Genomic DNA, 144179 nt, shown 5'->3' on the forward strand with positions numbered 1-144179 from the left:
ACAAATATGTTTTAATGCATTATATAATACACTTTCTGAGAGCAATTGACTAAAAGGCCAGAGTGTTTGCAATTGTTTTGTAGGGTAATGCCAATACAAAAATCCAATACATGCAAATCACCAACAGTGCACAGGAATATTAATGCTTTAATTAATATAATGCTTTGCTATTACAAATTCCATGCCACAATGAAAACATGTCCAACTGACTGCACAATGTACACCAGTCTAGACACGTAATAACATATTACAGTAAGGCATGTCAGACCACATGTAGATATACCAAGACTGGTTGTAGCAAAATCCCAGGCAAAGCAATAACACTTATTATGGTTATTTTTTCACAGATGCCTAGAACAATATACAATGCTGCAGTAGGGAACGGCTAGACTGGCAGCACCCAAATGCCTCTCTAGCCCCTAATACCACATATCATGCCTGCTAAACCTGGACATGGATGACCATTACGATTTATCGCACAATCCCCATTCTACCCCACCCCCCCACACATCCCCACTCCCTCCCTCCCACTCCTGCCCCAAACCCCAAAATCAGCTACACAGCCCAGAATTACCTCCACACACCTTTTCCTTGTCCCAGTGCTTACGTATGAGGGTCCTTGCCTTATAGGTAAGTACTGGGATGAGGAAGAGTGGGACTAGGGGTAATGAAGATTATAGGTAACTAAGCCAGGCATTATCTCCATGTCCCTCTACCTCATCCCAGTACTTGTGTATGAGATGAGTCAAAGTGCCTCATACACAAGTACTGGGATAAGGAAGAAAAGGGCTATGAGTAATGAACATTATCAATAAGTAACCAAGGGATTAAACACAAGTAGTGGTGCAACACCATTGAGCTGACTGGCCTTCAGCCCTCTCCCACCCGCTTCCCCCCTTGAAGTTTTGGGCTATGTTGACTGGACCTGACTGACCTGCAGAGCCATTGTCGGACAGAACAGGACACAGATGTTAAACACCACCTGGATTTTGCTGTTAACAAAGGCCCAGCAATAACTAACATAAAGCATTTTACTGTTAGGACCTGCATTCGAATGAATAATTATTTAGGCAATTGAAATCTTGATGTTGGTTTAGTACTTGCATGCCAGGGACGTGATTGGAAGGGTAGAGAGCGGACAGGAGACTGCTGCTTCTCACAGCAGTCCATAAGTGGGTACTTTCAGACTTAAAGGAGAGAGTTAACTGTTTGTAACATTGAAGCTGCACTAAAATAGTCTCATTAGAATGCCTAAAGAAGTTAGATTCCCCACGCAAATAGGTTTGTCCCTCCCCCACCACCCATGAAGTTAGCTCCTCTGCCAACATTTGAAGGGCTAGCACCCTCGACCCCCTGAAATGTAGGTTTCATTGCACAACTGAACACAAGACCATACACCATTCAACATACGCACACCCAGCCACCCATACATTTCAGTATGTACCCTTTCCCCAATACAGGCACACCCAGGCAGCCACCCATACATTTAGGTGTGCGCCCTTTCACTATACCCTCACACAGGCAGCCACCTATACATTTAAGTATGCACCCTTTCACCATACACTCACACTGGCAGACACCCATACATTTAAGTGTGCACCCTTTCAACATACCCTTGACATACATACCCAGCCACACATACATTTAATTGTACACCCTTTCACCACACACTCACACTGGCAGACACCTATACATTTAAGTGTGCACCCTTTCAACATACACTCACACAGGCAGCCACCTATACGTTTAGGTGTGCGCATGTGCACCCTTACACCATACAGGCACACCCAGGCAGCCACCCATACATTTAAGTGTGCACCCTTTCACCATACCCTTGACATACATACCCAGCCACACATACATTTAATTGTACACCCTTTCACCACACACTCACAAGGGCAGCCACCTATACATTTAAGTGTGCACCCTTTCAACATACACTCACACAGGCAGCCACCTATACGTTTAAGTGTGCGCATGTGCACCCTTACACCATACAGGCACACCCAGGCAGCCACCCATACATTTAAGTGTGCACCCTTTCACCATACACTTGACATACATACCCAGCCACACATACATTTAATTGTACACCCTTTCACCACACACTCACACGGGCAGCCACCTATACATTTAAGTGTGCACCCTTTCACCATACACTCACACACGCATGTGACATGGGGTTGAGGGGAGCCCTATTACTTCAAAAAGAAATGGCTTCTATTTGAAGTTCCTCCGACTTCATAAAGAAATTATTTCTGTTAAGAACCAAACCATAATGGAAATAATTTGTTTATGAAAGCAGAGTGACTTCAAAAAGAAACTATTTCTTTTTGAAGTCATAGAGCTCCCCCACCCCATGACATGGAGGCCTCCAGTCTAAAGGCTTCATGTAATGGGGCAAGGGGAGCCCCCAGACTTCCAAAAGAAATAGGTTATTTTTGTAGGCACCCCTCCCAGGATATGTGGTGGCAGGGACCCCCGCACTGCAGGGAGTGTGAGGGCCCCTGTTATGCCAGTGTGTTGTAACATTTATAGATGAGCGTTAAAGGTGGGCAGGGATTCGTCAGTGGTGCCTTTCTCAGCCTTGGCACTTTGCAAAGTTATGAGCACATGAGCAACCATAGGCGTGGGTGAGAACGGCACCAAGGTGCTACTTTTCCCCAAAAAGGTTACCATTTCTGATTCTCTAGGCCACAAGCCAGGATGCTTAGCTTTCAACCATGCTTTACCTTGTATCTTTTGTCCCAAGAACTGGGTGAGAACGAAGCCTCAGCCTGTCTATCCCTGACTTTAATGAATAGGCATTATCCCCCAATTGTAGGTCATGTGTATGTGGACCATATTTTGGACTATACTGCTCAGCATTTACTGGGATTTTAACTATTATTAATGCGGGTGTCTTTACCTTCCCTGGCCTCTAGAGACTTGTTTGAGATACTTTCTCCCTAATATTGAGCCTGGGTTCGTGGGAATCAACCTTCCAGTATTATTTGTTTCTTTGCTCAATCTGAACGGACTGTGTCTCGCCTGAGGACTGTTGTCGTCTGTCCTCTTGGGTGTCAATCCAAATCTTTCCTTCCACAGTAACCTTGTCAAGGCATGTGCACATATTGCCTGAGCTGTTCAGACTTGGCTTTTCTGCTAACTCAGCGAACCAGGTGCCCCTGCAGTTTGGGAGCTTCTCGATGTCTCCCATTCACCCGACCGCGGCTGTGCTGTCTATCTTGATTACAATGGCCACTCATTCTTGTTACGTTTCTGTATTAAGCAAGCTTTTATATGCATTCTTGTGCATACAGTCTTCTAATCTATTGGATGCAAGCATATTCTTCCTGTCTAAGTGCAGTTTGACCTATTGTTCGTGTATCTTCATGGTGGGTGTGTATTTGCTTCGTGTCTAATGCCCCTGCATATGTCAGTGTTCAGAAATGATGTCACTTGCTTACATTGTCTTGATCACTGTCATGATTTCTGGGCACACTGTAAGGTTTTCACAAAAGGGCATTCACTTAAAAGGGCCATTTAGGTATTCAGTTACATGCACACGTCTCAAACACTTCAGATGGAGGAGGAACTCGTGTGGTGGTTGGTAGGAGGATGTAGTGGTATGGGTTATGGTATGTAACAGAAAAACCTTTCCTTGATAAAGTTTGCAGGAGGCCTTTGTTTCCCCAAGGCCAGATGGAGCCTCTATTCAGAAGCAGTGATTGGAGGGGACTGGCAGTGATGCAGTTTGGAACTCTCTTGGAAGTTCTAAACTGCCTTTCATTCGAGTTCTCTGAGAAGCAGATCGCAGTTTATCTCTACAGCAGAAATTTTAGTTAAGTTTGAAGAAGTTATATATTTAGAGAAACAATTTAACAAGGAAAAGTTCTCAGAAACTGTAGCAGTGGAAGAAACAAAACCACGAAGAGATTACAGAGGAAAAAAGACGTATACAGTGGATGAAGACAGAGTAAACAAGAAGAAAGCTAAGTGCCAATGACTTTTATTTGTTATCGTTACAATTTATTTAGTGATGTTACAGTATTTCCGGTTAAGCAACGTCGGCCTGTAGTTTAAAGACACGCTTGGTTGAGGTTAATCTCTGCAGTATTTATTTGTAAATTAAAGGAGTCCGCAGCAGCCGTGAGGGCACGTCAGCCAGCGCAAGCCATATTTGAAGTGCGCGTGGTGCGCGTGTACATCCATTGGCGCTCCTGCAAGGCAAACATTAATCATTAATTGAGGCGCGCGGGTCTTCGCCATCGGGGCGCAGAATAACTAACCATTTATCTTTATTTGAAAACACTACCACTAACGTAGACTAATGTATTTCAGTAATAAATAATATTTAACTTACTTTTCTCCTTGCATCGTTTCGTCTCGGCTAGAGGAAAGAACCTAGTGACGTGCGTTCAAGCGTAACGTGTATTTATATTCTGTTGAGATTTTCATTAATGAGCAGCTAATTTCAGCTCTACGACACATGATTTTCTTCAGAGGGCAAGTCAGGAGTATAATTTTGAAAGATTTTTGAAACACAGAGTGGTATATAATAAGGAAGCAAAGGTAGCAAGGAAAGAATTGAAGAACCATTTAGAAGAGCAGTCAGAAAGTACTCTGAACAGCATTTTGAATCTTTTAAACAATTTTCCTTCCAGGCAGTTTTTGGGCTTCAAAAAACGGATTAACAAAACACTAGCTGAGCAGTGAGCAGATTGTATTGTGGACTCTAGTTGTCTGAGCTACAGAGAATTTGAGAAGACAGGACTGATCAGACTAGTAGACATTTGCAAAGAACTCTTATAGACTCTAATGAAGAGCATGAGTAGAAACAAATGAACCAGAGTCATCAGCTTCAGTCATTGAAGAGTGTACATCTCCTCAACATTTGCCAGTATTGCCAGTCAGCTGAAAGGAAAGCCTATTAGCTCTTCTAGCATAGGCTGCAGGTATTGCAGGGTCCAGGAGGGGCAAGAAGATAAGCTAAGAGTGGATTGGGAGACAAGAGACAGTAATAGTTTATGTTGCATGGAACTACCTTCTTGAATCTGAATCAATCTCAACATACCCAGTCAATCCTGGAAGAATTCAGGAGCAGTGGGTGCAGTGAGGATCTGCGTTTGTTATTTGATCCCAATTCCCCTTTCCCCTTGGGTTTGCCAACGTGGTAGTTTTATCTGTTTAGAGACTATTGGGCAGGCAGACCTGCGGGGGGGGGGGGTCTGGTGGGCCAGCATCACTTCCGCAGGACGTTTCTGACTGGACCTGACAATCACAGCATGTTCATATTCTTCATAGCTTTCAGATTCAGCTCTTCTGCAATTCTTCTGGGGTGGGCTCGGTAGGGTTGTCTCAGTGAGTACTGTCTCTCACACCTACGGTATGGTGGTGGGGAGGAGTCAGATGCCATAAGTGATACACACCTATCGCTTCTGTAGCATCGAGTCAGGGGAGGGGAGGACATAATGAATGAGACATTCATTTGCCTGTCAACACAACTTTATTGTTGTTAACTCCTAGCCAGTAGTAGCCACACAAGAAGCAACAACAGTGTGCACTGTCCACATGTCTCTGAATCCTGGGCCACCGCATTGTAATTCATGAACCTGATGACCCACGCTTATGGGGCAGTGCCTGTTATCCATTTAATGAATAAAAATGCGTTGGGAGGTGACAATGTCCCAGGAGGAGAGCTCAGCGCCAACGTGCGCGCCTTGGAAGCAAGACGACACAAAGCAACACAGGTTCGATCCCCGGGTCCCTGCCCCCTCCTAGAAACCTCTGGGTGTTTAAGCGTGTTAGAAATACGCAACTCAGACAAAAACAATTACGCAACTAAAACACAAGCAATTCCTGTAACAGTGCCTCGATATCCCCGCGGGCTGTGTGAGCACTTTAAAAATGTAAATTACATTACAATGCTGGGAGCTCATGCTGGCCATGCCAGCACACTGCACCAGTCAGCCTGCATGCCGTAATAGCCAGCAGTAGTGCCGCCGCAGTGTGGGCTGACAACAACAGGACAGCCAGCAGCACCTAAACGGGTCATTGCAGGGAAATGGCCAGTGTCAATGAGTGCCTGGCCACACAAGAGGATCTTGCTACAGAGTTTGACAAGAGATATGATATGATAGATTATTTATCAGAGACCCAGAGGTCTCTAAGCGCAGACCCGGGGATCGAACCTGTGGTGCTCTGTCTTGTTTTGTTGCCAAGCCGAGCATGTTGCCCCTGAGCTATCCTCCCAAGACTGATGTTAACAGTTCAATGACTTTCCCAGCATATGGCCATCAATTTACCACAGAGGGAAAGCATGTTTGGCTCCGTGGCTAGACTTGTTCTGCATGCCACCCATAGAATGATAGCAAACTGATTATGTTTTGAATCGAGCATTTAGAGATGTGCCTCATTTCCAGGCACAACTAATAAATTGTGCGATTGTATGTTATGTTGATTGGTATTTGTAAATCGCTCATCTCCCATAGCCAGGGCAATCCTCAAACCCAAAGAGTCAGTGCAATGTGCTTTAACACTTTGGGGTGCAGCCACAGGTGGTGGCAAGAGTGACGAGGAGCTACCCTACCCGATGTGTGACAGACATGCCAGAAAACATTAATCACTGGCCCTTTCCCTCGGTCTAACCTATCAAGTCTCTCCCTCTCCTTTCTCTCCATCTCTTTCCATCTGTCTCTCTGCATATCTTCCCCCCCGCCTCTGATGAGCAGCACCCCTCCTTCCAAGTGTGTTGTAAAGTGTTTCAATGAGTGGCGCGTGTGGAATGTTGATCCGCTTGGGTCCATACAATAAAGTGATCTTCTAATTTACCGGTGTGTTGGCTTCCTTCACTGTCGACGAGGATTAGTTGTGGATTCTCGCTTCCACGTGTGCGGTTCCTGGAGTTGCTCCGGCTCGGCTGAGCAGAGTATCGGAGTGGACCAGGAGGCGCTCGGAGGGCCTGACCCCGCCTTTAGAGTGGTCACAACAACGACCGGAGTGGCCAGCGTTGTACTACAGGTGCAGATAGGACTGCGGCATCCGCCAGGTCCCTATGGTGTGCTCCAGGAGGAGCGACGGGCCACGGCAGTCCGCCAGGCCTACGGCACTGAGTGTTCCTGGAAGAAGTGCTGCAACTGCCAGGTTCCTACGGTGTGCTCCAGGAGGAGCGACGGGCCACGGCAGCCCACCAGGCCTACAGCGCTGAGTGTTCCCGGAGGAAGTGCTGCGACTGCACCCAGTGCTGGGCGGTAACCCCAGTGAGCCATTTGTTCGGGGCGGTGGGGTGACTCCTCTTGGTGGAAGGTGGCTGGTGCACGTGGTGGAGCCCGCCTGCCGTTGCCGTTGCTCACGACCGCCCCTCTGCTTGGCGAATTGTATGCGATCAGAGGAGCGGGCTGTTCCCCAGTGCTATTCACCCAGTTTCTCGGCTGAAGAGCGGCGCAGCTAAGGCAACCTGGGAGTGCTGTTAAGACACAGCTTCTGGGCATCCTATTGGCTAATGCAGTTTATGGAGGGTGGAGCCAAGGCCACTCTTGCAACACAAGCCTGCAGTGGGTGCAATCTCTGTACTGCTCTCGTCCTACGTTGTGAGGTGGGCGGGACTTGCTTCAAACGTGTGTTGGTGACTTGTGCTTTCCTGTAGTGGGAAAGGTGAAGACGGTGGACGTCCTAGTGGCTCTTTTGCCAGGGCCTTGCTTCGTGAACATTGAATTGCCCTGAAGTGCTTTCAACTAAAGCGCTTTCGCGGATTGCCAGGTGAGCGAGTAGTGTTACCCCACAGAAAACACTGAGCAACAAGTGGTGACGAGTATTACGGTATAGTGAGTGATTGGCTTGCGGCGCACCGGGTCCAGACATGTTACATACGGCGGCCAGACCTCTGCCTGCGTTTCTGCTGACGCCTGGGGAACCTACTGCTCCTTGGGACCAGCGGGTAGATGCATTTAAAGTGTATTTAAGGGTGGCTGGTGGTACCAAGTTTGATGATGATGAAAGGGAGGCTGCATTGTTGAACTGCATTGGCACTGAAGGATTGAGAGTTTTCCGCCATTTGCCTGGCGAGGAGGTGACAGTTCCTGGTGGCGGTGAAGGGGAAAGGATTGTGAGTGCATATGAGACTGCATTAAAGAAACTGGAAGTTCGATTTGGGAAAATAATTAATGTCGTACTAGAGTGATACAAGTTGTTTCCAGGGCGCAGGGATCGGGAGAATGCATTGAGGCCTATGTGACAGCATTACATGCTCTGATGGCCACATGTAGATTTTCTGGTAACCTGGATGAGTACATCAGGGATCAAATAATGATGAAGACAAGCAACCAGAAAATTAGGGAAAGATTGTGGATAAAAAGTGATCCGCCTTTGGATAAAGTTCTGGAGATTGCCAGAGCAATTGAGGCATCCAGAGCAAGTGTGCAAATTGTGACAGACAGCGAGACCTCCACGGATGGAGTTCATGTTGTTTTACCCCGCAATAGAAAGGTGGCTGAGAAGAATGTCAACCAAGGGGGAAGGTGTTCTAAAGGGAAAGAAATGTGCAAAAACTGTGGATGGTCTAGCCATTCTTCTGATTCTAAAATATGCCCTGCTGGAAATGTGGAATGTAGGAAGTGCAAGTGCACTGGTCATTAAGCTTGCATGTGCAAATTTAATATGGTGGCCAATGTGGCATCTGAAGGGTGTGCTTTAGTGCAAGTGGTGATGTCAGCTGGTAAACCTGAGCAAGGTGTAATTTTGCATGTGGAAGGAAGGGTTCGTAAAGGCCCATGGGTATCGGTATTGGTGGATGATCACCCCTTGGATATGTTAGTTGATTCAGGGTCACCATATACCCTGGTAGCTCCGGAAGTGTATGTGGGAAAGCTGGGGAGGGAAATATCAGCTTTGTGTGCATCTGATATTAACCCCAGTGCATATGGGCAGAATCCTATTGAGGTGCTAGGGTATGATTGGTTCAAGTTTGCGTTTAAGGGTCGGCAGGCTGCTGGAAAGTTGTATGTGGCACACAAGGGTACAAGCATCCTGGGTTGGGATGAGCAAGCGGCTTTGGGGATGGAGATACATCCGGGGAAAGAAGTTCTGGTGCTTAGCATTCTGGATGGGGTGAGAACTATAGTGAATTGACTTCGATTTCACTCATGACAGAGTTTCCTGAGGTATTCTCCGATGTCTTGGGCAAGCTTAAGGGATTTTCCCATCCTATTGTTTTGAAGAAAGGTACCGTACCCAAGGTGCACAAAGTGAGAAGGGTTCCGGTGTCAGCAAGGGACGGTTTGAAAGATGAATCGTGCAAATTGGAAGAGGCGGGAATCATTGAGCCCATTGAGTCTTCAGAATGGTTATTCCTGGTGGTTCTTGTCAAGAAGGTGGATGGGAACATCAGAATGTGTGTGGGCCTCCGGGAATTGAATTCTAGTATTTGGGTGGATCGACACCCCTTGCCGAACATTAATGAACTGTTGTTGACCATGGGCAGGGCAACGTGTTTTTCTACATCTGACCTGTCTACGGCATACCATCAGATTGATCTACACGTTGAGTCCAGGCCTCTTATCTCATTTGCGACTTTGTTTGGGGCTTATCGCTTTTGTCGTATGCCGTTTGGGCTTGCATCGGCATCAGCTGTATTTCAACGTTTAATGCAAGAAATGTTTGGTGGTTTGCCTGGAGTATGTTATTTTCAAGATGACATCTTGGTATGGGGCGGTTGTAGGGTGGAGCATGATGTCAGGGTTCAAAATGTTATGAAGGTCCTGAAAGAAAAGGGTCTCACGGTGAAATTGTCTAAGTGTCAGGTTGGTGTGGACAAAGTAACGTATTTGGGCCATACTCTTAGTGTGGAGGGTGTCATTCCAAAAGCTGGATTGCTTCAGGTGATGAAATATACCCCGGTCCCCATTAACAAGGACCAGTTCAGAGCATTTTTAGGTCTTGCGGAGTATTATGTTAAATTCATACCGAACTATGCTGAGAAGACTGTGGCCATGAGGGCTTTGATGAAAAAATCTGCCAGATTTGTCTGGTCTGATATATGTGATGAGGAATTTAATATGGTGAAGAGTGATGTAGAGAACCCTCCATGTCTGAGGTCTTTTGATCCGAAATACAAAACAATGCTCACTGTTGATGCCAGCGAAGTAGGGTTGGGGGCGGTATTGGAACAATGGAGTGAAGGTGAGCGTAAGCCAGTAGCTTTCGCCTCCAGGACATTGAGAGAAGTGGAAAGTAGATATTCTGTGATTGAGAGGGAGACTTTGGCCGTGGTCTGGGCATCAAAGCACTTTAGGACGTTCCTATGGGGCATTCCATACGTGGTCAGAACCGACCATAAGCCTTTAGTCCAGGTGTTTTCCACTAGAGGTGTAGTGGTGGTGTCTCCAAGGATAGCAAGATGGTCTGTTGAGTTACAAGACTATAATTTTACCATGCAGTATGTTCCTGGGAAACAGAATGTGGTAGCTGACTGTTTGTCACGGTTACCTACCTCGGAATGTCGAGGTTGTTTTGAGGGTGAGGTTGAGAAGGATGAGGAGTTGCAGGAATGTCAAGTTGCTTGTATTACATGGAGAGTGAGGCTGATGTTGAATTGAAATGGGTTTGAGAGGGCCTCAACAAGGGATGGGAGTTTGTCAAGTATAGACCTGAAGGAAAGGGTTATACACAAGTGCTACTTGAGTTGGCCGAGGGCCCATGGGGTGTGTCTAGAGGGGTCAAACTGATACCGCCGGTCAGTCTTATGAGTAAGATTGTGGATTTGGCTCATGTAGGACACTTGGGTCGTTCTTTGACCAAGAGGAGATTGCGGGAGGAGTACTGGTGGCCTTCCATGGACCGGGATGTTGAGGCCGCAGTGAAGGAATGCCAAGCATGTGCTATTAGCGACAAGAGCAAGGTGGTTCAGCCCCAGCCGGTGCATTCTGTTGAAATCCCTAGGGAGGTTTGGTCCAAGTTGGCTGTGGATATTATGGGCCCTTTGGAATGCTTGCAGCCAGAGTGCAGGTTCCTATTGGTTCTAGTCGATTACACATCCAGGTGGATTGAGGTGGCAGCATTTGGAAGGGTGACCACTGAGTGTGTTATTGCCTTCTTGAAGAAAGTGTTTGACAGGGAGGGGATTCCGGCTAGTTTGGTCACCGACAATGGTGTGCAGTTCACCTCTAAGGCCATGAAGGAATTTTTGAGACAATGTGCAATAGTGCATCATCGCACGGCTTTGTATAATCCGTGTGCCAATGGCCTTGTAGAAAGGGCCAATCGGACTATCAAGGGTGCCATACAGTTGGCTTTGGCGAATGGACTTGATTGGCAAGAAGTTGTGACTGAATATTTGGCAGCTTATCGTAGAACCCCGTCAGTTATCACAAGGCGGTCGCTATTTGAACTCATGAGGGGAAGAAAAGCGGGCACCACTCTTAGGTCGTTGGCATTGGGTGGTGGTGGTCCATGTGTGTTGGATTTGTAGGATATACATCGCAATGTTATGGCGTGTCAGGAAGCTGTGAGGTCTTCTCAGAAAAGTAGGAAGGAATTACAAGTAGTGGTGGGTGTTACGGTTTGCATTAAAAATCCTAGATTTGTTCAGAAAGGTGCCAGTGCATTTATGCCTGCCAAAACGGTGACAACAAGTGGTAAGGGTCATGTGCAGTTAGAGGACGGCTCCATCTGGAGCAAGAGACGGGTGGTGGTTCGGGGAGGTAAGGATGATAATTCCAGGAAAAGTGATGACACTGATGCGTTGGATTTTGATCCTGTAAGGTCCCAGGCAGATGGGGGTAGAGAAGTGGGCAGTGATATGCATGATCCGGTGCTGCAGCAGGATGTGGAGTTGCAGGACGTACCAAGAGAAGATCAAGTGGAAATTGATCGGGAGCGTCCAGTGAGAAGTTGTGGTCCACCTGTAAGACTTAGGGATTATGTGTGTTAGTACCTCCTGAATCCAATTTTTCATCATCATATGTGATGTTGTATCTGTGTCTGGTTTGATCATTTAGAGCACTATTTATTATGTTAATGGTACCTAGTTTTATCTAGTTATATGGTTTTCAATGCTTTCAGTTTGCAGTGGAATGCTTTTGTTTATCAAATGTTATGTTTCATTTAGTTATGTAAGGGAAGGGGATATGTTGTAATGTGTTTCTATGAGTGGCGGGTGTGGAATGTTCCGATTTCAGGTATCAACATTCCACATGAGCCAGTTCGAGTTTCTGCTCCTCTCTGGCAGAGGTGCCTGCTCCGGGGCTCCATAAAATAAAGTGATCTTCTCACTTACCAGTGTGTTGGCTTCCTTCAAAGTGCCCTAAAGAGTTCCCCTCAAAACATTACTTTTGCGCACGACTTTTGGCCGCGCGTAGACAAAACAATTACAATTCACTGCAAATCAAAAGTTACACAAATAATTTGCGGGTGAAAGCCCAAACCTAACGCCCACGTCCCAAACCCATGCAATTGCAAACTGTAAGTCCAGGATAGGAACCCACGGTTCTGCCAGGTGGCTGGTCACACTGCCAACGGACCCAGGTACTAACATGACGTATGGGTGTGCCACCAGGGGCAACTCCGCCGATGCTTGCTGGGGCGGGGGCAGCACTCAAGAAATACGACACAGGGGTTGCCAAGTTTATTGGGGGGGCGAGCGAGGCTCGTATTTAAGGGTGCTAAGCTCTCGTAACCCCCGTGACTGCCAGGTCTCGCGGGTTACTTTCAGCTACCACCCCTGGCACCCCCCCCCCCGCCCCTCCGCCCAAATCATCCACCAATCACCTAATGGCGCCGCCTTTCATGCACGGGCGCGTGCGCTACCATCTCGCCCTCTACCCTCTGCCAATTCCGTTTTCGCACAGCAATCCTGTATGTGGCAATCTCAAAAGATTATATGGGCCACGAGTGCACTCATGAGTAAGAAGGGGTTTGCGCCTCACGGGTTGTGTAATGCAATTTCCCAAAACAGTCTGACAAAAAAAGAATGGAATTTCAGATGCGCGCGAACGCGACAAAATACAGGCCATTGTGGGTTGGAGTTTCGCACCGTCCCCCCTCCCTCCCAGTCCCGGCAGCAGAGGAGAATGTGTCTACATTGGGTCGGTAGAGGGGGCATCGTGTCCCCTCTATAATGCGTACACGCTGCTGTGCCTCGGTTCCATTCCTTGCCGAACAATGTGCGTGTTAGAAATTGACTGAGAGTCGCTTTGAGAAGCGTTTACATTCCTGACGTCACTCGCAGCCCCCCTGGGGCCCAGCATGTGCCAGTCGGGAACACAAGTGTGGAGGGACAGACACCTCTTCTTTATCTATTTATTTATCTTAGATATTTTTAAAACGCCCTAAACCCTTGGGCATCAAGGCGCTAGTTACATAAAACGCACACAACATGAAGGCAAATGCAGTACATTAGTGTTTATTTGTTACAGACGAGTTGTTCCGCTATTTAGGTGGCTACGGGGTGGCGGAAAACTCTGGTTTCGCGATCTTGACCAAAGAGCCACGTTTTAAGGTGTTTAGGCCTTTGAACGTGTGCCTGCGCTTATCTCTATGTACACCTACCGATAGGTGGTCTGTGGAGCGAGACCTGGCCCCTGCAAGCATGCACCCACTCACTTCCTAGAGAGTGATTGCAACACCCTCTCCCGGATCCGGCTCTGCGGGAGCCCCGCACTAACCCCCAGTGGGTGATGGTGTTGGGTAGGGGGGCGAGGGGGGGGGGCTGAGATGAAGCCATCCTCATAGATAGGTGGGGGGTGTCTTGCATGGCAGGCGCAGGCGGGCAGATCTAGACATGGCAGGGGGGGGGCGGGGGAGCTGCAAACTTGCCCTGTCTCCCTCCTCGGTTCTTTGTGCTGAGCGCCTGTGCCAGCAGGTTAGAGTAATGAAGGCGCTGGGCCCAGCTGAGGCACGCGTCCCCTCATTACAATCACAATACGGGCCAGAGGGAGCAACAGTTTGCACACCGCCATCTCCCCCGCCCCCTCTTCCCCCAACACAGACCATGTGTCAGGCTTTAAACATCAGGCAGGCAGCAGCCCACATCAATGGCCCCTCTCTGAAAGGGAAAGCAAGCACGCCCCCCCACCCCCCTCCACACACACACAGCGCACCCATAGCGGACAAAGAACTTAACCAAACTTCTGTTCACATCAATAATGGCTGAAAAGCTGAAAAGGAGGGCACACCACGGATCGATATGTGTGGGTGCCTGCCTGGCACTGCCTTTCTGTGTCTGATCAGCCGCGGGAAGGCGGGCAGGGACAGCAGCACTCACGGAGGGCAACAGACAGTGCAGCAAGAATTCACCCCTCAGCCAACCAGAGACAAGACTCGAGAAGCTGGTAGCACACGGTCCCTGATGGCCATCAATCGCCTAGATGCCTCTGGGTTTGTGCCCTGGAACACATGAAAAAATAAATAAATAAATAGGACACGCACGGGAAACACGGGGGCGCCTGTAATTCACAGGGGAAGCCAAACGGACTTTGAATTATTTTGGAGAAAGCGTAGCACGCTAGAACTCACTGGAAAATGAGACCACAACCAACTCATGGCCCCCTACCTCCACCCTCCCTGAACTCACTGGGGAAACAGGCAGCATTACAAAAGCTCACTGCCAGAGTCCAACTGGAATTCACTAGAGAAACAGGCAGCCCTGTGGCTACTGAATGGAGAAACAGTGCAGCTTGAACTCACTGGGGTTCTGTTCTGTCCCAGGCTCTGGGCGCTAGGGTGGTATTCGGCACAGGCATGTGTTGGCACAAGGAGCCCAGGGTAAGATGCGCGTGACTTTGGGTGCAGCATACAATGTGCCAAAGCGGCAGAGGAGGAGGCCGACAGAAGGTGTTGCAGGCTAGCATGAGGGGTAGGAAGCGGAGTGGGGACTAGTGTAAGGGGCCCGAATCGGGGAAGGCGGGGTTCCCGCCGAAGGTGGGGGAGGTGGGCAGATGGCAGGCACACACCGCCTAGCAGAAGCCGGGCCTCAGCCTCCGGCTAATTCCAGCTCTATTCACAGGCCTCACTTCTGGCGCTGTACACAATGGGGCCCGCTTCCCGGGACAGACCTTCTGCCGGGCCGGAGATTTCAGCCAGAGGGATTGATGGCTGAAACCAATCAAAGCCGCGGAGGGGGCAAACAGCGCCCTCCCCGCACCATCGCCTATCACAGCAGCTCCACCTGGGGACGGACACCCACCCACCCTACGCCCTCTCCGACACAAACCTCATCTCTGCACCCCCTATCCCAGCCCTTCACTGCCCAGGGCTCTCACCCCAGGAGACCAGCTCAGTACCCAGTACTCCAGCCCTTCACTGCCCAGGGCTCTCATCCCAGAAGACCAGCTCAGTACCCAGTACCCCAGCCCTTCACTGCCCAGGGCTCTCACCCCAGGAGACCAGCTCATTACCCAGTACCCCGGCCCTTCACTGTCCAGGGCGCTCGCCCCAGGCGACCAGCTCAGTACCCAGTACCCCAGCCCTTCACTGCCCAGGGATCTCACCCCAGAAGACCAGCTCAGTACCCAGTACCCCAGCCCTTCACTGCCCAGGGCTCTCATCCCAGAAGACCAGCTCAGTACCCAGTACCCCAACCCTTCACTGCCCAGGGCTCTCACCCCAGGAGACCAGCTCAGTACCCAGTACCCCAGCCCTTCACTGTCCAGGGCGCTCGCCCCAGGTGACCAGGTCAGTACCCAGTACCCCAGCCCTTCACTGACCAGGACTCTCACCCCAGAAGACCAGCTCAGTACCCAGTACCCCAGCTCTTCACTGTCAAGGGCTCTCACCCCAGGAGACCAGCCCAGTACCCAGTACCCCAGCCCTTCACTGCCTGGGGCTCTCACCCCAGGAGACCAGCTCACTACCCAGTACCCCAGCCCTTCACTGCCCAGGGCTCTCACCCCAGGAGACCACCTCAGTACCCAGTACCCCAGCTCTTCACTGCCCAGGGCGCTCACCCCAGGAGACCAGCTCAGTACCCAGAACCCCATCCCATCACTGCCCAGGGCGCTCACCCCAGGGGACCACCTCAGTATCCAGTGCCCCAGCTCTTCACTGCCCAGGGCGCTCACCCCAGAAGACCACCTCAGTACCCAGTACCTCAGCCCTTCACTGTCCAGGGCGCTCGCCCCAGGCGACCACCTCAGTACCCAGTACCCCAGCTCTTCACTGACCAGGGCTCTCATCCCAGAAGACCAGCTCAGTACCCAGTACCCCAGCCCTTCACTGCCCAGGGCTCTCATCCCAGGAGACCACCTCAGTACCCAGTACCCCATCGCATCACTGCCCATGGCTCTCACCTCAGGAGACCAGCTCAGTACCCAGTACCCCAGCCCTTCACTGCCCAGGAAGCTTGCCCCAGGCGACTACCTCAGTACCCAGTACCCCAGCGCTTCACTGCCCAGGGCTCTAACGTCAGAAGACCACCCCAGTACCCAGTACTCCAGCCTTTACCTACCCAGGACATTCAGGTCAGAGCTCCACCTCAGCACCCCCTTTCCCCTCCCGTCAGATCTCTCACCTCGGCAACGCCTACCCCCACACTCTCACTTCTCAACCCCACTTCAATACCCAGTACCCCAACCCTTCACGCCCCAGGCCTCTCCCCTCAGATGGACCTGTGGGTTATGCGAGCTTTGTGAACGCTTCAAGTGCTTTTGGTTTCTCGGAGCTCGGTGAGTGCTTTGTGATTCCGCGACTTCCTGTAGCTCTGTGTGTGTGTGATGGGTGTCCATGTGAGTTTTTAGAGCTCTGTGGGTGCTGGGTGGGCCTGGGGCTTCTCGGAGCTCTGGTGATGGTGGATGGGCCTGGTAGATTCGGAGAGCTGTGCGGGTGTTGGATGGGCCTATGTGTTTGTAAAGCTCTGTAGGTGATAGATAGGCCTGCGGTTTGTAAAGCTCTGCGGGAGCTACATGGGCCTGTGAGTTCCTGGAGCTCGGGGGGCGGGGCCTGGGCGGGGGAAGGGAGAGTAAATCGGCGCACATTGACAGAGAACTTGATGGAAATGCTCACAGCAACCCCAAACAAAAGGTGGCAATTACTGGGGCAGTTGCCGGTGCATGGCGAGAGCCTGCCGTGTGGGAAGGGGCGGTGGAGGGGCGGGTGGGGGACGGAGGGGGTGATGTTGGAGGAGGGAGGGCTGCCGGGCAGGTGTTGCGCATTAGCATACAGCTGAAGAGGCAAGGCGTCCTCTAAAGCAATTATCTGGAAGTCTCCATCCCCTCTCCCAGCCCCCCCCCACCACCCCGTGTCTAAACAAAGAGCCCCCGCGCGCCTCCCGCCGCAAAGAAAGACAGAAGTGCCCCGTGTAATGACCCCCACGCGCCCCGTTATTACCAACTCTAAAGAGATCTCAGCGCGCGGCTCCTCCTCCGGCCCTGCGCCTGGAAGTGGTGGTCGCGCAGGGGGGGGGGGGGGCTGCGCACACCGCCCCTCCTCCCCCGTGCTCTTAAGGGCTGGCAGCAGTGGGCACAGGGGCAGCCACTCTACACCCTCACACTCTGAGCGGGGGGAGAGGGGGGGGCTGGGAGGGGGGGGGGGCTGAGCGAATACGACGAGCCCAGGACCGCCCTTGGACGGTCCCGTCCCAGTCCCGTACTTGGGAAGTGGTAGGCAAAGAGGGGTAAACAATACTACAACCCCCACGTCATGCACTTGGTAGTGATGTGCACAAGAGACATGAATTACCAGGACCCCTCCCTCCCCAATCCTATAGCCCCGCGCGTGAGCGCGCAAGGGGCAGAGGCAACAATACCCAGGACCACCAAGCCACGTGCCTGGTAGCAGTGGGCACAGACACACAGTTGCCCGCCCAGGGCCACACACAGCCCTGAGCTTGAAATGGTGGGTACAGCGTCCATAATACACCGCCGACCATGCAAGCCGTACCCACCACCTCAAGCTCAGCGTTGTGTGGCACCGGTCGGGCCGCCACCGAGTAGGCGCGTGCTCCAGGATCCGGGCATCCCCTGGAAAAGCAGCCTGCACTAAACATTTGTATACTCTCAATGGCACTTCACTCAAATCCCGCCACCGGCACCCTCAGGAAGTTCATACAGCCTTGCCATTGATGCAAAAGGCATTGCCAGGACTGCACAGACTTGAACTTGGAAGTCTTGGGCGCAAGTGCAGTTAGACTAAGCACCCCATCCACCGTGCCCAGGGAGTCACAGGGAAAACTGCTTCTCCTCACTGGCACTCCCGGGAAGTATTGCTGTCATTTGAAAAGGGGCCCATGCACCTAAAATCTGCGTCCAGGCCCGCCGCATATGGACTCGCAGGTCTGGGTGGGTGGACTGGGCAATAGGCGTTGTATATGTAAGATAGTTTAAAGTTGATGGTGGCCAGTCTCACTCCACAGTTTTTTTTTTTAATCTTTGATAATCGATTCCCCTCCATTTCCGCCGACCTTGAAGAGGAGAACTTCAGAATGACCTCCCAGATCAAGTCACTCAATGGGCCTCATTACAAGTCTGCCGGTCTGGAAATAAGGGTGCCTTTAGCAACGTACAGGCACCCTTTCCGGAGCAGCAGACTACAACTGTGCCTGCCGGCTCTGTTGCGCGCGGCATGTCTGACCTGCCGGCTGCAACGGCCCCCGTTGGCACAGTTGACATGGAAGCACCAGCACTGTTACTAACGGTGCTTCCAAGTCCCCATTCCCAATGGGAACTAACTTTTTCCGCTGCCTGATATCCTGGGCCACTGGGACTTGTAATGTCCCGGTGGCACCGGGCTCTCAAGCGGTCGAAACAGTCTTAGGGTCCAGCAGCAACCCGCCGGACTTGTAATGAGGCCCAATGTATGGGGGCAGGGGGGCAGAGCTACCCAGAAAAAGATAGTGTGCCTTAATACAAGTGTGGCGGTCCAGAATTATGGGTGCCGGTCCCACCATACTGGCACCCATTTGCAGATAGCCACACTACAACTCTGCGGATTGGGGCCTTTGCACCCGGCAGGTCTGACATGATAGGCGTAACAGCCCCAGTGCTTCCATGTCCTCATTTCCATGGAGTCCTATGGGGCTCCATGGGAATGGGGACCAACATTTTCCGGCACCTGACTTCCCGATCCGCCGGGACTTGTAATGTCCCGGTGGCACCGGGAAGTAAGGCGCCGGAAAAGTGTTACAAGTCCGGCGGAAACCCGCTAGAAGCACCAGCAGGGTTCCCGTCCGACTCTTAATGAGGCCCAGTGATTGTACTGAAAAAGCTACACAGGTTAAAACAACGACCATACCAGGGAACAATAACTATTGAGACCAATACAGTGATTGTACTGGAGACACAAAAAAGCTCCCTAGATTAAAGCAGTGGTTGTCCTATTGGCTGAAGAAAGCTACCCAGATGCCGAAATTGGTTGTACTGGGGGCTGGAACTACACCGACCAAGACCACGACTGTACTGGGAGCAGAATAAAGCTACACATGACAGTGAATGTAATGGAGGACAGGAGCTACCCATATCATGTGAGTGATTGTACTGGGGACAGGATCTACCCATAGCAAGACAGTATTGGGGCCAGCATTTACAAATATCAAGGCAGTGACTGTATCGGGGACATTATTTGCAAATATGAGGACAGGGTTTGGATTGAGTGAAAGGAGCTACCCAGATCATGCCATCCATTGTACTGGGGGCAGCCGCTACCCAGAAATAAAATAGTCATCGCTCTTGGAGATGTAGCTACCGGTATCCGTATGAATGATCGAATAAAAAAAAAACGAAGAAGAAATGACCAATTTGCTTGCATATTTCTTTTGGAATTTTGGGTCGTTTTTAATAAAATATAGGTGTGGGGTAGGCTAAAGGTATTAGTTAAAGTAGAGGGTGAGAGGGGCTCCCCCCGCATTATTAGAAAAAACAAATTCGGTAATGTTTCCTTTCGAATTTTTAAATTCAATCATTTCATGGTAAACCGTAGCTACCCAGATTAATTTACTCGTTTTACAGGGAAGCAGGAGCTACCCAGATAAGCGAATCCCCAGTCTGGGAATCAGGTGTTTCCCACTAGATCTCACCGTTGCAAACTGGCCTTTCTTCTGGAAGATAGAAACTGCCCATAAGATTTCTTCAGATTACACCAGTAAATAAGCAAGCAGATTGAAGCTACCCAGGCCACGCAGTCATCGTGCTGGCGCACGGGGCGTTCATCTCACCAGAGCAAACTATGGGCTATAGCGGAAGTCAGAAGCATTCCAAAGAACCGTCCCAGAGGGAGATGGGAGCTTCCCACTGGATCCCACCTGAATGAGCCAGTCATTGCTCTGGGAGACGTGGGATCTGAAGGCAAGTCCCCGTACACGCTCAGACTAGAAAAAATACAGCCTGCTAGGGAAAAAGGCCCAACACACCTACTGCAAGGATAACAAGGTTTATTTCACAAAAATAGATGCACCAACAAAGAACTCTGCTGCCGCGGAATGTTCTGACAAAATCTGCACAAGCAGAACCGTATGAGGGTACAAATCGTCACCAGTGACGTCTTGCGTACAGTAAAAACCTGCTTTGGTGGTTGGTGAGACCCTATAAATGGGCGGTCTGCTCCATATGGATGCCAAGCCATTGGTCCCCGTCTGTCCATCTTCCTTCACGTGGGCGATGTTCATCCATCATCAGTGTGAGGCTGAGTAATTGGCAATTTATACACAAAACAAAACAATGTATCGCTATCTCTGTAACAGTGCACGTGTCATGAGCAGACAGGAGGCCGGGGTGGGGGGGGACTCAGGCCACACTAACTCACTCACTTAACTCGCTCCCAGACAGGCCGGCACGTCTCCTAGGTCTTCCACCCTCGTTTTGAGCTATAATTTCACCCCCCCTGCACCTCGCAGCACAAATCACATAACCCAGAAACGAAGGCAAGGGAACCTTGCTTTCTGATCTTTCCTGATCGATCAGGGGTCTGACAGTTTTACTATCAGCGTTCTGGGACTGGCTGGCACCTTGAAATTCAGGGGTTTTGGGGCTATGGCATTTGGGTGATATGATATGATATGATATGGCATTTGTAACGCGCCTATACACAAGTGCTGTAAATTAGGATTGGGAATGGTGGGGATTGGAGGCCTATGCCCCCCTTCTCGTGGCATGGTATCATGCAGAGATGTGCAGCCCTCTTCCCATCCCCTTGAAGGGCACATTCTTCCCAGGGCAGAGCAGCAACATTCTGAAACAATGAAGGGTTCTATGGGGCTGTGCAGCTCTGGCCTTTCTCATCGGTGTGTGGGATACAACCTATTCCCTTGCTCATGTTCGCGGCCTAGGCCTGATGAGCTGACTATCGCGCTATGTGTTAGGCCTCACGTCCCAATATGGCTGCTAATATCTAAAATGGTGTCTGTCTCTGTTTGTGTACTACATCTAAAGGCATGCAATAATATGATCATGTGGAGCCTTAGGAGCACCCCACTCCCCCCTGGTCTCCCATATTGGCATCTATGGTGTTTGCCTTATTCTGAAGCGCTGGGGGTTGAGGGGGTGTAAAGAGCATGTTTCCTTCCCATCCTTCCCCCCTTTTGTTAATTCTACATTAACAAACTCCCAAGCTACCTGTTCCACTTCTTCATTCATTCTTTCTTCCTTTTCCAATCTGTCAGCCTCTAAGTATGGTGGCTTTCCCTACATACATGTTGTAAACTCTGGCCAGGTTGGGTATACTCTTCAGGTGTACAAGTCATATATAATCTCCCGCTAAATCATCCCAATGTTCAAAATAGTGCTCGGGTCAGGTGGGGGTGTAGTGATAGTACCGGGAGGGTGTAAACGCTGTTCTATCTGCACCATGTATGGATTGTTTGGGTGATCTGTTTGAACTGCACTATCTTTTGTACCCCGAAGTGCATTAGAACCCTCAATTGAGACCATCATCATGGCATTGATAGGTACTGCTTTGGCACAACACCGGAGACTTAGTTGGCAGGCGCAACAAAAAAGGACCAATATGAAAACGAGGATGGGCACCAGTATCTTAACGATAGCCCCCGACCAGGATGGTGTCCAGGAAAAAAGGTCCTCAAACCAGTCATTGTTTTTTTTTATGCCAGCTTCACTTTGTATATGCAAACGGAGGATGTGCAGTGCTCCTATTATTTGTATCAGGGAGCCATTGTCAGCTTCATTTGGAGGCTTGAATGTGCAGCAGGTATGCCTAATTTTGGGGCAAACCCCTCCTTCCATGGCCGAGCAGGTCGAGCATGTATATGTTCTTGAAGGTCATCAATCTCATAGCGCATCTCGACGTTTATTGTTTTGCGGCCTTGCTCTGTGTCATTTCTCAGCTATACGACCTCCCACCCCCGCACTATATGGTGTCATTTGGCATTTTCTGCTGTCTGGATTCCAGGCAGTAGGAAAGATGCAAAAAATGTTTCATGTTTCTTCTTTACTTAACAGTCTATATTCATCAGGTGTTTTTTTGATCACTTCAGAAGAGGCTTGAGACAGGTCATTTGACCCGGGTGAAACAAGGTGCTGTACAGAGAGGATAGCACCTCCTCCAGGTAAAACAAGGCACTGTACTGAGAGGATGGTGCTTCTCAGGTGAAAAAAGGGGCTGTACCAAGAGGCTGGCACTTCCTGGGGGAAACAAGCTGCTGTACTGGGAGGCTACTGCTTCCCGGGTGAAATAAGGCACTGCATAGAGCATCTGGAGCATGCCCTGTGAAACAAGGTGCTGTATCGAGAGACTGGAGCTTCCTGGGTGAAACAAGGTGATGTACAGCGAGGCTGGCACTTATCGGGTGAAACAAGGTGCTGTACCAAGAGGCTTGCACTTCCTGGTGGAATCAAAGCATTGTACCAAGAGGCTGGCACTTTTCTGGGTGAAACAAGGCATTGTATTGAGAGGCTGGTGCTTCTCGGGTGAAACAAAGCATTGTACTTAGAGGCTGAAGATTCCCCGATTCATCCAATTGCTGTACGGAGAGGCTGGGGCTTCCTGGGTGAAACAAGGTGCTGTGCTGAAAGGCTGGTGATTCATGGGTGAAACATAACATTTTACCGAGAGGTTGGCACTTAATGGGTTAAACAAGGCAGTGTATCAAGAAGCTGGAACACAATGGGTGAAACAAGGCAGGGTACCAAGAAACTGGAGCTTCCCCCGGGTGAAACAAAGTGTTTTACTGAGAAGATGGTGCTTTTGGGTTAAACCTAGGTGCTGTACCGAGAGGTTGTAGCTTCCCGGGTGAAACAAGGTGCAGCTGGTGCTTCCTTTGGGTAAAACAAGATGCTGTACAGAGAGGCTAGAGCTTCCTCTATGTGAAACAAGGCCCTGTACCAAAAGGCTGGAGCTTCCGGGTGAAACAAGGCACAGTAGAGAGGCTGGCGCTTCCTTCAGGTGAAACAAGACACTGTATGGAGATGCTGGAGCTTTTCTGGTGAAACAAGGTGTACTGAGAGGCTGGGGCTTCCTTTGGGTAAAACAAGGTTGGCACTTAATGGGTGAAACAAGGCAATGTATCAAGAACCTGTTACGCAATGGGTGAAACAAGGCAGTGTACCAAGAAGTATGAGCTTCCCCGGGGTGAAACAAAGTGTTTTACTGAGAGGCTGGCACTTTCGGGTTAAAATTAGGCACTATACTGAGAGGCTGGAGCTTCTGGGGTGAAACAAGGTGCAGTACCGAGAGGCTGGTGCTTCCTTTGGGTAAAACAAGATGCTGTACTGAGAGGCTGGAGCTTCCAGGGTGAAACAAGGCACAGTAGAGAGGCTGGTGCTTCCTTTGGGGGAAACTAGGCGCTATACCGAGAGGCTGAAGCTTCCTGGATGATAAAAGGTGCTGTACCGAGAGGCTGGCGCTTCCCGGGTAAACTACCTGCTGTACCGTCCAAGGGGCTCGAGCTTCCTCGGGGTGAACAGACGTGCTTTATCGACAAGCTGGAGCTACCCATGTGAAACAAGGCATGTGCCGAGAGGTTCCTATGGCTTACACGGGGGTTCCAAGATCACACCAGGCACCAGCCATGGCACTGGGAGGCGGGAGCTCTCCCCTCGATATCCTTGGAATACACCAGCTGTTTGTACTGGGAGACGGGAGATTCCCCCGGATGCAATCAACCGCTGTACTGGGATATTCTCGACTCTCAGTAAACTGTACTGGATGACATGCCACCGATCAGAATATCGAGCCTCTGTACTGGTAGATGGGCGCGTGCTTCCCACTTGATCTCCAGGGCAGGTGGCAAACCGTTATTGTACTGGACAGCGAATCTGTGCAAGGATCCTTCCCCAGTCTAAACCATTCATCAAATGCTCCATGGCTTAGGCGGGGGGCAGGGGGGACAGGGCCCCGACAGGCGGTGGAGTGGAGCAAGCGGGTGACGGGCGTGAGGCCGGGTGTCTGCAGAGTCCGGCACTTCTCTGCGGTCTGCAGGCGAGTTGGCGGGGAGCTCTCCTGGCCTGGGGACAGCTGTGCTTTCCACCCCCACCTAGAGCGCGGGGGGCATGGGGTTATTTGTATGCATGCCCAGCCCCGGTAGAGCAGCGAGCGCCAATATGAGGAAAGTGTACAAAGCGCCCCACTTTACGAAACGGAACGAGAGAGCCTCCCGCGCAAAAAGGGACGGTGGAGAGTGTGGGCTGGGCCCATCTGGCACTAGGCGGGATCCAGACAAGGCCCCGAGGGGGCGCCCCTCTACCCTCTGCCATCTGACAAATAGGGCCCCATCAGACCCTTGCAGAGGGCAACCCCCGAAAAGAATAGCATGCGTATGCCTGCTGTGCGCATGAGTGCCGGGCCAGAAAGGGCTGCCACCCCCCCTTCCTTCCCCCACCCACCAACATCCTCGCCCCCCCCCCGCCTCCTCGGGAAGTGAGGACGCGTGCCCCGTGTACCCCCACCATACAAACAATGCCCCTTTCCCGCCCCCACCCGGGGAATAGTCAGTACCCCAGGTAATGAGGACGCACACTTATATGCACCGGTAGGAAAGTAGCAGCCCCCATAAATATGCTACATTTTAAGCCCCCTCCCCCCCACGCTAGTTTTAACTTGACTTACAATTTGCGGCCTGCTCATACAGGTGCGCGCTCCCGGGCCCTCCTATAGATGTAAGCCCATGTGCTGAGGGGTGACCTGACTGTGCAGGTGCTGGGGGCCCCCGACCTCCACACACACAAGGATAATCCAAACCTACCGGGACCCCCAATTTCACTGGCACCCAATCACCTACTATACCAGAGCCTCCACCTGTGTCTGCCCCGCTGCCCCCCACCCCTCCCCCCCCGCGTGTGCCAGAGCCCCGCCATTCTGTCCCGGCTGAAAGGTGTTTGTTTTGGGGTGGGGGTGGGTAGGATTTCCCTGATGGGTCGCGCGTGCTTCGGCTGATGGGACGGGGGCGCACTTTGGCAGGGGGGAGGGGCCAGTCGCAGGGGCGGGGCCAGCGCCACACACATCTGACACCAGGAAGCTCGGGGTATAAAAGCGGTGGGAGGCCCCTGCGGCCCATTCAAAGCCACGGACACGGGCAGCGATAGATAGCTCAGGAGGCTGACGCAGAAGCGGCGGAGACCAGCAGACAGGGCAACAGTGCAACAAAGAGACCACCGGGACACGGGAGCAGGCAGCAGAGGACACCAGTCCCCCGAGGAGGACAGTCGAGAGCTAGTAAAGAACCTCCGGGCATCTGTGGTGTGGGCCATCCCTGCGCTGAACACTAGCGTCTGCCAGGGTCCCTGGCAGGCAGGTGGACCTCTCGCGTCACCCAGCAAAGAGCAGAAGCACTTGGGCAACCCGCGGGACCCTGTTCCCTGGACACTTGGCGGACTGAGGTATTTCTCCGGGATTGGCAGCCCACTTCTCGCCTCCGCTTGGAGTTTTGTTTTTTTGGACTGTATCACCCAACCTCTGGACCAGATTTGTTTTTCACGGGCTGGGATATTTTCTGCCCAGGGCGCCTCGCAACCCGTGCTGCCGGAGGTCTCTCTTGGACAGTAGAATGGCCCCGTGCCTCGCCAGCCCAGGGGGGGCTCTCCTCCTCGCCGGACTTCTTACAGCGCTGTGGCCATCCCCGGTGAGTGCCTCTCTGATCTCCCTGGCCCAGGAGCCCCTCGCTCTTCAGCTCTTTGCTTCTCTGTCTCTTCATCTCTCTCTCTCTGCTGCCCCGGGGACCCATTGCTGACCCTGGTGTCCCTTCTGCGCTGCCCCCTGTCCCGTCCCGCTGCGTTTTTATTCGTGGGTCGCCTGCCCATGATTTGCGCCTTAGTTGCGCGGCGCTGCCCCTTAATCCGCGCACTGATGAGAACCAAGCCCCGGGGGCAGGGGGCACTTTACAAGATAGGGGCTGCCAATCTTCTCTTGAAGAGGGCCTTTAGCACTGCCCACTTTGTGGACTTGAAGGACCGTGCGCCGTATTCTGCCCGGTCCTTGGGCGTTAATATGGGGCTTTGTGCCCCTTGACACCACTTGGGCCTAGACACTCCTCTGTGCAGTTAATCTCCCGTGCTTGCATCGTTCCTTTGCTTTATATGCCCACACTCTTCCGTGCCCATTTCCCCCATACCACTGCACACCCCGTATGCCCAGACTCTTGTATGCTCATTCTCTCTCCTGCATGCCCCATTCTTCGATACCCTTGGGCACACTTAGTACCCATTCTCCATTACGCGTAACGTGTTTCCTGCAGGCACAATGCACCTTTCATGCCCCAGGGTCCTTCATGCCCGCGGTCCCCTGCATGTCCCTTTCCTCTATGCCGTGGGCATCATTTATCATCAAAGCGCGTTGGGACCATTATTATGGTGAAAGGCGCTATAACAAATGAATGAATGAAGTGCCAGACTCCTTTTTGCCTGCAGTTCTCCGCATTACCTATTCCCCTATGCCCCCCGGATACCCACATCACGCCACAGACACCCGTCATGTCCACACTCCTTTATGCCTGCCACCCCCTGCGTGTCCCATTCCTCTATGCCCATGGGCATCCTTTACCATCATGCCCAGACTCCTTCATGCCTGCAGTCCCTTGCATGCCTCATTCCTCTATGCCCGTGGTCATCATTTACCATCAACGCGCGATGGGACCATAATTATTGTGAACGGCGCTATAAAGAATGAAGTGCCAGGCTCCTTTATGCCTGCAGTTCCATACGTGCCCTATTCCTCTATGCCCATGGGCACCCTTTACTGTTATGCCTATTGTCTCCCCCACATGCCCCATTCCTCGGTGCCGCTTGACACCCTTTATACCCATTCCCCCTTATGCCCATCGTCTCTTCTGCGTGTCTCCGGATACCCTTCTATGCCAATAGACGCCCCATGTGTGCCAAATTCGTGTATGCCTCTAGTCACAGGTACCTGATTCCCCATTCCCTCGATCACCCCATAACCTCCATTCTATGTCCCTGGTCTGCCTTTTATCTCAGAAGCCCTTCTGCCCAAATACCCCAACCCCCCGCCCGAAGTGTCCTCTTTGCCCCAGCCCCTTTTATCTTTCGGGCCCTGGGATTCCCTGCGGTTTGCGCGTCTCAGATCTGCCGCGATATCCGCCTGCCAAAGTCTACCCAGCATCCCTTCTGCCCCAGCCTCCACCCCCCCCCCGCCTACTGTCCCTCTTAATCATCCCCCACGTGTCTCCCATTCTGCTAGAGGATCCCTCCTGCCTGTGCCCACTTCTGCCGCAGTCTGCCCACAGCCCCATTTCCTTCCAGTTTTGATTCTGCCCATCCTTCCTCTTAATTTCCCACGTCTACCCTCTGTGTCCCCATCCGACCTTTCCCCGAGCCTTTCTTTTGTCTCAGTCTCATTTCTGGCCCCAAACCCCTTCTGCGTCAGCGGCACTTCTACCCAAGTTCTCTCCCCATGTCCCCAAGTCTAGCGCCTGTAATGACACCCTCCGCGGCGCTATCTCCCCTCCTCCCCACCGCCCTCGTATCTCTATCCCTTCTTATGGCTCAGCCTCATTACTGCCAGAGTCTCACTTCTTACGCGGCCAAGTTCTGACTCGGCCACCATCACTACCCACTCCGTTCTTCTGGCCAGTCTTCGTCTGCGCCAGTCCCCTTCTGGGCCCGCCTCTCTTCTGGCTCCGCTCGACTTTTACCTACCCTCCACTCTCTGAGTCTCTGCTCCAATCAAGTCTGCCTAGTGCTCCCGTCTGAGGAGCTGTGTGGTCATGACTGCTCCTCAAACGGTGCTGTGATCTTGTGTATATTTGCTTGCAGGCAGCGATACAGTGATCCACCCTGCCCCATACCCAAAGAATCCGGTGTTTTGGGGCGGGGGCTGCTTTCCATTAATATCCCAAATCCTCGTGTTTCGTACATCGAGTGTTTTTGTTTAGTGCCAAGCGTGTCCCCTGGGTGGCGTCAGGGCGCTAGGACTGTGCGAGACCTCTCTGTGGTAGCCTGAGGGCACAGGCGAGCCATCTGCTTAGCACATCTGCCAGGGGGAGCCCGGCTGTGCCTGGGTCGCTTCATGCCTCGAGGTGGAAAGGGCCAACGCAACCCTAAACTCAGACAGGTGTCCTAATCTCTCTCATTCACCGGCCCACGGACATTTATTTCACCCACCGCACGAGGCACGAGCGGCAGTGCTATTTATAAACGTTTAAGGGTCACTTATTTAAATCCTAGCTAGTTTATATTTTTGTAAAACTGGTTGGCTTTATTTAGTTCTAAAGTTCCCATGTTTGGCAGATAATGGACACGCTAACGCCTGCCCAGGATCACACCACAGAGCCACCAGTGAGGCCAGGATTATGCAACCACTAACTTCACTTCCCCACTTCTCCCTAACACCCTTGCTTACCAACACCACCAGGGAGGCGGTGTGAGAAACGGGGGATTCCATTGTGTGCCTTTTATTACTGGCCGCGCCGAGCCTGGGAACGCTTCACGGGGACGGAACGACTTCCGGAGGAGCCGGGAAGCGTCTGTGGATGATCACCTCGCACTGCCGCTTGAAGTGTGCGCAAGTGATGCGCAGCTGTTGCTTCTCGGCAGCCGGGCGCGCGCGCGCGGGCGTGCGTCTCTCCCAGGCTGCAAGCGTCCCCCCCCCGACCCCCCCCCAGAGCGCCCCTTCGTGTTACAGCCCCAGCGCTCTCTTAAGGTTGCGTCCAGCATCTGACCAAGCATCAGTGCTGTGTCATTCTGAAACTCTTCGTTGCGGTTTAGTTCCAATAAGTGTCGTGAGCACGCTTGGCCTCGGGAGCGTGACGCTCACAGTGTCAGAATCAGTCTTTGGAGGATGTTAATAGAATTCTGCAACTACCGCCGAACCCGCGGAGTTATTTTACCTGCGGAATAGATGTAGAAGTATAGAACCTTTCTTTTGCCGGAAAAAAAAAATCCGTACATAGGAAGAGAATTAAAAAACGTTGACCTCGAGATTACATCAAACCCGGAATGAGTCCAGGCACGCAGCATTGTGACCGAAGGGGGCTTCGGGCTCGGATTGGCCTACAGGGAAAGGCCCGAACCCAAAACACAAAATGCTGGTGTAGGCCCGTTTTTTGGGTCAAAGTGGGCCACTTTGTTGGCCAGAGGGGTCCAGTTTGATGAGTTAGTTCACTATCCGGTTAGTAGTTTTGACCAGTGTTACTGAATAAATGCTCTTCAGAATGCACAATTTGTACCACGTTTTATTTAAAAAATCTCCCCTTTCGGTGCCACTGAAACTGTCTGTCATTAGAGGAATGAATTGCCGTTTGCAACGGCGGGCCACTATTTAATTGACTCCCGAGTGAATGTAATGCCGCAGTCCGAGCCTTGGGGGCGTCACACCATCTTCCACCCTGCTCTAGCTCCTTGCCTGACTTGCACCCTTCTCTTGCCCCCTGTCTTCCACCCTGCTCTAGCTCCTGGCCTGACTTTCACCCTTCTCTTGCCCCCTGTCTTCCACCCTGCTCTACCTCCTTTCTTTACTTTCACCGTTCTCTTGCCCCCTGTCTTCCACCCTGCTCTAGCTCCTGGCCTGACTTTCACCCTTCTCTTGTCCCCTGTCTTCCACCCTGCTCTAGCTCCTTTCCTGACTTTCACCCTTCTCTTGTCCCCTGTCTTCCACCCTGCTCTAGCTCCTTTCCTGACTTTCACCGTTCTCTTGCCCCCTGTCTTGCTCCCTGCCTGACTTTCACCCTTCTCTTGCCCCCTGTCTTCCACCCTGCTCTAGCTCCTTGCCTGACTTCCACCCTTCTCTTGCCCCCTGTCTTCCACCCTGCTCTAGCTCCTTGCCTGACTTTCACCCTTCTCTTGTCCCCTGTCTTCCACTCTGCTCTAGCTCCTTTCCGGACTTTCACCCTTCTCTTGCTCCCCGTCTTCCACCCTGCTCTAACCCCTTGCCGGACTTCCACCCTTCTCTTGCCCCCCGTTTTTCACCCTGCTGTAGCCCATTGCCTAACTTTCACCCTTCTCTTGCCCCTGTTTTTCACCCTGCTCTAGCTCCTGGCCTGACTTCCACCCTTCTCTTGCTCTGAGTCTTCCACCCTGCTCTTGCCCCTTGCCTGACTTTCCCCCTTCTTTTGCCCCCGTCTTCCACCCTGCTCTAGCTCCTTTCCTGACTTTCACCCTTCTCTTGTCCCCTGTCTTCCACCCTGCTCTAGCTCCTTTCCTGACTTTCACCGTTCTCTTGCCCCCTGTCTTGCTCCCTGCCTGACTTTCACCCTTCTCTTGCCCCCTGTCTTCCACCCTGCTCTAGCTCCTTGCCTGACTTCCACCCTTCTCTTGCCCCCTGTCTTCCACTCTGCTCTAGCTCCTTGCCTGACTTTCACCCTTCTCTTGTCCCCTGTCTTCCACTCTGCTCTAGCTCCTTTCCGGACTTTCACCCTTCTCTTGCTCCCCGTCTTCCACCCTGCTCTAACCCCTTGCCGGACTTCCACCCTTCTCTTGCCCCCCGTTTTTCACCCTGCTGTAGCCCATTGCCTAACTTTCACCCTTCTCTTGCCCCTGTTTTTCACCCTGCTCTAGCTCCTTGCCTGACTTCCACCCTTTTCTTGCTCTGAGTCTTCCACCCTGCTCTTGCCCCTTGCCTGACTTTCCCCCTTCTTTTGCCCCCGTCTTCCACCCTGCTCTAGCTCCTTGCCTGACTTTCACCCTTCTCTTGCCTCCTGTCTTCCACCCTGCTCTAGCTCCTTTCCTGACTTTCACCCTTCTCTTGCCCCGTCTTCCACTCTGCTCTAGCTCCTTTCCTGACTTTCACCCTTCTCTTGCCCCGTCTTCCACTCTGCTCTAGCTCCTTTCCTGACTTTCACCCTTCTCTTGCTCTGTGTCTTCCACCCTGCTCTAGCTCCTTTCCTGACTTTCACCCTTCTCTTGCTCTGTGTCTTCCACCCTGCTCTCCTTGCCTGACTTTCATCCTTCTCTTGCTCTGTGTCTTCCACCCTGCTCTCCTTGCCTGACTTTCACCCTTCTCTTGCTCTGTGTCTTCCACCCTGCTCTAGCTCCTTTCCTGACTTTCACCCTTCTCTTGCTCCGTGTCTTCCACCCTGCTCTCCTTGCCTGACTTTCATCCTTCTCTTGCTCCGTGTCTTCCACCCTGCTCTCCTTGCCTGACTTTCATCCTTCTCTTGCTCCGTGTCTTCCACCCTGCTCTCCTTGCCTGACTTTCATCCTTCTCTTGCTCCGTGTCTTCCACCCTGCTCTCCTTGCCTGACTTTCATCCTTCTCTTGCTCCATGTCTTCCACCCTGCTCTAGCTCCTTGCCTGACTTTCAACCTTCTCTAGGTCTGTCTAACCACCAGCATGTATCACTCTGTCTAAGAACCACCGTTCTCTAGCCCTATCTACAAGGATTCCTGTTTACAAAACTCTATCCATCCACAACCGTTCTCTACCCCATAGTCTACCCCCATTCCTCTACACTCCTCACCCTCCTCTAGCTCTAACCACCACCCTTCTCTATCTCTGCCTAGTCAACACCCCTCCCTAGTGCTCTGCCTAGGCACTACCCTTCCCGCTAACTCCCAGCCAAACTTCAACAATTTTTCAGGTCTCTGTCTAAGGGCCAGCCTTCCCTAGCTATAACCACCACCCTCCTCTAGCTCTGGTCTGTCAACTTTCTTGTCTCTGGAGCCCACTGTCCATCACCCACCCAGTATCTAGCTCCTTGTCTAACCACTGCCCATGTATAGCTCCCTATTTAACACCACCCTTTCCTCGTCCCCTAGTTAATCACCTTATTTGACTAGCTCCATATCTACCCACGACCATGCTGTAGCTCTCCGTCAAACCCACCGTTCTCTAGTTCCCTCTCTAACCACCCAAATGCTGTAGCTCCCAGTCTACCCACAGCCCTTGCTAGCTTCCTGTCTAACCACCACCCTTCAATAGTTCCCTCTCTAACCACCCACTGCTGTAGCTCCCAGTCTACCCACAGCCCTTGCTAGCTTCCTGTCTAACCACCATCCTTCAATGGTTCCCTCTCTAACCACCCCAATGCTGTAGCTCCCAGTCTACCCACAGCCCTTGCTAGCTTCCTGTCTAACCGCCACCCTTCAATAGTTCCCTCTCTAACCACCCCAGTGCTGTAGCTCCCAGTCTACCCACAGCCCTTGCTAGCTTCCTGTCTAACCACCACCCTTCAATAGTTCCCTCTGCAACCCCCCAATGCTGTAGCTCCCAGTCTACCCACAGCCCTTGGTAGCTTCCTGTCTAACCACCACCCTTCAATAGTTCCCTCTCTAACCACCCCAATGCTATAGCTCCCAGACTACCCACAGCCCTTGCTAGCTTCCTGTCTAACCCCACCCTTCAATAGTTCCCTCTCTAATCACCCCAATGCTATAGCTCCCAGTCTACCCACAGCCCTTGCTAGCTTCCTGTCTAACCCCGCCCATTTCATAGCACCCTATCTACCCCACCCAAGTCTGTTTCCTGCCTAGCCCCCTCTCTATCCTTCACCCTCTCTAGCTCACGTTCTACCCTCCGCTTTTCCCTAGCCCTCCTGTCTAACCTGCAGCATCCCCAGACCCCCTGTTCATACCTCACCATCTCCAGGCGAGTGTGTATCCCTGGGCATCGTTCTCTAGCTCCGAGTTTATCCCGCAACATCTTTAGCGCCCCCCACCCTTTATTAGATCCCTGGCAATGTTTCACCAAACTCCGTTTTTTGCATACAGATCATGCTTGCGATGACCCATTCTCCGGCTTCTGTTTGTTCTGTGCAGGAGCAGAAATGAATGTCTCTTATGACCGATGTACACATCATATATAGTCCCGCAGAAGTTTGGGAAAAGTTCGTGGTGGTGTGCCCACCTCATATTTACCACCCTACCTCTAAGGCATGGCTGCCGCTTCCTATCTAGGCGTCCGCGCTATAAATACCACCCATTAATGCACGCATGTCTACATGCTCCCAGCGCTCTTTGTTTCCGCTGCGCCTGCCCTAAATACTACATCTAACCCACCTATCGCTTGCTCACCTACACATCTCCCTAGCACGCCACCTGCCTCCCTTTTGGACATCTGTGTACTGGCATCGTCGGACTGGGGCATTAAACTGTCTTGGGCACCAATGAAAAGGTGGCCCACAGTTGCAAAAAGCAGTTAATTCCCTTTGTGACAATTTGAACAGTACCCAAGGGGGAGTTTTTTGATTAAATGTAAAGCCAATTGTGCAATTCAAAGACTACCTATTAATCAACAATGGTCAAAACTACTAGCTGCATAGTGAAGTATTCATCAAACTGGCCACATTGGCCAAACAAATGGCCCACTTTGACCAAAAAAACGGGCCCACACTATTATTTTGTGTCTTTGGTTCGGGCATTGGCCTATTTCTCTAAGGCCAGCCCGAGCCTGGTTCCTGGCCACCCTGATGCCCTTGGGCGATCGGCACTGCAAACTTGCACATCACCCAAAATGTTATCAGGAGGATTCAAGGAGCATGTACCACCCTCCATTGTTGTTCCAGGCTGCGGATGGCACTGCATGCCTCGACATCAGGAAATTGTACAGCACAATCACTCGTAATGTGGCCTTCCAGAAGTTTTCAACTACAACTCCCACTATCCCTGACCAGCGTAGTCTATGGTGAAGGGTCATGGGAGCTGAAGTCCATACATCTGAAGATCACATAATGAGTAACTGTGGTGTGTATCATCACTTAATCCTAATAGAGCGAATGATCCCCTCTGAGTCCACTAATGCTCCAGCAACCCTTCACTCTGCCACCTGACTAGTGGCATTTCCTTCCAGCATGGTAGGGGAGAAGCGCGAAGTGAAAGGAATTTGGAAGGTCAGGCACATGCACAGTCTCTTAAGGGGTTTACCTGGTGCTTTCCATGGGCCGTGGCTTTACAGAGATTACCCCATAAAGTCTACAAAAAATGTACTGGATCTGGGTCTCTGCCGAAATAACGCAGTTGACCTGATTTCCTAAGGTGCTTAAGGTAAATGAAAAGTTGGAGAGTGGCAATACTACTCTTCCCCAGTAGATGTCAGTATCAGCCATGATCCGACTCGTATCATCAGCTAAAGACGTTTGGAATTACGTTGTTTTCTAACACTGATGGGAAGGGAAAGTATAATATATACAATATATTGTTTGATTTTTCAAACATATTTTCCTTAAGGCATATCATTCAAATGAGTTAACATTTATAGATAAGAGTCATGGATTGCGGCATTAGTTATCTGAGGCCTTTGCCGTTTATGCTTGCAGTGCTTAGTACTAGACCAGCCCTGGCGCACATGATCCACACATGGTCCTTAACAACTAGGTCACTCAAGAATCACTTGCACCATGGGCCATCTCTAGGATTTGTGGAGCACTGTGTGGCCCCATCAAATGTTCATACATATTGACATCACAGGAAGTGACATCACAGGAAGTGACATTAGAGAACGTGACACTAGTCTTTTATGTTATGTTATTTTGCACTTATGTAGCGCCTTATATACCATTGGTATGGTCTGATGGCGCTGGTAGGTTGAACGCCCTTGGGAACTGAAGTTCTGGTCAGTAGAGGGAGTAGAGAGAGTCCAATGGTGCGTCCTTGAGGGCATCTTGGAATGTTGCATTGCAAGACGCCAAGGATAAGCCAAGCAACAAATAACTTTGTGATGTTCAATATATGACTTGCCACTTGTTAAGAATAAGGCTACATGGAGGCTACATGGAGACAGGAGACTCACAGGTAAGCATGGGCGTAATTTTAGGGGGGCAGGGGTGTTTGTCCCCCCAACCAACTTTCATGGCACACCATTTTGTCCCCATTAATTTGGCTGGCGTACCTTTTCTACAGATGTCAAGCCCCCCCCCAAAATTTGCAGCAAAGTTACTCTACCGCAGGTAAGTTAGTTTATTGATGCGCAGAGACCCCCCTCGGGAGTGAAGGAGACACATCACTTCACTTCCCTTGCTCGGCTCTTTTCTCAACGGCTCTGCTGTGCCTCTCCAGAATCCACAGGAAGACTCTAGAATGGCACGGAAGAGTCACCATAGCATCTCCCCACGCAGACAATAAGAAGGAAAAGAAAATGAAGCAAAACAGAGGTGAGAAAACACAGTCAGAACGGAAAACCAACCGGGAAGCAAGAAAAAACAAATTAGTAGACAGACACCTGCAATTTAATGCAACTTAAATATACGCAAAGTCATCTCTGATGTTCAGAGAAATCTTCCTTCTCCTAGTGGGCAACACAGATCCCTTTGGGTGACACTCACAACTCGAAAAATGCACCTCATACGCTTCACTTGGTGTTCCACAGTAGGGTGCATTAAAAGAAAATGGAACAATGTAATCCAAAGACCCCACTTCCCGATCTGCCAGAGTCGCACTCTTCCACTCTCTCAATCCTCTGTGCGTTCCTGAACTTGGAATGTCCTTTAGTCACTTTATGATGCTCTTTGTCACTCACCCAATCGCCTTCCTTAACCTAAAATCCCGCGTGGCTTTGACACAGTCGTATTTATCCGTGTGCTTGGCTTGTTTCTCTCTCACCCTCTTGAGAATATCTTCCATAGCCACCAACTTGACATTTCTTTTGTCAACAAAGATGGACGACTACATGGCACTCTGTCCCTCCTCATAACAAACTGTTCAATTTCAGTCACGGAATGGGGAGTCGTCCTGCAAGCATTAAATGACTCTTCAAGTGTGCCTCTCCGTGGAAGTGAGTTTGCCACAGCTAATGGGATCATCCCCTTTATGAAGCCATTCGTGCGCTCCACAAGTCCCGTTGCCATGGCATGACGTATGCGTGTGCTCAATCCCACGATCTACGAACAATGCTTGCATGTGCCCCATTATCAGTGACTATTTCCTCCGTGCCCCCCTCCCGGCTGAACACTTCTTCCCTATGGCAGTCGCATTATTTTCCATGATGCGCCAGTCTACTGATTTAGACGTATAGTCAATCAACACTGCTATGCAAACTTTGCAGGTCTCCATTGCAAGTTTTTTCCGTACCGAATCTGGGATTTGTACTGGTTGAAGAGGTGCAACATTTCTCTTTTTAGATTTGTCACTGATGGCACAAGCTTGGCACAATCTCACTAGATCCTCATCCCAGGCAATCAGTATTCTTCCCCTAAATCGTCTTTTTCTGAGCTTGCTCCCCAAATGCCCCTCATGTGCCAATCTGAGAATTTTGCTTCTTATGGACTTTGGCAGTATTATGCGATCCCCTCTAAGTATACATTCAGTGCTTTCTGCGATTTCATCTGGAATTTGAGGATACTAAAATGCTGATGGGGCTCTTGCCATAGCCTGTGGCTCTCACATTGGTAGGTTTGAAGTCCTGTAGACACCCACCCAACTCATGTTGATACATAAGGACATCCACCATAGTATAGCGAGACCCAGTGTCCATCATCTCATCTAGCAGGATCTTGTCTGTCTCCATCTGCTCCAGTGGGCCTTTCTTCCTGAGGGTATTTACAGTGACAATAAAGATAGGACTTTCTTCTTCATGGTGTGCAATGGTGAGGACGCTGCTGGGACCACAAATCTCTTCAAGGGTGTTTATGCTGCTGTGCCCTCTATCCTTGGAATGTTTGCAAGTCTTGCCAAGATGCCTCAACATGCCACATTTAAAACATTCTGCATTGGCAGCTGGGCACTCCATTTTGCCATTTTAATGTCTGGTGCGCCCACATCTATAACATGTCGACACTGGACCTGGCCCTGCACATTCTTGTCAGGAGCATGTCAAATTCTTTTAGCTTCCGCTGCACGGCAGAGGCTGAAGTTCTCCATCAATGCAATCGTCTCATCATCACCGTCATCATCACCCTGTACCCTCTTCACTTCCGGGGTGGCAGAATCTTGCTGCACTTCTTACCCAACTCTACCGTCCTTGCTGATTTAATGGCTGCTCTCACGTGGGGTCTTTGGCTTGCCACAACTTCTGATCTCTACGATGTTCATCCGCTAAACCTGTAAACTTGCAGGAAGTGATGAGACCTCTGAGTGCAGCGATATCATTGTCCACTGAGTCTGCTTTGTTCTGTTGTCTCGATAAAAAATAGTACCCCTCGAGCACAACATTCGTCTTGTTCCCACAATGTTTTTCTAGTTTGGCCAAAGCTGACTCATACTTTAAAATTGTACTTTTTTAAATCACACTTAACTTAGGACACAGATCGACTCCCTCACCACCTGCGAGGTAGTGTCACTTTTGTTGTTTTCTGAAGGCCCTTTAAATATACCTCGAGCGTCTCATGGGGGGTGGAGGGGTTGATAGGGAGACGGCAGGATCACACATGGAGTTTGTGCTGCGAGATGGATATCATGGCAGGATGTAGCATTTCCACAATCCACTCTCGATGTCAACTAAAGTTATCCATCCCCGGACAGTAATCAGCCCAAGCCTGCCCGAAGCTCATCTCCTCTGCTACATTGTTTATTTCACCTGCTAATGAGGTGGTGGGCATTAGTCACCCTCTCGCTTACTCATTTGCTGTCTGGACAGTTCTTATTTTGGGCTAAGATGCTTACCTGTTTTGTCTTCCTCCATTTGTATGCATTCAGAGGAAATTCGTACTCAATGTGAGACGGGGCAGTCCCAGCAAAGCCATCATACATTATGGTAGCTAAGCATCCCACAAGAGGCAGACTGACCAATCCCCTGCATTGATAGGCCATCATAGCCTCACCAATCACCTTGCAGATTTGCCAATGGCCAGAGGCAAAGTATCCGATGGGTGTGTCGTCATTGCCCCAGACCTTGTGTTTAATATTACTTGAAGATTCTGGGTCCTGCAGTCTTTAGTCATGGGCTCAGATGCGCTTGCTCCTCAGGATCTCCTCCTGAGCCAACTGTTGATCGCAATCCTCAAGTTGCTCAACTTGGGATGCATTATGAGCTAGGACTGCAGGAAGAAGATGGCCAGGTATTCTGCTCCCAGTTCTTCACAGGATATCTGGGTCTCTATCACCCACAAAAACTCACACGCTGGCATGTCAGGGGTATGGAACAACCCTGCCCCCCAAATGCACCCCCTGGATTCAAACGAACACGGTGCAAGATCTCTGATCTCTCAGACCTTTGGGGCACCAGTTTGTAGATCTTTCAGACTTACCAGAGACATTTCTGTCTTTTTGCATCAGGACAAGTTAGCTGGGCATATGCCTTGATCCCTGCCATGAATGGCTGAATGTGGTTTCCTGGAGGCTCCAGGCAATTGTGGATTATCTGGAGAACGGTATTACGCCCTGGAGTTTTGCATGAGTTAACTATCCCACAAACTCAAAAACAGGTGGTATTCAATATACAGCCTGTTTTTAAAGGTTCTGACAAACCTATTATGGGCCACAAATGTGTACTCTCTATTTTAGAAAGACTTCTAAAAGATTCAGAAGTGTGCCATGCAGTTCCATAGCAACCCACTGGACCACTGCAGCACTGCTGCAACCACAAGAGGTGCCAGTGACTTCACTGCTATCTTTCACATGCCACATACGGCAGGCCTCCAGGCAACTTTGTGTCTTAAGCCAATAATTTGATCTTTATCTTTTCTTTTCTTTTCAGGTGATAGGACCCCTCAACAAGTCTTGGGGGAACAGGCCGGTAGGGCATGCGCGGGAAGCATGGCCACGATGCATCTGCGTACCGAATGCATGTCGTTCCCTCCATTAGGCGTCCTCTGAATGCGTGGCTTTCATAGTGCTCGGATGCCACCGCAGAGAACGAGCATCAAGAAAGACCACCCACAGAGAATTTGTATTTGTATTTTGTTTATTTATATTGCGCGCCTGGCCAGGAGGTTGTACAATCACGCGCTGACGTGTTCTGTTTGCCACGCCAAAAGCGTATTTACGCCCTCAAAACCCTCACACTAAATATTGTAATTGTATCACATATAATTAATTATTGTGTAAGGTGTGGCACGAAGTAATTCAGAGAAAGACGGGGAAAAGAAGAGTAGTGGTAAAAAAAAAAGCTAATAGCACACAGGCTCGCCCCCGGTCAACACATGTTTCCCATGAAGTGCTTTTACAGGACATGGGTTTATTTTCACCATGGTTCGTTAGTAGGCCCCTAGCAGGAGAGCTGGAAAATGCGGGCAGGAACTGACCCGTGCCTATGTCTAAGATACCACGGGCTCATCTGCTATTCCAAGCGGAATCTGGCAAATTGCATCTTTCTCCCTCCAGAACACAGCGAGGCGGGCTCCTCTCATTGGATAGCCGAGGCACCGCCCCTTGTACATGGCGTCATGCTGGATTCTTCCCACTTCTACGCATTGTAATAATGGGCGCTCAGGGTTTGGCAGGGCCAAACATAGAAGCCACCCACATGCATGAGTGGTAAATCGTGTGACAGTTTGCATAGTGCTCGGTGGAGTTTTTTTTGGAAATATTCCTGGCAAATCATTCCATTTTCAAGCACGTTGGACTGGTAACAAGCGCCAAATCTATGAGTTACCTGGTAAAATAGGCCATCAAACTAGCCCGCGGTGGCCCAAACAAGGAGCCCACACAAACCTGTAGGGCCGGCTCTTTGAGGATTGCCCTAGAGGCCAGGCTGAGCCTGATAGCAATCAATTTTGCAGTGCCAGGATTAAATCATATGTCCTGCAGGCTGAGAACAGTAAATTGGAGCGCAACAGTGACTCACTGAGCTATCTCGTTGATTTCTTAGTGTTTAAGCTATCTCTTCCACTCCTGGTGGGCCATAGTCCTTTTTCTTCGTCCTCCACAATGAGCACTCGCTATTATGCATGCTCTTGGAGATCTAAGAGGTGGTCAGGGTCATCTTCTAGCCCCTTTGGGCCGGTGACCTTTTGGGCCCCTGTTCTGATGCCATCATAGCAGGAGCGTCATAAGGTCTTCAGGGTTGAATGTTGCCCAGCCTGTGACGAGCACTTAGAAGCAAACGGATGCCTCCAACTCGAGGCCCTGAATCGTTTACAGTCTTGCTTACCTGCACTCACCTCATCCTAGGAGATACAGAGTCACGTCCATCCACAAACACTGCAGGACTGCTCTTAAGAAAGCTAGCCTTCTCCGAGCGCAATTGAATATTCAATGTAAGGTCCAGCACTCGTGTGCAGCAGCCGTGGTCCGCCACATTTTCACACTGCCCACATTTTGGAACTCTAGTTCCAGTTCAGCACCACGAGGCGAGATGGACTCCCACAAATCCTGGGCATGGTAAGGGGGTTCTAAGTGCAAATATTCCCAAAATGGCTAATTCACTTTCGTCTAGTATTTATAAAGAGTGAAGAAGTTCACTTCGAAAGAGGGAGTCTGTGTCAGAGTCGGTCCTTGGACATGGGGTGCCTGTTCAGGGTTGGGGAAACGGCTTGAGATTATGGACAGGACAACCCGGGATTCTGATTGTGGTCACCATGAACAGATGGGCCATCTGGATGAGTTCTGGGCTGGATTATGCCCCTGTCTCTGGACACTTAATGGTGTGATGGAAACCACATGCCACAAAGGTAGGATTCGAGATTTTTGAGCTCCCAGGCCAATGACATTTGTCCAAATGTGCAAAGATCCTGCCTTGGCAATGTGGCCTCCAAACCTTTCAGCCACGCTAGACCCAGATGTCTCCAGGTTTTGTCTGATTGCCAAACCCCAGTGCAATATAGGTATTCTTCGCTCATTCAAATGGCTTTCCAAGCCCTGGACATGTCAATTCACCCATGACTATGGCTCCCATGAGACCTCATATTTAATTATTCTGGCTAGTGTTGATGGGAGTTGGAACCCAAAACATCTGAGCGCTAAAGGGTGCAGACTCCTCATTAGGGCATTCAGGAACTTTGAAACCTTTTCCTCACTCTGGTTTCAACTTACTCAGCACCCTGAGACTGGAGATAAAGTGTTCGATGAACCTATTTGCCACAGGTTAGGTTTGACTCCTGGGTATTGACGAGCCTGTCCTGGGCTTCACCTAAGCTGGACAGAGTACCTACCATCTACCCGTCAATCAAGCTGCCTCATGCCGTGGGTACAAGTAAGTGCATTAAATGCTTCTTTCTGGTAGTCGTTCCCCTGTAGGCAGCCCTACACTAGCACACCACACAAGGTAGCCCTCCAGTGAGAATTTGCTTTCCTCTTGCCTTTCTGCCATAGGTCAGTAAGGGCCAGGATTCACGCTTCTGTGTCCCCCTGCAATGGTCAGCTAACTTTTTTGGTCCACCAACCTTGGCAGCAACCAAGGTCAGATGCACTTGAATACGGCAATGCTTCCTCGTGTTTGCCATCTAATGCAACTTGCTTCAGACAGTCTTCAACGCCATGTGTACCGGATTCGTCATGCATGCTGGATATAATGTCTGAATCCCTTTCACTCACTCCAAATGCTCTGGCACTGCACGTGCATTCTTGGCGCTCTATTCGCGCAAGTGGCACTTACATCAAGTGCTCAAGGGAACTGCATGGAGGCTCCTGCTGGTGGCATTTCCTCTGTGGGTTCAATAATTGCGATAGCCCAAAGAATATCATGGTCATCTATGGGTACCCATTGAGGACACATTCATGAATTGAGAATGATCATAAACAGGGTAGACTGGGACCTAAAAGGAGAAGAGCAGTCCCACAAATAATCATTCACAGTGGAGTTTCTAGTAGGAGACCATAATCAAAGGCAGAGTAAGGGAGGGAGGAGCATCAAGGGAGTTGCTCGGGATTCTGTCCTTGGTCCTTCTGCAGGCGATTTCCTCCCCATACAATGCAGAGGTTATTGGTGAATGTTTCCATTTGCCACAGGATCAGCTATTCCACCACAGCTTAAAAGAATGGATTCTTATTGCTTGAGACATTTCCCCAAAAGATTTCAGTTGTTTTTTCTGCTATTGCTGGTTTATGGTGTCTTGATTCATCGTCGCAGGTGCCGGTCTCATGCCGGCCTCAGAAATTGATGATTCCGATCTCTCATCAGCTCAGGCTGATATCAGTTCCAGCTCAAGTTCGGATCCTTTGGTGTTCAAACCTGCTCCCCAGTACATGCGCCCTCCGACTCAGAACTGTCGACGTAATACAGCTCCAAGTTCATTTTGGATTCATCGTCGACGCTTTTGAGGGCTCAACTCGGGCTACTTTGACCAACGTCTGCACCATTATCCAATAATATTGTCTGTGAAATCTGTTTAAACTGGTGACAACCAGATATTCTGACATGTGCTACTCATAACAAGCCATGTGATTGAAGTCAATTGAGTTTTCTGTTTCTTAATGCCACCAGTCATATTGGGACATAGCATTTAAAAGGCTCCCTCACACTTCCTAGTCAATTGTTTCGAATTCTTTTGTTCCTTTAGGTGAAATAGTGAAATCAGCAGGTGTGTGAGAAACATAGCTAAAGACTTTTAATAAGCATACAACAGTCTTAGATAACTTGGATATGTCTCGCAGACATTTAGCCAGACCCATCTGTTCCCATTTTAGGAATCTCTGGGAAGCTGGCCTTTACTGTAGTCAAGGAGCAAGAAACACAAAGATACCTGTGGATGCTGACTTCATGCTTGCTTGCTTCTGGGGTCTGGGGTAGAGTAGTAGGGAGGTGTGGGGATAGAGGTGGTGGGAGGGGATGTGGGCTGGTAGAGGGAAGCAAATCGGGAGACCCTGTAGTAAAAAAAGAATAAGGTCGAATTTAGGTCGAACAAATTGAGATGCCCCATTCGGAGACTATTAAAGGATAGTCTATGTAACATTGTAGAACCAAAAAAACACTCATGGCCTCGTGGCTATTTCTGCTATACTGATAGTCTTACTGTTCGAACTCTCTCAAGCAGCTGCTTGGCGACTTCACATTGATTAGCATTTATCTCTGGAGGATAGAAGTTTCTTTCAGCTGGGTGGAGGCTCAACGCCATGTCCCTTAGGTGGGGCATACATCTCTAGATTGTTTTTCTTATTTAATACGAAGTCTTTCAAAAATTCAGGGATCTTCAGGAAGATATATCCATGCAAGTAATGTGCTTACCTTATCTTGGCAACGTTTCTAGACACGGCTTTATCTACCTGCAACTTCACTTCTTAACTTCCAATATCCCTCAGTGTATTCAGTTTTTGTGTACAGAATGCAATTGGGGAGGGGAAAGGAGCGGTGGGTGGCACCTGTTGAATGGGTTGTGTTGTCTAGTGACAACAGTGGTACCACAGTAGAAAACTGGGTCTCTGTGGTGGCACCCAGAATAGAATCTGCGCCAGCCCTTTGAGTTCTAAACTCAGTCGGGCACATTCGAATATTTGAGAGATATTAGATCCATAGGAAGATGCAGTACCCGTTGGAACAATTATTACTTTGAGGGAAGACATTTCTTCATCTCTCATAACTTCTCTCCCTTACCTTATTGGCCTAATTCATCTCACTATCCGGCTGGTGTGTCACCATGCTATCTCCCGTTCCTAGCCCACCCTGAGCCCTTCATATAACTCTTTCTCCACTGTTGTTGTCCAAACCTCTAGTATGTTCCTCTCCAACCCCCACCCCGCCTATTGAGCCTATACCTCGCCTGCCCGCTGTCTCTACATCGCCTCGCTAACCCCTCTTTTTTCATTGCAGGTGCTCCCTGCCGGGGTGTTTGAGCTGAAGGTCCACTCCTTCAGCAGCTCTCGCAGTCTGTGTCGCATTGGACGTCCATGCCGCCTCTTCTTCAGGGTATGCTTGAAGCACTCGCAAGCTGTCGTATCCCCGGATCCTCCCTGCACCTTTGGCACGGCCTTGAGTGACATCTTCTCAGCGGACGCCAGCTCCATCGCAGCAAGCAGCCCCATTCGGGTACCCTTCCACTTCAAGTGGCCGGTAAGTAAAAGAGGGCGTGAGTGTTGCTCCTGAAAGGGAGTGAGAGGTGTTTGTGGATGGATGACGATCAGACGTAGTATGAAGGGTCCGCATCAGAAGTTATGCTGATGTGACGGTGCTGTATTCTGTGGGAAACGATGGTTCCGCACTGCGCATGCAGCGGGGCACAGCATTCTATGTGAGGTGAAGACACATCACTGAGGTGTAGGTTGAATGGACAGTACTTGGGTAGCATTAGGTGTGAGGCAATCCGGTAGCATTGAGCATTGGGTTATGAAGCAGTGTGTAGCGAATGAGCAGCATTCGGTTTGGAGTGGATGGTCAGCCATGTCTGTGAGGTCAAAGGGCCGCATTGGTCATGCAGTAAATGGGGAGCTTAGGTGTGAGGAGAAGAATGGAGTGAAGGAGCTGCAATGGGTGTGAGGGGTGAATGGGCAGAGTTGGGTCTAAGCTGATGGTACAGCATTGGTTATGGGTTAACAAGGGCAGAATTAGGCAAGAGGTTATGGGCATCATGGATGGAAGGCGGAATCATTTCATTGGGTCCTGGATAAAAAGGGCAGCAACGCTTGAGCCTCCAACTGTGAACACTTATAGGGCCCTTACTCAACGCAATTGCCTTTAGTTACTGTTCTTTATTAGTACATCAATTGTACTGGGTAACAATAGGAGCATATTCAAAGTGGGTGAGTTCATAGTAGTTGAGCGATAGGGGCTCACTACTCTCTCAAAACTACACTGCCCACGAAACGTATATCCCCAACAAAACTATACAAACGGAAAAGGTTTCCTATTTCAGTGGCTGGTAGGCTAACCCTGGTAAAAATTATACAGTTGCCCAAAATGCTACACCTTTTCACCAATGTGCCTTTATGGCCTGGCAAAGACTAATTTACCAGACGACATGGATCTCTCCCATTTCTTGAGACATGCTGGTGCAGTTCATAAAAAGTGGGTGGAACTGACATTTTCTTACAACAGGGGAGGGTTTGATGTGCACCTCCCCGAGATCTACTGGTTAGCTGCCCAAGCACAATTTAAATCCTCCTGGTATGGTAGCGAGGGGACCCCACCTAATGTCAGATTAGAACGCCTAGCGGCTGATGAAAAGGATACTAAAACACTCATACTTGACACTATGTACAAGGACAACTGCACATTGGACCCAGTGCACACTGCCATCTTTGCACGGTGTTCCATAGCACGGGGTATAGGGGTGGGGCACCGTATTACAAATGGTTGTCGCTATCGAAATTCCCAGGACTGGACTCTACATGGGATGGTTCCCTCCGCTCTCACTGGGAGGCGCTGAGGTAACGGGCATTGGGGGGCTTCTTCCCTGAGGGGAGGATCTTCACTATGCAGACTTGGAAGCAGGGGCACAGGGGCAAAACAACTGAAATTATACAATACTATAGTGTGTTGCTGTATCTAAGTGGTGGGAGTGCTACCCAATAGAACCCCCCCCAACAATGAGTTCCTATATGTCAAATTTATATGACTGTCGCAGGCTGCTGACCTCACTGTACAAGATAATTATGGACAAAGTAAGCATACAGGGATCCTCTGGCAGGCAGAGATGGGAGGACGAACTAGTGGTTGGCCTTTCTGATGGGCAGTGGGATAGGATTTGTAACTTAATTAAATCTGTGTCATTGAACTCTAGATTCAAACGTATTCAATTCAAAATATTGAACAGACTGCATTATACGCCCAACAGACTCCAAACTACCCTGATGCAGATGGTAAATGCCTGCTATGTAATGGTCAGTGTGCCGACCATCTGCATATGTTATGGAGTGGTGGTAAATTACAAGTGTTTTGGAAGTATGTGATTGACGCTTTAGCTGAAGTAGTAAGCCGCACACTGTCATATTCCCCTATGAGTGCACTGTTCAGGATGCGGAGTGAGGTTCCGGAACGGCGGCTTAGATATTTTCTAAATTTGGGGTGCCTAATTGCCAAACGCTGTTCATTGAAAAAGTGGAGGGGTGCAGATCCCGCCGCTGGGCAAAGACTGGCTGAAAGATTTGTCGTGGTTGGAGAATTGTGAAGAACTGTTCATAAGTACTCCTACCAACCACATCCAACCCCAACGCCATTTGGTGTGAATACCGCGTATACCTGGCTCGGATACACCCCATCGACAACGCACATGTAACTGTGATAGGCGAGAATTGCCATTATGCCTAGATACTCCAATGGCCCACTCCCTCTGGTTGGTGCCCTGGATCTGTATGTGAAATATGCATGTGCCCATCATGGGTCCGAACCTGATATGAGCTCCAACAGGAAATTATGATGTTGATTGTTAATTGTATACTCTTGTCTGCCAGGAATAAATAAGGAAATGATGTCATTCTCATTTTCCTTGACCCACATGGCCGGCATCGGATCAAAGCACTCATTCAGCGGGCCATTTGGGACTCCTCCATGAGCCAGCCTAACTCGGGCCGGGCTAGCATAGTGATCTTATTTAAGGAGAGTTCTTCCTGTGGCTTCACTCCAAGAAAAGTCACTCCTGAATGCTTCCATGAAAGGTTCGACACCCAGAGAGGCAGTCTCCCAGTGAGGTTCCATTGGTCACTGGAAGAGGCTTGCTCCACATCAGTTGCACAGACATTTGGCTGATCCAACTGGCCCTACAGTCTTTCTCCCCTGGTTTTAGATATGGAAATATGAAAGTTATGATAAAAGGACACTGGTTGTGCAGTACTCAGACAAGGTGTTGTGGGAACAGGGATCGTTGACCATTACATCTGGACAATTACAGAGATGTACATTTCTGGGGGTCAGAATTGCAAGGCAGCCCCTGTCCATCAATATGCAGCTTTTCTCACAAGGGTAAACCTATGATGATATATTCGATTGGGTGGAATTTCAACCCATGTAGCGATGTCCAGGTGAACATGTTACTGACTACAAACAACATGACATATCTTCTACTTTTTCTAGCGCATTCCAGTGACAACTCTGAAATCAGCTGTGACTTAGATCTTGTTTGCCAATTTCCACCCTAGTATCTGATCGCTCCAATAACCGCCCCCATCATTCCCCTCCACCCCCCGTCGATCATAGCTGGTATTTAGAGTTCTAGATTTACATTTGGGCATCTTTGTCGGGTGTCCTAAGTAATTGTCAGGGTGCGATAGTGAAAGAAGTCAGCCGTCTCCTAGGGCAATCTGTGAGAGTAATTGAACACCATCATAGTTAACATGTTGCTGCTTTCTACTCTGTAAACTGAGACACTACAAGAGATCTGTAATTCTTTTCATTTCTCGTCATCTTTTTTTTTGCAGGGTTTTAGGTCGAGTTCGGTCCGGTCAGAGGGGCGCCCTTTCGGTGGGATGTGATTGCTTTATAGTATTGTGGGGCCCTTCTGGGACATTTTGTATATGCAGTTTGCAATTGATCTTGAAAGAGTATCAATCACGCATGCATTGAATGTAGACACGTTTGTAGCAGTAGTCCCAAAGACAAGGCTGCTCTTTGTGTTTCGTATATTTTTCTGATAACATTATGAGAGTTTTGCAATAATCAATCTATCCAGCATTTAGATTTATTTCTGTTGACTTGCCCTCTTTGGACGAAGAAAGGATCCTGCACACCCCCTCTAAACGAACCCACAAAAATGGATTAACCATGGGGTCTGTAAACACTGGCTCTCCAGATATTTTGGACTACAACTACAATCAGCCCCAGCCAGCATAGTCAATGTTGAGGGATCATGGGAGTCATAGTAAAGTACATCTGGAGAGCTGCTGGCTCTTGGTTACAGTGACAGGAGGGATTGAGATGAAATTAAAGCTCTTTGCAGGATTGAGGAAAGCATTAAAAGGTTGAACATATCACTAAACATACCACCCCAGGCAGACTAATATTTTACACAGTAACAATGCATTTGAAAACAGATCTGCATCAAAACAAATTCTGAACGGGTAATATCCTGCTTTGCAAACTTTCAGGGCAAGTGGGCAACATGTGTCCCTTCAGGAAGTTCTCAGACAAAAGAGCTGCGATTGTGCTTTTTTTTAAACTAAAAAACGTCCCCTTTGATCTGGACAAAATGACACAATCCCCATCTTTTACAACAAAGTTGCCAGGCTGAGTGTGGCTCTTTGTCTCTTGTGGTGGAGTGAAAATCTTCCCCATTCCCCCCAGAAATTGATCTTGTCCTTGGGGAAAGAGTGAAGAGGATTGTTAGAGGTGCTGTCTATTCTGTGATAATACTCATGTGTAGTCCATCTGATCCACTGCCTTCGCCACTGCAAGGTGCACCAGCCACAGTGGGACCTTTGCTTTTTAAACAGCCTAAAATCAGTCTCCCATTGCTTCTTCTGCAGTGCACCTGAAAACATGGAGCAAACTCCAAGTTACCCTCAGTCCCCTTAGCTCATAACTCTGCAAGGTGTGGCTCTCCATTGGCTTTGGACTAATACTCCCCTTATCCTTAAACATTGTTTATGCTGGCGATGGCTGATGGGGGTGGTAGTGAAGAATATCTGGAAAGCCGAAGGTTGGCGACTTTGGCTTTAGAGACTTGGCCCAAAACAAGTGTGGTATTGTTTGCGAGGACAATACGCTGTTGTGCCACAAAGCCTTGGGTCAGGTAAATTGATATATTGCTCTCTCCCATCACATGGACCTCAATAGCTGTGGTAACTAGGAAAGCGGAGAAATACTAAACATCATATTCTACAGGACGATAACGTGGATGCTTGCAGCAATTAATATGTCCATTCAGTCAGTATTCATATCTACTCATAGCTAGGAAGGGAGGAATATACAGTCAAGTTGATTGGATTCGAGCTATGTAGTCTTACATTTGCCTCACTTCCATTCAGAACCATATACCATCTTGAGGTTAATTTATTGTTTCTATAAGCTTAGTTTATTTTAAGTAAGCTTTTTTTCCAGGAACCTGTGGGACCTGATCTATTCCACTGATGCCCGAGTCATACTGGCATATGACATGGGCTTAGCATTATAATGGCTCTGTGGAAGTGAGTAACCCCTCCAATGGCCTGTGCCCACTTCATAGTGCATCAACATCCATGAATGAGAGATTGCCATTTGGGAGCTATCCTGGTCCATCCCGCACTATGGTCTCAGACAAAGGAGATCTGCCTTAATTAAGGGCATCCAAGACCAAGCACGGTACGATGCTTGGCAAGTTCATTGTAGGCCAAGCATATTAACAAAATGATGGCAAAAGCCACAGATGGCTGGTGGATACCAATTGGTATTTCCAAGATCTCTTCTTATGGAGATGAGAGGTTGTGAATAGCAATAATTACAGAGATGATATGAGTTTGTGCACGCTCCAATTCCTTCCTGGGTTTCACGCACTAAGGAAGATAGAGTGAGCCAACAACCTGGGTTTTAATCAGTAGAACAGGGGATGTAGAGCCTCAGTAATTATCCCAGCACTCCCTCAGTACCTGTTGTTCTTATTCTGTCCTGCAAAGTGTGAGAAGACAAGGGAGCTTGTCTGGTCTGGATAATGGGCTCAGTGGGCCACACCCGGATTCAGTAAAAAGGGCATGCCTGTGGTAGTGCCTGCAAGGCAATTCTTCCTTAAATCTAAAAGAATGACTCACATTTCTGGACTTGTAATGGGCCTCTTAATGTAATTCACTAAATGTCATACATGTTCAAGAAGTAGAACTTTGCCCCATTCCTCACCACCCCCCAAAGCCATAATACGTTGGCTCATTGGTGGTGGAAATTTGAGGGACTAGACCCTAGGTGGAATGTAGCACAGGAGCTTAACATCTGTGGTCCATCCAGGGAACACTCTGGAGCTTGAGCAGAAGATACAGGTAAGCTGGGCCAGTGCTGCTCCAAATAAATCAAATCTATTTCAAATTAAAATTCAAGCTCTGAGTTGTGGGCTACACGCCGATACCAGCACGCATCACAACACAGGCATTTAGCTTAATATTGCTATCAAAATTGAGCGAACATTGCTGAGTTACGGATTGGAACCATTTATCTTTATAGATGTCATCTCTCTTGAACTAAATATTGTTACTCCCAAAAACAAACCCGCTTAATAATCTAAGTCTATACATCTTTACATCGTTACGTCTATACAACTCTGAGAGAAGCATGTGTCACATGTCGGGGCTGACATGAACTGCCTATTTGTGTTATCTGAATTCATTACATTAATTCCCCCATCTTATCTGCACATACATTATGTAATGTAATGTAAGTGGTCTTCTGACTTTTGTTTGGCCTTTCTGCAACTGGCTCTGGAAGAAAAGGAGTTGTTATTAGTGAAGTAGCAGGAGAGGCAGATCCGAACCTTGTAGCCTTGATGAGTTCCGATTGGCTTCCTATGGATTTGGCTGAGACACTTGGGAGCATGTTATCTGACAGGAAGATCCCAAGATCTGATAGATTACAGCCCTTTGAGGTTGATTAGCCACTGATGTGGAAGTGTGTGATAAGGCTAAAGAGGAGAGCTTAATCATGGCTCGATTAGTCCTGATGTGCTACAGCTGAGGCTGTAACAGCCACCTTCAAGGGATTTGTGTGTGTAGTCCTGGGTGGTCGCAGATCTCAGAGTGAAGTCGGTTAGTCAGGAGAAAAGTGGAATAGGTCTTACAAGGCAAATACAATATGCAACCTTGCTCTACTACCACCGCCCTCTTGCAGACAGGTCCCATTTCAATAACTCACGTTGCCACTGTCAATCCTCCACTTTCTCTCTCTCTCTCTGTATCTCTCTCAAATATATATATTGCACCACATGTGCAACAAAACAAGGATCTGTGAATTGGCAGATGAGGGAAATGTTGCATCTTGGAACTGCACTCATTACCATACGCTACTTGCTAGGTCTTATGGAAGGCAAGCACATTTGGTTCAGAGGAGAAAGGGCTGCTTAAAAGCATTACAAGCACCCATTTCACCTTCCTTATTATGTTGGTTGGCACAAGGTGAAGTTTGACAATCTATAGCAGACATCTCAGTAAATCCCAACGACTAAGTGTAGGAGGCGGCATCACCCACAGACCCATTTTTCAGAATGAGCAGAAGTTGCATGTCATTATCCCACTGATAGGAGAATTGCATATGGCACGGGTGAATAGGAAGGCTCTGCCGGCACTGATGGGCTGTATAAAGATGCCCCAAGCTGCATTTAGAATGAAGGGGCTTACATTTTTATGATGAAGCACTGCTCACACATCTGTGGTACTCTCATCTGCCCATCTATGTCGACATAGAAGTATGTAGTCTTCAAGTCCACTAAAGAAAAAAAGACTCCTCAGCTTTTCGGTATCAGTTTGGCTTCAGTAGCACGAAACGGCTGAAAATAGACTTTGCCAGTGGGTGTCATTTCAAATAAAATATTAAACCTCCAACCAGGAGACCACCAACCTTTTTAACTGAGACACCACCCTTTAAAACCTCCCCGCAGTGCGAAGCACGCTCGGAAGTGCGTGTGAGTGCAGTTTGCAGAGAAGCAGCCCGCAACCGGGGTGGAGAATAATTTGGGTAAGTGTGTTTCAGTTGAGTCAAAATGTCATCCTCCTATGACTTAAGAAGTAAACTGGTGGGCATCTTCCCCAAAGAGGACTTGATGGTTCGCGAACTAAAGTCTAATGAACACGATGTGGGTATAGTGCTGCGAAACCAAGATGTGAACGGAGAATGTGTCCACCCCTAGAGTCTTAGGGACTCAGCAGCAAACAAGCTCATTTCACTCCAGCCAATAGACCTGTGGTATCATATTCCAAGATAACGGCGTTCTTTGCTAATAAGAACGCTTGAGAACCAACAAGAATCTTATAAGCCCAGCTGATGCCCATTTAAGAGCAGAGTGATGAAAATGAGATTCCAGGTGTGAACTTCCTAACCTTGTGCCAAACAGATAAGGAGTTATTATCGAAGTTAGCCACTCCAGAAGGGTTGAAAACGTTCAACTCCTCAATCTGTGTGCTCTCTTCATCAATCCCCTAAATTATTGTCTGAGTCACAGCTTGCCAATTCACCTTCCTCACTTACCTCAACTCCTTCATTGCTTTCCCTACTGAGGCTGGTCATAGTGTTGCTCCACCGTTAGGCACTGCAACGATATCAGCGCAAAATTATGTCTTAAACTCGCTAGTAAGACTGTATGGGAACATTATTTTGAACTTCAATGAGCAAAAAGTAACGATTTCTTCAACGAATTCTAAAATTGCCTTTTTGCAAGGTTACCTCGTGGCTTCTACTAAATGTGAGTCATATGCTAAGTCACAGTTAACTAGTCGTTTGCCTGCTCCACCTTCATCCATGATAGTGGAAAAACCTCCTGTTTGGAGGTACCTCATAGAGGGATGAAATGTAACTATAATAACTGAGAATGTGTAGGTTATAGATCTCTTCCTCCTCCAATGGTCACAGAATACGGCTCCAGAAATGGTGGTGGATTCTGCTATGCAGAAAGATATGAATTATTCAATTTTCTATCAGAGAAGGAAAAAAGAAGGAAAACATTAACTGCTCAGAAAGCTGAGGGGGTAAAGCAAAAAAATAAAAAAAATATGAAGTCCTCCAAATTGGCTAACAACTGTGGCTCTCAGAAATTGTTCAATTGCCCGCAATAGAGAAGGCGCCAATCCTCAACGAAGAAAAAGAAAAATGGGTTGAAGCAAAATAGTTGGGTGGGAGGCCCGCGTTGGACTCATTGCAATCAGCTATCTCGGGTCTGAACTAGCGTGAAGAGGTGTAACGCTTAACGGATGTTCAAGGGTCTGATGTCATCCACTAGGATATAGTGGATCTTATACGTCATATTTCCACTTACTATATTGATAACTCACCCAAAACCTCTTTGACCATTGACATGGCATATTGCAGCAATGGCCAATTAGGTCATCAAGTATGCCGTGAAACTCATGAGAAACTACCAGAAATAACTCTAACCAGGCCTGCGCTCTAACATAAAGCCCACAGTTCTAATGATGGAGTACCTTTTACCATATTAGAACAAAGAAGACTGGCTCTTTCTTCCACAACCAACTGTAAGAGATTGGTACAATATGGGAAGTCTTCCTACGTCCCTAAAGTTGGTCTGACTTGTAGCCAGTTGCCTCTTGAACGACTACTGATTGTCAAAGGGGATATAATCCTTAGCAGAGCAAATGTGTTGACTCTATTTAATCCCATGGAAAGTTTGAGGGCTATAGCCTCTCGTGATATTGAACTAGGTGAATTTATGAATGATGAAAATTGGTAGGACAAGGGCTGTTGGCTTCTGCAAACAGCTGCTACCACACAGATATGATCTAACACTGGTAGCCGAACCACAAAATAAAGACGACTTGCAGACGAATTCGCCATTGTCTGTTGATAGTAATAACCAGATATTAAGGGGGGTGATGTTGCAGATTTCCTGTATGAATTATGATCTAGGTACGAGAAGTGTGAGGCTTGGGACATCGAGATGACCGTGAACATGAAAATTGGTTTTGGTTAGTGGGGACGCTTCAGCACAGACGTACTAAGTATGAATACCAAAACTGTAGAACAACCATATTCAATATCTGTTTATTGTCTTGGAACACAAGGGGATTCTCCAATTTATTTCAATCGGGGAATTAAAATCTTAAGGTAATGGATTTTATCACGCGTCAAAAAATATGGTTTATGGAAAATCCCCTTTTTGATAGTTACACTATGCTTTTAAATCCCGCTTTGAAGAGTGAAAATGAAATCCCCTGAGCGGGGTTGTTGGTGGGTGGGTTGTGAAATGGTCTAGGTTTATCTTCTGAGGTTTGAGTGCAACCAAACTCATTTATCCAAGCAATTGATCTGAGGTGGGATAAAGACAGAAGACAGGGCTGACAAATGTTTATTGGAACCGGCGCTCATTGCCCAACAGTCGTTGTTGAATTGTATTGAAGAAATATTAGATAATTGGCAATTTATGTGACATTCCAATAACATTTTAATATGTGGCGACCTTAATGCCACTTGTGGGGAGAGTAATTCCCTTTTTCTATAAATAGGGCAAAAAACGTATCAACGAGTAAGGCATGATGTGAACTGATGCAGATATGGCGTTTATATCAACTTAAAGGTAACATCACTGGGGATAGACCAGTTCAATATGCATTGCGCCAAGGCCAGACGAAAGCAACACTTGATTATATATTTGCATCAGGAGAGATATTTCAAAATTGTGAATCTCTATTAATTGAGGATACCAGCTACAGTGATCATCCACCATTGAAATTAATTTGGAGGGTGATTGGTAAAGTGATCATCAGAGGGGGGTAATAGGATAATTCGGAACAGGAAAATCATTTCTAAATTCAAAACCTTTTTTGAAGGATAAGGACTATGCCCTTATTTTTTCTTCCTGTAATTATAGAGAGGCTTTTGTAGGTTTTTATGAAATGCTACCTGGCCCAGTGAAAACTTTCCATCGACGTAAGCATTTCTTTGAAAAGATCATCCAAAAGCAGAAAAGGACTTTGCACATCAATATTCGAGCACTATGCCCTTGGAGCTCTGAACAGACTTGCCTATTACGCAGACAGTTTAAGCAACATTTTAAAAATTGGTTGCGTAGCTCTAGGGGCACTGTAGCTCAGAATGACTGCGAGAATATCTTGATTGGTTTAGCGAATAGAAATTTGACAGATTTCTGGCAACTGATTAATTTAAATTCTAATTTGCAAGAGGCTTCCATTCGATGAAGATAATATCTATCTGCTGATTCTAAAGAGTAAAAGGTTGCGTATGGCCTCTCTAACAAGAATCTTACGGGTAATCCCACTATGTGGACCAACTGCCTCCCAACTATTTTTAGATATATTTTGCAAACTAAAAAGCTCCCTATATCCTAGAAAACCTTGATTGTCATCCCAATCTTTAAAAAAGGGGATAGAAATGAACCCTCAGAATTATTGGCCCATTGCCCTCATAGAGGTACCGAGTAAGAACTCTGCTGATTTGCTTGAACAGCAATTAAATAAGTGGATGTTGAGCTCTAGAAAGTATGATATCTTCCAGTCAGGGCCTGTGAAGGGAATTAGTGGCTTTCTACTGAATTTGTTTAAGAAAAGAGCATTTAGTAAGCGTAGGTACCTTTATGTGGCCTTTGTAGATTTCACCATGGATTTCGACACTGTTGATCGCTCCCTTTTATGGCAAAGACTGTTGCACTGGGGGTGTCCGCCCCACCTAGGTGACCTTATTAAATGCCTGTACTTGGAGACTACTATGAAGATGAGGTTAAATAAAGGTTTGTTATCAGGGCTGGTGTCCACGGGTCGTGGCTTAAAGCGGGGTTGTGTGCTGGCCCCTACCTTGTTTAACCTCTTTATTCCGGACATAGGAGGTATGTTGAAGAAAGCTTAGTCCTTTCCTCCGTGACTATGATTAAATGAGGTTAGTCAACTAGCTTATATGGATGACCTAGTTCATTTAGAGCAAATTCCAGTGGGGCTGCAGAGACAACTCTCTGAACTTCAGTTGTATGTAAAGGGCAACAACCTAACGCTCAACACAAGGAAAAGTAAAATATAGATTTTGAGGGCTACTAAGAAAAGATCCAATATCCCCTTCAAATGTTACTTGAATCAAGTAAGGTTGGAAGCGTTAAATTCTTTAACCTATTTAGGTTTCAATATAAGCAAGAGTCACAGTAATGTTTGCCTGATTACCATCTTGTCACAAATGATGAGAAGTTTAGCCTCTCAAGCCTGCCTAGTTAATAATACATTTGGATGCTTTTCAGGCTTTCCGGTGATTAGATTTTATCAAGCCATGATGGTCCCGATTACAACATATGTGGCTAAGATTCTTTTAGCGGTGGAATCAATCCCTTGGGCTAACTAGTTAGAGGGTCTTTTTTGGAAAATACGTTTTGCATTTGCTAGTTGGGGTACCAATCCCCATTATACACTTTGAAGTGGGATTACTATCCCTGAGGGCTGCAGTGATCTGGAAAGCACTGCCACTGTTTTTTAAGATCTTGATAGCGCAGAAGGGTTCCCTCTTGGACATGCTAAATAGTTAATTGATTAATAAGGACATTTAATAAATGGGTGAAATATTGCATGAATTTGTTGGAATCCTTAGAGGCAAGACCGAAAATGCAGAGGACGAAGGCTGGCAATATAAAAAGGATGGCATGGGCTAACGATTGGATACTATTAATTAATGTAAAACATACAAGATATTTGCCTATGTAACCTTAGAGGAGAAACCTCTTCATTCAATTCCGAGCTATATAAAATTAATTCAGATGCTCGATAGAGTGCCTATTTTTTGAGGGGAGCTTGAATTTACTGCAGGCAAATGAAATATTGGGAGCATGTAATAAAGTCGACCGATCCCTTAGAATTTGCCCATTTTGTAATATCCCAAATAAGGTTGAAACATTTGAGCACTTTGTCGTAGAGTGCATTTCCTAAGTAAGGCTTCGACAACTTTATTTTGTATCTGCCCTGAAAGACTTTAAAGTCATTAAGCCTAAGGAATGGTGGCTTAAGATAGTGATTGGTCCTCACATTACAGGGAAGCTAAATGGTATGAAGTTTTGCATGTTAAATGTTCATGTTAAAGGCTATTTATACAGCGCACTATCACCACCGTAGTGGTCCCCTGGTGCTCTGGCAGATCTGAAAGAAAGGGGGGTAGGTTAGGGCACGTTAGTAAGATAAAGTTTGGAGAAAGAGCAAGGGAGCTGTGATGTGCTGTTGGCAGCTTCAGTTCGGTTAACACTGTTCGCTGAGCTTTTTGGTGTGGTATCCAGTCGGGGTCTGTCATGTGCTGTTGTATAAGGCTATGTGTGTTGTTTTTTTTGTTGTGGTGTGGTGAAGTGCATGCAGGTTGCTGCGGTTTAAGAGGGATGGTTGTGTTTGGTTAGGGTTTGAAAGGTGTGTGAAGAGGTGTGAGGTTTTAGTAGGGCTGATTATTGGCATTGTTGTCACAGAGAAATGCGCACTCCTATGTGTGTCTTTCGAGATGTAAAGCACTTTTCCTCCAAATTGAGAACTTATAGCTTGTTTTTAATTGCAAAAAAGGTAGCAGGCGCCCCTCTCCAGAATGAACATGGCATGATAACCTGTTCTGAGATGAGAGTTTGCAGCACACGCTTTTTGCTCACTGTACCTTTCACAGATGGGAACTATCCATTTGCATATCAGTCTTTGTCCCGCCCACATGGGCAGTCCAGCACCGAAATGCTATGGCAATTCCTCTCTGAACAAGAGTACCGACAGCAACCGAATACATGTGTTTCAGCCTTGTTGGACCTCATCAGTGAGGTGAAGCTGTGCCTCTCTGAGCACAGTGAGCAGGGAGTCCACATTTGGTTGCCCCCAGGTAACTCGGGGTAACCAACCCCAAGTTCCTTGCACATATTTAAAAAAAAGGTAGCAGGCGCTCCTCTCCAGAATGAACATGGCATGATAACCTGTTCTGAGATGAGAGTTTGCAGCACACGCTTTTTGCTCACTGTACCTTTCACAGATGGGAAATATCCATTTGCATATCAGTCTTTGTCCCGCCCACATGGGCAGTCCAGCACCGAAATGCTATGGTAATTCCTCTTTGAACAAGAGTACCAACAGCAACCCCATAGACGTGTTTTTTTTAATTGTGTAGAACATTTCTGTTCTTTTTAGAAGTGGAATTTAATATAAGGTATGTACTGACTTATGATGTTATTATTTTTGCCCTTTTCATGTATTGTGTTGTTTGACAGTTATGCGTGTACCTCGTGTTTTCTTTCTGTTTTTTTCTTAACTTGTATCTTTGTAAACCAAAACACAATATAGTACATGATTTTCGGGAAAATATAAAAGAGCTTATTACAAATGCTGTAGGCCGTTTAGATGTGTAACTCAATCAGGAGACAATCATTCCATTGCTCTTCTCACAACCTCATCCAAAGCCTGTTGCAGGAATACCTCCTAGCCCTTATGCAAGACCTGCTGTCGATCACGATCTGTATATATATGTATATATATATCGACTCTAGTAGGGAGATGATACCTTCCCCGCGGCTGTTGGTCCCTCATGGGCATTCCTCTTGGGCCAGCATAGCTACCTTTTTTGCTATTACCCTTGTCTCAGACTCTGTTGGTGGTTCGAGGACACCCTTGCTGCCCACGATCACTATGGTAGCCTTTTTGGCCTTTGACACATATGCAAGCTCCATCGGAAAATGCACTTCGGCTGCATCATCTACTTGTCGCAAGTCTATAAATACTTTTCTCTAAGCTGATTTCTTACGGTTATGCTGATGCCACTTTCCATATATGTATCTTTTGGATAGCCTTTCCCCTGCAACTTGAGATTCTGAATGAATTACAACATAATATTGAATACAAGTGGATCACAATGGTATCATGGGTTATTTAAATCAACAAGGTCCTTATTTTGCCAACTAGCTAAGATGCAAAATTCGTTTTTCATCTGCCATATCAATCAAAAGTAAAGAGTAGACTGGATTTATAAGGAAAATGGTCTGGGCTCTACAGGGGAACGGGATCAGGCATGAACATGGATGTGAGAGGGCAATGGGGATAGAAGTTGGAAAATGACTGACTGATAATTCACTGGCTCGTTTGGCTGATGGAGCATCCTTGCCACTACAGTGAGCACCTTTGCTCTTTTTATAAGGACAATGAGCCACTGTATTTTTTGATGCTGTGTTGTTTTTGTTGATTTTGTCTATGTTATGCAGTTATGAGTGAATAAGACTTTTTTTCTCCTTAAAGGATCTTATACAAGCATCGTCTTTTGTTTATTTCAGGGCACTTTCTCCCTCATCATCGAGGCCTGGAACACTAACTCTGCAGATCCTTCCACAGGTAAGGGGCTTCAGATGCTCTTAACACCCACTGGGGAGGTCTTCCTGTGCAGGCATCTCTTTCTGGATAGATGCATGACGTCAGGAAGTTAGTTGCACGTTTCAGACACACACAGAATCAATCCATTGATGGAAATATTTGGTGATGAGAGATGCAGCCGAATTTCTCTCAAGAAACTGTTCTAAGATAACCGGCCAATTGTGGAACCCTTTATCTTGACATAGGTGGCACCTGGGGTCAATATTCAATTCTCACATGTATGTGCGAGGGTCCGGGAACGTCTTTTTACCAGCCAGAGGAGGGGCGCAGTCAGTGATGAGATGCCCTTTTAATGCCACTTTAATGAGGGGCCTCGGGATGACACACTATTGCCGCATGCAGCTTCCGCACTCAAGGGCACTAACGTGTGTCAATAAGCCCAGCGATCGAGCAAGGTATCTCACAGAAGCAATGCTGACAAACCCAACCCCACGATGGGGGCTTTCTGATGGCACACCCTACATTAATTTGCACATGTTCTTGCCATATCCAACCTATAGTTTGCATTTTTGATGCAACAGTGACCCCCTGTTCCGTCTACTCTTATCATCCCCCCAACCACTGGTTGACGCCACTTGTTTTTATAGGCAACAATTGTTAGGCACTCTTTGTCGGCACGCTCAATAGCGGATGAACACTTCTTCTTTGCAAGCCCCGCCAGAGATGCACACTGTTTATTAATCACACTCGGTTGATTGTTGCTCTGTTTGGGCATGCCCAGCATTCTTTGTTACTCTACGTCACTTTATGTCCAGGGGAATTCTGCGCTGAGATACATTGTGTGCTGACACATGGTGACATAAACTGGACCAATGTGCTAATCCACTAAGCCCTCACAAATCTATGCTGGCTGGGGGCATTTTGCTGGCCCATGAATGTGTGAGGACGCAATGTGCTGACGGCCACCCAAGGAAGCATGGGACCCTTAATTCTGATCCGCCTAATTAGAATGGGAATCTCAGGCCTTACTGCTGATTTGCACAGACTTCAAACTCTCCCACAGAAATGAAAAGACTCTTTACCACTGGCATGAGGTGGCTGGCATACCACAGGCGTAAGATGACCCCAGCCCCTATTATATAGGTATGAAGAATGTTCACGACCGCCTAGGGGTGTAAGACATACAGGTCATATTGAAGGTTTGAGCCCCACTTCCTTTACAGTAAGGCTTTGCGCCATACTGCAGCTGTGAGGCAACTCTTGGCCATACTATGGATGTGGGAACACCCAAGCTTCTGCTGCAGGTCTGACACGAGCCCCGATTACATGTGTGAATAGACAATGATGCCTACACTGGTGGTACCTGGAGATTACACGTGTGTAGACATTGCAACCATACTTCAGACATGAGGAGTCTAGTAGCATGTCAAAGGAAACTGCAGCCTCGCCAGTAGCAACTGCAAAACCTTTCTCTACCTGCAGATATTTTGAGACTGGTGCCCTTTCACCAGACACCGAGAGTCAATAGCGCTGCTTATGCGATGAAAATGCTGGCGACTTTGTAGGGTCTGTGTCAAGAGCAAGCAAGGTAATGGGCAGACAATATAGAACTTTTCCTTGTTTCTGCCACTTTGTTTGATGCCAGCTTTAACCAGTAGCATACAACACAGGAGTATTGGGGGCAGAAACATCATTTCTTATCATAGAGGTACAGCTTCAACGCTTAGTGTATGAGAACATGAAAACAGGATCCAAAACTTCAAGCACACTTTTTGACAATTATTCCCCCCCACCCCCCATTGTACTATCCATATACATGATGTTATGCTATTATGCTTCTTTGAGCATCCGCCTTACTTTGTCAACCTGTGTTATGGCCAAACTGAGAAGAGCATTTGTACACACCTTTTCGTTTACATTTTGATCCAGACACAAAAGTACATGACAAAAATAATAGCAAGTAAGATATTTAACAGCCTCTTCAAAATATATAAATGTACTATGAGCTTTCATGCAAATGTAGTAAAGATAGTATGCAGTTATCTCTGTGCCTGCACCAAAGAATACCAGATATATCAAACACGAGTGATGTGGGCAAAACAACATCCAAAGAAAGAACGAGATGAGGGGACGGAAGGAAGAGAGCCACTATTTGGAGAAACATTCAACATGTGTCTATGCATGCACACGAACACATTGTTTTCATATTTCATCACATGAGAGAGGAGGTATAACTTGGTAGTTGTGGCCCAGCTTATTTTAATGTGCAGAACTTTATAATCGACTGCCCGTGTATACCAGAAACATTCTCTTTGTGTTAAGCTTGCAAATTCCTTCATGGAAAGTCGGTTTATTGTGTTGTTCATCGCTGTTTGGTATGTTGGAAATCCCAGCTACTACTGCATAATTGGCCCATCCCTTTCTAGGTGCCTATGCATCAGTTCTGCAAAACATGTTATCATGTATTCATCCCAGGGAACTATCGACCTGACAACTCTTTAATAACATTGATTGATTCAACAGTGAAAAAGCGCATAGAAGCTTAGAGAGTTTAAAACCCTGTTTGGAAATCAAACCCCTTGTGAACTGCTTTTGGGATATTTAAGCCTGTAAAATCTTCTGTAACCACTTTTTGAAATGTAAACTTCAGTGTCCTTTTAAACCATTCTGCTAGTCCATTTGTCTATGGATGATGGTTATCACTGATGTTGCGTCAGGAATCCTTCACATCCTGCATGAACTGGGGCCTGTGAAACAATAAAGGTCCCCTGATTCATGGATACATTTGGATCATATCAACATAGGTGATCACTAACAGAATTATTGTCGTTGGCTGCTTTTGTGCTTCATTGGAATGGTCTCTGGATACTAAAATTGACAAAGGCAAGCAAACAGCACTGTACTGTTAACATTAGCTGCTAAAATCAGTATGGTATGTAGTTACTTATTGTATCAATGAAGTTAAAGGGATTTGCTCTCATGGTTTGAGTCTCAGGATGCGCATTTTGCATACTTGAAAAGGACATGTACCAGTACAATAAACAACTATTTCAGAGTTGCTTGTGCTTTGGCCAGGAAAAGGAGGTTCTCTTTCCCCCTCAACTTCTCCTGATCAACCAGCTCATTACAAAATAAGTACAACTTGAAAAAAATAGTTGGGAAGCTAGTCATTGTTAATTTAACCTCGCTTTGACTGCTTTCACTTTAACCAAAGTTTTTCATTTCAGCCACGCAGAACAAATTGAACACAGTAACTTACTGCATAATTCTTTCATTAGTAGGTTTGTAGCGCTCCAGCAGGTCTTAACCCCATCATCCAAAAAGTTCAAAGGTGGCTCTTCTCCGTCACCTATGTCTGCTTATACTGTACCCAGTTCTATGTATATTGTGTCACAGGCAATGGATTTAGATACCCTGCACACTGATCTTCATAATTTTGTGTGCAAATCATCAAGGCCTATATGTTTGATCCATGAATAGCCCCTGATAAACAATATCAATAGAAAGCTACAGATGTAGTTATTTAAAAATGTCGAACCAAGCTAAAAGTCAAAGTTTGAACATTATGACTACATGCTTTAATTTCCAGTTTCCAAATAATTTGAAACCATTGTTATACCTTAATAATTGCATGTAGAGATTGTTTCTACCAGTGTTTGTATTTGGATTTATATAGTGCAAAACGAGCTTGGAAACAACAAAGCTCTCTATATTTAGTTGAGGGTAACACATGAGATAAAGAAGGAGGGTTTACAATATGTTGTGTGGTGTATGATGTGAGAACGCAATGAGCCTAGGTGACTTCCATTACCGAAGACCATTGGTCTTATTTACATCAATTACCAAATAATTGTATTCAACGTCCCTTACACACAATCAGTTTCCAGCTTCTGTGAACCCGACTACCGGCTTAACCTCATTCTCCAGCTTCTAGAGCAGCTTTACAGATTTTTGGGACTGCAACTCCCATGATCCCTCACAAATAACTATGCTCACAAGGGTGGATCAAGTATAGTCCAGCACATCTTGGGAGCAAAATGTGGCAGACTGGCAGTGCCCTTTTGTAGTGGGACTTACATGACCATAGGTGTCACAAACCCAATGGCACCTTCTTCTATCGATCACATTGAGCAGATTGCAGACGATCCCAAGGAGCACATTTATTAGGAGGCAGATCATGAGTGAAAGCAATAAGAAAGAGAAGGAGTGTAAACTCAATTAAAATCAGTGTTCTCTCTTTGAGAACTGGCTGTGACCTGTATCTAACTCCTGGGATCCTAATAAAAGCCCCACTGTAGTAGCCAGCATTTGTGTCAGAATGGGACTTTCACAGACACAACTTGATAACTTAGCCAGGGTTTATGGAATGGAGGAATACAAACTCCACCGGACCATGGGGACCCCCCCACCAGATGCTGAGTTTGTACATTACAGTTGTGCATTGCCATTCCTTGTATCAAGCTTTTGTTCAGATCTCCAAATATTTCCCATTTAGAAAAAAAATAGATTTCCATAAATGTTCTATTGATCGTCATACTCTTTTGGATTGTGTGCACATATAGAAGACTTATTGAAATCTGTATTTTTTTTTTCTCAGGAAACCTTTGGGACTCCATAGAAACTATACAGGACTCTTGCAAGTTCTACGTGGTAGTTTCTTAACCGTTTTTGAGGGGAAAGGCTTTCGGTGGTTGGTCTTGTCTGACCCAACACTGCATTGCTGGGGATTGTGTCATGCACAACCTCTGTGCACTTGTTGTTTCTGGTTAAAAGGGGAACAACCCATTCTTGTTGAGCCAGACAATAGGCATTGGAGTGAATTCAGCGGGGAGTCAAGCCTTGCCAGTTGGGTCACATGTTAGGCAGAGAAGATGTTGGAATGGGAGATCATGCGGTAGGTATTGGGTCGCACGATACACATGAATGCATGCCATACTTGTATGTTTGCCAGAGCGGTAAGGGTAGTGTAACGAAGAGGACATTCCCCTCTATGCATCACAGAATAGGCAGGAAAGCTACATATCAGGCCAGGCATTTTGGGTCACTTGATTAGCAGCAGACTTGAAAAAACGAATGCCCAGATCCTACTTGTTCAGTCACAAAACTCACTGTTGATGGGTCACACAATAGGCAGTAGGAGTGTTGCAATGGGGGAATACTCTGCTTGTTGGCTCACACAGTACTTGGAATAGATGATGGATCAGGTGACCAAGCCCTACTTCTTGCATCTCACAATAGATACCAGAGGTGCTGCAATGGCCTGTAGGCCCTACATGTTGGGTTGCACGATAGGCCGGGGTGGCGTGACTGAATATCTGCCGTGTTGTTAGTATTCTCGGAACTTGGTTAACCTGCCCTTCTCCCCCCACCTCTTGCAGAAAACAGTGAGAACTTGCTCAGTCGCCTGGCCACCAGGCGGCGCCTAGCCGTGGGCGAGGACTGGTCGCAGGACGTGCACCTTGGTGAGCAGAGTGAGCTCCGCTATTCCTATCACGTCCTGTGTGATGAGCACTACTATGGCGACAGCTGTTCTGACTACTGCCGACCGCGGGATGACACCTTTGGCCACTACAGCTGTGACGAGGATGGCAACCGGCTCTGCCTGGGTGGCTGGAGGGGCGAATACTGCTCAGAACGTGAGTATGACACCAGTGTACTATTTATTTGAATCCATGCTTTGCTAAGAGTCCAGATGCTGGCCGTCCTTGTACTGATATCTCAATGCACATTCACACAGGGAGTGGGGTCCTTTTCTGCGCAGTCTTGTCCTACATGAATACCCATTTTAGGATGCTCTGTTCTGACTGATAATGTGGGTTTTAGAATCTCTTTTTAACAACTCCCCTTTCTTAGTTTCCTACATCTTGTTACTGTAAGGAGAATTTGAGCAAATGACATAGTTTCCTCTTGGTATTTCCTGCTTCTCATCCTTACGTCCTAATTCGGAGAGAAGAGGCGGTACTCAGTTCGATGTTCTTTAAGGTTCTATCAGATTTGACCTTAAACCAGCAGGTGATCAGACAACCCTGGGCTCCCTGAAGTTGGATTTTGTGCACACGGCCCATATGCTTGAAATCTGGGGATTCCTAGAGCTCAGTGTTGTGGCCAATATTAATCATCAACAAGCAAGAAGCAAGTGACTGCTGAGCAGGCTTATGAACCCTGCTGCATCACAGTAGAGTAGGATGCCAATTACCCCCGACCATGCCTGCGGCTGGCATCTGATTGCCAGGGGTGAGCTGTCCTTTCATGATAGGACCATGTCCCTGAAAGACTAACAGTGATGGGGGTACTGAACCGTGACAGGCTGAGGCACTCTCTCTGCTGCTAGGGACCTCTAGGATTCCAGTGGTCTGAGTTTCGTTTAGTTTATTACATTTTTACAGCACACAATACCATGGGACCATTTTCAAGGCACTCATTTAAAAAACAGAGAAGATATTACTTGAACTTGTTTTTGCATGTTCATTCTGTATGCAAATGCTGGATTGTTCTTTATATGTTCTTTCCACTATTGGAACTTTAACTTTTATTATGTTCCACCTGTAAAATACGTAATACATTACATGAAAAATTACACTGTCACATAATGGGCGTCATTTTGAGTCCGGCGGTAACACTTTTCCGGCGCCTGACTGCCCTGTGCCACCCGGACATTACAAGCCTGGCACCCATAATTCCAGACCGCCACACTTGTGATGAGGCCCAATATATTATGTATCTACTGACAATTATTAACAGCAAAACAAACCACATAAGACAAACATATGCCATTACACATAGGATACAGCTGCACTTTCATCCTGTAGTGTGTTCATCTTTCAAAATATCCCCATGCCCCAAACCTGAACTCAGAATCTCTCTGCAACTTATCTTGAGGGCCCAGGAGTACCAGACAAAACTTGTGTCAGCTTTGACATCTGGAAGAGTAACCTTCTTACCAGCTCCGTTTGTGTTTTTCCAGGACACATGCATGGGACTAGTGAACTGCTTCATAAAATATAGATTTGCTAGTGTTTTAACTAGTTTTCACTTAGGGGGTCCCTTCTTGAAATGTTTTAATTGCACGCAGGTACTCGCCAACGTTCACTCTTTATGTGCTGCTGAGAGCCCTGCTTGCAATTATCCCCATTTACAAAGCAGAGTGCATCATGGAAAATTAAAGCAGGTGAAATCGCATTTAGCCTCCCATTTTACTCTCGTTTTGAAAAAGAGATAAATGCCATCAGCAATTTACACTTTGGAGATAGCATTTACAATGGATTCCTATGGAATCCAGATACTTTTATCAAGTGCTAATTGCAGGAGGATTACATAGGCATCCATTATTTTTACGCCAGCATGAACATCTCACACAAGCATAACTCTGAGAGGTTTTGCAGGTGAAATTCGAAGTACGAGGTGGAAAAGTATTCCCCCCAGGTTCGGACTGGGCCATAAAATTGTCTTGGGCACCAATGAAAAAGTGGCCCACAGTTGCAAATGACTATTCATTCCTTTTGTGACACTGTTTGAATAGTAACCAATGGGAAGTTGTTTTAATGAAGTGTGATACAATTTGTGCATTTTAAAGACTATTTATTCAGCAGCACAGGTCATATCTACTAGCTGCAAAGTGAATTAACTCATCAAACTGGCCCAAATTGGCCCAAAAGTGGGCCACGTTGACCAAAAACTGGTCCACACCAGCATTTTGTGTTTTTGGCTCGGCTATTGGCCTATAGGCCAGTCTGAGCCTGATTTCCCCTCTCGTCTTCCACCCCGGCTTCAAAACTTTGTAAAATCTAAAGATGCTGCATAATTATATAATTGGTTATTTATAACATACTTAATACCAAAGAGGTTTCTAAGCGCGGACCTGGGATTCAACCCTGTGTTGCTCTGCGTCGTCTTGCCTCCAAGACGAGCGCGTTGCCCCTGAGCTATACTACCTGTGCATAGTGAGGCGTAAACAATTTACGTCTTGTTTTTACGCCTTGCTGTGAAATTCCGCCAGCTTTAAAATGACCCCCTTAGTGTTCTTCATTATGAGTGGCCCAAACCACCCAGGCTTTAACTATTGTCCTGATTACATACAGTAAATTTCACTGCTCTGAGTCCTACTCTTCCCGCCACATTCATTGCTTACTGAAGGCTGTCCAACCCAATGGCTGGCCTTTTCCCAGTGTCCCCATGATTCTTCCTCTTTAAATCAAAACACAGACTACTCAGACCCGCACTCCATTCCCCGGCACCTTAAAAGGCTTTGTCACTCTGTATACTTCCCTATGGAACTAAGCTACCCCCCAGAGGTGGATCAATGGCCACACCACTTGTGCCCCCTCATCCCTAATTGAAAGCCACATTGGGGGCTGGAGTGGGACAGGTCCCAGTCGCCTTAGACTGGTCTGGCTGTAATAGTTTCTCGAGAGCACAAAGTTGGAGATGCAGTTGACCGCTCCTTTGGATACAACATTCTCTGCACCAAAGCCCTGCAGGAACCATCCACAGTCCATGGAAAGATCTACAACATAGAGAAGCATTCTTCCAGAGACTGAGACCTTTTCATCTTAAAATATGGAGGCGTTGAAAATCTAATTGGAGCATTAAGCATGAAAGCCACCATGGCTCTGTCACTTCTTGAGTTGCGGCATCATTTTGGATCTGTGTCTGCAGTGCTAGGAGACTCTGTTAGACAGTAGAGGAACAGAATAAAAAATAGTGCTTGAGCCGGTCCCCACAGATCCTCCAATGATTTGATGACTTTCGTAAGAGTTTGTTCAAGGAGGTTCCTGACTATACTACAGGACTACCCTTTACTTTGGCTTAAGACTATTGGGTTCAGATGGTGGATCTCTTTTCTTAGAAAGAAGGCTTCACCAGTACCATTGGTATCCATCCTTTCCTTCCCTTCCACGATAGTCTCTTCAGCATGCCTATATGAGCCTGCAGGATTCATTTGACATGCCCCTTTGAGCCCTCAGGATTCCCTTGTCATGCCTCTATGGGCCCTTGCGATCTCCCCTGCATGTATCTACGGACCCTCAGGTTCCTTCAGCATGCCTATATGAGCCCCTCAGGATTTATTTGACATGCCTCTATGAACCCTCAGGATTCCCTTGTCATGCCCCTTTAAGCCCTCAGGATTCCCTTGTCATGTATCTATGGGCCTCAGGATTCCTTCAGCATGCCTCTATGGGACTTTGGGATACCCATGGCATGCCTCTATGGACCCTCAGGATTCCCTTGGCATGTCTCTATGGACCTCAGGATTCCTTCGGCATGCCTCTATGGACCCTCAGGACTCCCTCAGCATGACTCTATGGCCCCTCAGGATTATTACAGCATGCCTCTATGGGCCCTCAGGATTCCTACAGCATGCCTCCATGGGCCCTCAGGATTCCCTCAGCATGCCTCTATGGGCCATCAGGATTCCTACAGCATGCTTCTATGGGACCTCAGGATTCCCTCGGCATGCCTCTATGGACATTCATGATTCCCACAGCATGCCTCTATGGGACTTCGGGATTCCCGAGGCAGAAAGGACCCTGGCAGAAATCGAACATAGGAATGGAAGTTTCTCTAAGTTCTATTGTGATCTACATATATGTTAATATTTCCCAGTGGGAGGGACAGTGTGAAATGCACTCCTTCCCATGTGTCGCCAGCCATTCCCTCTTTGTAACCACCCCTTTTTATACAGCAAGGTGTCGCTTGCTAGGTAGGTTTGTACTATATAAATCCATGCATACATACGTGGGTTCATGTTTTCACTTTTATCGCACAAGAGTAATGTGCACGCAAAATGAATGCTGAGTGTGAACATGCTGAAGCTCGTAATACAGACAAACCATTGTCCATCTCCCCATCCCCTTACATTCTTAGAAAAGGCCATTTTGCATTTGTTTGCACGCGCAATCAGGTACCAGCATGTAATATTATGTGAACCTCAAAGCCAAGAGTGATCGATTAGTTCAAACCTGACACGTGACAACATGAGATCATGCCTGAACGCCTCAGAAGAGCTTGTTTGATAAAGCCAGTGGTTACAATCATTTTTCTGACAAAGCTATGCCGCGTTTTTAGGCATAACCTGCATAGCATTTGGAGTTAGACAAAACTTTAGACCCATTATTATGCGTCAAGTAGGCACCCTCATCAGCTCCCAGGAGCTGAGCTGTGGCCTTGCCCCGCACGCCACATTCTGTGTGGGCCACTGCTTGTGCCACCGTTTATACCTCGCCTCAAACGATGCCGACAGGTCCACACCTCACCTGGTTACCTGCTGCTTCCAAGCTCTGGTGTGGAGACCTTCTGAGTACCCGGGACAGCTGGGGATTCTGCAAAACAGCCAGACTGCTAGCAGGGGTAACTAACCTCATGCACCACAACACAGGGCATGGGACATGCTACAGAACAGTGGTCTGCAGGGGCTGTACATGGCCAAGTGCTGCAGACCTTTGCTACAGAACATGTTATCACACCTTTCCATCACGACCTAAAGCTCCCATCTTCACCCCCTCTCACTTGAAGCTCGGCACACAAACCATCAATGACTACACACATGTTCTCGTTGAATGCACAGTTTATGCCAATGCTGAGGCCTTTACTCTCGAATGATCTGATCCTAGCATGTTGTGTATTCTTTGCACGTCTTCTTGAATGTCTTTGTTAAATGATATGCTATAAACAAACATGTAATAGAATATTGCATACACTATTACAGCATATGCAGTGTCCCATTGTATAGCATAATGCGTCGCATAGCTCACCTACCCTAAAATAAGATCTGATGCACACAGCCCATAGTATGGCCCCTGTCCTGAGGGGTAGGGCTGCTTGCTGCTTGCCACACTGCTGGGCCGGCCGGTTTCTTGGTGACACTTTGCAGTGATGTTCTTTGTTTTTCTTTATTCCCCCCTGGGCAGCGTGGTGAGGCACCAGCCTGAGTGTTTAACTTGCTTTACGCAGTTTCTTGATCCCTGGCATATGGCGCACCGTGAGCTAAGGCTGTGGGGCCCAGTGAAGGGCGACAGGACCTTTGACAAGCCCCCTCTGGGTAGCAGGAGAGGGATGGCGGGGTGGGGGGGCGAAGGGGTTGACCAGCTTCCTATTGCCCTGGACCCTTTCTTACAAAGCGAGGGGTGGACAGGATCAGCACTCTCCCTTGGTAACATGTCGTCTTCTGTCAGACCCGTTGCTAAGCAGGCAGCCTATAAGATGGCTTTCCAGGTCCCCATTCACTCTGGGATGCCCCCCCCCCACCTCCATTTCTGCCGATTCCAGGCCCCTTTGTCCAGCCTACAATAGACGCCAGCTCTGTGAATGGGGGGCACGCGTGTACGACCCTCCCTCAATCCCCTGCCCCACGAGGCGTGTGGCACAGGATAGGAAAGGGAGGCGGGGGTCGTGTCTTTTGTCTGAGCTGGGGGGGCGACAGCTGCCTGATGTTGTTTAACTGCTTAGTATGTAAAAATAATTCGTTCTGTTTTCTTTGTTTGTTGCTCTTTCTTTCTTCCCTTGCCTCTCTCCCTCCACATCCTCCATGCCTTTGTCATGTTTCACCCGTTTTACCTTCTTCTTTCGTACTTTACATCTTCCTCCACTTTCCCTGCTTCCCCTGGCTCCCTTCGTCTGCTTCCATTTTCTTGAATCCTTCACAATCACTGCTCCATTTTTTTCTCCACGTTATTCATTCTTTCCTTCCTCCATTTTCTTCATCCGTTCATCTAATTTTTCTTCTTTAATTTTCTCGTCCTTTTGTCCCACTTTACCTTGTTCATTTCCCCTTGTTTGTTCTACTTTTATCATACTTCTATTTTTATTTTCCTCGCTTTTCTCCTCACTTGTATCATTTCCCACCCTTCCCTTTCCTTCCTAACTACCCCCTTTACTTCTGATTATGTTTCCTTCCTCCTTTTCATACATGTTCCATTTTTTCATCTTGCTCTCCACCATCATTCCTACCTTTTTTGCCATTGCTTTCTGTCTTCACCCTATCCGTTTCCTTCTTTCTTTCCATCCCTGCACTTACTTTTCTTCCATTTTTCTTTCCTAACTATCCCTTCCCATCTCCTTTTCAACTTTCATTCCTTCTCCTTTCTTCCTCCATTCCATCCTTCCACCTTCCCTCCCGCTTCTGTTTCCTGCCTGCAGCCATTTGCCTGCCTGGCTGCAGCGAGAGCCACGGGTACTGCGAGAGACCCGGGGAGTGCAAGTGCCGCATCGGCTGGCAAGGCCGAGTGTGTGATGAGTGTGTTCGCTACCCTGGCTGCTCCCATGGCACCTGCAGCCAGCCCTGGCAATGCAACTGCCAGGAGGGTTGGGGAGGCCTATTCTGCAACCAGGATCTCAACTACTGCACCAACCACAGGCCTTGCATGAATGGCGCCACCTGCAGCAACACCGGCCAGGGCAGTTACACCTGTAGCTGCAAGCCCGGCTTCAGTGGCAACGTCTGCGAGATAGAGATCAACGAGTGCGACAGCAACCCTTGCAAAAACGGCGGCAGCTGCAACGTCAGTACCTACATCTTTCCCTTATTATACAATGTTTTACTGTTTCTTGGGGTGCATGAGGGTGTCATTAATGCTAATGTAATTTTAGAAAAACATGCGTTCTATTTGTTCATACAGTTTGAGAGCAATGTGCCAAAAGGGTTGAGTTTCTCGTGATTGTTAAATGCAAATGTTGTCAGGGTGGGTCTTCGATCACATCGTCTCTCGGCCACCGCATTGCTCCTCTATGCTCCAATTTCCAGTGCTACGCGGATGACACCCAGCTTACTTTCAGGCTCCCCTCTGCCGCCTCTTCTCCTTCTCTCATCCTGGATTGTCTGTTTGCAATCCAGGAGTGGTGCATCGCCAATGATCTCTGCCTGAATGCCAGTAAGACAGAGATTCTCCTCATCGGCACACCTGCACCCCTGCACCCCTCTTTCCTCCACTCTCTGGCTGCCTTCCTTGGCCCTCTTCCTGCTCCCAACTGTGAGGCTAAGAACATCAGGGTTATTTTCGACTCCACACTCTCCTTCTCCATTTCCAACGTCTCTAAGAAGTCAAACTACCAACTGCACCTCCTCAAAGGTATTCTTCCTTTCCCCTCCTTCCCCCAGAAGCTCACTGTTTCCAGAGCTCTGGTTCTGTATAGGCTGGACTGCTGCAACAGCCTTTTTTTAAATCTGCCCCCCTCTACTCTCCATCATCTGCAACTTATCCAGAACAGGACTGCAAGACTTGTCCTTGGCTTCAAACCCAGGGAACATATCTCTCCAGCACTGAACTCTCTCCATTGGCTCCCACTGGCTGCAAGGATCAAGTTCAAGACCCTTTGCATTGTCCACAAGGCCTTTTGGGACCTGGGAGCAAAATATCTCCAGCTTTCTCTTCAGAAGTATCTTCCTACTCCAGCTCTTCACTCGTCCACCTCCAACTCCTTGAGGGTCAGTCACTTTTACAAGCAACGAGTTTGGGACAGATCTCTCTCTTCAGCTGGTGGCTGCCTCTGGAACAGACTCCCCGCCTTTCTGAAACTTGAGAAGAACCATCTCCGGTTCCATAAGCAGCTTAAGACATTTCTCTTTGCTTCTGCCTTTTCTCTTCCTCTTCCCTGCTGATCTCCCATCTGATACTGCACTGGTTACCTGGCTACCATCTAAACCATGGGGCCAGGTCCCTGCCCTCCCAGTTACACACTTGCACTGCCTCCTGGCAACCCTGATCTTGGGGCTGTATCTGCAACTCTACAGTCGCCCTACCTGCACTTATCTAACACATGTTGTCTGCACTTAACCCTGCACTGCCACCTGCTGGCTACACTTCTTTGTTTTATTTCTCGATTTTTTGATCCTATATCTTGCACTTGCTCCTCCTCCCCTTCCCCTGGCACTTTTCCCCTTCCCTCTCCACTGCACTTGCGCAATCTCAATGTCACTTGGCCTAGTAAGATCATTTTCTTGTCCTCCCTTTGGTCCCCTCCCTTGCCTCGCCGCACCTTGAAACACTTGTGTATAGGCGCGCTATAAATGTCATATCCTATCATATCATTTATACTCAGCCTAGTGCTTTGCTTTTGATAAGATTCAATTTACTCGGGCTGTTTGAATCTCCCTACACTTTAACCTCAGTCAAAGCAAATTTACTGAGACTACGGGCCTCACCACGAATTTGGCGGTGTTATCTCGGGTAAGGCTTGGCTAAAGTTTGGAATTCATCAAAGCTCCTCTGCACTCCAGGTGTATGATAAAAATGAGCCCACAGAATCCAGCCACGAGGGAAGCATTGGCTCAGTGAATTGCAGACCAACTGAAGAAAGAGGCGAGCATCCAAGAAGTGTGAAGGGGGGGTTTGTTTCCCCTTTTGCTGGTTGTCAAAGTTGGGGGCATACAGGGGCCAGGGATGGACCTGAACTGATACCCTTAGAGCATCAGCTTCAAGATGGTGCTCTTGCAGAAAGTGATATCTCTGTTTAATCATGGGGATGTCCTGTGGTCTCTGGATCTGCAGGATGACTACCTTCACTTCCTGATCTAGCCACTAGCCAAAACACCAGAGGTTCCTTTCAATTGCCTTTCAGGGGAGTCACTATCAGTTCAAGCCCTCCCCCCCTTTTCCTCCCCAGATCAGCCCCACGAGTCTGCACAAAATCCCTGGCACTGATTGTGGGGTTGATTCCTACCCAGTTCCTCCCGTGGCACCCATGCATAAAGAGGGTTCTTTTGCAACCACGCAGGCTGGAAAGAGATGGGTAGTGGATACCTTGCAAGAACTGGCTCTGCTCCTGAATTTGGATACATCTTCCTTGATTCCCTGCCAAGATCTGCTATATAGAAATGAGGGCAGCCAGGTTGCAAAATCATCTCATTTGTTTACTCCTCCAACAAAAGGCAGTGGCAAGGGGGTGGTGAAGGTCGTGAGGTGACATGGTGACCTCCCTGTACATGGAACTAACTTGAATGTTTAAGAGATCAGCTCATGCTGGAGTGTAGAGAAAGTAAAGTAAGGGGGCCAAGGGCAATCCTTTACTTGAAGAAATCCAGAGGGTTGCAAAGATAGTGGGACATGCCACCCGGTGGGTCGAACAACTTGAAAGGAAAGACAAAGATAGAGATGTGTGAAATCATGAGATAGTACCTATATCCGATCGTTTCACACATCATGAGGCACTGGTCACTTATCTCCAAAGTCTGAAGACTCTGCTCCCAGTGACACGGGACTTGTGTGAATCTACCATTGCTGGTTGACATCGAAGAATTTCGTTATGGTGTCAGTCTCTCTTTCTCTTCTCAGGTGCTGATTAACACAGATGCGAGCAGTGGGGGTGAGGGCCCTCTTTGCTGTCCTCCAGGATACAGGATAAGTGGTTCTTAAGGGAAGCCTGGCAATCATCTGATTGGTGGGAAATTGAGGCAGTGTGCAGAGCCCTTTATTAATTTCTTGTGTCAAGTACAGAACCAGGCTGTCAAATTCAGGACAGACAACAGGGGGGATGTATCATATGTGACCAGGATGGGGATGGGGTCAGCCTCCTTGAAACAGATAGCCATCTCCCTTAGGGCATGGTTTGAAGCGTACCAGGTTTCCTTGGAGGCAGCACACATATCAGGCGTTAAGAATGTGAGGCCTTCCCCTCTCAGCCATACCTTCCCCTCCTCAACGTATCTCTTACTCAGTGCAACTATATTCAATCAAGTATGCAATAGGCTTGGCACCTGGGTGATGGGTCTCTTTGCTTTCTGATGAAGAGCAAAGACTCCAGGTCTTCTACGAGGACCACAAATCCAGAGTCATGGTAGATGCCTTGTTGATCAGTTGCCTTCTAGGGCTCTTCTATGTGCTCCCTTCCTTCCTCCTAATAACCAGGATCTTGGTAAGGATCCAGATAGCGTGGTTGAGGATAATTGGGAGTGTCCCATATTGGCAAGGGTGGACATGGTTCCTCCTCCTGGGAGAAATAGCAGTCCATGAGGAGCAGGCGGTGGCTGCTCTGGTTTCCTTTTCTAATAGAGGATCCTAATATAGCAGAGATATCATGTTCCTACCTTCAGATATCAGTTTGGAGACTGAAAGGGAGGGGCTCCAACTACTTGGTTTACGTAGAGTGATGGCTAACTTCATGCAGCACCCCCAATGTCCTACCACTTTACTGGGATCTATAAGATTTTGCCTAATTAAACGGGCTGAATCACATTTTGTAGCATTTGTGTTTACTGCAAACTGCAAGGGAGAGGCCCCCGCAACCACTCAAACCAACCCCCTGGCCCCCTTTCTATATATGTGATCCCAACTACCATCTATCTTTTTGTGGTTTAAAAAGGTGAAATAAATGAAGCAAATGTGATTTCACGAGTTTGGTATTCGAACAAAGTGATATTTACCTTTTACCGGTCATACAACAATCATTGGGTATTGTTCCAGGTCTGGTGTGAGGGGAAGGCTATTTCTCCGATCTGGTGCAACCTGTTCAAGATCTTGTCATTTCTGCATTAGAGTTTGTTGAGGAGTCCCGCTGTCCCTACACTAAGGGTCTAATGGACCGCCATCAAAGTCTCGTGGTGACCCTGGGGGGTATTGCAAAGTATGGTGGTTAGGATAGTTGGCTGGGGGGTATTGCAAAGTGTGGTGTTAGGATAGTTGGCTGGGGGGTATTGCAAAGTGTGGTGTTAGGATAGTTGGCTGGGTGGTATTAGGATAGTTCGCTGGGGGGTATTGCAAAGTGTGGTGGTTAGGATAGTTGGCTTTTGCATAGTTTTCATTTGGCCAGATAAGCATTCAAGATGGTTCTGCATTCTTGGGATTTGTTATTCGTGTTATGGTCACTGAAGTGCCCGCTGTGCCCGCTATTTTATTCCTTATAGCACAAACCTAGCATCCCTTATATTACTTTATAGGCACTCCAGCATGAAATGATCCCAGAGGCACTCCTCATAATTAGATCTGAACGTACATGATATGATATAATAGGTTATTTATAACGCACTTAATACCCAGAGGTTTCTAAGCGCAGACCCGGGGATTGAACCCGTGCTGCTCTGTGTCGTCTTGCTTCCAAATCAAGCACGTTGCCCCTGAGCTATCCTCCTGAGACAATGTGGCTATATTCCTCAACCGACTCACCCTTGGAGCGCTTTACAACAGGATTGTGCCAGAATTGGGCTTGGTATTTTATACAGTAACGCAATAAGGTTGGTGAAGGTATTTTGTTTTGACTGCCAGTATTGTTGGAAGAGCCATGTTTCTAGTGTTTGGTGGAAACTGGAAGACGGTAGGGGCATTTCCAGCCGCTACTGGGATTTAGTTCCAGATGGTTGGGGCATGGATTGATATGCAGGATTGATGGATCCCCCTCTCTCCTGAAAATGTTATCCAAAAATGTAATGACATCTCTGGGAGCAAAGCCGTCTTCTACCCACCTACTGAGAAGGTCTACGGGAACAATACAATAGGTCTGAGTAGTGGTGCATCACATGGATCCCACTATATCAAAACCCATCCTGTCCCATGGTGCACTGCAACTGTCATGGTGGTCATGGGGCTGGTGCGTGAGGAGAAAACTTTGTCGCTACCTCCACACACGGGGCATTCTCTAGCAACCCTCAGCACATGCAAGTCACATACAGGCCACCAAAAATCATGCCTGATTTTCCTGTTGCTTTTGCTTATTCCCTGATGTGCCACTGACAAAGTGATAACGGACCCCTCTGGGAGGAACGCTCTTGTCTCTCATAACGAAACCTCATTCTGTATATAGTTTATCTCTGCCTTTCCAAAGGGACACACTCCCCAATTATTCATTTTAAACATATCCTTTCCCAATGACATACCAGCCCTTCCTAAAATCGCTAAGTCTCGTTTTAATCGAAGATTGTGTTCCTGAGTGTCCTTTCCATAGATCGGGATATTATCTCAAAAGCACACTATGCCATGCTAATCCCGGAAGAATTTGTTCATGATTCGCTAGAATACTGCAGCAACAGAAACAAAACCAAATGGCATCAGTACGCATTGAAATCGCCCTTCTGAGGTTATGAAGGCTATGAGTTTCAATGTTGTCGGATGTAATTTTACTTGGTGGCATGCGGATATGAGGTCTACAGTGGAGAAAAGTTTGGCCTCTCACAGAGTACTTGAAAGTTCAGTTATGCTGGGTCGGGGATGTCTGTTCGGAATAATGCACTTATTGAGTGTCCGGAGATCGATGCACAACCTTAGCTTTCCATTCGGCTTTTACAAAACACCAAAGGTCAGAGCCATTCTGATGATTCAGCTATCTTTATTGTTCACTGTTTCCCCATGGCCAGTAACTCAGCCTTAACCTTGATACACATAGAGAAAGGTATGCGTCTGACGTTTCTGTACCACAGGGACTGATCCTGGCTTTATTCCAAATTGATGTGCTTAGAGATAGCCAATGTTATGACAACTAGACGACCTTTCAAGTTATGCTTTTGCAGGACAAATCAAATTCCTCAGCAGTGCGATCTAAGCACATGCCCAACTTTCCGGGTTGTGACCATCTCAAAAAAGTGTTGTTACCTTTGTTATATACACAAACATTACCTTCTGCGAATTGAAGCGTGATTAAGACTGCACATTGATGCGATTGAGACTGCCACCACCATCCCACCATCCCACCAACTTCATCCATCTTCCCCCATAGATTTTGCTAATAGATTTTCTATTTCCAAAAATGGCAATGTATATTCCTTCAGGCAAGCGAGAATACTTGGCATCATTGGGTTGTCCTTGTCAGCATCGTCATCAACTGCAAAAACAGGCTCATCTAGTTCCTCACATAGTTCCTCTATGGAAAGTTGGCTGCATTCTGACAAAAGTTTGCCATGTGGACCATTTTTCTGCATTTTCTGCATACCATTTTGATGTCTGGCCACAACTCCGTATTGGACAGATGGCATGGGCTGTAGCAATGATAACACCTCATTCTGTTTTTATGTATGCCCGGTTGCGATCTTTCTGCTGTTGGTGGTATTCGATTTGTCCGCCTCTTTGTATTGAACGCCTGTATCTCTGTGTAGGTCGGCTGTTCTTGGCCTTGCATCTCTCTTGCCCTTTCCTCTCCAGTTCTTCGACCCAGTGGGTGGTTTATTCCACTTCCTTTGCAACACTCAGGAATTCTTCAAATGAAGGATTGTCCTTCGTCCATAGAGCATCCCTTATATTACTTTATATGCACTCCAGCATGAAATGATCTCAGAGGCACTCCTCATAATTAGATCTGAACGTACATGATATGATATGATAGGTTATTTATAACGCACTTAATACCCAGAGGTTTCTAAGCGCAGACCCGGGGATCAAACCCATGCTGCTCTGTGTCGTCTTGCTTCCAAATCAAGCATGTTGCCCCTGAGCTATCCTCCCGGACAATGTGGCTATATTCCTCAACCGACTCACCCTTGGGATTCAAAGCAAACAATCAGAACATGAAACAGAGTATGCATAACATAATTTCATACAGCATCAGTGAGCCAGGTCACCTCTAGGTGCTATGGCTGTAGCGACTTGTAAAAGGTGATGAATTAAGGCTGCTACAAGCAAAACTTCTCCCCGCAGTGTGTGCCAAAAGGCTTCTAATATGAGTGAACAGCAGCTGTGCTGGGACCCTATCACGAAAAGAGGAGTAGAATACAACTTGAACTCTCTAGAAAGAAAGAAGGGGAAGAGAGCCTAGTCTTATCTGCACAGGAGTTCGTCATTGGAAGACATGGCATACTCACCTAAACAGAAAAGAGTATTTGAAGCCATCCAACTTGCAGCCCTCAACCACAAGAAAGCAATATAAGCCACCGTACTTTCCCATCCCCAGCAGAATGTAGCAGTAGCAATCCTAATCCTCAATTACCCAAAAAGCAAGAGTAAAAGTCATCCTTTTTTTCTCATTATCTGAGGGAGAAATGGAAGCCATTGTACTAACCACCAAGGTGAGAGTAGTGGAAGCCATACTATTCCACCCTACCTGGGTGAGAGTAGAGGAAGTCACATTATCGAACATACCCTCAGCATGGAGAAAGTAGTGGAAGCAATGTTATTCTCCTAGCAGCCAGGAGAGAATAGCAAGAACAATCCATTGTACTCTCCCTCGACCAGACAATAGAAGCAATTCATACTAGTCTTCTCCCACCCAAAAGAGAGCAGTAAAATCAATACCATTCATCAGTTATATGTGATTTTACTGAAGTAATATTCAGTGGTAAGTTTTACCGAAGTACAAAATCCAGAAAGTACTGTTTTTTTGTGTGTATCTGGGTGGTCCCCCCAAACCCCGTTTCCTACCCTTTTAACACCATCCCAACCCATTTTAACCCCTTACCCCACTACCATATATATATTTATTTAAAATGTTCAGTTTTTTCCCCAGTAATTTTTATTAGGTAAAACTTACCACTCTGAAATTCTTTCGGTAAAATGACTGCACACCCATTCATCCATGACCTGTAAAGAATGGTGGAGTGCACCCAACGTTCCCCACCCAAGAGTTATGGAAGTCATCCTATCCACCCCCAAAAGAAGAGAGTAGCAGAAGCCACCCTACCCCCACTGCAGAGAGAGTTATGGTAGCCATGCTATTGTCCTACCGTCTAATCCACCTTTCCTATCACAGCTACGGTTGAATGCTTATGTAAAGCAGTCCATTACGTATCTGTATTGTTGTATACTCCTTTAAAGTGCTCCATTGCTTCTCGAAGCGAGGTCCGCGCTCAATAAATACAATAATAATAATAATAATAATAATAATAATAATAATAGCTCCCCGATCCCCACTCTTTCTGGTCCACAGACTAAGATCTGACAACACTCTGGAGGCATCACAATATGACACCACTTCGGACAAGGCCGGGCACTGTAAGACAACTGCGTTTGGGCTGGGCATAGTATAAATATTGAGTAACATAACAAAATGGAGATTTGTCTGTATTGCTATCAAAAGATTTCTATGGGTTGAAGAATTGTTGACTTTAGTGGTTTGGAAATCCGTACCAGTATCAATGGGAGGCAGCTTAAATCTATGGAATTTTTGTGAAAATCTGAAGACATATTTTTCATACTTCTGCAGAGTTTCAAATGCCATAGTTACACAGGGGAAATCTACTGTAACTGTTAAAAAACATTTCAGACTCTGCAGCTGACTTCTAGAATCTGCATTCTAGAATCTGCAGAGATTTTTGAAAGTCTGTGGCTATATGAAATCTGGATTTTCTGTACAAAACTCTGCCCTACAGATTTGGACTGTCTCTACAATGGGTCCCCATTATTCAATACATTTGTTCAGACACTGAACTGTGAGATTTGGCTCAAAAAGTCTGCTAACGACAGGGAAAAGTGGGTAACATGTAAGGGGAGGGACTACTCTGTGGCCGGGCTGTCATCCATGAGTTAACTAACCTGTATAGTATGTGTGTTCCCTGACAGGATCTGGAGAATGACTACAAGTGCACCTGCCCCCAGGGCTTCTATGGCAAGAACTGCGAGATTAGTGCCATGACCTGTGCGGACGGGCCATGCTTCAATGGTGGGACCTGCGCAGAGAAGGCCAGTGGTGGCTACACCTGCAGGTGTCCAGTGGGCTACCACGGCTCCAACTGTGAGAAGAAGATCGACCGCTGCAGCAATAATCCCTGCCTGAACGGTACAGTCTGAATATGTAATTGTGGAGCATCTGTTGAGTCAGCTGTGTGACATTATGTTCAGAGTCTGGGATGGTGGATTATTGGAACCTAATGAAATCCGTATTGTGTGGTGCTGCCGATTGAGCCCTGTAGTGTTTTTAAGTGGTTGGAAACTTGCCAGGTGTTGGGAGGTGGTTGACAACTGTGGGAGTGAGATAGAGCTTGTGAAGATGTAGGATCTTGAGGCGAATCTCCACAAACTTGGGAGCTGGTTAAAAATGTGTAACGCATAAGACAGTGCCGGACTTTATTTTACAGTCTTACTGTAGTTCTGTTCTGGGATCTGGTTGTTAGGGTCTGTATTCTTGAAAAACAGTGGATAGCCTAGCACCTGCAATCCTTCTGTTGATGGAAACTTCAAACTTCTTTAGTTGTTTGTGTACAGTTTCGGGAGGGGATGGTAAAACCATAAATGATTGGGCGCAAGTTGAAAGTCTGCATAATTTGCAGAGATGTGTGTGTGGCTTGGTGCCTGCAAGTCTTGGTTGGGGTTTGGAGGCCAGGTGGAAATCTCCAGAGCAATATTGTTCCGGGGCTTCCTCTTGCTTGATGGACAGAGCTTGGTCCAATCGGACGAAAGGTTCTGTGATTGGATGAGAGTAGGCAGGACACCGCCTGGAACATGCTGTTCTCCAGATTGATGTGCAATCACTAATCTGGATCCTCATGACCTTCTCTAACGGTGTCTAGCTTCGATTAAGTATCAAATCCTAGAATTCTTACACCTGCGGTCTAAAGGTTGGTTGCGATTACATGGAGATCCGCTGAGGCTCAATATTCAAATCTTTGTACTCAAATCACTTTCTGAAGCCTGAGAAAACTTGTTTGCCCATTCTGATTGACTTTCCCAGGATCTTCTCAGTGACCCCTAACACAACAAACATTGCTTCATTGATAGGCACTTTCCCTTTTTAAATATGTATTCCCTAATCCTCACAAGTCTATTTATGGACTTACAGGCATGTTGAATGTATTTACTTGGGTTTAACAAAGTTTTCCCCTTTTCCAAAGGTGGCCACTGCTTGGATATGGGGCGGAGCATAATCTGCAAATGCCGGGCTGGGTTTGCAGGCATCCGCTGTGATCAAAACATTGACGACTGTGCCAAGTACCCTTGCGCCAATGGTGGCACCTGCGTCGATGGCGTCAACAGCTATACCTGCTCTTGCACCCTGGGCTATGGTGGGAAGGACTGTAGCATTCGCATGGATGCCTGTGGCTCCAACCCCTGCCGCAACGGGGGTACCTGCTACACCCACTTCACTGGCCATGTCTGTGAGTGCCCTACAGGATACATGGGATCCACATGCGAATTCCGGGTCCAAGATCCGACGCCATCGACAAGCCGCCGGGTGGCCGATGACCAGTTTCCAGTAGCTGTGGCAATCTCCTTTGCCCTTGGACTGATCACCCTGGCCTTAGTCGTGTGTGCTGCCGTGGTGGTGTTGAGGCAAATGCGCCGGAACCAGCTGAAAGCAAAGCGCGCTGTGAAGAATGACCTGGAGACCAGGAACAACCTGAAAGAAAAGGAGGCGTTTCTTATATCACCGGGGTGCTTTAAGGTGCCCAATAAAGAACCACGATTCGGCACGGACTGCCTGAGTGACAACTTCAAGTACAAGCAGAAACTCCTGGAGCGTAATGTCTCTGAAGCAGAGATCTTTGGGAGGAAGAAACTGGAAAAGTGAGTGTACTGCCCTTGTTATTTCATCTATTCTCAGCCTTCTATTTCTTTAGCTCTCTTCCTTTCTGTCCTTCAGATCTCCTTTTCTTCCTATTTACTCATTTTTTGCTGTCCTTTGGTTTAGCTCATTTCCCACTCATCTTTTATTTATTTATTTTCCTCTCTCCTCCTCCTTGATCTCTTATCACATCTTTATTGCATGTAACTGGGACATTTTCAATATAATCAATTTAATGATGAATGGAAACTGTGTCTTACCCTTTATACATAATGTACTAACTAGATACATGCTAGGCAAACTTGAATATGCGATAATGTACATCATGTGATATTAATGTTCATCCCTGTTAATAGAATACTTAGGTCTAACCCTTTTCACAATGTTCCGTCATGTCTTCCCCTCATATGGAGTTACCTGCACAAGTAATGTGTTATTAAATGGCATGTGGCCATCATCCTTGTTTTCCATCTCTACTCCTCTTTCTACCTACATTCCTCCATTCTTGATACACACTCCATTGTTCTTCCATTCTTCCTCTTTCTCACTCATCCATACTACTCTTATTTTCCTGTCAGTGAGCCTCATCGAATTGATATTTTATTTATATCGCGCTCGTGCACAAGTGTTTCAGAGCGCATTAGGAGCATGCCAGTGCAGTTTGCCAATGGTGGGGAGGGGGCTGATTTACCTCCGGCCAAGAGCTGGAGGTAAGTCAAGCCCCCCACCAGCAAAAACAGCCGGTATTACCGGCAATGGTATTACCAGTGCTGGTAATACTGGCAAACCACCGATGGAGTCGTACTTACCCTTACTGGCACTTGGAATCTGACGGTAATTCCGGCAGACCAAGTGCCGGCAACAGTAATTCTGTCTGGTGGTATCCCACTGAATTTACCGGTGCGATACCACCAGACTTGGAAAGACCCCATTGTCTCTTGTTCTTCTCGTTCTTGTGTTGTTCCTTTCCTCAATCTCTGTGTATCTGCTTCCATCTTCTACTTTCATTCTCCCTTTCCCTCACTTTCCTACTTCCTCTTTTCACTTTCGTCATTCCTGCCCCCTTTCCTTCCCTCTTCAGGCTCCCTTCCCTCTTTTACTATCTTCCTCTTGTTCTTGTTCATTCTTTCTTTATATAGCGCCATCCTTCCTTCCCTCCATTCCTTCCTATGGATTCTGCCACCTCCCTGCTGTCCTTCACTCTGTCACTATCTTCTTTTGTTCTGTCTCCTGTTTTCTATCTTTGCATCCTTCCTTACATTCTCCCTTTCCCTCACTTTCCTACTTCCTCTTTTCACTTTCGTCATTCTTGCCCCCTTTCCTTCCCTCTTCAGGCTCCCTTCCCTCTTTTACTATCTTCCTCTTGTTCTTGTTCATTCTGTCTTTATATAGCGCCATCCTTCCTTCCCTCCATTCCTTCCTATGGATTCTGCCACCTCCCTGCTGTCCTTCACTCTGTCACTATCTTCTTTTGTTCTGTCTCCTGTTTTCTATCTTTGCATCCTTCCTTACATTCTCCCTTTCCCTCACTTTCCTACTTCCTCTTTTCACTTTCGTCATTCTTGCCCCCTTTCCTTCCCTCTTCAGGCTCCCTTCCCTCTTTTACTATCTTCCTCTTGTTCTTGTTCATTCTTTCTTTATATAGCGCCATCCTTCCTTCCCTCCATTCCTTCCTATGGATTCTGCCACCTCCCTGCTGTCCTTCACTCTGTCACTATCTTCTTTTGTTCTGTCTCCTGTTTTCTATCTTTGCATCCTTCCTTACATTCTCCCTTTCTTTGCCTTCTTTGTTCCTTTCTCCATTTAGTTCCACCCCCCTTCTTGCTTTTATTTCTCACGGTTGCCACCTTTCTCTTGTTCTCTTTCATGCCTTTCCATGTACTTTTCTTTATGGCTTCATCCATCCCCCTCTACTTAAATTCCTTCTCGCTTCCTCCCATATCACCCTTGGCCTCTCTTCACTGTTTATCCATCCTTCATACTTTTTTATGCAGTTACTTTCTCTCATCCCTCCATTTTTTATTTTGATTACCTATTTTTTAATTCTTGTTTAATCCTTTCTTTCCAGTTTTTCCCTTTCTCTTCTTGCATTAATGCACAATTTTAACATGTTTTTCTTATTCTTTTTCATTCATCTTCCTTTTTTGTCCCTCACGTGCACCCTCCCTCCTGACTTTCAACTGTTCTTTTTCTTTATTTATCCTTTCGTGCTCCCTTTTTGTGGCTTGACTTTTCTTTTAGTCCTCTGTTCATTTCCTTCATGGTTGGCTTTATAATGCTTGACTTTCTGTCCGCTGCCTCTTTTGATTTAGCTTCTGTTTGACAGCCAGCCATGCGTGGGCACCTGCAACGCCCTGTGCCCTGTCCTTCACTGTTCCCACCTCCACCAGAATGTGGTCTAACCCGTGTCCTCTTTGTGTTACAGTAAAAAGTCTGAAGCAAGGCATTGTGGTCCACCTATGGGGTACCCTAAAGAAGGGGGCTATCGTCCTATTTATATCATTCCAGACCCCCCGGAGCCGTGCATTTATGCCACAGAGGTAATGAATATGTCAGAGATGTGAGTCCAGTAGCAACTTCTGCTACTGGAATTAATTATTTATTTCAGAACCGTAAGTACTGCTCTTCCTGGAGCCTATCGCTTTACCTTCTGCCCCATTCCCCCGAAAGGCATCTGTGCTACTGCTTGACATGTGCATTCTATTTCAGGGTGGTGGTGCGGGGCGGGGGGGGAGTTGAAACGTGTCGGGTAGTCAAGCTCTAGGGCTCAGCAACTTGTGCTTATGGTCTTAAAGACATCTTTGATGGGGGTCCTGGGAGGAAGACTCATGATATGCCATAGAGAGCCGATCTTGGTGATGAAGAATTTTGTACAGGGTATGCCACAATTATCCCAAAAAACATAAAAGCGGTAACTAGCCCTGACGAGTTGAAAATCCTTTGTAGAGGGTTTTACGTGTCAGTGTGTAACGAGGGAGGGGATAGGGCGTCTCCCTGACGATGAGTCTTCCTCCTGGTCCTTAAGCTCTTTTTTGTCTACGATCCTTCCAATATGCACCTGTGGGAGCGTTCCTTGTGTAAAATAATCTGTACCAGCACATCAGAGAGGATGGGAGAACGTATCCACCGCAGCAGAGGGAGCAGGTTTAAGTGTCACACAGCACCCCTCCCCGGCACATGGAGGGTAAAGGGGATAATGTTTAGAGCAATAGTGGAAGATGAATATGTTTCACTGCATCAAACAGGATTTCTCATGTGTCCGGGAGCAGTGTAGGGTCCTACGCTGCACCAGGATACAAGTGATAGTTTGATTGGCGTTGTGAAGTCATAGGTTAAAACACTAAAGTAATAAACTGTACCTAAAGGTGTTGACATGGAAGTATATGATGTACTGAACCTTTGGTAACCAATGTTGATTTGATTATGAAAATAATTGACATATTATCATAAATCTAAGAGACGTCAAGTGTTTTGAGCCTGAAGGAGCAAGTCCTCTGGACTGAAATACAATATTATGATCAGAACTTTAATATCAATAACATTGTGTATCCAAAGCATTCAATTGTGCAATACATTTGGCCAAATGGGAAAAAGTCATGTTTTTGGACATAAACACCAAGGAAGGGCCCGATTCGTGGAAATAGGCGCAGAAATCTGGCAAGGGGCGCGTGCCGAGAAGGACATGGCATGCAGAAAGAAAAATGCCCCCCGCATATTCATGGAATTGACGCGCAAAGTAACCGCATTCGCAAGTCACGCCCGGAACGCCAGCCACAATCCCACATGCAAAGCATGAAGATCCAGAACAGCTACCCTTGTGCGCTCCCACTTCCACGAATGCGCGCACCCTTCAAACATTGTGTGTGGTCCCCCGCAAGCAGACCTGCGACTCAGGGTCCCTATAACTGTATCCGTCACCCCGACAACATGCATATAAAAAATGGTAACTCCGCAATAACTCGGGAAATCTGTGTGTGAACCCATGTAAAACGTTCCTGCACCCTGCTACACTGCTTATGTGCACCGCTAAGTTACATCAGAGCCCCGATTGAGTACACATGCCGCAAAATCCGACATGCGACCCCATCTGCACGGTGAAAATCCTACTCGCAAGTGTACTTACGCCTGCCTTCGGGTGGTTTATCGTATGAAGGACTTGCGTGGCCAGTTCCAAGCCGAGGCATTGCACGGTTGCATCCATGAATACTTCTCGTGCCGCCCAATATTGAGCATGCGACGGAGTGCCTGCAGGCCGTCCCTCGGAATGCCGACTTTTTTGCAAGTTTTTCCCCATTTTTGGTGTTCCGTCCCCTTCCCAACCTGCTGCGCAGGCCACACCTCTGCACTGCTCAAGAGTCACATGCGAGGCCCTGGGTGGCTCACACAGACGGGCCGAGCCAGCACAACGCCCATGCAAGTCCGGGAAAGTACTGCGCATTCGGTTCCATGAATCGATGAAAGCAGATTTGTGCTCAGTTGAACGTACAAGTACTCTCTTTTCTGCGCAGATATTCCATGAATCGGGCCCCAGTCCACCCCTTTTGTCAAGGTGTCTGCATTCGGCAACAAATCCTCGCACCCTCTGTGATTGCCACGACATTGGCATTGTGTGATATTGCATGCTGGATCAATAGTTAATTGATACTTCAGGTAATCTATGAGGCTTGGTAAGTGAATTCTATTAGTGTAGCAGCTCAGTCTAGATATGTTCTATTGGTCCTAGTGGGAGTGTATTTTATGATCCAAGGGAAGAAATGCTACCCCAGTCCAGTAATGCCCGAGTAGACACGGAGGTCTCCTTTATACTGTGAGAGATGTTCTATCGTGTTTGTTACATGTGAAAAATGTTGGGAAAAGAGCTGCCAGCTAAGTAAGTAGGAGCTAAGGTTGGGTTTCTTGTGTTGTGAAAGACATTTTAGATAGTTATCTGATCAAATCTATGCAAAATCTTTAGTTTGCAAGTTCATTTTTTCAGGGGACTTACCTGTCTCTTGTTATCGTTGTCTTATCCAAGTCTGGAGGCCCCCATTTCTTGTCCAGAACCCCTTACCTAGCAAATGGGTTCTAAGTATTAGACATTACCACAAGCTCTTTTGTATCCAATGGTGGAAAGAGATTGCCTCCTGGTATGGTTTGTCATCTTTGAATGGAACATAGATTCTTCAATACACAGAAGCAGACCTTAACCCTCTCTCCTTTTCTCTTTTTCTCTAGGTTTAAACCTTGCCTGGGGCTTCCACCGATTACCAATGTTTACAACCTTCCTGGACTCCTGGAGTTAGATTTTTTATTTTTTTATTTATATATAGACCGACCGTTTTTTATATTTAATATTTATTCCTGCTGCTATTTATACAAAACTATGGTTTGATTCCTGGTGGAAGCTGCGTTGGGATCGAAGAGCGGACGGCATTTGGCGTCCCGGTGAGTGTGTAGGATGGGCAAAGCCGGGGGAAAAGTTGCACTAACGGCATGGTCATGATGCATTCCATTTTGATTTCAACGGACTTCTGAACTAGAGCTTTGGGAAAGAGGCCGGTCCTTTTTCACCAAAAGGTTGCGCTGGTTGCAATCTTCATGCTCTCTACACAAACTGTTGCGTGCACCCCACTTTCGATACCTGGAAGACGAAGCAGAGACAGATGCTCTATGCTTCCTGGCGACGCCCGGGCGAAGTCGTGATCCTCGAACCTAAAGGGTTCTTGACCGAGTGCTTTTGTTTTTTGAGATCGAAGACGTTGGAAGGAGAGGCGTCAAAAGGAGCCTTCGGAACTGTATTCAGTGAAACTTCCAGAAGCAGCGGACGTGAGGCTGACGCATCCAGTCCTTTTTTTATTTCAGGAAAAAAACACAGAACACACAGACTATAAACCTTTCCACAGAGAACTCAGCTTTATAAACGAGAAACAAAGCTTTGGGTGTAATATTTTTATTTGAATGTTTTTTTAATTATAATTTAAAGAAATGCTTCTTGTACAAAGCATCGAGATTCTTTTTATATATCTCTCTATATATGCATATTTAATTTGTATATTTTGTATATTTATAAGGCGTGTGTGTAAATAGCATCTCCTGTCTGTTCTCCTGTATGGCTTTCTGTTGAAAGGAATATATGAAATATATTTTGCCAAATGAAAATCCTTGTATTTTTGTCCAGTTTTTTTGGTGCATTGTTTTCTTGGTGTCAATGGGGGTGCCGAGAAGAGCTTAGGTCAAGGCCAGAAGGCAACTGTCTGAATTCAGTAAGAGTAGGCAAACAGAAATAAAGCTGTGGTCCTGCAATAGAGCTGCTCGTGCCCACTTTGCATGCTGTGTTTTATACATTCTTAAGTGAACCACACTGCTTCTGTGCTTGCATTTTGGAACGCTTAATTTTTAAAGGGGCCGGATCTTTTGTTCCTAAAATCTTTCCTAGACCTCTCCTCATCTGGATCTATTGACCAATTTCGGTAAAAAGGTGAGCCCACTAGAGCTGGCTCCCTCGAGTTTGCAGGTCCTTCGGAGTGATGCTACCCTCCTCTGGCCACGGAGGCTCCCTCCTGGCAAGCCTGGCTCGCCCGTGCCACACCTACGGGCTGCAGATCTGTCTTTGGCTCCTTCCCCTGAAGTTTCCTTGACCGGTCCATCCTCTTGCGCAGCAATGTCTTCCTGTTTGGTGGGGACCTTTCATGTGCAGGTGCCGTGGAAACCCCCCCTCTTCCCCGGCATCATCAGGGCTTCCTGTTTCACACAGCTGGAGGGGAAAGGAGGCTAGAGGGGAGGGCATGGAGAAATGGAGGGAATGCTGCTTATCTGCAAATGAGGGTTCCTGGAAAGTTCTGATGTGCTCAGCATTGACGCTCTAGACTGAAACTGGGCCCTCTAGGCATGCCAGACCCCTTCCGGTTTGCAGAGCCTGTCCAGGGTCAAGGGACCACACTGAAGTAACTGCTGGGATATGTAGGCGATCCTGCAGAAAATATGCCCCCCCACCCTTCTCTGATCTTTAAATTACAAGATGGCTACAACTTAACTCTAGAGGCGAAGAAAAAGAGAAAGAAGAAAACCCTGCGCACTTTGCGCATGGTAAATGCAGCTCTACAACATGTTTGACAAAAGATTATTCGGTTTTAGTAATGCTTGAGTTAAAAGTGATATAGTCTTACGTGGGCTTGTTAAGTCCAGCTTATTTTCTTGTGCAAAAGACCAGCCAACACGTGTTTCGACACAATGGGCCTCATTACGAGGTTGGAAGTAGCCTTGCCGGTAAGAGCAACCAGGCTACCTCCATACCGGCATGAAAGTCCGGCACTCGCGAATGGGCATTTACCAGATTTGATACTTGGAGAGTCCTGTAAGGAATCACCTCCAAAACTACCATCTACGTATGTCAGGTTCCTCTCATGGGAATAATGCAGACATAGGTGCCCTGTAAGGAATCGCCTCCAAACGCGATCCTCTGCTGTGTTCAATCAGGTCCCTCTCATGTGTTATTATTAACAAAAACAGTTGTGCTGTAAGGAATCACCTCCCCAGCGTTTCTCAGTGTTGTCACACACAGAATCCAACAATTAGAGCAGCACGACATGACGGATCTTGTGTACATTTCTAACTTGGTAGGCTTTTATAGCATGGTCAGAAAATTGCTTAACATTAAATGAGCTTTTAGGTCTATCCTTTACTGATTAAAGGTAGCAAAGTAATGCAGTGGGTTACAATGTGAATAGTGAAATGTGTGGTTTCCGATGTCAGTTGCTAGTGCTTGGAGCACTGCGGCAGTGCAGCATGTCCCTGAGGCTTCAGTGGACGACTGCTAGATCGGCTTGGTCAAAGTGACTGCAGATTGCAGGTTCTGCATGTGCATAGTTCCCTGGGACAGGAAGCAGCTTATGCAAACTATGCGCCTGAGGTCACTGCAACAAAGGCTTAGGACACAAAGAAGCAGCCTGCCAGTGGAACATTTCACAGCCTTTAGGAAGTCTGAAAGAAGAGGTCCTAATTGACAATGGACGTGTATATATGTATAGGTGCTAATTGCTATTGGGAATCATTATATTCGGAGCAGTAAATTGGGTAAGTCTGAAAACAGGACGAGAAGTACATTTCCAAATAGCCTATCACCAGAGGCTTAGACAGGGCAGCAGACATCATTAAGTTTGAGAAAAGGTGCATTTAAACAAGTGCATTCATCCAGCACCACAACAAGATTATGACAAAAGACAGGAGCTGTTGTTTAATCCTTTATTCGACTTTAGAGTCTTTAGCCAGCATACAATATACACAAAATACAGTACAATAGTCTCATTATAACATTTCTGGCACGAGGTAAAATGGCCATATCGTAAAATAAACATACGCAATGTATGCCCAAGCGTACCACTATGGGAATGTCCGATAAATATACATTCAAATTAATAATGACACACACTTGCTACACATAGATTAACAGGTTTTCACGCTCCTCCATGGTGCAAATTCCATGAAATACATTGCTAAATAAGCTCAGTTTCCCCAAAAAATCTCATATAGAGATATTTATCTATAACATTAGAAAATACCCACATAAGCCAAATGGCAGCTTAAAGTGTGGCCGGATGGAGCCTCCGTAGCCAGGCCTGATACATGTATTTTGAGAGAAAATAAAGACCATTCTGATTACATCCGTTTACATCCCGAGGTGCAGGTGAGTGCATTCCCCCCCAGGACCCTCATGGGCCCTGGGGAGCAACATCTCTTCCTTTTGGCTGCTACCCTGCCCCCGATCGCCATCCTTGCTTGCCGTGCCTTTTCCCGTGTCCCTTCTCCCTCCTCCCACCTCCCGCCCACCACCTTCCCTGATTGGCGGAAGCTTAACTCCTTGTTGGGCCTAGTGCCGCACTGAACCCTGCTTAGCTCGTTTACATCCCAAGGTGCAGGTGACTGCATTCCCCCCCAGGACCCTCCTGGGCCCTGGGGACCAACATCTCGCCCTTCTGGCCGTTCCCCAGCCCCCGATCTCGATCCTTGCTTGCCGTGCCTTTCCCATTTCCCTTCTCCCTCCTCCCGCCTCCCGGCCCACTCCCTTCCCTGATTGCCAGAGCTTAACTCCTTGTTGGGCCTAGCGGCCGCACTGCACCCTGCTTACCTCGTTTACATCCTGAGGTGCAGGTGAGTGCATTCCCCCCAGGACCCTCCTGGGCCCTGGGGAGCAACATCTCAGCCTTTTGGCTGCCCCTCTGCCCCCGATCCCCATCCTTGCTTGCCGTGCCTTTCCTGCATCCCTTCTCCCTCCTCCCGCCTCCCAGCCCACTCCCTTCTATGATTGGCAGAGCTTACCACCTTGTTGGGCCTAGTGGCCGCACTGCACCCTGCTTACCTCGTTTACAACCCGAGGTGCAGGTGAGTGCATTTCCCCCCAGGACCCTCCTGGGCACTGGGGAGCAACATCTCTGCCTTTTGGCTGCCCCCGATCACCATCCTTGCTTGCCGTGTCTTTTTCCCGCGTCCTTTCTCCCTCCTCCCGCCTCCCGGCCAACCCCTTCCCTGATTGGCGGAGATTAACTCCTTGTTAGGCCTAGTGGCCACACTGCACCCTGCTTACCTCGTTTACATCCCGAGGTGCAGGTGAGCGCATTCCCCCCAGGACCCTCCTGGGCCCTGGGGAGCAACATCTCTGCCTTTTGGCTGCTCCCCTGCCCCTGATCGCCATCCTTGCTTGCTGTGCTTTTTCCCGTGTCCCTTCTCCCTCCTCCCTCCTCCCGCCCACCCCTTCCCTGATTGGCGGAGCTTAACTCCTTGTTGGGCCTAGTGGCCGCACTGCACCCTGCTTACCTCGTTTACATCCCGAGGTGCAGGTGAGTGCATTCCCCCCCAGGACCCTCCTGGGCCCTGGGGAGCAACATCTCAGCCTTTTGGCTGCCCCTGTGCCCCTGGTAGCCATCCTTGCTTGCCGTGCCTTTTCCCGCATCCCTTCTCCCTCCTCCCGGCCCACCGCCTTCCCTGATTGGCGGAGCTTAACTCCTTGTTGGGCCTAGTGCCGCACTGCACCCTGCTTAGCTCGTTTACATCCCAAGGTGCAGGTGACTGGATTCCCCCCCAGGACCCTCCTGGGCCCTGGGAACCAACATCTCGGCCTTTTGGCTGCTCCCCTGCCCCTGGTAGCCATCCTTGCTTGCCGTGCCTTTTCCCGCATCCCTTCTCCCTCCTCCCGGCCCACTGCCTTCCCTGATTGGCAGAGCTTAACTCCTTGTTGGGCCTAGTGCCGCACTGCACCCTGCTTAGCTCGTTTACATCCCAAGGTGCAGGTGACTGCATTCCCCCCCAGCACCCCCCTCGGCCCGGGGGACCAACATCTCGGCCGTTTGGCTGCTTCCCTGCCCCCGATCGCCATCCTTGCTTGCCGTGCCTTTCCCGCGTCCCTTCTCCCTCCTCCCGCCTCCCGGCCCCCTCCCTTCCCTGATTGGCAGAGTTTAACTCCTTGTTGGGCCTAATGGCCGCACTGCACCCTGCTTACCTCATTTACATCCCGAGGTGCAGGTGAGTGCATTCCCCCCCAGGAACCTCCTGGGCCCTAGGGAGCAACATCTCTGCCTTTTGGCTGCCCCCGATCGCCATCCTTGCTTGCCGTGCCTTTTTCCCGCTTCCCTTCTCCCTCCTCCCGCCTCCCGGCCCACCCCCTTCCCTGATTGGCGGAGATTAACTCCTTGTTGGGCTAAGTGGCCACTCTGCACCCTGCTTACCTCGTTTACATCCCGAGGTGCAGGTGAGTGCATTCCCCCCCCAGGACCCTCTTGGGCCCTGGGGGGCAACATCTCTGCCTTTTGGCTGCTCCCCTGCCCCCGATCGCCATCCTTGCTTGCCGTGCCTTTTCCGTGTCCCTTCTCCCTCCTCCCACCCACCCCCTTCCCTGATTGGCGGAGCTTAACTCCTTGTTGGGCCTAGTGGCCGCACTGCACCCTATTTACCTCGTTTATATCCCGAGGTGCAGGTGAGTGCATTCCCCCCCCAGGACCCTCCTGGGCCCTGGGGAGCAACATCTCGGCCTTTTGGCTGCCCCTCTGCCCCTGGTAGCCATCCTTGCTTGCCGTGCCTTTTCCCGCGTCCCTTCTTCCTCCCCCCGGCCCACCGCCTTCCCTGATTGGTGGAGCTTAACTCCTTGTTGGGCCTAGTGCCGCACTGCACCCTGCTTAGCTCGTTCACATCCCAAGGTGCAGGACACTCCTGGGTTCTGGGGAGCAACATCTCAGCCTTTTGGTTGCCCCTCTGCCCCCGATCCCCATCCTTGCTTGTTGTGCCTTTTCCCGCATCCCTTCTCCCTCCTCCGGCCCACCGCCTTCCCTGATTGGCGGAGATTAACTCCTTGTTCAGCCTAGTGGCCACACTGCACCCTGCTTACCTCGTTTACATCCCGAGGTGCAGTTGAGTGCATTCCCCCCAGGACCCTCCTGGGCCCTGGGGAGCAATATCTCTGCCTTTTGGCTGCTCCCCTCTGCCCCTGGTAGCCATCCTTGCTTGCCGTGCCTTTTCCCTTCTCCCGGCCCACCGCCTTCCCTGATAGGCGGAGCTTAACTCCTTGTTGGGCCTAGTGCCGCACTGCACCCTGCTTGGCTCGTTTACATCGCAAGGTGCAGGTGACTGCATTCCCCCCCAGGACCCTCCTGGGCCCTGGGGAGCAACATCTTGGCCTTTTGGCTGCCCCCTTTGCCCCTGGTAGCCATCCTTGCTTGCCGTGCCTTTTCCTGCGTCCCTTCTCCCTCCTCCCGGCCCACCGCCTTCCCTGATTGGCAGAGCTTAACTCCTTGTTGGGCCTAGTGCCGCACTGCACCCTGCTTAGCTCGTTTACATCCCAAGGTGCAGGTGACTGCATTCCCCCCCAGGACCCTCCTCGGCCCGGTGGACCAACATCTCGGCCTTTTGGCTGCTTCCCTGCCCCCGATCGCCATCCTTGCTTGCCGTGCCTTTCCCGCGTCCCTTCTCCCTCCTCCCGGCCCCCTCCCCTGATTGGCAGAGCTTAACTCCTTGTTTGGCCTAATGGCCGCACTGCACCCTGCTTACCTCATTTACATCCCGAGGTGCAGGTGAGTGCATTCCCCCCAGGATCCTCCTGGGCCCTAGGGAGCAACATCTCTGCCTTTTGGCTGCCCCCGATCGCCATCCTTGCTTGCCGTGCCTTTTTCCCGCTTTCCTTCTCCCTCCTCCCGCCTCCCGGCCCACCCCCTTCCCTGATTGGCGGAGATTAACTCCTTGTTGGGCCTATTGGCCACTCTGCACCCTGCTTACCTCGTTTACATCCCGAGGTGCAGGTGAGTGCATTCCCCCCCCCAGGACCCTCCTGGGCCCTGGGGAGCAACATCTCTGCCTTTTGGCTGCTCCCCTGCCCCCGATCCCCATCCTTGCTTGCCGTGCCTTTCCTGCATCCCTTCTCCCTCCTCCCAGCCAACTCCCTTCTATGATTGGCAGAGCTTACCACCTTGTTGGGCCTAGTGGCCGCACTGCACCCTGATTACCTCGTTTACAACCCGAGGTGCAGGTGAGTGCATTTCCCCCCAGGACCCTCCTGGGCACTGGGGAGCAACATCTCTGCCTTTTGGCTGCCCCCGATCACCATCCTTGCTTGCCGTGCCTTTTTCCCGCGTCCTTTCTCCCTCCTCCCGCCCACCCCTTCCCTGATTGGCGGAGCTTAACTCCTTGTTGGGCCTAGTGGCCGCACTGCACCCTGCTTACCTCGTTTACATCCCGAGGTGCAGGTGAGTGCATTCCCCCCCAGGACCCTCCTGGGCCCTGGGGAGCAACATCTCAGCCTTTTGGCTGCCCCTGTGCCCCTGGTAGCCATCCTTGCTTGCCGTGCCTTTTCCCGCATCCCTTCTCCCTCCTCCCGGCCCACCGCCTTCCCTGATTGGCGGAGCTTAACTCCTTGTTGGGCCTAGTGCCGCACTGCACCCTGCTTAGCTCGTTTACATCCCAAGGTGCAGGTGACTGGATTCCCCCCCAGGACCCTCCTGGGCCCTGGGGACCAACATCTCGGCCTTTTGGCTGCTCCCCTGCCCCTGGTAGCCATCCTTGCTTGCCATGCCTTTTCCCGCATCCCTTCTCCCTCCTCCCGGCCCACCGCCTTCCCTGATTGGCAGAGCTTAACTCCTTGTTGGGCCTAGTGCCGCACTGCACCCTGCTTAGCTCGTTTACATCCCAAGGTGCAGGTGACTGCATTCCCCCCCAGCACCCCCCTCGGCCCGGGGGACCAACATCTCGGCCTTTTGGCTGCTTCCCTGCCCCCGATCGCCATCCTTGCTTGCCGTGCCTTTCCCGCGTCCCTTCTCCCTCCTCCCGCCTCCCGGCCCCCTCCCTTCCCTGATTGGCAGAGTTTAACTCCTTGTTGGGCCTAATGGCCGCACTGCACCCTGCTTACCTCATTTACATCCCGAGGTGCAGGTTAGTGCATTCCCCCCCAGGAACCTCCTGGGCCCTAGGGAGCAACATCTCTGCCTTTTGGCTGCCCCCGATCGCCATCCTTGCTTGCCGTGCCTTTTTCCCGCTTCCCTTCTCCCTCCTCCCGCCTCCCGGCCCACCCCCTTCCCTGATTGGCGGAGATTAACTCCTTGTTGGGCTTAGTGGCCACTCTGCACCCTGCTTACCTCGTTTACATCCCGAGGTGCAGGTGAGTGCATTCCCCCCCCAGGACCCTCTTGGGCCCTGGGGAGCAACATCTCTGCCTTTTGGCTGCTCCCCTGCCCCCGATCGCCATCCTTGCTTGCCGTGCCTTTTCCGTGTCCCTTCTCCCTCCTCCCACCCACCCCCTTCCCTGATTGGCGGAGCTTAACTCCTTGTTGGGCCTAGTGGCCGCACTGCACCCTATTTACCTCGTTTATATCCCGAGGTGCAGGTGAGTGCATTCCCCCCCCAGGACCCTCCTGGGCCCTGGGGAGCAACATCTCGGCCTTTTGGCTGCCCCTCTGCCCCTGGTAGCCATCCTTGCTTGCCGTGCCTTTTCCCGCGTCCCTTCTTCCTCCCCCCGGCCCACCGCCTTCCCTGATTGGTGGAGCTTAACTCCTTGTTGGGCCTAGTGCCGCACTGCACCCTGCTTAGCTCGTTTACATCCCAAGGTGCAGGACACTCCTGGGTTCTGGGGAGCAACATCTCAGCCTTTTGGTTGCCCCTCTGCCCCCGATCCCCATCCTTGCTTGTTGTGCCTTTTCCCGCATCCCTTCTCCCTCCTCCGGCCCACCGCCTTCCCTGATTGGCGAGAGATTAACTCCTTGTTCAGCCTAGTGGCCACACTGCACCCTGCTTACCTCGTTTACATCCCGAGGTGCAGTTGAGTGCATTCCCCCCAGGACCCTCCTGGGCCCTGGGGAGCAATATCTCTGCCTTTTGGCTGCTCCCCTCTGCCCCTGGTAGCCATCCTTGCTTGCCGTGCCTTTTCCCTTCTCCCGGCCCACCGCCTTCCCTGATAGGCGGAGCTTAACTCCTTGTTGGGCCTAGTGCCGCACTGCACCCTGCTTGGCTCGTTTACATCGCAAGGTGCAGGTGACTGCATTCCCCCCCAGGACCCTCCTGGGCCCTGGGGAGCAACATCTTGGCCTTTTGGCTGCCCCCTTTGCCCCTGGTAGCCATCCTTGCTTGCCGTGCCTTTTCCTGCGTCCCTTCTCCCTCCTCCCGGCCCACCGCCTTCCCTGATTGGCAGAGCTTAACTCCTTGTTGGGCCTAGTGCCGCACTGCACCCTGCTTAGCTCGTTTACATCCCAAGGTGCAGATGACTGCATTCCCCCCCAGGACCCTCCTCGGCCCGGTGGACCAACATCTCGGCCTTTTGGCTGCTTCCCTGCCCCCGATCGCCATCCTTGCTTGCCGTGCCTTTCCCGCGTCCCTTCTCCCTCCTCCCGCCTCCCGGCCCCCTCCCCTGATTGGCAGAGCTTAACTCCTTGTTTGGCCTAATGGCCGCACTGCACCCTGCTTACCTCATTTACATCCCGAGGTGCAGGTGAGTGCATTCCCCCCAGGATCCTCCTGGGCCCTAGGGAGCAACATCTCTGCCTTTTGGCTGCCCCCGATCGCCATCCTTGCTTGCCGTGCCTTTTTCCCGCTTCCCTTCTCCCGGCCCACCCCCTTCCCTGATTGGCGGAGATTAACTCCTTGTTGGGCCTAGTGGCCACTCTGCACCCTGCTTACCTCGTTTACATCCCGAGGTGCAGGTGAGTGCATTCCCCCCCCCAGGACCCTCCTGGGCCCTGGGGAGCAACATCTCTGCCTTTTGGCTGCTCCCCTGCCCCCGATCCCCATCCTTGCTTGCCGTGCCTTTCCTGCATCCCTTCTCCCTCCTCCCGCCTCCCAGCCCACTCCCTTCTATGATTGGCAGAGCTTACCACCTTGTTGGGCCTAGTGGCCGCACTGCACCCTGCTTACCTCGTTTACAACCCGAGGTGCAGGTGAGTGCATTTCCCCCCAGGACCCTCCTGGGCACTGGGGAGCAACATCTCTGCCTTTTGGCTGCCCCCGATCACCATCCTTGCTTGCCGTGCCTTTTTCCCGCGTCCTTTCTCCCTCCTCCCGCCTCCCAGCCAACCCCTTCCCTGATTGGCGGAGATTAACTCCTTGTTAGGCCTAGTGGCCACACTGCACCCTGCTTACCTCGTTTACATCCCGAGGTGCAGGTGAGCGCATTCCCCCCAGGACCCTCCTGGGCCCTGGGGAGCAACATCTCTGCCTTTTGGCTGCTCCCCTGCCCCTGATCGCCATCCTTGCTTGCTGTGCCTTTTCCCGTGTCCCTTCTCCCTCCTCCCTCCTCCCGCCCACCCCTTCCCTGATTGGCGGAGCTTAACTCCTTGTTGGGCCTAGTGGCCGCATTGCACCCTGCTTACCTCGTTTACATCCCGAGGTGCAGGTGAGTGCATTCCCCCCCAGGACCCTCCTGGGCCCTGGGGAGCAACATCTCAGCCTTTTGGCTGCCCCTGTGCCCCTGGTAGCCATCCTTGCTTGCCGTGCCTTTTCCCGCATCCCTTCTCCCTCCTCCCGGCCCACCGCCTTCCCTGATTGGCGGAGCTTAACTCCTTGTTGGGCCTAGTGCCGCACTGCACCCTGCTTAGCTCGTTTACATCCCAAGGTGCAGGTGACTGGATTCCCCCCCAGGACCCTCCTGGGCCCTGGGAACCAACATCTCGGCCTTTTGGCTGCTCCCCTGCCCCTGGTAGCCATCCTTGCTTGCCGTGCCTTTTCCCTTATCCCGGCCCACCGCCTTCCCTGATAGGCGGAGCTTAACTCCTTGTTGGGCCTAGTGCCGCACTGCACCCTGCTTGGCTCGTTTACATCCCAAGGTGCAGGTGACTGCATTCCCCCCCAGGACCGTCCTGGGCCCTGGGGAGCAACATCTTGGCCTTTTGGCTGCCCCCCATGTCCCTGGTAGCCATCCTTGCTTGCCGTGCCTTTTCCCGCGTCCCTTCTCCCTCCTCCCGGCCCACCGCCTTCCCTGATTGGCAGAGCTTAACTCCTTGTTGGGCCTAGTGCCGCACTGCACCCTGCTTAGCTCGTTTACATCCCAAGGTGCAGGTGACTGCATTCCCCCCCAGAACCCCCCTCGGCCCGGGGGACCAACATCTCGGCCTTTTGGCTGCTTCCCTGCCCCCGATCGCCATCCTTGCTTGCCGTGCATTTCCCGCGTCCCTTCTCCCGGCCCACCGCCTTCCCTGATTGCCAGAGCTTAACTCCTTGTTGGGCCTAGTGCCGCACTGCACCCTGCTTGGCTCGTTTACATCCCAAGGTGCAGGTGAGTGCATTCCCCCCCAGGACCCTCCTGGGCCCTGGGGAGCAACATCTCGGCCTTTTGGCTGCCCCTCTGCCCCTGGTAGCCATCCTTGCTTGCCGTGCCTTTTCCTGCGTCCCTTCTCCCGGCCCACCGCCTTCCCTGATTGGTGGAGCTTAACTCCTTGTTGGGCCTAGTGCCGCACTGCACCCTGCTTAGCTCGTTTAGATCCCAAGGTGCAGGACACTCCTGGGCCCTCGGGAGCAACATCTCAGCCTTTTGGCTGCCCCTCTGCCCCTGGTAGCCATCCTTGCTTGCCGTGCCTTTTCCCGCATCCCTTCTCCCTCCTCCCGGCCCACCGCCTTCCCTGATTGGCGGAGCTTAACTCCTTGTTGGGCCTAGTGCCGCACTGCACCCTGCTTGGCTCGTTTACATCCCAAGGTGCAGGTGAGTGCATTCCCACCCAGGACCCTCCTGGGCCCTGGGGAGCAACATCTCAGCCTTTTGGCTGCCCCTCTGCCCCTGGTAGCCATCCTTGCTTGCCGTGCCTTTTCCCGCATCCCTTCTCCCTCCTCCCGGCCCACCGCCCTCCCTGATTGGCGGAGCTTAACTCCTTGTTGGGCCTACTGCCGCACTGCACCCTGCTTAGCTCGTTTACATCCCAAGGTGCAGGAGACTCCTGGGCTCTGGGGAGCAACATCTCAGCCTTTTGGTTGCCCCTCTGCCCCCGATCCCCATCCTTGCTTGTCGTGCCTTTTCCCGCGTCCCTTCTCCCTCCTCCCGGCCCACCGCCTTCCCTGATTGGCGGAGATTAACTCCTTGTTCAGCCTAGTGGCCACACTGCACCCTGCTTACCTCATTTACATCCCGAGGTGCAGTTGAGTGCATTCCCCCCAGGACCCTCCTGGGCCCTGGGGAGCAATATCTCTGCCTTTTGGCTGCTCCCCTCTGCCCCTGGTAGCCATCCTTGCTTGCCGTGCCTTTTCCCTTCTCCCGGCCCACCGCCTTCCCTGATAGGCGGAGCTTAACTCCTTGTTGGGCGTAGTGCCGCACTGCACCCTGCTTGGCTCGTTTACATCCCAAGGTGCAGGTGACTGCATTCCCCCCCAGGACCCTCCTGGGCCCTGGGGAGCAGCATCTTGGCCTTTTGGCTGCCCCCTCTGCCCCTGGTAGCCATCCTTGCTTGCCGTGCCTTTTCCTGCGTCCCTTCTCCCTCCTCCCGGCCCACCGCCTTCCCTGATTGGCAGAGCTTAACTCCTTGTTGGGCCTAGTGCCGCACTGCACCCTGCTTAGCTCGTTTACATCCCAAGGTGCAGGTGACTGCATTCCCCCCCAGGACCCTCCTCGGCCCGGTGGACCAACATCTCGGCCTTTTGGCTGCTTCCCTGCCCCCGATCGCCATCCTTGCTTGCCGTGCCTTTTTCCAGCTTCCCTTCTCCCTCCTCCCGCCTCCCGGCCCACCCCCTTCCCTGATTGGCGGAGATTAACTCCTTGTTGGGCCTAGTGGCCACTCTGCACCCTGATTACCTCGTTTACATCCCGAGGTGCAGGTGAGTGCATTCCCCCCCCAGGACCCTCCTGGGCCCTGGGGAGCAACATCTCTGCCTTTTGGCTGCTCCCCTGCCCCCGATCGCCATCCTTGCTTGCCGTGCCTTTTCCGTGTCCCTTCTCCCTCCTCCCACCCACCCTCTTCCCTGATTGGCGGAGCTTAACTCCTTGTTGGGCCTAGTGGCCACTCTGCACCCTGCTTACCTCGTTTACATACCGAGGTGCAGGTGAGTGCATTCCACCCCCAGGACCCTCTTGGGCCCTGGGGAGCAACATCTCTGCCTTTTGGCTGCTCCCCTGCCCCCGATCGCCATCCTTGCTTACCGTGCCTTTTCCGTGTCCCTTCTCCCTCCTCCCACCCACCCCCTTCCCTGATTGGCGGAGCTTACCTCCTTGTTGGGCCTAGTGGCCGCACTGCACCCTGCTTACCTCGTTTACACCCCGAGGTGCAGGTGAGTTCATTCCCCCCCCAGGACCCTCCTGGGCCCTGGGGAGCAACATCTCGGCCTTTTGGCTGCCCCTCTGCCCCTGGTAGGCATCCTTGCTTGCCGTGCCTTTTCCCGCGTCCCTTCTCCCTCCGCCCGGCGCCTTCCCTGATTGGTGGAGCTTAACTCCTTGTTGGGCCTACTGCCGCACTGACCCTGCTTAGCTCGTTTACATCCCAAGGTGCAGGACACTCCTGCGCTCTGGGGAGCAACATCTCAGCCTTTTGGTTGCCCCTCTGCCACCGATCCCCATCCTTGCTTGTCGTGCCTTTTCCCGCGTCCCTTCTCCCTCCTCCCGGCCCACCGCCTTCCCTGATTGGCGGAGATTAACTCCTTGTTCAGCCTAGTGGCCACACTGCACCCTGCTTACCTCGTTTACATCCCGAGGTGCAGTTGAGTGCATTCCCCCCAGGACCCTCCTGGGCCCTGGGGAGCAATATCTCTGCCTTTTGGCTGCTCCCCTCTGCCCCTGGTAGCCATCCTTGCTTGCCGTGCCTTTTCCCTTCTCCCGGCCCACCGCCTTCCCTGATAGGCGGAGCTTAACTCCTTGTTGGGCGTAGTGCCGCACTGCACTCTGCTTGGCTCGTTTACATCCCAAGGTGCAGGTGACTGCATTCCCCCCCAGGACCCTCCTGGGCCCTGGGGAGCAGCATCTTGGCCTTTTTTCTGCCCCCTCTGCCCCTGGTAGCCATCCTTGCTTGCCGTGCCTTTTCCTGCGTCCCTTCTCCCTCCTCCCGGCCCACCGCCTTCCCTGATTGGCAGAGCTTAACTCCTTGTTGGGCCTAGTGCCGCACTGCACCCTGCTTAGCTCGTTTACATCCCAAGGTGCAGGTGACTGCATTCCCCCCCAGGACCTTCCTCGGCCCGGTGGACCAACATCTCGGCCTTTTGGCTTCTTCCCTGCCCCCGATCGCCATCCTTGCTTGCCGTGCCTTTTTCCCGCTTCCCTTCTCCCTCCTCCCGCCTCCCGGCCCACCCCGTTCCCTGATTGGCGGAGATTAACTCCTTGTTGGGCCTAGTGGCCACTCTGCACCCTGCTTACCTCGTTTACATCCCGAGGTGCAGGTGAGTGCATTCCCCCCCAGGACCCTCCTGGGCCCTGGGGAGCAACATCTCTGCCTTTTGGCTGCTCCCCTGCCCCCGATCGCCATCCTTGCTTGCCGTGCCTTTTCCGTGTCCCTTCTCCCTCCTCCCACCCACCCTCTTCCCTGATTGGCGGAGCTTAACTCCTTGTTGGGCCTAGTGGCCGCACTGCACTCTGCTTACCTCGTTTACATCCCGAGGTGCAGGTGAGTGCATTCCCCCCCCAGGGCCCTCCTGGGCCCTGGGGAGCAACATCTCGGCCTTTTGGCTGCCCCTCTGCCCCTGGTAGCCATCCTTGCTTGCCGTGCCTTTTCCTGCGTCCCTTCTCCCGGCCCACCGCCTTCCCTGATTGGCGGAGCTTAACTCCTTGTTGGGCCTAGTGCCGCACTGCACCCTGCTTAGCTCGTTTACATCCCAAGGTGCAGGACACTCCTGGGCCCTGGGGAGCAACATCTCAGCCTTTTGGCTGCCCCTCTGCCCCCGATCGCCATCCTTGCTTGCTGTGCCTTTTCCCGCGTCCCTTCTCCCTCCTCCCGGCCTGTTGTGTACTACGTACACGTAGTGCGCATGCGCGAGGCTCTAGGGGCTCGCGCATGCGCGGTTAACAAATAAAGGCGGTGCCCGGCAGTTGCAGCCGGAGACCGGAGCCATCGCACGTCTCCGGCGTGCGTTCTTGGTGTGCATGTGTGTACGAGTGCACGCGTGGGTTGCCTGACTTGCGGATCGCCGCGAGTATCTAAAACTGGCGACGAGGAGGAGACACGACCCGCGACCTCGTTCCAAAGTCACTGCAGGAACGAACGGAGCGCGATGCAGTCGCGGACCGCTCGAAAACAGCCGGCGGCCATTTTGAGCGCTTGAGTGAAGTCGTCACTCGCGGTGGTAGCGGCCCGTTCTGGGTGCTCGTGCGCCATCTGTGAGTCATCAGCCATCACACTAGATAATTTTTGGACACTTCACAGCCCAGCAGGAGCAGGGCTGTGATAAAAGAAGGGACAAAGGTCAACACAGGAGATCTTCGCCACAGCCTGGAGTCGGATCACCAGTCTTCTGTCAAGACCCAACTGTGAGTACCCAGGGAGATGGGTGATGAAGAGGGTGCCGCCGCCCCGGAAACACGCAGGGTGCGCACCACCCTAGCGCCCATGCCCGAGTTCGACACTACAGGCCCACCATCTAAACTCGGCCCCAAATGGCTCACATGGGTTAAAAGACTGGAAATGATGTTCAGGGCCTCAGGGGAAACAGAGGATGAGGCAAAAATTGCCATCATGATGTACTCGGCAGGCACGGAGGTCCAGAAAATATACGACTCCCTCGACATTCCGGTGGCAACTTACGACGCAGTTAAGCAAGCGCTAAGGGATCACTTCCTACCACTTGCGAATGTCGATTTCGACAGATTCGTTATGGGGGCTGAAAGACAACGCAGCGAAGAATCGTTAGACCAATTCTGTGCCCGTCTGAGGCGTCTGGCGAGCTCCTGCAGGTGGGCAGATGAAGAGGAAATGGTCAGAAACCAACTACTGCAAGGATGCTGCTCTGGAAAACTCAGGAGGCAAGTCCTCAGAGAACCTGGACTCACCCTCCGGCAGATCCTAGACATGGGAAGGGCGCACGAACTGGCGGAGGCCAGAGGATCAAAGATGGACGCAGCCAGCATCCCCAAAGGGGAGGAGGAAGCGCTCGCTGTCAGGCGTTTCATGCCGGGGAAGGTCAAATGGACACCAAAGACGGAGGAAAGGACCACGAGATCGAACTTGTCTCAATCTTGCTCGGACTGTGGGTACGATCTCCCTCACAGGGGTGAGTGCCCAGCCAAGTCGAGGACATGTGGCAGATGTGGGGCCCCCGGACACTATGCCAGAATGTGTAGGGCCACTGTGCCCGTAGCAGCCAACAGGGGACCAGAGAGGTTCATGAGGTATGGGGCCCGCAATGTGAAGGGCGTATCCTCTTTGGAACAAGAGATACAGAACATGAACATCGCCGAAGAAGAGAAAGAGGAAGAAGAAGGTGAAATCTTCTGTATCTCCAGCATTGCAAGTGGCCCCGGAACTAGACGAAAACCCACATGCACCGTGAATATTGGGGAAGTCCCCACCCCAGTCCTCATCGACACGGGGGCGTCGGTGTGCGTGCTCGCGGACAGACACTACAAGGCCCTCGCGGGCCCACCGAAACTTTCTCAATCAAGAGCACAAATATATGCGTTTGGTGAGGAGGAACCCCTACCTATACAAGGAGTGTTCATAGCCCCAGTGTCCCACGGCGGGAACAGCATCAAGGCGAGATTTTTCGTCACAAGTGTGAGCCCGCATTCTTTGCTGAGCTGTGCGGCATCGGAAGCACTTAACTTGGTGCACTTCACATTTGCCGTATATCTGTCGGACCTGAATGGCCTGCTGGCACGCTTTCAGGAACTCTTCAGTGGGATAGGAAAACTCAAGGCGGATCCTGTGCGGCTGCACATCGACAAGTCGGTCAGGCCAACGGCGCTAAAGCATCGCCGTATCCCTTTTCACCTGAGGGCCCAGGTGGAAAAGGAACTTCAACTCCTAATAGAACGAGACATTATAGAGAAGGTTGAAGGGCCGACGCCCTGGGTTTCCCCGATCGTTGTTGCCCCAAAGCCAAAGCAACCGGAAGCGGTGCGAATCTGCGTCGACATGCGACTGCCCAACTTGGCTATAAAAAGGGAGCGTCACATCACGCCAACTCTGGACGACATTGTGGGCGAACTCCAAGGAGCTAGAATCTTCTCCAAGCTGGACTTGAGAGCAGGGTACCACCAGCTGGAACTCCACCCGGAGTCCAGGTATATAACGACCTTCACAACCCATGAAGGACTATACCAATACAAGAGACTCAGTTTTGGGATATCCTCCGCGGCGGAGGTATTCCAAAACTCCATCAGAGGAGCCCTGTCGGGGCTAAAAGGGGTTATAAACATGTCGGATGACATTCTTGTATTCGCCAGGTCAGAGGCGGAACACATCAAGCGCCTGGAGGACACTTTTCGCAGATTGCAAGACCTTGGCCTTACGCTGCACCAGGAGAAGTGCGAGTTTATGAGGGACAGCCTGGAATTCTTCGGATTCATTTTTCACGCTGGAGGCATTTCCCCTGACCCGAAGAAGGTGAAGGACATCAGAGAGGCTTCGTCACCCACGTCCCCGGCGGAAGTTCGCAGTTTTTTAGGCATGGTGACGTATTGCGGACGGTTCATCCGGGACTTGGCCTCTATTTCCGAACCGTTGCGTGCCCTCACCAGGAAGGACGTGGCTTGGGCATGGACGGGCAAAGAACAAAGGGCGTTCACAGCCATCAAAGAAGCCCTGTCCGAACTTGACACCATGGCTTACTTTAACCCAACCCGGGAATCGGAGATAGTGGTGGATGCCAGTCCCGTGGGACTGGGGGCTGTTCTCCTACAGGCAGATCAACAGGGAGCGATGAGACCCATCGCATATGCCAGCAAGGCATTGACCAGCACCGAGCGGAGGTATTCCCAAATTGAACGTGAGGCCCTCGCGATATTATGGGGCTGCAAGCATTTTCGTTTGTACATCTTGGGGAAGCCAGTTGTCGTGGTGACAGACCACAAGCCATTACTGCCCATCCTGGCGGGAGCATCGTCCAAGCCACCACCGAGGATCGAAAGATGGATGCTGTCCCTCATGGAGTATGGGGTCAGACTGATCTACCGCCCAGGAACCAACAACCCCGCTGACTACCTGTCCCGTCACCCCTGTTCAGGGCAGTCAGGGGCGACCACAGAAGTCGCGAGTTGTGCGGACTCCATTCATCTGGTTGTTGAATCGGCACTGCCTGTGGCACTTTCAAGGGAGGCAATCGCCAACGAGTCTAACTCTGACGAGGCGTTTCTGAGGGCAAAAGAAGCAGTAACATCAGGCGCCTGGAAGGACCTCCTCTTGAACAACGCCAGGAGGAACGTGGAAGTACAAAAGGACCTACAGGCCCTGTGGAGCGCACGTCATGATTTGTCCGTGACGACCGACGGACTGCTCCTGAGAGGACACAGGATTGTGATCCCCAGATCTCTCATTGGGAAGGTCCTTCACCTCGCTCACAATGGACACCAAGGAATGACCAGGATGAAGGCACGTCTCCGACTGAAGGTTTGGTTCCCGGACCTAGAGAAAAGAGTCGAAGAGTTTGTGAGAGCGTGCATCCCATGCCAGGCCACCAGCCCAGCTGACAGAGGACCGCCAATACAGTCCATGGCGAGAAGTGAACTGCCCTGGGGGACGGTCCATGCCGACTTCGGCTCCACCGGTCGAGGACTGCACTTCCTGGTTGTGACCGACCAGTGGTCGCGGTACCCGGAGGTGGAACTCGTAGAATCCACGGCCAGCGATCACACCATTGCAGCACTGGACAAGATCTTTGCAACCCATGGTTTTCCGGTGGAGTTGTGTTCAGACAACGGGTCACCCTTCCAGGGGCAAGTTTTTGCAAGATACTGCGAAGAAAAAGGGATAAAGCATCGGAAAGTCACCCCGTTATGGCCAAGGGCCAACGGCGAGGTAGAGCGTTTCATGCGCACCCTAAACAAGGTCTTTCGAATTTCCGAAAATGGAGGGGAAGACCTCCGGAGGAACTTGTTTGAATTTCTCCGGGAGTATCGGACAACCCCGCACCGATCCACGGGAGTTGCCCCGGCGGAGGCACTCTTCAGAAGAATACCGCGAGGGCTCATACCAGAGACCGAAGGGCGAGACCCGGGTGTAATAAACAACGAGCAGGTGCAGCTGGATAGAGTGGCCAGAAACGAGAGAGAAACGGCACGGAGACGGCTACCCGAGAAGCAAATAGCAGTAGGGGACACTGTCTTAGTACGAAACCGAAGGTCGGAAGGAAAACTATCGACAACATACGAGACCCAACCGCTAGGTGTAACTCATGTAAAGGGCACCATGATCACTGCAGCCAATGCCAGAGGCACGATTACACGGAATGTGTCGTTCTTCAAGCGCATCCAGACAGCAGAGGATGACGCGGCAGCGGAGAGTGCTCCGGCACAGGAAAGTGTGCCAGGACCGGCAGAGGGTCCTCCAGGAGCCGACATGCCGGCGCCAGAAGTTCCGGAGGAGGCGTCGCCACGGTACCCGAGCAGGGTAGGGCGGAGACCACCTCAGAGGTTCAGGGACTTCATCATGGACCCGGCTCCCTAGCAGAGACGGCTAAGACATATCCTGTTCATGATGACAAGCAAGTTTTTGTGTTAATGTTGCGTTCATGTTGAACTGTTCTGTTTCTGGGGGAAAAGGAGGAGTGTTGTGTACTACGTACACGTAGTGCGCATGCGCGAGGCTCTAGGGGCTCGCGCATGCGCGGTTAACAAATAAAGGCGGTGCCCGGCAGTTGCAGCCGGAGACCGGAGCCATCGCACGTCTCCGGCGTGCGTTCTTGGTGTGCATGTGTGTACGAGTGCACGCGTGGGTTGCCTGACTTGCGGATCGCCGCGAGTATCTAAAACGGCCCATCGCCTTCCCTGATTGGCGGAGATTAACTCCTTGTTGGGCCTAGTGGCCACACTGCACCCTGCTTACCTCGTTTACATCCCGAGGTGCAGTTGAGTGCATTCCCCCACGACCCTCCTGGGCCCCGGGGAGCAATATCTCTGCCTTTTGGCTGCTCCCCTGCCCCCGATCGCCATCCTTGCTTGCCGTGCCTTTTCCCGCGTCCCTTCTCCCTCCTCCCTCCTCCCGCCCACCCCTTCCCTGATTGGCAGAGCTTAACTCCTTGTTGGGCCTAGTGGCCGTACTGCACCCTGCTTACCGCGTTTACATCCCGAGGTGCAGGTGAGTGCATTCCCCCCCAGGACCCTCCTGGGCCCTGGGAGCAACATCTCGGCCTTTTGGCTGCCCCTCTGCCCATGGTAGCCATCCTTGCTTTCCGTGCCTTTTCCCGCATCCCTTCTCCCTCCTCCCAGCCCACCGCCTTCCCTGATTGGCGGAGCTTAACTCCTTGTTGGGCCTAGTGCCGCACTGCACCCTGCTTAGCTCGTTTACATCCCAAGTTGCAGGTGACTGCATTCCCCCCCAGGACCCTCCTGGGGACCAACATCTCGGCCTTTTGGCTGCTCCCCTGCCCCTGGTAGCCATCCTTGCTTGCCGTGCCTTTTCCCTTCTCCCTTCTCCCGGCCCACCGCCATCCCTGATAGGCGGAGCTTAACTCCTTGTTGTGCCTAGTGCCGGACTGCACCCTGCTTGGCTCGTTTACATCCCAAGGTGCAGGTGACTGCATTCCCCCCCAGGACCCTTCTGGTCCCTGGGGAGCAACATCTCGGCCTTTTGGCTGCCCCTCTGCCCCTGGTAGCCATCCTTGCTTGCCGTGCCTTTTCCCGCGTCCCTTCTCCCTCCTCCCGGCCCACCGCCTTCCCTGATTGGCAGAGCTTAACTCCTTGTTGGGCCTAGTGCCACACTGCACCCTGCTTAGCTCGTTTACATCCCAAGGTGCAGGTGACTGCATTCCCCCCCAGGGCCCTCCTCGGCCCGGGGGACCAACATCTCGGCCTTTTGGCTGCTTCCCTGCCCCTGGTAGCCATCCTTGCTTGCCGTGCCTTTTTCCCGCGTCCCTTCTCCCTCCTCCCGTCTCCCGGCCCACCCCCTTCCCTGATTGGCGGAGCTTAACTCCTTGTTGGGCCTAGTGGCCGCACTACACCCGGCTTACCTCGTTTACATCCCGAGGTGCAGGTGAGTCATTCCCCCCCAGGACCCTCCTGGGCCCTGGGGAGCAACATCTCGGCCTTTTGGCTGCCCCTCTGCCCCTGGTAGCCATCCTTGCTTGGCGTGCCTTTTCCCGCGTCCCTTCTCCCTCCTCCCGGCCCACCGCCTTCCCTGATTGGCGGAGCTTAACTCCTTGTTGGGCCTAGTGCCGCACTGCACCCTGCTTAGCTCGTTTATATCCCAAGGTACAGGTGACTGCATTCCCCCCCAGGACACTCCTAGGCCCTGGGGAGCAACATCTCAGCCTTTTGGCTGCCCCTCTGCCCCTGGTAGCCATCCTTGCTTGCCGTGCCTTTTCCCGCGTCTCTTCTCCCTCCTCCCGGCCCACCGCCTTCCTTGATTGGCAGAGCTTAACTCCTTGTTGGGCCTAGTGCCGAACTGCACCCTGCTTAGCTCGTTTACATCCCAAGGTGCAGGTGACTGCATTTCCCCCCAGGACCCTCCTGGGCCCTGGGGACCAACATCTCGGCCTTTTGGCTGCTCCCCTGCCCACGATTGCCATCCTTGCTTGCCGTGCCTTTCCCGCGTCCCTTCTCCCTCCTCCCGGCCCACTCCCTTCCCTGATTGGCAGAGCTTACCACCTTGTTGGGCCTAGTGGCTGCACTGCACCCTGCTTACCTCGTTTACATCCCGAGGTGCAGGTGAGTGCATTCCCCCACGACCCTCCTGGGCTCCGAATGCCGGTTGTATACGAATTGTTCGTTTTACAACTGTTCGAATTACAATTGACCTTTTCACAATTGACCGAATTGTGAAGGTCAATTGTAACATAAATGTGGGGGGAAACCCCCCACAACCCCCCACCTAACGCCAAACCCCCCAAACCCCCTATATATATATAAATAAATATATATTACCAAACAGATATATATATATATATATATTTATATATATATACGGTCAATTGTTCATTCGAACAATTGTAAACGAACAATTTGGGTAATACCCCCAATGCCATCCTTGCTTGCCGTGCCTTTTCCTGCGTCCCTTCTCCCTCCTCGGTCCTCCCGGCCTGCCCTCCTCCCCCTCTCCCGATTGGCTGGTTCCCTGTTCATAACCCACCTTCCCAGGGCAGCCCTCTGCCCGGCAGCCCCAAGGCTAAGGGCCCCAAGGCAAAGGGTGGCTCCTACATTATCTGCTCCAAGACGTGTCTGCAGGTGTCCAAAGGGGAAGCCTATTGAAGTCAACAGACACCAACAAAACTGTAAGCGTGGCATGGGTGGGGTGTAGAGCAATCACTCTACTCCAGACAGCCCCTTCCACTCTTCCTAATCTCGATAACGTAGACTGCCATAGACGTATACCATGCATACTCAGAGAGATTTGTGACAGCCAGCCCAAATCTATTCATGGCTGCACTGCAAATGTTGCACTGCATAACACACTTATTTACTTACCCACGTTGACTAGTGCTGCACCTAGAGATAACTGTGAAGACTGGTCGGCGTCGCACCTAGATAGAAATGCGAATGTTAGCATGTGCCACACTTAGATGGACTTGATGGAATGCTCAACTTCAGCCCGCGTTGCACCTAGACAGAAATGTGATTGTTAGCATGTGCCACACTTAGATTGAATGCTCAACTTTAGCCTGCGTCACACCTAGATAGAAATGTGAATGTTAGCATGTGCCACACTTAAATGGACTTGATGGAATGCTGAACTTTAGCCCGCATCACACCTAGATAGAAATGTGAATGTTAGCATGCGCCACACTTAGATAGAATGCTCAATTTAGCTTGCATCGCACCCAGATAGAAACGTGAATGTTAGCATGTGCCACACTTAGATTGAATGCTCAAATTTAGCCTGTGTCGCACCCAGATAGAAATGTGTATCTTATCATGTGCCACACTGAGACTGAATGCTCTGCTTTAGCCAGCGTCACACCTAGATAGGATTGTGAATGCTATCATGCGTCACACTTGGGTGCACTTAGATTGAATGCTCAACTTTAGCCTGCGTCGCACCTAGATAGACATCTGAATGTAAGAATACCCCACACTTAGAAGGAATACTCAACTTTAGCTACCCGCACCCAGATAGAAATGTGAATGTTAGCATGTGCCACACCTAGAGGGACTTAGATGGAATGCTCAAATGTAGCCTGCGTCACACCTAGATAGTAATGTGAAAGTTAGCATGTGCCACACTTAGATGGAATACTTAACTTAAGCCTGTGTCATACCTAGATAAGATATTGAAGATTAACAATTGCCACACTCAGATGGAATGGTGAATGCTAGCTAGCACCACACCTAGTCTTAACAGCAAGGACAGCAATGCCAATTAACCAATCCACTAACAACTTCACCTCTCTGCATACACCTCTCAAACTGTAGCCAAACACAACCACAAACCTACAGCACAGCAACCCGCACAAACTTCGCTACACTGCAACAACAAGACAAACCACACATAGACTTGCACAACAGCACACGACGACTACGGACCGTAAAACACCCCAAGCCCAGTCAACGGACCCACCGGGCTGAGGCTGCCAACAGCACATCACTGCTCTCTTGCACTTTTCCACCTTACTCCCACTAACTCATCCCCACCCTTCCCTTTTTTCAGAGCCGCCAGAGCACCAGGGGAGATCACTCCGGTGGTGATAGTGCGCCGTACAAATATCCTTTAACATTACCATTAACATTATACGTTGACTTACAGAAGGCCATGGCCTCGCTCAGTGTGTGACTCCCATACAATGTCGACAATGGCGTGAGATACATGATCACCAAGAGTCTCCAACCACAATAGTAACACAGGATGAGAAAACACATTTCCAAAGATATGGTGTATCACAGGATGAGACCGTGCAGTAATCTTCACTGAATGTAATAGTAGGATGCGGAGGAGCATTTTCAAAGAGATGGCATACAGTATAATTGGTTATTTATAACACACTTAATACCCAGAGATTTTTACGAGCAGACCTGCGGATCGAACCTGTGTTGCTCAGCTTCGTCTCGCTTCCAAGGCTAGCGCGTTGCCCCTGAGCCATCGAAAATATATAGAAACCATTAAGTAGTCTAATTAGTCTACAACCTAAATATGATGTTGGTGTATGTTCAACACTGTTGTCATGAATGATTGTTCACCTGCTAATCAGTGATGCACTGGTCTGATCAGGTTCTGTGCTTAGAACATGTACATCGGCCATATTTAGGTTGGAGACTAATTAGACTAAGTGGTTTCTGTTCATATTCGATTGGCATTCTTTACCTTTTTTACAATTTGTATCAGTTAGTGAGCAGAAGCTATCCATACAATTTCAGATTGAGCCAATAGATAGATATGATTTATGCCCCTCAATTCTAGGCCTGGACGAATTTATATGCTAGAATCTTAAATTCCATCCACATTTTGGGTAATTTGACCAGATTAAATCTCTGATGGACCTTTTAAGAAGTTCGACCTAGTTCAACAATGTTGCCTATGAAGGGGCACACCTAATTGAAGCTCGGTTTCAGTCGTTGGCGGCTTTCAGAGAGGCAGAATGTAATTGCTGGAAGCAGGCTAGGGACATTTAGGGAAAGATTCATTAACTGTTGTGTATTTCAGTAAGAGGAACGGCTGGCAGATGTATTGAGTGACTGGGGACTCAGATTTACAATTGTGGTATGCTAAGGTTTTGTTTACACAGCCCAGTGTAATACATTGAGTATTGTGAAGTGTGTGCACAAGTACACAAGTACCATCTGGTGTGAGTTGTGTGTGAGGGAATCCCTAATAGGGAGAACAGCTTTGGAGAATGCCCGAGGGCAGCTACATCAGTCAATGATCTTCTCTTGTAGTTGATGATACACATGCCATGAGGTGGCACCTTGGAGGAGAAGCAGAGAATCGCTCAGGCCAGCTAGTGCGAGACCCCTGCTCAGAAGATTTTTAAGGGCGGAAGCCACAGAGATTCACAGAGGTGGGTGATATACCAGACAGTGTCTGTCTCTTGAGAGAGTGGATGACATACATGTGATCAGTTGATAGCTGGGAGGAAGAGCATTGAATCCCTGAGGGCAGCTAAAGAACGATTGCAAGACTCAGGCGCACATGATTGCTGAAAGAGAAAGCAACAGATATCCATAGAGGTGGGTGATATACCAGTACATGTTGTGTTTTTCTCTTGAAGTGAGCGGACAAGACATGTGCCATCGGGGATGCCTGGAATGAGGAACAGGGAATCCCTGAGGGAAGCTAGTGTCATGCTCATGATCAGGCGATTTTTAAGTGATGAAGTAGCAGAGATTCAGGGAGGCAGGTGGTACACCAGTTAGTGTCTGTCTCTGAGAATTAGCGAACAAGGTACATGCCGGACACCTGGGAGGCGGAACCAAGAATCCCAGAGGGCAGCTTGTGCAAAACCTATGCTCACGCTCTTTTTGAGCAAGGAAGCAGCAGAGATTCGGGGAGGCAGGTGATACACTAGTCAGTGTCTGTCTCTTGAAGGGAGTGGTTAAAGGATGTGCAATTGGGTACAACCTTGGAGAAATAACATGAGGAACAGAGAATCCCTCAGGGAAGCTAGCACAAGGTTTATGCTCATGTTTTGTTTAAGGCAATAAGCAGCAGACATTCAGGGAGGCAGGTGATGCACCAGCCAGTGTCCATTTATTGAATTGAGTGGATGAGCCACATACCATTGGGTGACACCTGGGAGGAGGATCAGGATGCGTAGAGAATACCTGACGGCAGCTAGTGCAAGGCATAATGTTTTGAGGGAAGAAGCAACAGAGATTCAGAGGGGGAATGATATGTAAGCCACTGATAATCTCCTGAAGTGAGTGGAAGAGATATATGCATCTAGTGACACCTGAGAGAGTTTGGAGCAGGGTATCCCTTTAGGTAGCTTGTGTGAGACTCACACACATGTGATTTTTGAGGGCAGACGTAGCAGAGAGTCTTGCAGGTGGGCGATACACCAGCCAGTGTCTGTCTATGACAATGAGTGGACAAGACACATGCCAATGGGTGAAAACTGGGAGGAGGAACACGGAATCTCTAAGGGCAGTTAGTGCAAGACTCAGGTGATTTTTGAGGGAGGAAGAAGTGATTCAGGGATGAGGGTTATGCACCAGTCAGAGTCTGTCTCTTGAAGTAAGTTAATAAGACACATGCAAATGTTTGGCATCTGGGCATAGGAGCAGAGAATTCCTGAGGGCATCTAGAGTGAGACTTATGCTCGCATGATAGTTGCGGGAAGAAGGAGCAGAGATTCAGGGAGGGGGTGATACACTTTTCAGTGTTTGCCTCTTGAAGTTTCTGGATGAGACATGTGCCATTGGGTGACGCTTGAGAGAAGGAGCAGAGCATCCCCAGGGCACCCAGTGCAAGACTCAAGCTTATGTCATTTGTGAGTAAGGAAATGCAGTGATTCAGGGAGGTGTGTGATAGATCAGTCAGTTCCATCTCTTGAGGTAAGTGGATGAGTCACATGCCTGGCACTTGGGAGGGGCAGGGATTCTCTGAGGGCATCTGGTATGAGACTTATGTTTGCATGAATTTTACGAGAGGAAGTAGCAGAGATTCAGAGAGCTGGGTGATGCACCAGTCAGTGTCTGTCTATTGAAGTGAGTGGATGAGAGACATGCCATTGAGTAACACCTCATAGTTGGAACAAGAGCAGCAGAGAATCTCTGAGGGCAGCCAGTGTGAGACTCATGCTCACTTGATTTTTTGAGGGTGAGGAGTTGAAAAGCGGAGATTTAGGGTCAATGTTTGTCCCTTAAAGAGAGTAGACAAGACACATGACATTAGGTGACATCAGGGCAAAGGAACAGAGAATGATTGCAAGACTCAGGCCCACATGAATTTAGAAGGAGAAAGCAACATATATCCATAGAGGTGGGTGATACACCAGTAAAAAAAATTCTCTTGAAGTGAGCGGACAAGCCATCTGCCATTGGGTGATACCTGGAATGAGGAACAGGGAATCCCTGAAGGCAGCTAATGTAAGACCCACGCCCATGTAATTTTGAGCGAGGACAAAGCAGAGGTGCAAGGAGGATTGTGGAACGCCAGTCAGTGAATGAATGACAGCATGTCACCTTCCAAACAAACCAGTGGCTGGAAGAGACATGCTGCTTGTGGTCTTTTCACATCTACAGCCGCACATGCTGATTGCACTGGTGATGCCAGAATTGCACGTTGTCAGTTGAAGGTATCATCCAACTCATACTCTACAGCCCTGTCCCAAGTTGCTAATGTTGGGATGCATGTACAATGTCCCAACAAGGAAAAGAGTTTTACGCTTCATAAGTTATATTAGCCTATGGTGTGGCTTGTTTAAATGCGATGTTGCAATTAACATGTGCTTTGTAGTTAGAAGATTTGGGATATATGTGTTATTTTGTATCCAGTTTTGAATACATTTTAGTTTGCATCATGTAGCAACACAATAATATAACCTAGCAGTTTGGGCTGGACTGCTCCTTTGGGGTTGGGACCAAGCCTGATTTTCATATGGACTTTCCCCTTCTGTAATGTCTTGGCAGGCTGAAGAACGATGGTCTGGAGGGTTGCCCAGAGCAATGCCAGTGGTTAGGATTAATTTCAAACCTTCCACCCATCACCTCTTTTGTTTTGCATAAGTCACCCAGAGTGAGACGGGTATGCCCAGACGTGGACCCCGAGCCTGCTGGGCCTAGAGACCCAAGCTACTCCTCACTGATGACCCCAAAACATGTCTGGGGATGCTTGTGGTCTCGTGCAGGAGAGATGTGACATACCAATTTGGGTTGGACTGCCCCTTTTGGGGGTGGGACCAAGCCTGATTTGCGTATGGTCTTTTGAATTCGGTACTGACTTGGCAGGCTGAAGAATGATGGTCTGGGAGCTGCCCAGAGAAATGCCCGTGGTTCGGTTTGATTTCAAACCTTCCACCCTAACATAAGGTCCTGAATCGGTAACATGTCATACAAAGGAGGGGATGCAGAGTAACTCTTACACCAAATAATCAGACCAACTCAGGAAGTTGGCAAAGACCAGTTTGACTGTTTTAATATCAATTGTCTAAAACAGGGATTTACAACGGACATCGACGGACGTTCGATCGTGGTCTCATCGCAAATCACATAAAAACATTCTGTTATACTAAAATGTAATCATAAGTGAAGTCATACTAAGTGCCAAATAAGAAAAACCTATGGGGGATTGTGGTTGGTTCAAGGGAATACCTAAGTATACTTTCTATAGGGATTGGCCTCCCTTGGCACTCTTCCTGCTTCCACCTGTGAGGCTAAGAACCTCGGGGTCATCTTCGACTTCACACTCTCTTTTTCTCATCACATTGCTGACGTCTCTAAGAAGTCAAACTACCAACTGCACCCCCTCAGAGGTATTCTACCTTTCCTCGTCTTCCCCCAGAAGCTCCCTGTCCCTAGAGCTCTGGTTCTCTCTAGGCTGGACTACTGCAACAGCCTCTTTCTAAATCTGCCTGCTTCTACTCTCCCCCCTCTGCAACTTATCCAGGACTGCAAGACTTGCCCTTGGCCTCAAGCCCAGGGATCGTATCTCTCCAGCAATGAAATCTCTGCATTGGCTCCCAGTGGCTGCAAGGATTAAGTTCAAGACCCTTTGCATTGCCCACAAGGCCTTCTGGTGCCTGGGTCCTTAATACCTCCAACTCTCTCTTCGCAAATACCTTCCCACTCACGCTCTTCACTCCTCCACCTCCAATTCCTTATGGGTCAGTTTCTTCTCCAAGCAATGAGTTGGTGACAGATCTCATTCTTCGGCCGGGGCCTCCTTCTGAAACAGTGTCCCTGCCTCTCTGAAACTTGAGGAGAACCATCTCCGGTTCCGGAAGCACCTCAAGACATTCATCTTTGCTTCTGCCTTCTCTCTTCCTCTCCCTTGCTGATTTCCTGTCTGATACTGCACTGGTCACCTGGCTACCCTCTGATTTCAAGCCCAGGTCTCTGCCCACCCAGTTGTACACCTGCAGTGCCTCCCATCAACCCTTGCACTTGGGTCTGTACCTGTAACCCTACAGTCCCCCTATCTGCACTTTTGGACACCTGCTGTCTGCACTTACCCTTGCACCTGCCACTTGCTGGCCGCACTTCTTGTTATTGTTTTGATCTCATGTACAGCACTGCCCACCTCCCCTTTCCCCAGGCACTTTCCCCTCCCCACTCCCCTGCACTTGCACAATCTCAATGTCACTTGGCCTAGTAAAATCGTTGCATCTGTCCTCCCTCTGTTCCCCCTTCCTTGCCTCGTCGCGCCTTGAAACATTTGTGTGGAGGCGCGTTACAAATGCCATATCATATCATATCATAGGACATCTACTGTCAGGTAGACAACATGAGCCTGCCTCTCGTGCAAGTCATCCTTGACACGTATTAAGTACACAGAATACTATTGTTTCTTAAACTATAAGGTCCTTCGTTATATATCCCTCTACAATTGGTTGGCACGCTCGTACCATGTCTGGAACATTCGGCTAACTAGCAGCACGTAAGCTCATACCCAGGTGAACTTGACTTCACCTCCCCACCCAATTAGCCCTATATCTCTCATCAACCATGCCTTCTGCCATGCAGAGTGTCTTTGAACTATAAGGGAGTATGGGTACATGCTTATCACAGTTCTGGTCTGCATGCCCAACTCCCATTTCCATCCTCGGATCATGTGACAGGAGACTGCAATTTGGCCTATTTTATAGCATTTGATAGTCTTGAATTAATACATTTGGCACTCATGGTGTTCCTTCCTTGCACCTTGACAAGGGATAACTCGGCTTCTCATGTTCACTGTTCTTTGATGATAGAGAACCAGTTATTGGCTGCCTCCAGTCTTGACACCAGTCCAGACAACCCTTCTCGCTTCCCATACTCCGAGCTATTCTTTGCTGCGATACATTTTTCGATCCTTCTTTCTCCATGGGTATGAGTTTACTAAACTTGTGACACCGATGTCCAGTTTCAACATATATAATGGCGGCTTCGCCTGCAGTCTATTCGCTACGTATAGCCAGCTTCTATGATTACTTAGTCTACTTGCATTGCTGCATCTGTACATCCATTGAATGGTTTGCATTCTCTCCAATGTATCATATACACATGCAATCTTCTTTTCTGCACAGGTACGTTCTCTTGATTCCTTATTTCATCATCAGTTTCTATAGGGTCCATACATCTTCTTCTTCTTATCTTCTTGGTGCGTCACTCACTTCTTGTGATGTCACCAGCTTCTCTTTCTCCTGTTTTCATATTCCTTCAGGGACCTCTTCCAAGAGATTGTAATCTCTTCGGGCATCCATCCGGTATGGCTTCATTAACGGATACCTTTTATCGAACACTATCGCGGAAAATACTGGTGTCAAACATGGTGCAGTTTCAGTTTCAGGCATACAGGCAGTAAGGGGGTGGAACTTCCTGCAGAGGCATTCAACTATTCCTCTACACTCCCCCTCTGCTCGAGCCATTGACCACACCTTCATTAGTCTCTACATTTTGGTACCTTCTTTTGAAGAAGTGCTTCTTCGGAGTCCAGATCTTTATTACTCCCTTCAGGGACCCAGCTGATTTGACATGTTGATCCACACTCCAGGTCATGTATTTGCACTGTCCATTCAGATTACAATAGACCCATCATCCCATGTACTTCTTATGATTTTATGGATACAAGAAATGTGTTCCCTCGGGTGCTACAATACTGGCCTTTATGTATCCTATGATTTCTTCATCAGTCAATTCCTTGGGTTAAAATCCTGCTTCAACATCAATCATGATTCTCATTCCCACTGCTTTCTTAGCTGTCTTCTTGCACTGCGTAATTATTAACCTGATCACACAGAATCCGAACATCACCATCACCAATATAGCTCCAAGAAGCTTGAGGATATTTGGCATCCACTGGGGAACCCATGAGAAGATAGATGCAAACCAACTGTCGTCTGCAACATCCTCTGCCTCGTCTTCCATCTTGCTAAGCAGGTTCGTCAGCAACGTTCTTGCCTCTGAAGGTATGAATGTGCAACATGAAGGCCCAATTTTGGCACAAACACTTCTTCCCATTGCTGTGATCATATCAATGACATATCTATTCTGGAGGGTCATTAGTAGTATGGCCCTCAATTCTTCCTTGATAGCATTGAATCCTTTTATGGTAATGTTGATTGTTTGCAGAAGCTCCCAACTGGTAATTTGCAGCCATTTAGAATTGGCCATCGTCTGGATCCCAGGCATAAAGATAGTCGTTAAGATTGAAGCAAGTTTGCTGAACAGTCTATGCTCCTACGGGATAGCCTCATATGCATCTATCAATGTTGCTGAAAAGTAATTCTCTCTCTTAGTTCGATTGAGAAATTCAAGCTATCTCCTCCTTCTCAAATGGGCATCTGCTTTTGGAAATTCTCCAATGTTCAGGTCACTCTGAGGAATCACTAATGCCGAAACATGGATGAGCACTAAGTAACACGTTCCTCCCCAGCCCTTGGGCAGCTTCATGTAGGCTCTGGAACCACACACCCAATATTGATCCATCAAGACAGCTGTCCCTGCTCCCATCCTGGAGACATCAACTGTAGTTTTGCTGCCTATGTTGTTTTTCTATGCTTCTTTCCTTCTCTTCGAAAGCGCAATGTCACATTTGCCAGTGGAATCACAGCCATTGGACCTGACTCATCTTCTACCAATGTCAGCAGCTTGGCATATTCAGCCCATGACTTCAAACAACCATCATTAACTTTTTGTACTACTCACACGTATTCTGACTTCAATAGATGAGCTGCAGAGGACATTCATCCTTCTTCCCATCCTTTCTTGGACTTCACTCATCCATTGACTAATAGCTGATATTGTTTCCAGCATCAAGGCGTCCAAGCTATTTATGCTCTATCAGGACAGTCCATTCTCCTCATTTCTTCTACGACCACTTCATCCTGTCCTGCTCTACGATACGTAAGCATCTTGCTCTTCCATGCAGGCTCCTTTTCCATCTGTGTAGTCTTGATATAATCATCCTGGAATGGGAATGACCATTTCGATCTCCATTACGGAGTGGCCCAATTTCCTTGGAACTGTCCTTGAGTCATGCATGCAGCAAGGTGAACAAGACATCTGGCATCGTGTTCTGGAACCTATCTAGAAATGAAAGTTCGGGCAGCATTCATGGCATAGGGTATGAGTACACAAATGTTACAACTCTCCTTAGACGTTCTCCCCCTACACCTCCCATGTGTTGATACCACATGTTGTGTCCCAAATGTGCTGCTTTATCCAAGTATGTATTTATCCCCTCATTATCTTCCTCAACGCTTTTCTTGTGTCTCCCCAACATAATGGTTGCAACCCATGGAAACAATTCTTAAGCAGATCTACTGTGGGGAGACAACACAACAACAAATGGCTCATCGGTGATGGGCAAATCAACAATAGTTCCTGGAGTGGGGAGGATTAAAGGGATGTCTGCCTGATTTGAATCAATGTAATAGAGAAGGTGAACCAGGAGAAATAGAAAGACACAAAGCATAATGGCACATATGTATATCACAAACCAACATATTAGCCCCCACCATTTGTGCCATTCTGGTATTGGTTGGGCTTGCTCATTCCTTAAAATCATATCTACCTCATTATTTCTCATTTCTACTACAATCAATTAAGGAAAAAAGAAACACTTTTACTCCTGCAGTAATACTTGTTCAATAATTGCGATTAGCAATTTTCTAATCACTGGCTGATTTTTAGGATCCTGTAGAAACGTGCAAACATCAATGTCTCTTCTGACAAGAGCAGGATAAGCTTGAAGGATAAACACAAAAACAGTAAGCACAAGACGATTCACATCACTGTCTGTGAGGACCATAGAGTTAGCCAAATAGATACTCCGTGCAAAACGAGTCAGGGTATTGCTCTCATTTCCAATTCATGATTAGGTGTTGTCATTTTGACATAATCATGATACATCAATATTTCTCTAAAGTTCATTTTCAAAGATTCCTGTGAAATCCAGCAACAGTTTGCACTCCTGCTATAATATCCATAAGCGGTATCCCAAGGTCACAGTCCAAATGCAAATCTGCATTTATCAGCTAGTAGCTTTACCATCCTTCTTCTTTGTCATCGATCGAGTCTGCACACACTGAAATTCTTCTTCTTGTCTTGCTTCTGGGAGGTACGGTCTTGCCACTGTACGGTTTAGTGTCACTTAAATGAAGCCAACCTCGCTGTCATGATGCCTACCCCCAGGCATCCGGACCAAGCCCATCAGCCCCGGGAGCAGGCATCTAGACATTTAGTAATACCTCAGCAGCCCCGGCTAGGGGCTATCTGGGTTCAGTCCTGGTGCCTTAGGTGCCAGGCTCATAGTAGGAATCAGTCCTGGAGCCTAAGGCACCAGGCTCATAGTCATTACTTACCTCAGGCAGACCATGCTGCAAATGACTCCAATCCAACATGAAGCCTGAAAGGGACTATTTTTCTACAGGGACTATTTTTTACTCGGGTGTGGTTCTAGGTACTTCTTACCTGGAACTACTTTTGAGGCTATTTAAACCACACCCGACCAGCAAAACACGCTTCGCGTTATTCTGCATCCAGCAGCGTAACACTCACCATGCCTGCAGCCTGCATCCAGTCTTCTGCCACGCCCGCCTCGAATCCGGAACTCCTAAAACAAAGAGGAAAGAAAGGGACAAAGTTAGAAAACAAACTTATTTCTATTTCACACCTGATTCTGGATCCATCTTGTCTCTGGACCTGTAAAGAACATAATTTCTGCCTGCGCCACACCTCCAGCTGCAGCGCTGCACCATACTCACCAGTCTTCACAGCATCCTTCGGGTCGGCGCTGCCTCCATCATTTCTTCGCCGAACTTCGGCACCTAGGAGACAAAAGAAAACCACAAGGTGAGCCGAGAGAACCAACAAATATAATTCTTACCACCATAGACTTACCTGATTTACCACCGGAGGCATCCTTTTGTGACTCTCCATATTTTCACGTGCCACATCTGTAAAGAGAGACAAAACAACATGTTTTCCTCGTGCAACATTTACTGGACAGCGCCGGGTAATAGACTCTTACCTGAGCGCCACCAGCTGCCACAAGAGCATCTTTTCACGAGCCAGCTGCAAGACAAGAAAGGAAGGGGGGAACAAGAGTGAACATCGGACATATTGAACTCTATGAACTTAATACTTACTGGTCCTCACCAGGAACCTCGGAGTCAATACTCTCCGGAAATCTCCCGAGCCTTCAAACCAGTGAAGTAACTGGAATTGACGCACCCCTGCAAATCCACGCAGGATGGAGAGCTCATCTTTCAAGAATATAAGGTGAGATTGCTGTGAGGGCATTTCGGAGGTGATTAGTTGGGGAGGACTGTGAGGGTGCCATCACTTGAATCCACAAGTGGCTAAATCATCTCTCCACTTGCAGGCGAATATTTCTAGGAGTTAAGCAGACAAGATTAGGAGGGCAGATCCAGTCAGTCATTGCTGCACTACGCATCACGTGGGTGGAGACCGCAGCTGTCCGGGTCTGACCGATGCCCCTGTGGGTGCCAGGTGAGCGTAACACTCGCCTGCTTTGAACATTTACTGCTGATGGGGTTATGTTTTCAACACTAAAAGGGCCATGAAATCGTGGCTCGTGCCACTTGCGGGTAACTTTTCTGATGAACACGGCATCATCAATAAATAGTTTAGGTGTCAATAATAGTTTAGTTGATCTGGTTGCTGAATGGTTTTCATCTGTGTTCTGAGTCTTACCCCCTTGGCGCTTGAGTTGATCTGCAATAAGAGAGATGCTAGATCTCATACATGTCAAAAATTCATTTAATTCATTTCCTAACATTTTTGCTGTACTCTGGGCATCACTTCTACTCCTCGATGGAGGTTTTAAGAGGCATTCTCATTCGCCTCCCTGTTACTAGCTCGTTGGGTGTGAGGTGGTGGTCTGAACCAGGCTGATTTCATAGGGCATATAAAGCTAAGGGCAGGCAATATAGCCATCCCGTCTTCAAAGTTAGCTTGATCTTGGCAATACTTTATTTAAGGCGGCCATTAAGTCTCTCACATAGTCTGTTCGCTTTTGGGTGATAAGCAGAAGAAAACTTATGCTTATTGATCAATAAAATCCCTATCTGTTCAAATACTTCATTAACAAAATGTGGCCCATTATTGGATCCCAGCACTTCATGCACACACCATTTTGGAAATACTTCGCGCACTAGAAACTTTGCTTCACAAGTGGCATCAGGGTGTGTACACGGACCTGCCTCGAACCACCAGGAGAAGGTACACACCACCACTATCAGATAGCTGTATCCACTACACACGTGCAGCATATTAACATAGTCAATATGTAAATGCTGAAAAGGACCATTCGGTTGAGGAAGTACTCCACTAATCATTCTCAGTGTATGCTCAGCGGTAAACATTTGACATACAATGCAGTTTACTACATAAAATGCAACGTGTTCTAACAAGCTTGGAGTAAACCAGTCTTCCGCAATTGTTGCAACAAGACTTTCCCAAGTTACATGCACTGGGTAATGCAGCTGTTCAAGCGCAACCTTTAATAATGCTACTGGCATCACCGGCTTTCCAGTGCTGTCATGTTTCCATAATGCTTCTGTGGGGGATAAGGAACACCCCCTTCGCTTCCATAATTCCTGCTCTTCTTATGGTGCACTTCCTTGAATCTCCATTAAATGGGTCATTGGCAATTTATTAAACCTTTCTTGCACCACCATAACTGTGACTACTTTCTCATTGACATTCGGTGTATCAATACCTGAAATATCTGGAGAATATGCAATCCTCTTGGCTTCTACATCTGCAGCTTCATTCCCACAAGAAATAGTTGGTTTGTTTAGTGTGAGCTGCACACTTAACAACCACTATAGCTACTGGGAGTTGTAGTGCCTTGATACGCCTGTCCAATAAGGCTAATTTCTGCACTGGAGTGCCGTCCGCACAGAGGTAACCCCTCCTTTTCCAACGTGCTAACCCTGCATGTACGGTTGACGTCACATAGGCAGAGTCACTGTACACGTCCCTTCCTGCCCTCTGTGTTTCTCAAGCGTGACAATGAGCAATACCAATTCTGCTGCTTGTGCTGAAAAGTAAGACGGTAGTCCTGCACTTGCTACCACTTCAAACTCGCAATTCACTCTATGCCTTATTACAGCTGTGCCAGAATGCCTTTCCCCACTTTTCTGATCATTTTTTGAAGAACCATCAATAAAAAGCATTTCCCTTCCTGGCAAAGCATTTTCTTTCACACAAGGTATATCATCATACAATTCAACATAATTTGCACAGTCATGCACATGGGCACCCTCTGGCACTGACTCTGCTATAAACGTGGCAGTATTCACTATTTTACACCTGACATTTTTGATTGTTGGGTACTAAATCATTACTTTATAAACAGAAGCTCTTTGAGATGTCAATGTGCCCTTAGGTTTCTCTAAGAGGGCGAACAGAGCATGCTCCATGAAGAGAGTCATAGAGAAGCCCATCACAATGCTTGTAGATTTGTCAATTGCGAACACGGCAGCTGCCAATGATTGTTCGCAAGGAAAGTGTCCTTTCATAACTGATTCTAAAATCCCACTGTAATATGCTAAAGGTTTATACCCCAATGTGGTCCTCTGTGTAAGCACAGCAGTCATGATTGTCCCATTCGTATGCGAGAATAAATAAAATTCCTCAGCATAATTGGGAATCCCCAAAACAGGAGCTGTACAAATTGTTTTTTTCAAATATTCAAATCATTCCTCCATCTCCTCAAACCATTCTATTGTAACTTTGGCCACTTGTGCCTTTTTAACGCCTGCAATAGGGGTCTTGTGTATGAACTATAATCAAACACCCAGACTCTAACATAATTACATAGTCCCGAAAACTGTTGCATCTGTTTTACCATCTGCGGTTTTGCGGTTTTCATAAATGCCTCAGCTCTTTCAGGTGTCACCTTCTTTCCCTCATGTGAAATCAACTGTCTTATGTATAGCACCTCTTCTTGGCAATACTGTAATTTTTCCTTGCGTACTTTGTATCTCTTGTCTGCTATGATAGTCATCAACTGAATCAAATCTTGTCTGCACTCATCTTCTGTGGTGCTACAAATTAAAATGTCATTGACGTATTGTATCACCATGCTTTTCAAATCGACATTGCCTAGGTCCATCTGGAAGACCCTGTTAAAGATCGATGGAGACTCACAGTACCCTTGGGGCAACCAAGTATGTTTCAGACGAGTCCGGCGAAACATAAATGAGGTCAAGTCTTGTGAGTCCTTATGCAACGGGATTGAGAAAAACGCATTTTTTAAATTAATCACCATGAAATATCGAGCTTCCACCAGGACAATGCATAGTACCGTCACAAGGTTAGGAACTACAGGAAACTCTGCACCTACAATCTGGCTAATCGGTCTCATGTCTTGTATGAATCTCCGCAACCCTCCCTTTTATTTCTTGATAGGGTACACCGCTGTGTCGCACAATGATTCTGATGGTACCAGAATGCCTTGTTTCATCAGTGCTGAAATAGTCTTAAATTTACCCTCATCGGCCTCTCGCGACATGGGATACTGTTTTGCTCGAGGTAAAATCGCCCCTGGCTTCTACTTTATTTTGACTTCCCCTGTCCATTTTAACAGTCCTACGTCATAGGGGCCTGTGGTCCAAAGGATGCTTGGCACCTTGTCCAACTCTTCTTAAAGAAATGCTGGACGCTGCCACATTATTGCCATTCGCTGTGAGACATCCCTTTTCTCTATTCTTATGCAGGATGTGATGATCATGAAGAACACTACTTCATCGTTTGTTGGGTCATCTCCAAACATGTTATCAGCAGTAAGGTCAGTCAACCTGTACCCTTCTTCGATAGCTATTACTGTTCTCCATGGTCTACCCTCATGATCCGTTCCTTCGAGCATTGCCATTTCCCTTCATACTATGGCTTGTTCTAACTCTATAGGCATAGTCTGTCCCCCCTCATCGCCCATAGGCATCTGCTGTCTGAACAGTAATTTGTCAGGTATTCTCACCGTCTCCCCCACTAAGCAAGGTAACCATGTTAATAGAATGCTCACCCCATAAAGGAAATCCTCTGGCTCAAGTGGAATGCCTCGAATAGCCACTTGCTCTGTGAACGCCAGTATAAACTCAGCCATATTCATGCAGTGTATTCCAGGAGTGGAACACACTATTCCTTTGTCAGTAAATGAAATAGCCATATATATGTTTGTCATCAAATCTCTTACCAAAATTTTAACTGGTGTCTGTCGTGAATACAACAATGGAACAGACATGTCACACTCTTCTATAGAGACTGGTAATTCATCAGTATAAGGAACTCGACTTTTAGTGCCAGAGAACCCTTGAGCATTCATGGCAATTCCCGACATTGGATATTTTCCCTCTCATATGCACGAACGAGTAGCCCCAGTGTGTACTAAAAACTACTGTCACATCCACCCTTGGTTCCTCTTGGGAGTCTGGTGTCACAGATAGTACTGAACACATCAAGTCACCCCGTGAGCTGTCCTATTGTGGGTACATACATACCCCATACCTGTGAAGGGATTCTCTCCCACCACAGTGACACCTCATATTCTAGGTGTCAGTAATTGTCCCGTGTTTGCATACTGCTGTGTCTGCATGGGGGCGTGTGGTGACTGACCTTGCAGTGGATTAATTTGTACTTACTCTGGTTGTGGTGTCTGTTGTATTTGCGGCACTAGCGTCTAATGCACGGTCTGATCTTGGGCAAACCCTTCCCTATGTTGTGTGCTATATGGTAGAGGATAAGCTGCCCCCCCTCTTGCGAACTGTCCATTCTGTACATTCCCTTTGCTCCCACATAAGTGCGTAATGTGTCCTATCATCCCACAAGTCCAACATAGAGGAGGAGACTGTCTGACTAGTCCCCTTTGGTTGAATCCCACTTGCACATTCTGATTCTCATTATGTGCATTTTAAAACACACCTGGATTATTTTTAAATCCACCTCTCCCTCTATATCCCATACCTCTGCCTCGTGGCATGAACCCATTCCCTCCTTGGGCAATCGGGCATTGATTATTTGCCTGCGATGCACCCATTGTTTGCTGCATCCCCAATCCTTCTCCGCTTGTCAATACCGCGCCTTATATGGTGTATTTTGACAATTTCTTCTGAACTACTTTGGCTTCCTCAGCTTTCCTAGCCTCATTTTTTCTCTTGTTCTTTCCTGCAATAGCAGACAGTGATGCAGTCAACTATATCTCAGCCCACGGTTTGGCTTCCATTCCCACCAGTTTCTTCATTTGTCTCTGTACTGGCTCAGACAACCCTTGACATAAAATGTGGTAAAATAATGCCACCATTTTTTCCCACGGCTCCTACGTTTCAAGTTGCCATCGCTCTTGAATATCCTGAATGTAAGCAATAGGGTCTTCATCTCCTTTCATCTTATGTGTCATAATTACACCCATATCTGATGTGTTAGGATACTGCACCCTAAGAGCCGTCCACACGTCTGCACTGCAATTATTAAACAGCGCTCCATCATGTGCTGTGTTTTGTGCTGTCACACTTGCATATCCTGCTCTCCTTCATATGTCATCAGCTCTCTCTCCAATAATAGCTGCTAAGAGAACATCAATGTCCGCTACGGCTAACGTGTTTCCTCCTGTCATATTTTCTAATTCATATATCCATTTCCCAGCACCTGATGTCAAACACGGGAGCTTGAACCTTAAATTATCCCTGTCCATCTGTGGCCACTGAATATATTGTGGTCTTCCTCCCCCTTTTTCCAGTGAGGGAAACTTTGTAAACCCATCGTTTGTCTATCCATGGTGGAGATGACCATTCCTGACCGTCTCCTATATGGTAATGATCTTAACTTGCTCACATATGGCAGTGAATCTCCCTTCTCACTATACAATCGTCCCTGGGGACATTCTGGATATGGTATGGGATCTGGCATCCTGTCCTTAGGTTGTTCCAGATCCGACCCTCTCACTTCCTTGTCTATCTGCAGGCTACCTTCGGGGGCGCATGTACTCCCCCACCCCCAGGAAAGATTCTCTTTCTTCGTCTGACATATCTTGTCCCCAAGAAGTATGACTACCCTCCCCTTCAGCCTGGTCTAGGTTCAGTCTACTTAAGGACAAGGCTCTATGCTCAAGATGAAACAGATTTTTTTCTTTGTTCCATGGTTTAAATTCTGGGGACATTTCCCCTTTCCCTCAACTTTCATAGCTGCTACTTCCCTTTAACTCCTGATACGCCTTATCAATCCTATCTCTGATGCTGCCTAAGTTTTCCTCTTCTAATGCTACTCTAGATTCCCCTGGCATAGCATCCTTCATCGGGAGAAACTCTTCCATTCTGTCCCATCGTATTGCTGGACTCAATCCTACTGGCTCACTTCAAGCAAGGCTAGATTCAGAATCCCGCTGTATCCTTTTTCATTCTAGTTCTTCATCTAATTCCCTTAGTTTTCTAGCCTCCCTTCTGATTCTCTCCTCCTCTTGTCTTATCTCTTCTCACTCCTGCTCTCCTTTCTTCCTCTTCCCTTCGTCTCTGTATCCTTTTGTCCCTTAATTTCTGCGCTTCTTCCTCTTCTCTCTTCCTTTCCCTTCTATCCTTATCTTCCATCGCTATCTGTCTATTATCATATTTTCTTTGCTCGTCAGCCCTTTCTTCTTTCTTTTCTTGCTCCTCCTGATACATCTGTTCTCGCCATTCTCTGCTCTTTCTTTTGTGTTTGTCTTCCTTCAATGTTTTTTCACGTTCCTTGTCTTTTCTGTCCTGTTCATCTTTGTCTTCTCTTTGCCCTACTTCCTCAATGCTTTTCCCATCTAACTTGAGTAATATCTGTACTCCCATCCATTCGTTCTGCACTAGCGTTACCTCGTCAGCTTGATCTTTCTCTCCTTTCCATCTCTTAATCTCTCTTTCTATTGACACATTTGATCACTCACTCTTCTCTTCTTTGTCTTGTGTGATACTAAATATCTCCTCTTTTCACTTACTCTCCTCTGGGCTATCATCACTGCTATACGTGGGCATTTCGTATATTGGATTACTATATCCTGCCACTGCCTTCAGTTCCTTTAATGAATACAACCCTACATCTTCCATATCAACACCTTTCACTGCATTTGAGGTAACGGGAGCCGAAGGCTCAACACCTTACTCCTTACGCTGACTAAGCATCCACTCCTTGGGCGGTGGATCTTCCCTCTCTTCCTGGTACGTCTTCCAAAGCTCTAAAACAACTAGCCTTTTCTGTACTTTCTTCCACTTGTACGCAGGGTGAAAGTATGTGGTCATGTGTTACAGTTCCGCTTTTGACAGTGATTCTCCTTGTGGCCACGGCATGAACATCTTATCTGCTGTACCTTTCACCCATTCCGCACTATACTGTTTGAGCTTGGGCATGTGCTTAGGCAATGTCTTGCATAAATGCATCAGAGGAGTGCTATTTCCTATTGTGACAAGTCTCAATTGACTGTCAATACTTACCAGTTTTTACAAAATGGCTTTCACCGCTTTTCAATACTTCTTTTAAAAAAAAAATATGAGAGCTTGCAACAATCGCCCCTCAAACCTCTACTCTTTTCAATTATCGCTGTCTGTCTCTAGATTGGTACCAATTTCTCCACTACAGTATCTACTTATAATTTCTCAATTCTTCTCAACATTAATTTCACAGCTTCTACTGCCTCTTCAATATTTCTACTTCAACAGACAAACAAGACAAACTAGTCGACTTTACACATATACTAAAAATACCCAGTGATCACAATATTTTCTCTTTTGCCTCTAATCAATATCCTGTTACAGGATTGAATGTATCTCCTTATATGAACCTGTTCATACATAGCCTAGACAATCCGACTGGAGTGTGAGACGACTTCTTCTGAAACTCTCTTGAGTCAGGACTCTTTAGGCGCTATCTATACTGCTTCACACAATATTTCCTGTTACTTTAAAATCAGGAAACCCTGCGATCTTCCAGCTAAATGGAGGAGGATGTCTGATCATCCACACAATCTGGAGTTTAACAGATTGATGGGTCAGAACCATCCAACATTGCTACTATGTGAACATAAGGTCCTTAATCGGTAACATATCATACAAAGGAGGGGATGCAGAGTAACTCTTACACCAAATAATCAGACCGACTCAGGAAGTTGGCAAAGGGCACTTTGACTGTTTTAATATCAATTGTCTAAAACAGGTAGTTACAATGGACATTGACGGACGTTCGATTGTGCTCTCAGCACAAATCAAATAAAAACAGTCTTTTATACTAAACATTCATCATAAGTGATGTCATAATATGTGGCAAATAAGAAAAACCTAGAGGGATTGTTGTTGCCTCAAGGGGAATATAGAAGTATACTTTCTATAGGGACTGGGATTGTAATGGGACATCTACTGTCAGGTGGACAACTTGAGCCTGGCTCTCGTGCAAGTCATCCTCAACACGTATTAAGTACACAGGATACTATTGGTTCTTAAAGTATAAGGCCCTTCATTATATGGCCCTCTACAATTGGTTGGCATGGTCATACCATGTCTGGAACATTCGGCTCACTAGCAGCAAGTAAGCTCATAGCCAGGTGCCAGAGGGTGAACTTGACTTCACCTCCCCACCCAATTAGCCCCACATCGCTCATCGTCCATGCCTTCTGCCATGCAGACTATCTTGTATCTTGGCCTTGCAGTAGATTATCTTCTCTGGGAATATAAGGGAGTATGGGTACATTCTTATCACAGGTCTGGTCTGCATGCCCAACTCCTATTTCCATCCTCGGCTCAAGTGACAGGAGCCCACAATTCAGTCAATTTTATATCATTTGATTGTCTTGAATGAATAAACTTGGCACTCATGGTGTTCCTTCCTTGCACCTTGATGAGGGATAATTCAGCTTCTCAAGTACACTATTCTTTGATGATAGATAACCAGTTCTTGGCTGCCTTCAGTCTTGACACTAAGCCAGACAGCCCTTCTCGCTTCTTCCATGCTCCCAGTTATTCTTTGGTGCAACACAGTTTTCGATCCTTCTTTCTCCGTGGGTATGAGTTTACTAAATTTGTGACACCGATGTCCAGTTTCAACATATATAATGGCGACTTTGCCTGCAGACTCTTTGCTACGTAAAGCCATCTTCTAGGATTACTTAGTGTACTTTTGTTGCTGCATCTGTACATCCATTGAACAGCTTGCATTCTCTTCAATGTATCATATACACATGCAATCTTCTTTTCTGCACAGGAACATTCACTGGATCCCTTATTTCTTCATCATTTTCTATAAGGTCCATACATCTTTTTCTTATCTTCTTGGTGTGCCACTCTCACTTCTTATGACGTTACCAGCTTCTCTTTCTCCTGTTTTCATATTCCTTCAGGGACATCTTCCAAGAGATTGTCATCTTTTCGGGCATGCATCTTGTATGGCTTTCTTAATGGATACCTTTTCTCGAACGCTTGCCACGATATGGTCACAACTACTGGTGTCAAACATGGTGCAGTTTCAGGCTTCCAACATACAGACAGTAGGCGGGTGGGACTTCCTGCTGAGGCATTTGGCTTCTCCTCTTTACACCCATAACCTATTTTGTTTTTCATAAGTCACCCTGAGTGGGGCAGGTATGGCCAGACGTGGGTCCCGAGAATTCAGGGCCTAGAGACCCAAGCTACTTCCCACTGATGACGCCCAATGATGCTAAAACATGCCTCAGGATGCTTGTGGTCTCGTGCAGAAGTGATGTGACCTAGCAGTCTGGGCTGGACAGCCCCTTTTGGGGTGGGACCAAGCCTGATTTTCATATGGTCTTTCCTCTACTGTAATGGCTTGCAGGCTGAGGAACAATGGTCTGCAGGGTTGCCCAGAGCAACGCAAGTGATTAGGGTTAATTCCAAACCTTCCACCCATCACCTCTTTCATTTTGCAACATGATAAGCAACAATGTAATCAAAAATGTTATCTGTGGGGAATGACTTTGGGACAACTTTGTAGCACCTAGAATGAAGTGCAAGGTACTACGCACTTGTGAGAGAAGGGGTAATCTTATTACTTGAACATGTGGGGACTTGAGATGACTTAGATTGAATATGCAGTGAGAATATTATTGTGTTATGAGTTCTACCATCTGTACATTAAAACTTTGATGATTGCAGCCTGCTTTAGGCTGCATAGTTTCTGGTTTGCAGTGGCTGAGTTTTCCTTAGGCCGTGAGTTTAGGGCCCTTTAGGAACGTACATATGTAATGGATGGGATCATACAGATAAATTCTGAGTCCAAATAACCGAACCAAAGTACTGTTTTATTAATTATCTAAAACATGGAGTTACAACAAACATCAACGGACGTACGCACGCTCGATTTCTCTCAGCGATCTTCACACAAAACATAGCTTTTATATCAAAAATATGTCAGAGGTGACGACATACTACGTGGCGATAATGAAAAAGCTACTAAGGGTCGGAATTGCCTTAAGGGGAACATCTAAACTGAGGCGTTGCTAGGGGGCGCTGAGGGGGCTATAGCCCCGCGTCTTTTTGTTGTAGCCCCAGATAGAATCTCAGCAGCTACAACCAAAAGGCTAGCTAGCCCCGAATCCTGTAAGGACATATATTGGATTTTATTGCCAGCATACAATATGCAGCATAGAAATACAGCCAGGCCCAGTTTTTCAAACTGCAGGAATTATTTCAGTAACAGCCAGTAATAGCCAGCAGGCAAGTTTTCAGAATACTTACTAAAAAAAAAAAGAAAAAAATGCTGCAGGTTAAAATAAAGAGGTGCACAATTTTATATTGGATGTTTCATGTGTGAAAACTGCATTCGAATACATAACTGATTAACTCTGTACTAATTGGCTTACTAAAGTACTAATTTCAACCTCTGTAACATTATAACGCAGTTTTTTTCTATGCACAATGAAATGCAGTCTGTTTTATGTGTACAGTTTGAAATTCATTTTTCCATGAAGAGGTGCACACTAGTGTTTTTTTCTTCATCTTGTGGAGAACAGAAATATGTAAAATGCAGGAAAGGAGAATAGAAACAGTTGCTTTGCAAATGAAGTCTTCATTGTCTTGAAAAGCGAAGGCTGGCACAGGGCACATTCTTGTTGTTCCGATTGGTAGGGATTGTAGGTGGATAAGCCACGTCAACAGAGGGCTGAATTAGAGTTTTCTTAAGGAATGAAGAAGAGGGAGGATTCAGTTCATGCTGGGACAAAGACACGGACGGTGCCATATCTGTTGAACTCCATGTGGGTTGAGCGCTGGCTATGAATCTAATCAGCTGGCAGCTCCCCACACATACGAGGGAGTTTGGCACTGGGTCTGGGTCTGCAAAGACAGCGAGGTCGTGCAGGGACTTCAGATTTCACTCGCCTTGGTAAGATTAGTGCTAAGTGAGGAAAAAATAGATTGTTGAATGTGTGTTGATACAATTTACTAGTAGTGCAGGGAGTTTAGAAAAAAATACTGTATGTTTATTTTTTCTCTCTATGTTCAATGTGTTGGAAACTAAATTCGTGTTTGCAATATGCATGCTTGTTTCTGTTTTTATTTTATATCTTGCAGGTGATGCTGTAATAATCATGTGGTAAAATGTTTTATTGTTTATAATTGTCATTTAATACAGAGTGCATAAAAAAAGTAACTGAGACTTTGGTGTCATTCATACATCTGTGAATCATTTATATAGGGGAAGCACAGAGGTGATTTTCTATGTCAGAGCAGTAGTGCATTTACCAATTTACCACTGTAGTTAAAATAGCAAGAAAGGTAGAAAGGTGTGTGTAAGCGTTGCAATGTGATTCCTTCTTTGCATTCTAAAAAGAAGGAGTGTCAGATTAGACACATAGATTACTGGATGCACATAGGCCAGTAATACCAGCCTCAAACCAAAGGTGGCGCTCTGAATAAACTCTTTGGGTTCTCTGAAGTGTCATAAGTCTGGGGGCTCTCTACACGCGACTAAAAGACATTCTGATAGAAAGTAAAGATTTGTTTTATGATGGGGTTGTAGTATAAAAAAAAACATGCTCACCACTATACTACAAAAATAAGATTATTCTGAAAATACCACAAAGTAAGATACCACTAGAATTACCACCAACACAAGCTAACAATAAATAATCACTAATATAGAGTAATACCAAACTACCTCTAATTGTAAGGCCAGCTTACTGCCAATTTACCACCAAAATATTACGGTAAGAAAATACAGCCAAATCCTGAATTTACCCCACTAAGACAAAATCTCTTACAGTCCCAACAGTGCCGACATTAGTGTAGTCCCCAGATATTTGCCAGACCTAGCAACACCCCTGCATCTAAATATACTTTCTATAGGAACAAGGATTGTAATTGGCTGCCCACTATCAGGTGGACAACATATGCCTACCTCTAAAACATATAATCTTTAGATACACAGTTTCTCATTGGTTTTCAAACTATAAGGTCCTTTGTTATATGGACTAATACAATTGGTAGGCACACTTGTGTCAGGTCTGGAACATTCAGTTCACTTAGCAGCACATAAGCCCAGACCCAGGTGCAAGGCGATGGGGCATGACACTACCTCCCCACCCAATTAGCCCAGCATCTCTCATCGCCCATGCAATCTGCCATGAAGATAGTCTTTGAACTTGGCCTTGCAAAGTATCCTTGTCTTTAAGAAAACATGGGAGTGAGAGCATGCACTATCGTGTTCTGGGACTTCAAGTTCTAACTCTAATTTTCCTCGTTGGCTCACGTGACAGGAGACCATGATTTGGTCCATTTTGCAGGTTTTAAATTCACAAAATGAATTAAACTTGGCACTCTTGGTGTTCTTTCTTTGCACATTAACAAGGGATGATTCATCCTTTACAGGTTTTCTCCTTTCCAGAATAGATAGCTAACCATGGTTGCTTCAGTCTTGATTCCAGGCCAGACAACCTCATCTTGCAGCTCCACGATATTACTTATTCTTGTTGCGACACAGCTTCCCTTCCCACTTCATGGGTGCTGGCCTACATGCCAGCGATTCATGATTACGATGTCCAGCTTCTAGTCAATGGTGGCTTCGCCTGCGTTCTAATCACTAAATATAGCCAGCCTCTATGATGACTCGGTCTACCTTGTGTTTGAGAGTTCATACAAATATCGAACAGTTGGTTTTCTGTAGCACTTTGTGCACGTGTAATCTTCTTCCTTTATATTTGAGAGTTCATTTGATTCCTTACTTCGTCATTCGTTTGTTTAGAATCCATACATTCTCTTCAGTCAGTATCCCGAGAAGTCGTGCCTACTTTTTATGACATCACTGACTTCTTTTCTCTGCTCCTTCTCATATTCCTTCAGGGAGTTCCTCCCTTAGGTTGTCATCACTTCGGGGGTACATTCGGTAGGGTTGTCTCAATGGGTATCTTCTCTTGAACACACGCTCCGGTATTGGCCCAACTGCAGGTGTCAAACACGCCACAATCTCAGGTCTCTAACTTATGGGAGGAAGTGGGCAGGGTATCCTGCAGAGGCATGCAGCTTCTCCTCTACAGCCTCGGGGTGTTTAAATGACCAGGTCAAGAGAGGGGGAGTAAGAGAACCACGTCGAGCAGATGGCATAGCAGTCCAAATGGTCTCTGAAGGCGATGATGGAATGAATTGCTATTAGATTGGGTTTTATGGCCAGATGGATGTGTAGATACTAGGGACACACTTCCTGAGAGCATGACACCTTGTTATTGAATGACCAGTGGGGTCCGGTGAGGTTGCAAAGGTCGAATTGGGATTAGGTAATATATGCATGGAATGGATAGTCAAGGGCAGAGCTTGACCTGTGTTTTATGGTTCCATCTGGATTCTCAGGAAGATAAGCATAATATATGCTAGGGAGGCCATATGATTTAAGATGGAAGTTGCATCAGGTGAGACTAAGGAATGCTGAAGGGGCAGTTTTCAATGCCAGCTTGTCTAGGGTGATAAGGAGGTTATTGTGCAGTGAAAGGAATGGTCACTGTTTTCTCTCCATCTAATTTAGGAAATCTTGTTGAGGCCATCGACATCACGTACTGGTTTAAAATGTCAACTGATGAATTGTTTGCGATAATAAACCCATTTTATTTCAGGATGTCATGATTAATTATGTAATGAGACCACTTGGAAAAGGGGATTGTTTTCAATAAATATATCCAATGGGATTAGAGAATGTAGGGTATGATTAGATTTCTTTGTACAGGGTTAGCCAATGAGGATTGTGGGATGAAATTGTAATGGGTATATGTAATTATGTTAATTATCTAATTTTGCGGATAAAAGCTGTAACTTTGTTGAGCATGGCAAGGAATTGTTAGTTTTCAGCTTCACAAAGCTAACTAACCCCTTCTGGATGTTTGTATTTAATAAACATGCATTTCCGGCAACGTGCATTTACTCTCTTTTTGGAGTTGTTTTTCATATCGGGTTTTGGCTGCACCCTTCTACATTTGGTGACTCCAACGTGATTACAGCCTCTCCAGGTATAAAGAAAACATCTTGAAATACCACTGTGAGTGGTTATAGGGAACTAAAGGCAGGATGTTTATATCTTAGCCTGACAAAGGCATGTATGGCAGGGGTGTTCTGCAGAATATGTATATGTGTCAGTGAAGTATAAAGGGAAGGAATGAGAGAAGAGGCAGAGCATCCTTGAGTTGTGGAGGGTGTTTGAGGAGGTAAGGAAATACCCTTGGGATAAGGGCGAAGAAGTTGGGCAGACACATGCATGTTCAGAAACTCCCACCGGCCCACCAACGTATGGTTGTTTCCCTTTATCACCTGCTGCAGAATATACCAATCCCCCGTATTCCGCCCCACTAGAACCAAAGAGGGAATCAACAGCAGTCAGCTGTCAGAGGAAGGGAACGATTAAAGATGGAGTTAGAGAGCCAAGCATGCAGGACTTTAGAAGCACTGCAAAGAGTATAGAAAGAGCTCGCAAGAGCGACGCAGGGATAAAGGGAATAGCAGGATGAAGAGACATGTTTGGATCAATGGAGGTTGGGACAGTTTCTTTTTAAGGTTGATAGTGCAATTATTCAAGGTATCGAGGTGGATCTAGGTGAGGGAGGTGTTGATTTAGATAGGATACTTGAAGTTCTGATATATTAAATGGCATAGCACGGCAGTGTAGGATATGATCCAGTGCAGACTGAAATGAGAGCAAACACAGTAGAAGACGAAGACTGGGAAACAGATAAAGAACAGAGGGATGCACCAATAGATACTAGGGAAATTCCACTGTGGGGACTGCGGCTTAGGACACATCATGGTGGCTGAGTGGGTGTCAATAAATGTAAAAAAGAAACAGGGATGGCTCAGAAAAAAGTGAAAAGAATGCAGTTCTGTTTTTCCAAAATGGATCAGGAAGAGCACATTACATACCATGGCCACACACGGATCAGAATAATGCAATGAAGGTACTACACCGACTGACTGTGGTGTATTGTGGCAGCAGGGAAGTGGATTTATGCTTTGGAAAAACAAACAGCAGGGATAATGTTCACCATGGAGGATATGACAAATGTGTTCATCACTCTAATGGGGAGCAGGCAGATGATATTTGTAGAAAAGCAGGGTATCTGGGGCTGCGCTGGCCACTAATGATCATTATGGCTCACCTTTTAATAACTGTAGGGCACAAGTTTGGGCTGCATTGAGAACCATGCGCCCAGACACACCAGATATTCATTCTATTATCGCTCATACCATGAAGACAGATGATGATCCTGCCTTATATATTTAGCAAATTCAAAAAATGTGGCGAGCAGGGACGGGGGATGCATGGGATAAAAATGTTGTCATATTTTATCACATGTTGAAGAAGGGACTCCCCAAAGATGCACACAATTATTTAGATAAAGTACTGGAAATAGAAGCAAAAGGTTGGCCTGGGTTTCAGGCGCATATAGTTAATCATTTTAGACAGAGGCAGGAAAAGGAGAAAGAAGCAGCGGAACAGGTGTAGAAAGCTGAAGTGAAGCTAGTACAAAAGAAGCTAACTAAGATGAGCCTGGAAGGAGTGATGATTATGAGCTCCACTGAAGGACAACAGGGACCGCAAGGGGAATTTGAGCAGAATATGGTACATGGATGGACAGATTGAAAGACTCCAGACAGAAAGGAGATGGGAAGTCTTCAAAGGGGCAGAGGAGGTTTTCAGAGAGGAGGAGGGGGGGATAGAGAGGGGTGAGGCCCAGGTTTGGCAGACAATTTGGAGGCCAGTTTGGAGGATCATTTGGAGTTAAGTGTTGGTCCTCTGGGAGGATGGAGCATTTAACACAAGATTGCAGGAGTAGACCGACATATTTGTATTATTCTTGCACTAACCTCTTCAGACCAAAGGTAGGTTTGCATACCATCCCTCGTCACAAATGCATCCCCTGACCATGCCATATGCCCCAGGATCTGTGCAGCCACAGCAATGTGGAGGGGTAGAGGGGTACATGGATGGGGGAGTGGGTTGGCACTCATCGGATAGAGTGGTAGAGGTTTTTATGAGCAATGTGGGAGCAGTTGGGCAGCTGTGTTTTTGTATGCCCAGAGGTAGAAAACATAACGTTGGACAAGCAGCCACACTGAGACTCTCAGGAGGAGATGCCGGCTGGTTCTTAAGAACACTGAATCCCCAAGCACCCACAATGAAATGTCCACACACTGTGGCGTGTGCTACCTCTGATGTTTTATATAAAACAAGGTGCAGATAATTATATACATCAATCAATAACTCACTTTGTACTCAGGTAACACCATCCTAATAATGATAAAAAAAATATGTGGTACCACAATATACTTTAGATTCAATTTAGAATGCACCAACTGCTGACAGTTATTAGAAAGCATAGGAATCATAAAGCATTGGATAATGGCATAGATCTTACTGTAGCAAGGCAAGTTAGAGGAGGAACATTGGCAGAATGCTTTCTTTAAAGTAGATACAGTGTGAGGATCCCCCCAACCTGGGCAACTTGAAAGGGGAAGGTTAAGGTGTACCTTTTTTTTAAAAAAATATTACAGCCGAGTTCAAATATGTTCAATAATGCTTTGCCTCTTTTTCTACAGGACCCACTACCCCCAAAGTACCTGGGAATCCACAGGAGAACAGTATCCAAGATGAATCTGGGACCTCTTGATGATTCCTGAGGTTGGATGATGCTCTTCCTCATCACAGTACCTTTGGTGCCTTGTTAGGCGAAGCAGTGGAGTTTCTTGGCCTTACTCAATGAGACCCCTTGAGGATGGACCCCCTTTGGAAGAAGGAGTCACTGGGTTGTCAATGGCAAGAAGAAAAAAGGGACCAAGCAGTGTCGAAAGGAAGCACTTCAGTCTTCACAGTGGTCTCTGTTGGCAGGTCGTTGCTGCAGATGTTCCACGAGTGAAACTTGCAGTGGACCTGGACAAGGCCTGGCTGAAGTAGATAAGACCCTTAGTAGCCTTCGATGACTTTCAGTGGCGACAGTTACAGTGACAGAATTAGGTGTCAGGTTTCGGAATTTTGCGGTTTACCATCTTTTGGTTCTTCAGTGCTGCAGCTGCAGTACTGACTTCAGGATGGCTTTTGGTGACTTGGACATGACAAGTGAACTGGACTGCAGACCCTCACCAAGCCTGGACCCTCAAGATGTCTTGTTTTGGATTATGATGGCAGGAAACCCACCGGCAGACACTCCACTGCAGGCAGTTTCCCTGGACCTTCTCTGGCATGGACAAGTGGACTTATGTCATGGCAGGGATGCCCCTTGAAGGATTCTTCAATGATTTGGAACTTTGTCAGCTCCGGGAGTCAAGCAGAACTCTGCCAGAGTATCCCCTATTCTGTGTGATACTGAGCAACCTGGCTTCCAGCGGTCACAAACGCTCCTCTGGATCCAGGTGAATTTCCTGGCTGCAAGAGGTTCAGGCACTCCTTTTCAGGACCCACGAAGATCCCTTCGTTGGACAGCAGGCACACAGGACTGGCTTTCAGGTCACTTCAGGTGAAAAGTAGAAGTTGCACGATTTTTCCCTCATAGCTCGGGAAGAGGTCACCTATCCAGGTCCTCTCTGGTTCAGTCCTTGAGTCAGCACAGCAGCTTTCAGATTGCTTAAAGATTTGCAGGCGCAGCTGTACTCCAGGATGCAATCTTAAGATGATGTCAGCTTCAGGTTTCTTGTTACAGCTTCTGACATGGAGGTGAGTGTGGGGCCCCCTGTTATACTATAGCTTTCACACCGTGGCTGGGGGGCAGACATGGGCTTTAACAGCCCGCCAGCCAGAGCTTTGGTTGGCCAGAGTGAAGCAAAGGCCTCAACTCGGGCTGTGGGCCATTAAAGCCAATGCCTGCCCCTCCAGCCGGGGCATGAAAGCTATTCGCACCATGGGACTTTCTTTTCCCCATCTGACAGGAGATCAGCTCTGCGCGAGCCCATCACCCATCAGAGAAAAAAAATGTTCAAATAAAAAGGCCACTGCCATTAACATGGAAAAGGGACAAGGTCCATGGAAAACATGTTACAAACTGGCCTCCTACATCCTCGTAGTTCCCTTTTCTATTTCAATGGCAGCTTGCATTTTGAATGTTTTTTTAATTCCAAGTGTGGGCGGTGAAGGCACAATCATTCCCGGGAAAAGCAGATTGAGATTGGTCAATCTGTCTTTCCCAGGTGCGAATAAGCATTCCCCATTCCCTCAGGCTTAGCCAGCCAATTTCACACAAGTGGATTAATGAGGCAGCACCCAATCAGGCTGACAGGCATTCAGGCTATTGACCAGAAACCAGACACCCACAACACAGGATGTGGATTGTGGCGACTCCACAGCCTTTCAGTGCACTACACTGCATTGATTCCAGTTTCAGTCACGGCTGTCCCAGGCATTGTGTCACACAACCAAAACCAGACACTCACAATTCAGAATGAATTATTGACTACTCACTCCATTCAGGTAGGCTCCACCCCAAGGGTTTACCCACAAAAAGCAGCCCATGCGAAGGCTCCAGCCAGTCTGGCAGGAGGCAGCCCCAGAGCCATATGTGCTCCTTCCACTAACAAACATTATGGGAAAGGGAACAGAGTCAGGGCTTCTATGGACTTTGAGACACAAGGGGCTAAGGCAGAGGAATTGAAGATGCCACCAGTGGCTATCTTGCCTTTGTGTTGGAATCCATTGATTCCTATGGCACAGCCTGGGTATCCCAAAATGGGGGCTACCTAGAGCCACTGTCACATCAGCATGTAGCTGCCACCAGCCGATACCCTGCTCTGTGGGCAACACACATGTGCCCAAAAACATACACTAGGGGTACAGGGTTGTAGCCCAACCCACGGGTGCCCTAAGGGTATTCCATGGATACTGTTCACCAAGAACAAAATGAAGAGCTGCACTGCCAGGGGTCCAAACTGGACTCCTGTGCAGAAAATAAGCAGAACACACAGTTTAAGAGATAAAGGACAAGGGCAAATAGGCCCTGTCTCTCCAATACATTTCCAGCATCATACAAGATGAGCAAGACAATTAGAGCGTGAAGGTGAGGATAACTCACAATGCCAAGCAGTGTCAATTAATATTGTAAGGGGAGGATTTTCTTAGGAGAACAAAATCTAGCTGGAGCATTCTCATGCAATACTTGGAAGACCATGGTGCCAGGCACCTGGAAGCTTAAGCAAGATTGGTGGCTAAATCAAATTACACAGTTTAAGGAGATAGAGTACAAGGTCAAGGAGGCCCTGTCCCTCCAATACATTTCCAGCCTCACAATCACCCCCCTCGACAGACTGAGATTAGGGTGACTAAGCTCCCACAAGGTTGTCACCCTCATCCAGATGGTGAGCATACATTCTGGAAAGGCCATCTGCATTATCGCGACTCTTCCCTGCTCTATGCTCAATAGTGAAATCTATCCCTACAGGCCAATGGACCACCTGAGCAGTTTGGGGGTTACACCCGTCATCTGCATAAGCCACCTTACCGGTTTATGGGCAGTATGGACACTGAAGGTACACTCAGTAAGGTAAGGACCAAGACGCTTAAGGCTCCAAACTATACTAAAACATTCCTTTTCAACTGTGGTCCACCTAAGCGCTCTATCTTTCAGTTGCCTACTGGTGAAGATAATGGGATGTTCTCTTCCTTTGTCGTCCAACTGGGGCAAGACAGCGCCAATTCCTGTGTCACTTGCATCAGTTTTTACAATAAATAGTTTTTTGTAGTTAGGAACACACAACACTGGTGCCCTGCATAGAGTTTCCTTCAATCCATTAAAGGCCCTCTGATAGTCTTCAGTCCAATGAACCTTTTTAGGTTGCTTGGGTGAGGTCAGAGCTGTCAGAGAGGCAGCTATAGTGGGAGTCTCCCAGTCATGTACATCTTGTACCTTAGTAGGGAGAGGCTGGAGTTGACACCATCCTACCTCGTGACCAAGGTAAGTGACCTTCCCCTGGGCTAACTGCCACTTGGTGGCCTTGATAGTGAGTTTGGCCCTTTTCATGGCCTGCAACACCTTATACAAATGCGTCAAATGCTCTTCCCAAGTGGAACTGTAGACAGCAATGGCACCCAGATAGGCCACACAGAGGGCCTTTAGTCCACTTAGGGCATAATCGACTAACCTTTGGAAGGTGGCAGGGGCATTCTGCAACCCAAAAGGCATGACTATAAACTGGTAGAGCCCATCAGGGGTTGAGAATGCCGTTTACTTCTTGGCCTGGTCAGTCAGAGCTATTTGCCAATAGCCTGATGTGAGGTCAAAGGTGCTTAAATACATGGCAGCACATATGGTGCCCAGGAGCTCATCAGCCCTAGGCAATAGATGAGCACCAGTCTTTGTAACTGCACAGACTCCTCTGTAGTCCATGCAAAACCTCCAATCCTTGGTACCTGCCTGGGAACTGGTCTTGAGAACAAGGACCACAGGGCTGGACCATGAACTGGTTGAGGGTTCAATGACACCCAAATCCAACATCTTGTCAGCGTCTGCCTGGATGTGGTTCTTTACAGTGTCTGACATCCTGTAGAATCTGATTATGACAGGTATACTGTCACCAGTGTCAATTTCGTGTCTTCACCAAGGAGTGAGGCCTAGTGTCAGTGAAAGAGGGGCATACTGCTGGAATAAAGCCCTGCAGGCCCTCTGCTCCTCTGGTGTCAGAGAGAGAGATGCACTACCTCCAGTGAGCCATGCTGAGGGTTGCTATACAGCAAGTCAGGAAGGGGCTCAATCTCATCCTCATCTTTCCCTGAGGCTAGCAGAAGGCATGAGACTTCTTCTCTTCTGTGGAAAGACTTGAGCCTGTTAACATGACATGATATTATATAGGAAATGGCATTTATAATGCGCCTATACACAAGTGTTTCAAGGCGCAATGAGGCAGGGGAGGGGGAACAAAGGGAAGACAGACAACAATCTTACTAGGCCAGGTGTCATTCAGATTGCGCAAGTGCATGGGAAGGGGGAAGGGGAAAAGTGCGTGGGGGTAGAGGGAGGGGAAAGTGCAGTACATGGGATAATAGAATAAATAAAATAATAAAAAATGCGGCCAGCTGGTGGCAAGTGCAGACATAAGTGCTGGTAGGGGGTCTATAGGGATACACAAAAACAGTCCCCCAGTGCAGGGGTTGCCAGGGAGGCAGTGCAGGTGTGCAACTGGCAGGGCCTGGGCCCAAGATCAGGAGGGTGGCCAGGTAACCAGTGCAGTTTCAGTTACAGACAGGAATTCAGCAGGGGAGAGGGGAGGGAAAGCAGAAGCAAAGAGGAAGGTTTTAAGCTGCTTCCGGAACCGGAGATGGTTCTCCTCAAGTTTCAGGGAGGCAGGGAGGCTTTTCCAAAGGGAGGCCCCAGCTGAGGTAAGATATCTACCACCAACCTGTTGCTTGGAGAAGCGTCTGACCCTGAGGGAGTTGGATGGTGGATGAGCGAAAAGCTCGAGAAGGAAGATATTTAGGAAGAGAGAGTTTAAGGTATTGAGGCCCCAGGCCACAGAAAGCCTTGTGGACAATGCAGAGGGTTTTGAACTTAATCTTTGCAGCCACTGGGAGCCAGCGCAGAGATTTCAGTCCTGGAGAGATACGATCCCTGGTCTTCAGGCCGAGGACAAGTCTTGCAGTCCTGTTTTGGATGAGTTGCAGAGAGCGGGGAGTAGAAGCAGGCAGATTTAGAAAGAGGCTGTTGCAATAGTCCAGCCTAGAGAGAACCAAAGCTCTGGAGACTGAGCTTCTGGGGGAAGTAGAGGAAAGGAAGAAGACCTCTGAGGAGGTGCAGCTGGTAGTGTGACTTCTTAGAGACGTCAGAGATATGAGGAGAGAAGGAGAATGTGGAGTCGAAGATGGCCCCAATGTTTTTAGCCTGGCAGGTGGGAGCAGGAAGAGGGCCAAGAGAGGCCGGCCAGA

The 144179-nt window shown here is 48.5% G+C and overlaps 1 protein-coding gene across 1 annotated transcript; it reads left to right on the forward strand.

The window, feature by feature from the left end:
• The first annotated feature begins 25400 nt into the window (after positions 1 to 25400).
• LOC138566699 (delta-like protein C) lies at positions 25401 to 88387 on the forward strand. Its single transcript, XM_069644286.1, has 9 exons — positions 25401 to 25975; positions 43860 to 44099; positions 58867 to 58924; positions 64282 to 64539; positions 71039 to 71400; positions 80311 to 80527; positions 81579 to 82251; positions 84675 to 84789; positions 87464 to 88387. The coding sequence occupies exons 1-9, from the start codon at positions 25901 to 25903 to the stop codon at positions 87467 to 87469; spliced, it is 2004 nt and encodes a 667-aa protein (XP_069500387.1). The 5' UTR covers positions 25401 to 25900; the 3' UTR covers positions 87470 to 88387.
• Positions 88388 to 144179: the final 55792 nt, after the last annotated feature.

This window comes from Ambystoma mexicanum, chromosome 2p, assembly GCF_040938575.1.
Source record: "Ambystoma mexicanum isolate Mex_15411 chromosome 2p, UKY_AmexF1_1, whole genome shotgun sequence".
NCBI classification, from domain to species: domain Eukaryota; kingdom Metazoa; phylum Chordata; class Amphibia; order Caudata; family Ambystomatidae; genus Ambystoma; species Ambystoma mexicanum.

Bases quoted from the DNA above. Each gene is read 5' to 3' on its own strand.
- LOC138566699 (XM_069644286.1), top strand. From the start codon at position 25,901: ATGGCCCCGTGCCTCGCCAGCCCAGGGGGGGCTCTCCTCCTCGCCGGA. The intron at 58,925-64,281 runs GTAAGGGGCTTC...CACCTCTTGCAG, and splicing joins CTCTGCAGATCCTTCCACAG to AAAACAGTGAGAACTTGCTC. The intron at 80,528-81,578 runs GTACAGTCTGAA...CCTTTTCCAAAG, and splicing joins CAATAATCCCTGCCTGAACG to GTGGCCACTGCTTGGATATG.